This window comes from Rissa tridactyla, chromosome 1 (genome assembly GCF_028500815.1).
Source record: "Rissa tridactyla isolate bRisTri1 chromosome 1, bRisTri1.patW.cur.20221130, whole genome shotgun sequence".
NCBI classification, from domain to species: Eukaryota; Metazoa; Chordata; class Aves; order Charadriiformes; family Laridae; genus Rissa; species Rissa tridactyla.
This window is the reverse complement of record NC_071466.1, coordinates 136,035,828-136,141,228: the sequence shown is the minus strand read 5'-3', so window position 1 is coordinate 136,141,228 and position 105,401 is coordinate 136,035,828. Positions and strand designations below refer to the sequence as shown.

General features: G+C 41.1%; 2 protein-coding genes across 8 annotated transcripts; one reads left to right on the top strand and one right to left on the bottom strand.

The window, feature by feature from the left end:
• Nucleotides 1-10,794: 10,794 nt before the first annotated feature.
• On the bottom strand, nt 10,795-94,006 carry ARHGAP8 (Rho GTPase activating protein 8). Of its 7 annotated transcripts, XM_054202362.1 has the most exons (14): nt 73,296-74,262; nt 71,048-71,159; nt 70,388-70,501; nt 67,709-67,846; nt 58,769-58,856; nt 55,923-56,054; nt 52,783-52,869; nt 48,810-48,908; nt 47,571-47,681; nt 37,741-37,814; nt 25,556-25,633; nt 24,750-24,878; nt 21,581-21,684; nt 10,795-14,844 (listed from the first exon to the last, which is right to left on the bottom strand). In XM_054202362.1, exons 4-14 carry the CDS (start codon nt 67,818-67,820, stop codon nt 14,647-14,649), a joined length of 1,212 nt encoding a protein of 403 aa, XP_054058337.1. In that variant the 5' UTR covers nt 67,821-67,846; nt 70,388-70,501; nt 71,048-71,159; nt 73,296-74,262; the 3' UTR covers nt 10,795-14,646. The 7 variants fall into 7 exon arrangements, with proteins under 7 accessions (XP_054058337.1, XP_054058298.1, XP_054058318.1 ...); XM_054202323.1 differs by lacking the exons at nt 70,388-70,501; nt 73,296-74,262 and adding an exon at nt 93,697-94,005; XM_054202343.1 differs by lacking the exons at nt 70,388-70,501; nt 73,296-74,262 and adding an exon at nt 93,540-93,686.
• A 5,586-nt stretch (nt 94,007-99,592) lies between these two features.
• Nucleotides 99,593-103,768, top strand: LOC128907202 (tripartite motif-containing protein 10-like). Its single transcript, XM_054195795.1, has 7 exons — nt 99,593-100,012; nt 100,605-100,700; nt 100,935-101,165; nt 101,341-101,363; nt 102,310-102,425; nt 102,906-102,935; nt 103,188-103,768. Exons 1-7 carry the CDS (start codon nt 99,593-99,595, stop codon nt 103,766-103,768), a joined length of 1,497 nt encoding a protein of 498 aa, XP_054051770.1.
• The last annotated feature ends 1,633 nt before the right edge of the window (nt 103,769-105,401 follow it).

Below are 105,401 nucleotides of genomic sequence, written 5' to 3'. Positions count from 1 at the left end.
GCGTCACATCCTACCAGATAACATGAGAAATGGAACCTACCCGACTCTCCTTGTTTCTAAGCCAGCTTAAAAACATCTCTGAGCTTTTTCCTTTGGATACCCTGGTTTCTTTCCAATTCAACACCAAGCAGCTACAGACTTGGAGGACTATTCTATTGGAAAGCGCGTTGTCTCCTTCCAACTTCCAACACTGGAAAGCATGGGCTGCTTTCCTCAACGCAGAAGCAGTGTGGACAAAGGGGCATTCTCTGAAGGTTGCCCTTCTACCCCCCACTTCTACCCACCCATTACCAACCAAAACTGAGTAAGACTGGCAAGCATCTGGTTTCATCACCAAAACACAAAGCAATAGCCAAGTGGTAGGTAGACTTGCCATTTAATTTCAAAAAACACGACAGAGAGGACTTGCAAAATTCTTGTGTGGAAGACGACAGCAAGAGAACTAACAGGTTTTTTTTAAAAGTGAAATTACAAACATGAGAGAACTAGGCAAACACAAGTCAAGATGAAGTTAGCATTAACAGGCGGCGCAAAAGGCGTTTCCTTCGACGGGAGATCTGCCTGCGCCGTCGGATCCCTCTCTCCCAGGGATTCTGCGTGCGCCAGGGCATCCATCTGCGCCGGGGCATCTGTCTGCGCAGGGGCATCTGCCTTTGCTCTCCAGGGCTTGTCCCGTATGCATAGACCAGCAAGAGGCCTCCTCCTCTTCCGTCTCCACCGGAGGTGTGGCTGGCCATCCCTGCCGGCCTTCTGCTCACGCTCCCCCAAGGCACACGGAGAACCAACTGATGGACCCTCTGGGGCTGAGAGCTCAGCAGCTGCAGCCTCTCTCCTCTGCCACTTGCCAGTCCCTGGTGGGGAGCCGGACTCAAACTTGCGTGGGGCAGCTGTTCTTCCCCTTCCCCAGCTGTTCTTCTCTGCCCTTCCCTACGCAGCAAGGCTACCAAGGCCAGACGGAGACGCCGACGCCGCACTGGTGATGCCCCAGGACACGCGGAAGGTGTGGAAGTGCAGCTGCAGCTCCTGGGTCGGGGAACCGGAGAGCCACCTCTCTCGCCTCCTCCCACCTCCGCGGTCGCTCCAGGTTGCGCCAGGGAGCAGAGGCTGCTGGGAAACGCCACAGACAATGGGCTTCCGCATGCTAATGAGCACGGTGACATGGGACAACGTCTACCCAGACGTGCCAGGGAAGCAGAGGCGTGAGGGAGAAACCCTCTCTTCAAGGCCTCTGGTGCAGGGCAAGGATGAAGCTTGAACTCCCCTCTACAAACCACAGAACCCACCTGGAAAAACACACACAAAGTACCCCCAAGCCCAAACTGCCCAAAAGCTGGTCCTTCCCCACCGGGCACAAGACAAGGGCAGCACCTGGCAGGTGGCATCCCTTCTCCTCTGTGTCACACACAAGTTGCCTCAGACTCATTGCCACTGGCCATGGGAGCCTAACACACGAGTGCATAAACCAAACAAAAAATTTGGTAAATTGGGTCAAATCTAAGAAAAGATTTGGTAAAGCGGCAGCGCCGTCCCCTGCTGTTTGATGTCACACTGAGGTTCATCCCACCAATTTGCCGGCGCTGCCAACCTCCGTCCCATCCCTTGGGCTGTTTCAGAGATGTTCCCAGCTCTTGCTATAAGCCCTTGGAAAAGGCCTCGCAAGCGACCGGGGGATCACGACAACCAGCCCGGCTACCCAAGCACGACAAGGGACTCTTCTGCAGGCTCCGCGGGGGGACTGCCAAGGCATTGCTGCCCGACAGCTCAACCACCACACAACCTGCTCCTCCCCGTCCCCTTCCTGACACAGCGACAGGCACGCAGGCTGGAACAGCAAAACCCTCAGCCCCGGTTGCCTTCTCTTCCTCAGGCCTTACACAAGGGGTTTGTGCTTTCACCCAAAAAGCCACTCCTACGAGAGAAGGGGGAGGGGAGACCTTCTCCCTCTCTACAGCTGCCTGAAGGGAGGTTGTAGCCAGCTGGGGGTCGGCCTCTTCTCCCAAGTAACAGGCGATAGGACAAGAGGAAACAGCCTCCAGTTGCACCAGGGGAAGTTTAGATTGGATATTAGGAAAAATTTCTTCACAGAACGAGTTATCAAGCATTGGAATAGGCTGCCCAGGGAAAGGGGTGTCACCATCCCTGCAGGTATTTAAAAGATATGTACATGTAGTGCTGAGGGACATGGTTTAGTGGTGGACTCCGCAGCATTAATGGTCGGACTTGATGATCTGAAGGGTCTTTTCCAACCTCAGTGATTCTATGATATTCTTCTACCTCTCTCCTGCCCACTGGGCTTTTGGGGCTGCCCTGGGGCTGCCTCGCACATGGTACCTGTTGTGCTGGAGAAAAGGGGCACATTTTTGAGGCAATGTTGCTCTGGGAGTGTCTCTGTGACCTGTTTCATTTTACTGGGCTCAGACTGGAGCCGGGAGGTGAGTCCCGGCAATGTCCGTCACCTGCCGAGTGGCCACCAGCTCCTGCCCTGCCCACATAGTGCCGGAGCAGTAACTAAACATGGCAGCCTAATAGGAATTGAAAGGCACATGTTAAGGCCTCAGACATGAAATAATAATGAAACAAAAAAACAGATCAGAGCTTTTAATTTCACTCTAAGTACTTTACTCTCACTCTCAGAAATTCTTATCAAAGACAGGCAGATGTCACTGCCTCCAGGGGTCTCAACTTGGCGGTTCCTGCTTTTCATTTACTCCAGAAATTTGCCTTCAAGACCGGAGACCTATGGTGTAAAAGCAGCGGCTGGTTTTGCTGTGGTGAAACCACACGCTGAAATTTAAAAGCACCGCGGAGCTGGGTAAGGCTTTCCAGCGCTGATTCAGTGCTGTAGAATTGTAAATACAAATAAATCCCTATACAAATGCCATCAAGCCTCCGTGTACCGGTAAGATGAAGTGTTATCAAGTAACATAAACATTTATTTCCACGGTAAAATGCTAGCACAAGCCTTCCTTATTAGGCAGGATTGGGTTTGCAAGGTTTATAAATAAAATGTGCTGCCATGCCGGGGGCTGGACGCCCACTCCTGCAGCGCTCAGCCTCCCTTAGTCCCCTTTTTCTTCAGTGATGAAGACGGAGATTGCTGGGCTTTCACGTGAGGTGATTTGTCTGGTTTTCTCATTTCCTTTTCCGGTCATCAAATTGCTTTCCTCAGTCAAAAGCTCGCTTAATGAGCAACACAGGTAATTAGTTTATTGGAAAGGGCATTGCATTGCAAGGGCCAACTGGGATCAGGGCAGGGGCAAATCACCCAGGGGGGCACCCTGAATTTGGGACATTTCTCCCTGAAATCTGGACTTGTCCTGGCTCAGCCAGCCTGGCTGCTGGCCTCTGTGAAGGTGACGTCAACGCAACCACGTCACCGGGGAGCACAAAAGCGGCACGTGCCCAGAGGAGGGGGAGCTGCTATGGCTGCCCCAAGCGTATGAGGCTCTCAACCCGTGAGGGGGTGTTGATGTGTGGGTACCACTCACTCGCAGCAGCAACTCGCTCAGTAGGTCGTTAGCATGAATATGTGGAGATTACGTTATAGAGATGCTAGCGCTGGCCTGTCTGGAATGAGTTGGGGTCTCCCAGAAAGTGCTGAGGATAGGTGGATGGATGGCCCCACACGCTTCCCTGACCAGTGGGCAGAAGGGGGTCTTCCACTGTCCCTCGCTGGAACTGGGCCACTGGCTCACTCACCCCCAGCTGCCATGGCCCCTAGAAGATGCCCAAATGGCGGTGAGTCTCCCCACAGCGGCAAGGAGAGCTGAGAACACACTACAGGGCTTTGCTCACCTGAATTTTGGAAGATGAGGTTGCACAGGGCAAGTGCTGGGTCACTGGGATAACTCCTCTGCTGCCAGCAGTGGTCCAGCTGGGTTACTTCCCTGTAGTGATGCTGAAAGAGGGCCACATGGTGCCAGCCAGGGGCAGGTTGGACAGACCTTGTTTCTGAGCTCAGCTAACAGCCTAGAAACTCTACAAAATCCTCTTGGAAAGAGAAAGCAATATCCCACATGTTGTCAGGGCATAATAATGATGATGATGATGATGATGATGATGATAACAATAATAATAATAATAACGCAAAAATAATTGAGTGCTAACCTAAAAGCTCTGCTTTTAGGTTGTTTCTCCCCCCCGGCTTTAGTGGTGCTTCCCAGCAGTGTCGACTCCCCACAGCCCCGCTGTCCTAAGCTCATGGTGAACATCAGGATTTTTGATTCAGGCCTGTTTTAAAGCACCAAGACTGAAGTTGACTCTTCTTGAACTACCAAGACCTGTTTGCCAGCTGTTAGCATAGCTGGAGGAACGCATCAACCTTATTACAACCTGACCGACAGAGCACCATGCTCCAGTGCCAGGAGCTGGGGATGCCCAGCCATGCCTTGGAGAAAGTCACAAGAGCTTTATGCTTCTCCTTTAGCGGCTCTGGGTAAACACTTGGACCTCTGGGGAAAGCTACAGAGAAGGCGTCAACGTGCTTTTCTCTGCCCAGGCAGAAACAAATCACTGTCCCCAAATCATCATGATTACACCGCAGCTAAAAATAAATTTACCTATTTAAGCCCTGTTTTCCTTTGGTGCCTGCAGCGTGATGTGGTCAGCAGATACCAGGGGTCCAAGGACTTCCCAGGGTCACCCTGGGACTGGTGCTGACAGAGACAGGATTGACGCTGAGGGATCGACCCTCTCGGTCTCGGTGTAGTACCAGAGCCACCCTCCAGTAACACCAGAGGTTTCAGCCTGAGAAACACCCATCCAAGCCAGCTGGCTAGGCACCACGGCCCTGCTACACGAGGATTTTCGCCAGACAGCTGCCCAATGTGTCTGTAAAGCTTTCCTCTGACATTTGTCCCCTGGCCCCTCCCAGGCCCAGGGAGAAATGAAGCATTTAAGCAGTGTGTGTGGGTGCACGTCCTGTCTCAGGTGCCGGCCCAAGCTGCTAGGCTGTTGTTTTCTCAGTTGTTCCTGTGTAACAAATATTAAATTCTGGGTGCCAAGTTCAGATGGTCCCCGTTGGGGGCGAGATTTGAGTCGTGCTCTTTGGCCGCCGGCACCATCCTGCTGTCGGCAGCGGCTGTACAGAAGGCTGGGCTGGTGGAGGGACCTTGTGCGGGGAGGGCTTCAGGGCTCCTGATGAAGATGGAGGTAGTGGGGACCCTCCTGTCACAGCCTCCCCCTCTCCCCTAAATAACCACACGGAGAAAATTTCTCACCATTTTGCAGCAGCCCTTCCCCAAGGCACTGCCGCCCTGGCACTGAGCGCTGCTCCCGGCGTACACCGGAGCCCCGGCCCCCAGGGGCTGCGGGCAGGGGGGTACCTGTGGTGGGCAAGTGGGTGCTGGCAGCCAGCGAGTGAGGGCACAGACAGGCTGATCCGCCACCACCGTGCCCATCAGCAGCCAGCGGAGATGAAGGCTGTCAGGCAGCCATCAGCCGCTGTGCCGGAGCCGCTCTCTGAAGTCATCCTGAATTAAAAACTAATGATAGTTTTCTTTAATAGCTCGTTTTTGATAGCGCAGCCGGAGAAAAACCAGCCACAAAGGGAATTCAATTTATTTTTTAAATAATTAATTTGACTCTCTTTCCTAGATGATTTCTGCGTATTTTCAGTCATCTTTTAAATTTTTCTCTATACAACATGGAGGAGGAAGCCTTTGGCAAATAAAATGATTGTCAAATTCCTGGGCGAGGGAATATGCGGGAATGAAAAATTTCCCAATGTGCTGATATTAGCTTATCAGCCAGCCTTGCACTCCATGGACAAAGAATGGAGCAAACAGGATTAGGCCCAGACAAAGTGCCTGGTTTAAAGACCAAGGCTGGCTTCAGGAGGAAGAGGTTGGTTGGATACTTGCCATGAAGGCAAGAAGCAGGATGCGCTAGTGTGCAGGGGACCAAACGTGGCACAGCATAGGTGGAGACACCTAACCAGCCATCATAAAATGGTTAAGCTTCCCACTCACATGATTTAGCCTGTATTCACCAGATATGTGTCTGTCCAGGTGCCTTCCCTTTCCCACATTGCCTTCTCCTCGCCTCTAGAAGCTGAAGAAGCTTGGGGCTGTGAGCAGCAAGCACAGCCTATGGCCAGTTTTGGGACCCTCGCTGGCAAGAGGCAGGGCAGGACACCACAAACCTCTTAGAGGGAGATGGAGAAGCTCTCTGGCATGAAGGACAACCAGAAGTGCCTTTGAAAAATCCTTTCCCTAGGAGCTCATGATAATCAACTCAACAGTTAATTTGCACTTGGCTTTACTCATGTGCACAAGGACAGAAGGAATGTGCCCAAACCAAAAGTGTCTGGTATATAAAAGTGCATGGTGCGCATTCTGATGCACATCATTGGCTTAATGGTGTCTTTTCTTCTGCTGTTCAACTGTGGGACCCTCTAATGGAAAGACCAATAGACGTGTGATGCAAGATACGTGTATGAAGAGCTTGACATACCAAATGTAATGTCAACCCGCTCATACTCGACACATAGTCAAATCTCAGATTTGGCAACAGTCAATCCTAGCAGAGCAGCTTTGGCTGTCCGCTGTGGCAGACGGGCGCTTACACCGATCCGGATACTCAGTCTACTGATCGCATGTAAACAGGTTAAGAATGATTGAATGCATTACTGTCGAAATGCTTTCTGTCTACACCACATTTAGTCTGAAACCTCCTCAGCCCAAACCACTATGGTCATGGAGCACAAGCAGTGTGGGATAGGCATCAGCCCCGGCTGACCTACCAGGCTACCCCGGAGCAGACACCCAGGGGAGACCCACCAAAGCCACTCCCGTGGTACCACATTTCACTGGTGTTGGTGCCACTTACCCTCCGTCTGTTGACTGCTGTGATGACTTCTCAGGTGACACTTCTCATGTACATTTTTTACAGCGTTTTGGTAAATTTAGTTGGACACACAAGGGCGTTCAAAACAATTATTAGGCCAAAATGCATTTTTCCAGCAGTTGCGATAAGGCTGAATTAAAGGGTCATTAAGAGACCGATACCTGGCCTGCTGTAATCTGCCACGGTCAGCATGTACCACTTTATTCTGTTTCACTGTACCTATTGACTAAAACATTGGTTGTTTAGAAGAACCAAAAAGGTGCACAGCGCAGGGAAGAGGTGCTGGGCTGAGTTTTAGGAGCTGGAGTGGTTCGCCACTGGTTTGGATTATCACCCTGGTTGTGATGTTAGCCAGGTGGCTTTGGTTTCCATATCTGCCCCATCTTTTCCTGCTCTTCGCTGATGTTGTCCATCACGACTCTTGCGAGGGGGAGGAACCACCTCTCCACCTCTGCACTATCCATCGTCTTCAGTGCCTCGGGGCAACAGGGTTTCCTATAGGGAAACAGCTTGATTTCTGAGGCAGCCTCGAACAACGTGTCCTCCAAGACAGTGCTGCCACAGCCGGGTCCCCAGTGACAGCCGTGGACGCAGGACATGCAGTGACTATAGAAAATACAGCCGTCATGCTGGGAGCAGAGTCCTATTAACTTTCAAGTGGTAATTATATGGAGAAGTTGTGATACTGTGACATGCAGAGAATGGGGTGTTTATTGCCTTCCCGGCAGGAGCATGGCGGGTGTCAGGGCTTGTGAGCGAGCTCTACAAAGCCTCTCATTATTTTCATCCTCTCATTTATATTATTTTGTAAAAGCTCTTTCGATGCAGAAGACAGTGATATTATCTTAGTGAATTTTAATGCTATTTTGTAATGGAATGGATTTGTTTTGTCCTTGTGCCGTGGCCACTTACCCATCAGGGCTGGCAGCGTGCACTCTGGATCCTGGAAGACTTTTACCGCACTATTGCTTGAGAGGTCAGCCACAAGCCAAAGATAAGAAAAAAAAATAATTATTCAAGCTTCAGAATAGAATGTAGGCATGGGAACATCATGTAGGTCTGCTAACCCATCTGCAAAGGTGGAAGTGGTTTGTGACAGCTCGACATCTTGCTTGCGTAGTCGTTTTGCAGTAACATGAAGTACTCCGTGCAGATAGGACTCACATGAAACATTTGGGGGCTAGTGGCTGCTGCTGTGTGGTCACCCAGTGAGCATGGGGGACCACCTGTACAGAGAGGGAAAGGGAGGAGGGAAGCAAGTCCTCTCTACAGCCCCTAACATGGAAGAAGGCAGACACCGACTCCAGCCCGTGCCTTGCTCAGCTCTATGGATGTGTTCAGAGTGAGAGCTATGCAGCATGATGAGATGCTGTTTCTATTTTGGGCACGGTTATTAAATACAATATTAGCTTCACTGGACATCAGCTGTGGCTGCATTCCATGTACACACCAGTACGGTAGGTTTTTCAAAAGATAGAGGCTGATGACGAAGGCTGGGAATGGTGGGAAACGGGGAAAGGAAAAGACCTTCCTAACTTCTTTTCCCCTTCATCACAAGTGTTGGGTTATTACGTATAAAAGCTCAATCTAGTTATCAAAAGCATAACCATCTTTCTGCTTTAGAGACGGGAGAAACACAATTTGGGCAATTTCACTCACTCAAACACTATAATTTGGAAATTCCCCGCAGAACCAAACCTCGTGCGGTGCCAGTTCAGTTTACCCAGCCCCAGAATGGCCATGAGCGCCTTGGCCCATTCCTGTCCCCGCGAAACACAGGGGCGGGGGGCATGGGCGAGAGCTTGAAAAACATCTCCCAGCTTATGCAGACCGCTGACAGACCGCACGTGAAGGATATAAATGGCAATAGGCAGAGGATGGCAGCATTGAAGGGATGGGAAATACATAGGGGAAAAAAAAAAAAAGACAACACTAGCAGATGAAACAGTGAGAAAATGTGTTTCTTTAGAAGCTTTTGAAACAGAAAAACTAGTTACCTTACTACAGTGCTTACTATTTTTACATCTTTGGGTCAAGAAATTGTTGGGCTGAAGCATCAAAAATCCACCCATGAGAAGACTCTTCCATGACTGCTGCAGAAATCCAGTTCAGACACTCAAGACGATGCAGTTTGGTGCGTTTTACAGTTGCTTTTTATTGTCCCATTAATTAAGGGGCTAATTTTCATGGCAGAAGAGTAAGAGGCTGTAAACTGCGTTTCTGGGCAATTAAAGGTTGAAGTGCAGAAACAATTTGAGAGTACAACTCAGTATTGGGGGAACACAATCCATGTAATAGAGAAGAAAACGGAAAAGACAGAAATCCCGATTTCACATTAGGATTGAGGAGGTGGGCATTAGTGTCTAGTAGCACTAGCTAGCAGCAGTTTAAATGAGGAAGTTTTTGAGGATTGAAGCAAAAGAAAATTAAGTAGGTAGCAGTTGGGGCTGTGTTTCGGAGAAGGACGTTTCCATGTTGCAGCCTGCAGTTTTGCATCCCCCCCCCCCGCCCCCAAGCATCTGGGTCAGGCATCAGATCCAGCCGCTCCCCACTACAGGCGCAAGCCCTAAGCCTGCGAGTGACGAGCTCGTGCCCTGGGGACCACAGACAGGCTGCCAGTCAGGAAAGCAGTTGCTGCGCGATGATGGCACCGTGGAGAAATCAGGGCCGCAGGAAAAAAAAGAAAAAAAAAAAAAGTCGGCTTTAATGATCAGTCAGCTATGTGTGTCGTCTCCCCCGGCTCCGGCAGAATTCCCTCCTTACCTCTGGCAATAATTGCAATGCTGCGCGCGGAAAGGTGACGCCAGCTCAGAAGAGACCAGGAATGTGAAGCAGCGATGCTCGTTTCCCCCATTCCAGAGCACTGCAGCGGCCGGCAGAGCCGGAGCTGGGCCCTGGGTGAGCCTGGGGGCCCATGGCTCAGAGGCACACAGCCAGCTTTCCGGAAGAACGTAATGATTTCTGAAACAACAGCACCAAACCCGAGCTTTTTAAGAAAATGCTTTTATTTTTTTTGTTGGGTTGGCATGTTCCAGCAGAAATACTTTTCCAATTAGTTGATTATTTTGAAGGCTGAATGTCTGCCAGCTATTCTAGAGAGGAACACCCAGGATAGTAGGGCTACGGTCCTTCCGTGTCCAATTACCATGGCTTTCCTAACACTTTCCTAACACAACGGACACCAGCTAGGGAGAAACAGGAGAACTCATGTACCATCACGTATTTGTGTATCTCCAGCTCAGAGAGGCAAACCAAGACACTTTTCCCTCCGAGTGACAATTCTGGGTAACGCTTTTTAGGTGCTGACAGGCCTGCTGTGGAAAAGGGCTTTTTTTCCTGGTTGTATCTGAAAGTTTCCTTCTTAGTCTCCAGGCCAAACTTAGTCTCACTGTCCAAACTACCAACCTAAACCTCAAAAAATCCCATTGGTTAAGGCAGACCTTTCTCAAGCTTTCTGGTCTGCCGGAAAGATGACAGCACTTGCAGCACCCCACTACAATCCTCCACTGCTCTCAGATGATGCTGGAGCACGCTGGAGTCCTCTGCTACGTTAGGTGCAATGCACCGAAACGGCCTTCCAAGATGTGCATGGATAAAGACAAAAATCAAACTCTTCAGATGGTGAAAATGAGGTATTACTCCACCAGGAAAGACAGAACAACTTTCACACGCCAGCCACACGTATCATTTAACACATGATTTACATACTTCTCACAGTCATACCTTTGGCTTCAATAGAGACGTGCCTTAAAAGCTGGGTATGTTTGCTTCTGACTTCTCTTTGTAGGTAGAAACATGTGAGAAATGAATAGAGTATGGGCAGGAACATGAGCTTCAACTGAACACGAGCTTCTCACTTCAGAGATTGCAGGTGCTGGCAGTTAACTCTGACTTTCTTCCCCCACACCCCAACACCCCCACGGCCACTTGAAAAAACGGGAACGTTGTCAAACCTACGTTTTCCAGAGTTATGCAGACAAACTATTCAGGAAACGAAGCGGGGGGACACACGGGCGGATGGAGACCGTACTGTCAATCCCATTAAAAGTTCAACTTGCTACCTAAGTACACATCAAACGGGAATAAAATATCTGGGGCTTTTCTATTATTAGTCTCCTCACGAGCAGATGAATATATTAAAGTTTGTAAAGCTCCAAGAGACCCTGCGATGGATGCTGCTCGAGGAGCGCCGCACACACGGACAGATAATCTGCACACACGTAAGTGACAGTCATTTATGGAAGTTTTTTGTAAGAACCGTAAAGACCCCCACCTCGGTTAATGACATTGTTCAATCTTCTTACTTTTCTTCATAGATTCAGGGTAGAAAAGTATTCCCTCCTCCCTTCGGTGCTTGTTGCTAGAGGCATCCTGATAATCAGACTAATCTTGGGACCAATTTTCAACTCCTAACAGCTCGGTAAACTAAAATGCTCAGGCAATTTATTCTCTGTATATTGTCAGCCAGGTAACACTTGATTTCTCATTCCAGGACTGCATTTTATTGTTTTAAACTGAAATCCAGCATGTGTGTTTCCAACAGATTATCTCCATAATCACTTTCTTTTTGCTATGGAAATGATCTGAAAATGGTTCTTTGATACGAGAGAAGAGTTCACAAGGCCACGCTGTACAAAAGCTCGAATCGTGCAATTATCATTTGTAAAGAGAAACTGTTATCAAAGTAACTGCAGGGGACACCTCCAGGACTCCTCTTAGAGTCAGGAAATTTGAAACATATATTTCTCTAACACGCATTTCACTCCAAACCCTTCTGAATAATTCATGAGAACGGAGTTAAGCCTGGCACTCGGGACGGAGATCGGGGGCTTCTGCCGCAGACGGGAGGATGTCGCCGCTTCCTTTGGGGTAGGGGGGGACAGAGCTGGGGGTTCTCGGCACCAGGAGGTGCCTTTGATTTGGGGCAGTCCCTTCCCCGTGAGGGGCAGCTTGCAGGGAAGGGCTGGGGTGGAGGCGAGCACCTTCCTTACTGCTGTCTCAGGCTGCCCGCTGGGGAGGCAGGGAGGTAAAGGGGAGCGGGAGCCCCCCGGCCCCCTCTGCCCCCACCAGTGCTGATGGCAACCAGAACCAGAGCCTCTGCTTTTCTGAAGCTGCATCAAATTACCCACACCGGCAGATAACAGATGTTATCTGCTCTTTAAAGGAAGGAGGCACCTTGAGATGAGAAAACGCCATTTTGCTCTTCCTTCACGAAATGAGAGGAGCTATAAGTTGCTGGAAAATGGTAGTTTACAAAGCACTAAAAGGAAGGCCTGCAGTTTGGCACCTGACCAATACCGAAAGAGCGAGTCTGGTTTTAACTATCATCTTCTGTGTCCACAGGCAGGCAAATTAGCTGAAGGGATGCTCGTTGCTTGTACTTTTTATTTGTAAAAGTAAAGAGGTCAGCGGCAGCCGTGCCCCGAGGGCTCGCTTCACCAGCACCACTGCTGCTGCCAAAGTCCCGCTCTCTCCCAACCTAGGATGAGTCGGAGAACTAGATCTATGAGGGAGCTCCTTCCCCAGGCTCTGGGGACTTTCTGAGCAAAGCTGACGACCATGAACTCAGGATTTCACCCCACAGAGCTCTGGGATGTTATTGCGCTAAAGCTATCCGGGACTCGCATTCCCATTACGCGGTGTAGCCTGAAGACTTAATGCCATCTGATGTTGCCGGATTTTTGGAAGAGGACAGGGGGAAATGGAAAATAACCATTTTATAGGACTTTTCAGCATCTAATCCCAAAGCACTTTTCTAATGCCAGGCGCTCCTTCCTTTCACAGACAGCAAAATGAACACTTACGTATTTTAACCAAAGTCAGAAAGTGGCAAAATACCCAGGTTTTGTTAATTGCCAGAGGCCAAATTCCTCCCCTATAAGAACAGGGTGCTGATGCGCAGACCCGTGCTGCCAAGTCGCCAAGCAGGGCTGAGCGTAACTGTGTCTGTTTTTCATAACACAATAAGGCTAGGATACTGCCACTGATAACTCAGATGTAAAACTGATGCGTTCCAATACAAAACTATGACAGTTTTATCCTTCGCAATCTCATTTTGCTGAAACACAATAATCATGAATACTTGGTTAATTATTGTCTTTGTAGTATGCAAGATTTTATATTTACTTACAGATATTCAAAAGCCAAAAAGTTGTCTTTAAGACACTTGAGGAACTGGGGAAAACACACAACTGTGATTGAGAAGTTGGTCCTAACACATCTTCTTCTAAACCCTCTGTGTTTTTCAAATTTTAATCATTGCCTAATGCTATAGATGACACCTACTGGGCAAATGAAGGCCTGGCACATCCAGCATTCCCCAGCTTTCAGAACACCTGGTTATTTCCCGAAATTGCTGATAAGAACGAATCCTCTTTATCCTCTGCAGCAGGATTTTGTTGCACCCTTTACACAGGTGGGCAATTCGTAACCGCTAAGAGGAAGGACAGAAGTACAAACCCTCAACTTGCTAGAACCTACAGGATAAAAAGTGTCTCTGTGTTTTCAGAGGAGGGGATGCCTAAATTGTCCTTCTGAGACTTTGACTTTTACTGAAGTCTAAATAGTCCCTCTTTTCTTAGCTTTGTGCCGAAGCAGGAAGACCAGAACGTTAGGGAAAATACCACTTACCTTTTTTTACCACTGATTAATTTTCTTTTGCTTTGCAGGCAGCTATGATAACTTCATTACACCACCCCATTACCAATCAGTGTTAAACAATGAAATAGCAGCGTGTTAGGGTTCATCAAATACAAGTGATATTAATGGCATAGTGAGAAAGAAAACACTGAAAATTCTCCCTTTATGTTGTCTAATTATTCACATTGGGACTAATAACAGACTTTCAATGCATAAAAATGATATTAGGTATATTATCCAAGTTGTTGCTCTTATTGCTTTCTAGAGAAACCGATCTGAAGAGCAAATTTATATCAATTCAAACTGCAAAAGAATGCAACCCAAACATCAGGGGTACTCTTCTCAAAGTTAGTCTATATTCTGCATTATGCACTCACTGATATAACTCCACTGATGCAAATTCCAAGTATTTAGAGAAAAAAACCCATACGATTATTGCTCCCCATTTGAACTTACAATAAGAAAAAAAACCTTCCACACACTTTGCATGTGCAGTTACAGTGATTAACTGCACATATTAGATATTTGCAAGCATAATTAGTTAGCTGTCTGCACAACTCAAATTACCCGGGAAACACTTTATTCTCCATGGTAGCTGCAAACCTGATGTGCCACAACTGCCCACGCTTTTTTGTGTGAAACAAGACACTTAAATATATGGAAAAATAGTTTAGAAATTTTAGTCTCTCAAAAATTGATTCCATCTTTATTAACTTAGTAGGGAAATTTCTAACAAACTTGTATTCAAATAAAAAAAAATTAAAAAAAGAAGAAAGCTGTACATTCAGCAGTGGTCCAGAACTTAGCTCTGCATGGTCCCAGAAAATAACGCCACATATTAAGGTCTCCAGATCCCCAAAGAAATGACAGACTGTCAAACGGTATCATGGTTTTTTTTTAACACGCCACTTTTTGTCAGCTGCTCAAGTTTAATAAGGGGATTCACTTTGACCTATTGGTCACTGACTGTTCATGTGTACATGCTCCCACATGTCTATGGGGCAGTGTGCTTCTCCCCACATCTTTGGTATTTGGAAAGCTATAGAAACTTTACTCTGTATTTTCTTCGCAGGAGAGAGCCCTAAATATAAAGCTTCCAGCAGTTGAGGCACGGAGACCTTTCCCTCAGGCAGCCATACTCCATTTTCCTCTCTGGGAGCACTAAGGTAAGATCTCACCAGGCACTGTTCTGGAGTTGAATATATTCGTGTAGAAATCTATCAGTAGTTCAGTGAAGAGATTCAGAGGTACCAGAGCACTCAGGGAGGCTGTTCCTTTCGACGGCCAGATCAAATTCAAACCAAAGACGCAGGCCAGGCTGGATGCTGTCATTCTGTTATATATGCTTTCCTGTGAAACCTGGAAAAACATAAACACGAATGGGTACACGCAGACATGTGCCCCAGAGAGTGAGACAAGACACCATCCTGTACTGAGGAGGAACCAACGATGGGAGTAGACCCTGGCCACAGGTACATCACTGGCTTCTTAACAGCCTCAGGGCTGACTATGCAGCCTAGAGCTATGGGGCCACTGGAGTCTTAGTCCCTTGAATACAAGATAACACGTCAGTAGAGTTAAACAAAAAGGCTGAATTGTTTCCTTATGCTAGGAAAATGAATTGTTTTCTATCCTTCTATATGGAATCTATTGTTATCTCTGCTGGGGGGCAGGGAAGGACAGCAGAAATAAACAGCTATCCCATCTGCTTTGGTACCAAGTCCTCTATAGAATAAACCTCGAGGACTTCTGAAGTTGTTTGCAAGGGTTTAGACTGATATTTTTTTTTGTCTCTTCACTGGTGCATGACTTCACTTCCAAGTACCTCCACATCCACCCAATTCCTCTGAAGCAACGGATGTGAAAATGGGCTGTAGGTAAAATACACAGCACTGAAACCTTTTCTGCACCTGGATGATGTGTCCTACTTCTGTCTGTGGATGTGAGCCCAGAACTGGGTAGCGGGAGTAATTTTTTTCTCTGTGTGAGCTTGGCAAGGAATTTGTACGTGTTTTGCATGGCTGGTATCTAAAGCCCAGTATGGTCTGGGTGTCCTATCTGACAAGTTCTCTGTTACTTTAAAGAGCCAGCAGTCTGAAGGTGCTCTTGATTCCTCCTGACCTAGGTAATTCAGCCAGTTCTTCTCAGGTTGATGGTTGCAGTTGTTGATCAGTAATCTGTCATGGGAAGACCATGCAGTCACCAAATGTGATGTACAGGTTACTCTGAAGCTGTCATCTCAGAACAGAACAGGAAATTCTTTATGCTGCAATTTTAAGTACAACAGGAAAGCAAAAATTCTGCTTCTCAGTGTGTCCCCATTTCTGCCTTGCCATAAAGCCTTCTGAAAAGGCAGCTCTGTAGCACTACAAAAAGCCTGAGGGCACTAGAGGAAAATCTAAGATCATGGGAACGCTTCTTAGCATATGCATGAACTCCAGTTGCCCTCTGCCCAGTAACACAGGTTTCGTTCCCCTCTACCTCCTACAGCACAGTTCCACCCTCCTTGGGTTTTACTTAGCAAGGAGCCTGTTTCCTCAGCCATGGGAGGATATAATGCCCTTCAGACACGTGGGCAGGATGTAAGTCTTGTCCTTAGGGGACATGAAGAAACACTTACGTGCCCAAAAGCGTAACATTTTCTTCCTAACCATATTAATTTTTCCAATAACAGGCACTATTTTTCCCTCCAATCTTTGCCTCACCCTCCTGGGACATCAAAGCTACCGTGGTGCTAGTGCTGCTACAAATATTAAAGGCTTCAAATGTTTTTAAGGTCATGAAGCAGGGCTGGATAAAGGAAACAGGTATTAATAAGGAGATATTGGTGCCATAACCACCTTTTCAAGGGACTGACTTCACAAGTTGAGAATACAAAGTCGTCAGATTAAATGGCAATGTCTGCTTCGTGACCTTATGCAAAACCCACATCATTCTCTCTAGAGTACGAACCACTGAAGGCCTGCTGACCTTCACATACTGCTCTCAATGCACTATTTAACTATACAGAAAAACCAACAAGCCCATCTTGTTCATTTAATCTGCTTCAGACGAGATCAGCTCAAACAAGAGTTCATTATACTACAGCAATGTAGTAAAGGCTAAACTGCTACCAAAATAACTGGTGAGGGAAGACAATTAGGATAACGTTAACAGGAGCACCCTGTTAACAAGGAGACATAGACTTAGGTATTACCCTGAAGGTAGCTGGACAATGAAGGTGGCATTTGGATACTGCTAAATATACCACAGTTAGGTACTGCGTTCTGGCCCTTGAGACAAGTGGCTCATACTGGCTGCATCCGTACTGTGTAATGTTTCAACTGTGAAGCCCCGGTGGACCAAAGACTATTTTTTTGTGTTTCGTCCAGTTGAAAATCTCTAAAATACCATGGGAGCTACAGCTCATTGTGTTTTCTATAGGAGAAAGCCAAACACATGTGCTGTATATCCTAAGGAAGGTACCTCAAGTGTATAAAGGGTAGGCATCCTGTGGTGGCACAGACGCATGTGGTATAGTACTGGAGGACAGTAGACAGTGGAAGCAGCCTAACCTGTTGCAGTTGTCTTCCCCTGGTTTTTGGGAGTACTCCCTGACACGCTCCATCCAGCAAGTTGTGTAGAGGTGCTGTCTTCAAGTGTTAGTTGAAACACACCCAGCTTAACCCAGGCACTGCCTTCGAGTGCCAATGTCTCAGCCCAAAGCAACACCACTGCGACTTGCTGGTAGAGCTAGATTTTTCTGTTTAGGCCAACGATTTCAAAGGATGTTTCTACCTCCTAGATGAAACTTCCTCTTCCCACCCACCCCCACTCTGTGAACATTTCAAGGAGACAGTCAATGTTGAAATGATCAACAAAATTACCCATGACACAGCCTCTCCCATGAGAGAGAAAATCCTTAAGATAAAATGAAACAGTGATTATATCATCTGAGGCAGAGCTACACTAAGCCTTATCTGCGAGTCATCAATGAGGCTGACACTTAGGAATTCAAGGGAGACACAGCACATTGCTTCACTCCAAAATGCACAGCAATCCCTTTCTCAGCAGATCCAAGAAAAAGCGCGCAACTGAATCCAACTCTCTCCACAATGATCTTTCCCAGCTCATCAAGAGCTGCAAGCAAGGAAGCCTTGTCACACTAGCGGTAACAGCTTTATCCCTCCCCAAGAGGATCAGGCTTCACACCATCTCAAGCCCCTCACTTCTCCAACACCAGACTTCTTTCTTGAATGACACGAACACATCCACTTCATCTACAACAGCATCATGAGCAGCTGATGTTTTCTTCTGACACTAGACCATGTAAGGGCAGCATGCAGTCAGCCAACCTCTTTATGGGCTATCCCTCTAAATAACTGCACCCCAAAGCTACGTTCTAGCTAAGAAATACAAATGACACCTTTATCATTTGGACTAACCCCCTTGACTCTTTCTCTGATTCCCTCAGAAAGTTAGTAACTGTCATCTCTGTTTCAAGTGATAATACACTTGATCTGTCAAATTGACAAGCTAATAAAAAACAGTTCTCCAAGGACCTAGATTGTATCTTTGAAGGAATCGTCTGAACATCACTGAAAAGTATTGCAACAAAGAACTACGCAGCTCCAGTTTGTTGTTTTTTTCCCTCCTTTCATTGGAACATATACAGAAAAATCATTAGGTAATGACAGCCTATATTGAAAGAAAGTCCTCTAGAAAGATAAAACTTGTACATTGCAAAACTCATTACCGGGAATAAACACTGAAGATTTAGTGCTACATCAACAATTGCAAAATATACATCTTCAGTATCCCAGAATAAACACCCATCTCCCCCCCAGCAAAATTTGACGATTTTTGGATTCCACGTACTTGCATCCCAGCACCCTCATGGGTACTGCAGGAGTGAAACCAGACAGCCAGTACACCACCTAATGAACTTAAACAGTGAAATCCAGAGGGCAGAAACACCAATTACCATCACGTTTTAAAAATATAAGGACATCATAATCTTTTTGGCTTCTCAGTCGCAATGCTGAAAGGAACTCCACAAAATATTTTCAAAAGAAAATTACTAGATATTAAAACACCCCCACAAACTGACTGGAAATATAAGTGTCTATCCCCGACTCTCTGCTACCTTGCAGAGGTGCCAACTGCTTGTACCTGCTCTATGAGGCTTAGTCATCTAATCCTTCCCAACGTCCTCCCCAGCCAACCCCAAGCTTTGCTGTTGCTAATTACACTTTTAAATTGGACAAGTGATTGAGGCAAAATAATTCAGAGCATTTTTTTCCAGCTTGTACTTGGCTTTAACTTTGCTGCTTCAGTTACAGACCTGAAGCATATCTCATGGGCCCCAAAACCTTGTCCATTTTTTCTAGTTGTTCAAGTTTGGCGTTTTGAATTTGGCAGTTTTTTGCAATGGTTCTTTCAGCCGAGTCAGCCACCCCTCCCCACCATCAGGCATGACTGCAGGGACAGAAATAAGCAGCAGAGAGGTAAAGTGTGTAAGAGTAGAGAGGGGGGTGTATCAGCTGGTACCAAACCCAATGACATGGTTATTAAAAACACAATCTAGATGATACTACTGCCTTTACAAACTTTGCTGATTGTTTAGCCTTGGACTGTCATGGAAAATTACACAGTTTTCTACTAAATGGTTTCTGGCTTCAGAACTGGGTAACTGTAGCCCTCAGCGTGCTTTGATAAGTAATTTGCAAGAAGACTTCTTTGAGCTCTTTAAGTTTGGATGTGCATTCATAAATCCACTTCACTGCCTGTACAACGCAGGGCACAAACACTTCTTTGTGCTCACTTATCTCTTGTGAGATCTGCTGAGCAAGCATGGATATTTTTTACAGACATAATTCAGGGACTGACTTGTGACAACTGGCCTTTGTTTCCTCCCTTGCTCCTGGTTGCTCAATTCTGCCTAGGGACCTCAGTCCTCTGCAACTCCAAGAGAACCCTGCACATCCCTCTCTAGCGGCCAGATGCACGGCAAAGTGGAGATGGACAGCTTACACCTTTCACAGCATGCTGGGCTCATTACTGGCAAAATCACTGCTAATCTAAGGCTAAAGGATCTGGACATATGTTTGAATTTCAAGTTTTTTACTTTTGTAGGAGTTGCACTGCCTTGCTGTAGCACCCTTGGACTGGAAGGACCTGTTTCATTAAGTAAGGGGGCTGAGACTGCAGAGAAAATAGAGTTTTTTTTTTCTTCTTCCACAAGCCTGTATCAAACCTGGAGTGTTCAAAACCTGTATCTAGTGATTACAATTCATCCCACTTCATGAAATTACCACAAGTACCTCTTGCACTACTCAAGGCTGAGCTTATGGAAGAATTAAATTGCCTCTTATATGTAAGAAGGTTGATGCTTGCAGGTAAAAACTAGGATTATTGGTAGAGTGGTCTGTTAAAGTTTGAATTCTGGCAGCTTGTGCAGCACACCGATCTGCAATGAATAGAAATCTCTAGCTCCTAGATTGCTTCACATTCCCTTGACCTTTCCAAATGCAAATATTCCCTGAGACATTTAGGATGAAAAGCCATGGATCAGCAAAAATTGCAGATCTGAGCACTAGTATCAACTTGACGCTGTGCTTTACATAACAAGGCATACTTAAAAATAATGCTATGTTCTGTTGCTCAATTACAGAAAACACTATGTAGTACTTTTGCACACCTCATTAACACCTCAAGTGCTCAGCTCTTAAGAAGAGCGTTGAGATTGTGCATCTATTATTGGAACAAAGTCACTTACACGATTCATAACACTGAGGAGAGATATCAGTTGCTAAAATAATAGCAAATGACATGAGGTTTTCCTTAATAGCATTAGAGTTCAGCTAAGCAACAGTAAACGAACATATGGGTATTACAGGAACCTTGCAAGTGCTGTCTGGGTGAGGGTCATATCAATGTGTTTCTTTTAATCTTGCTTTTCTTTAGTGTTTTGATAGAAAAGGGGATTAAATATACTCGTTTCTGAAATATGCTACCGGCTAGAATATGGAAAACACGACTGTAGCCCAAGAACAGTTACTGAGGGCTAATTCCTGCACTGGTGAAAATCAGCATCATTCCACATACACGATTACTTTGGTGGGCTCTGAGGTCTTCTGAAGGCTAGATCACTTTATTTAGGTGTCAACTACACCATGATCCTCAATTATAGGCACCTGGGTTTGAAATATGCAATACAGAAAAGGCAATGCATTAAACAGGGCAGAAGCAAGGGAAACTTACACTCCTGTTGCTGTCTTTTCCTGCACGTAAACTGGCAACCAAAGGATGTCGCTAGGCTAACTGTAGAACTATTTGTAAAGGATGTTTCCCAAACCCTCACACTTGTGAGTTTTCAAAAAATGGGTAAAAAAAAAATCAGCAAATCAAAAAGTGGGACAAAAGACACATGATTTCATTTATCCTGAAGCATACCAAAAATCCTTGCAAAACGACACAGTCAAGTTTTTCATTTAACACTGTAGTAAATTACAGAATGAGAGGGTATTTTAAACAGGAAAATGTTATTTGTAAGATTTAAATAAATTATTTTTCTGACTGTTGTTCTAAAGCTCATTAATATTTCTATCATTTTCTGAAATGACACTAATTTATTTGGTGTTTTAGTTGACCAAGATTTATACTTTGGAGAAAAAATGTGATTTCACCTATTTTTTTTCCAGCACCAGAAATGAAACAAACACTATTTTCAGGCTTTTTCACTCCAAATAGGAAAAAACAAGAAGTAAATCAATAAACCATACCGTTGTGAATGTGAAGTGAAGGGGACAGGGACAGGACTTTTAAATATTCCAGTGCAGGCACAGTTCCATTTAAATTTACACAGTAATTTTCATTACATGTAAAGAATTTCATGGTGAAGGGATGGCCAGACCATTGTTTAGCACTGACTTCTATTACAGCTAGAGGGTTCTGCAACCTGAATTCACTTCATCGGCAAGCACTGCACCACCACCTCACCGTATTTTTAAATTCTTCAGTTTTGTTTTCTGTGGAGATTTTCAGTGCTGAATTAACAGGGACAGATTAAGCAAGAAAAGACTGGCACTACTTTGTAAATTTTGCCTATACTCACCATATGGAGAAAGCATATCAGGTATTTCAGAACAATGTAATTGTGTTCTGGAAGTCCTTGAATGATTTGTTTACATCTGGTGACACGTAAACTGCTCTCCACACCTGCAATGTCAAAGTCAGTCTTAATTTAACTCAAAAACATCAAAATATTAACAAGAAATAACCCCTTATTTATATCTGCTGGAATTTAGATATTCATCTGTAAAACTGACAACAAAATTCAGCCCTACTAACCTCCATGACCACAGCAACAGTTAGGGTTATCCCTTTGAATGTCCCTGTTATATTTTGTATTATTATATATCTGGCTAAGACTAACTTCCAGAGTATTTTCTCAATTCAGTGAAATAGCCAAAATAATTCCTTTGCTAGAGAGGACTTTCAAAGGTCTTGATTTGAATCTCATTATCTCTCCACGCACTGAATCCAGACGTCTACTTTTTATGCCCTGACTTTATTCTTGCTGAGACACAGTCCTGCCCAAAATGTTCTTTTGGCATTCTGCTAACTTTAAAAACACCTTTCTGATTCTGCAGCAAACTCTTCTGACTTTGGGAAAAAATTATGAGATGGCCACTTGGGTAGGTAAGAATTTTCTAGAGATGAACCTAAGCAGGTTCGTTAACTCATTTCTATAGATGGGCAAAACTAGAACTGGACCCCAAACTCCACGCATCACTTAGACAGTCTGGGTGAGAATTACACTAACACTGCACTATATTTCAAATGCTGTACCAAATGACTTTTTTTTTTTTTTTTGCTGGAATATTGAAATGATTTTAATACCGGAAGTTTAACACCGATTTGGAGAAAAGTCTGATGATTACAATCACGCCTGATCTAACCAGCCCATCGTGCTGATGTTTTTTCTGCATTTGTTGCAATTCCCTCTCCCTCTCCTTGACACAGCTAAAGTCACGCATAACTATGTGTGCATGCACAAAATTCCAGCATGTTAAATGCTCCCTTAAGCTCTGAATTAAACACACGAAGCTATACTGCGGTGACCTGTGTTGACGTTTTTCCTACGGCAAAGCTACCAGTTCCTGTAAGATACAATAATCCGAGTCCCAAGAATTCTTCTGTCAGCCTTCTGCAGAGTAAATAATAAGTGTAGCAATACTGAGTAAACGAACACTTGTTAGGGGTTTTCATGACCAAAGAAGTAGTTCTTTGACAATTACAAGTGTCAAGGTTTTATTAATTTTTTCAGTCAGTCACTCAGCTACTTTATTTCACAGCTCCCATCAATAACTTTAAAAAAATGTTTCAGATGAGACACTAAAGAGAAAAGTTTCACCAGCATTTCAAAGTACTGTAAAGCAGAGATACTGTATTTCTGGGTTTGCAGGTTAAGAGATGCAACAGATACAACACACGCTGCTCTGGTGTCTTCCAGAAGACAGCATGAGAATTTTCAAATCATCCCAAGACAGCTGTCTGCGATCACACCTCTTCAAGGCTCCCTTCTGCACTGTATTCACAGAGAACATGCCTTTGCCGCAGTCCAGCTTGGCTCTCAAGCTTAAGATCTTTTAAAATCAGGGTACCACCACAGCATCAAGAAAAGATAGTGGACATCACACTACATAACACGAAAGCCCAAGGAGAAACGATCTTACACTCCACTTTTCAACATATTTTTTCAACATCTAAAATGTCAGTAAACAAAAATAACATGGAATGAATGTTTCACAGGTCTTTTCCAAGCAAAACCTCCCAGTTTTCCTTGGACAATGCGCCTTTCTCAGGTCCTTTTCCAACTTGTTCTCATTTTTCACGTAGCTGAAGTATCTGAAGTACTAGCTGAAGTAGTATCACGTCCAGAAAGTCAGCACAAGATTAATACAGTAAAAATTAGCATTTGTACATCCTTTTTGCAGATTTCCCCCATTCTTTCCAGTTCTGAGTGACTATCCTTAGTCCCTCAATTTCTACCACCTTCCTGTGAATACACTGTTTTTCTCAATGCCCTGAGATATTTAGTATGTGGACAAATGAATCCTTGATTTGGAAGGTGGTGATCTACAGATTTGCAAATAGCAAAACTGTACAAAACTTCAGAGGATTCTGAACATGACCTGATTAAGTTTTATAATGGAAATACAGGCATAAAGTTAACGATATGGAGTAGTATGTGCAAATGCTAGTGATGGGCACAGTATAAGAATTTTACCTAGAATACAGTATATCTAGGCAAAGTAAACTTGCTGCACTTCTACACTTTACAAACATGTTGCCATTGAGACTTATCCTCAACCTGAATTACTTTATTGACCTACCCCAATAGCACCAGTCATGATAGTGAGGATAACCGACACTTTGCAACAGCATCAGCCCATGGTTGCCAGAGGTATGCCAACAGATTGTTGGAAGCCATACTCCATTATAACACATATAATTTCCTCAAAAAGCAGGTTTTGGAAAAATGTGTGCTTGTGACTTGGTATTGGAAGTGCCACTGGTTCCCTGCTAGATTGACTATAGCCTGGATGGCAAAATACCAGTCTCCACAAGTACTTGGTACTAAACCTCAGGTATTCTGGGATCTCAGATATTCAACCCCCATCTGTTAGGAAGTTGCCTTGCCAGCATTGTAAACTTCTAACCCCTGACAAAGGCCACAAAGTTTTATAATTCTTAGTTTCATATTGCGCCAGATCTTTAGGTAATCAATGTCTTATCTTCTCATGGCTTTAGATCCTTTCTTCCCCAAGATGTTATCCCATGGGAACAGGTCAAATAAAAACAATTCCTTTCCCAGAAAAAAAAAAAGGATACAAACGACCGGCTAGATTTTGTTCCCACAGTTCTGCCAATGCTGCTGCTAAAACTAAAGCTGCTTTGACGTAACTTGTATCACTGAGACTGACTCAATGCTGTGCCATGACATAAAAATGGAGCCCTGAGAGTAAGAAGTCCGATCCAATTCTTAGTAATACAGTACGGTATATAGATAAATCAGTAAACCTTACAAAAAGCAGAGAGGGTCCTGGTAACCCTGACCACCTTGGCTCTAGGAGGTTATCCATTTGTGGCTGCAGTGAAGTGCCAGTAATATTATATACCCACAACTGTGTCATGATTAGCAAACAGCAGTGATTAGGAGTTAGCCAGGTCCAGTTCAACTTGCTGTATAAATTTTTCTAGAACTTATTTATACTTACTGGTGATTCCGAGGATATGATCGTAACAATCAAACGTTAGTAATGGCTGAGGGAGTTCCCTAAGGAAAGTCTTTAGGATAACAGCAGGAATATGGATATCATGATAATCATCGAAATTCACAGACTTGCCTAAAAGGAGAAAAAAAAGAAAAAAAGGTGTTCAATCATATGTTTTACTGTTTCTTTAAACTACTGCTTCAAAACTGTGACACACTACATTTTGAACAGAAAATGTCTTGACTTCCTGCTGCTGGTAACTCCTGGCATTTTCTTTTTGTGTTTTTTCATAGTGCTTTATTAATCTTGCTGTAAGAGATTCTCCCCATAAAAGCATTTCATAAAATGACTTCACGGGGAAGTCAGTGACTTTCAAAATTACTTCAATACATTTCATAAATTATTAGGTAAGAATATATAACTTTGCCATAACCATGGAAAAACACCAGAGGCAAAATGACACAAAGACATTGTACTTCGTAACTACAGGAACTCAAAGTGCATAGAGGCAATACAAATGTTTATGAAAAAAACAGACCATTTTTGGCTCAAACCTTATCATTCATTAGCTGCTACAGATTTTGTAAGCTCTGGTCTGACAGCAATCGAAGACTGGCTATTCAGTAAGCATTAACTGCCTGTTGCCATCTTCCAGGTTTCTGTAATAGCGCTCTTAGTATGATATTTTATCTTACAAATGGTTTTATGATTAACTAATTATAAGAACGCTAGCATTTCTACTTCACCAACAAAACCAAGATCAACAAAGCCCTCACATTGTTACCAGCAATGGTATGATGACAGCTTACCCTGATTGTAGAGTTTCTGAACATCTTTGATAGTCTGGATGCTGGCTGACCTTCTGAAGAGTCCCTCTACGTGTAGTCCTAAAAAAACAATTAATGGAGGTCTCAGCTCTAAAAGCTCTCACTCTCTTGTTTTTCTCTACAGGTTCAGTAGAACACAGAAAAGAGGCAGAAGGTTTGGGAAGAAATCCACTCAATATGCTCTTTTTTAAAAAAAATAAAATCCTTGAGAATAGAACATACAATCAAATAATGTTGCAACATCGCCTACAGGACTTTCTTTAACGTGCCTCACAGAAATACTACCATCTTTCCTTAAGCGTTTTAGAGTGTCTTGCCAACTATAATTTTTCTTTAAAAGTAGCTTTCAGTTGTGCCTAATGACATAGAAGCAGGAGACTTAGATTCACCAGGCTGCTTATGTACCCACTCTCAATGGGCGTATCTGCAAACTGAGCCCCAAACCACGCCTGCAAATCTGCTATTCTCTTTTTAAATGCCTTAAACCTTTAGCAAGCTAAAAATGATATTTGCCAAGATGCCCCAAGCTCCCTCTTCTGTCAGTGGGTGAGACAGGTCCTCTAGGCTGGGGAATGTTTGATAGGATCTTTGGATGGAGGAGCCTATTTGTTACCATTGGAGGGATAGTGGCCTCCCCAGCTTAAAGGCAGTTTTGGGCAGACCACTGCTCCTTTCACCTCTCTCTGGAAGTCAGTGGGACTTAAGACTCTGCCTGCCCGTGGTATTTTGAAATACCCGATTCCAGGCTGGAGGCACTTCTGAAATATTTATTATAAATCTCCTGAAGTGTATTGACCTAATTTGCTTTCACATCTTGGACTAACTGAAATCTGAGTTCAGCTACAGAGGAAAAACTTCAATAAAATGCATCCCATCAAGGATCTAATTTGTGCCACAGCTTTCAAGGTAAGTTATTTATCTGAATTATTATGCAAAACAGGATGGGGACAAGAAGTGTTACTTTTCTTGAGACCTGTGGTACTTCTTGCTTTTGAGTTTGGTAAAATCATCGTGTCCCTCTCTCTTTCCTTCTCTCCGGTTTGTGCTGTTCCTTCCGCCCAGCAGGTAATGCAATTTGGCTCACATGTAGTCTCAACTGGAGATTCCTACTGGAAGCACAGCAATCTAAAATATTAACCTATGCTGGTCTGACAAAACATAAAATTGCTGACATTTTGACAGACCACCCACTGACTTGGCAGCACTGCTGCATGTTTTCTTTATGCAAGTGTGAAAGAGCAGATTGACTTTTTTATTTTTTCCTGCTCATCTTTCAGCAGGTAAATAGCCAGACTGAAATCAAAGTTTGCATATTTCAACTAAAGTACACGTGCATCTATTTGCATGATCAAGAATCTTTATGGTGTTCTAAAAAAATTTTTGGTCATACATTAATGAAAGATACTCTGTCACTCTTGTAAATTCACCCAGGTTGCATGCATATTTTACACATGAAAAACTAGTAAACTAATACGAAATTCCTTAATGAACCCATTCCTCACAGAATAGCATTTAGTATTGTTCACACAAATTTAGATCAGTATACTAAAAGAACTGATAATGTACTACTGAAGTAAATTTTCACAGACGTGTTTTAGAGACTTTTGCAAAGAACTCCAAGTTCTACTTAATTCTAGATTTAGAGGCTCCTTCCAAGTTACTTCCTCAGCATTTATGCCCTTGCTTTTTAAATTACAGGTTGAATATTAAAACTTTAGCCCATGCACTCAGTTCTGGAAGGAGCGTATCTCAAACTACAATATATAAGAAGGACATGTGTGTTTACTAAAGGAACCAAACGGACAATAATTATGATCTATTTGACCACTTGCTTTATTCCCGATCAGATCACGTTTCAGTGGAATAAAGTTACGGCAAATGACATCACTGCAGTAAAACTGTTCCATTAGATTTACAGCACAGCCTGTCTAAAGACATGGTTTTGGAAGTGGCAGCTGTGAACAGCTAGCTCATCAAGGCATTGCCCTCAGCAAATAAGAAATACAATAATTTCCTGAGAGTTTGTAGAATTTTATGCTGGCTGTCAGTGGACTGGAGGATTTCTGTAGAAAAAAATCTTTCAGAAAACGGACATCATAAACGCTTGCAATTCGGTTTGCAGGAATTGGTTTAATAGTTAATACTTTAATCTGATGTGAATCTCACTGTATAAACTACAATGTAATAAATATCAATTTTTAACATGTTTATGCCTTTATTGGCTAAGCTTTCAAGTGTCTAATTAAAGACATTAATCTGTAGCATAGACAGCAGCTGTACTTGTCTGGCCCTGCATCCCGTCAACGTTGCTGTAATGGCACATAACACTAAGCTCTTGCTGGATATGGTGTTTTTTTGAGGGGGAAAACCAACTTTTATCCTCATCTGCAGAAATCTGGGATATGAGTGACATCCATTCTTCATCCAGAATTCATTTTCCAGGTCAGCTGAAACAGTATCAATATACAGCAATTTGTTTGATCACAGGTGGCAACCAGCCAACTACCTTCTTACATTTGTGGGCGACCTATCCAAATGACATGACACTAATTAAATGTAGGTTAGTGCAATTCTTAGGAAGAAAGAAAAAGCTATATTCTCCTTCTAAAGTAAGAGAACCCCAACAGCAAAAGAACCACATCTTTTTTGCATAAATATAATATATATAATAGCAATTTTTAAATAAAGCACGGGTCATAACTTTGGCCTATTGGTAAACAGAAAGATGAATCAATGGGAATTATGCTATTGAAGGGGCAAAACAATGAGCCTGGGTACAAAGACAGCCCTTTTGCAATATATTTTTCTGACTTCTGTGATGTATATGAACTGAGCAGGACACTTTTTTAGAAGTCTGTAAGTCTATTAATTGCTCTCAGTGCCTTCTGTGTTTAGGCAGGGCAGGGGAAAGCCACCTGAACACATGATTTGAACAATGGTGTTTCCCATGTCACATAACCTGAACAGCATAGGCATATGCCCCCATCTAGGGTCTCATAAGGGATGGGAAGGAGGAAAAGGACCTGAAGCCTCTCCTTCGTTATTCCACTGTGATGGAAAATACATGGCCTTATACACAATCAGGAAATACTTTCTCCAAACCTATCTCTTCCATTTCAGACACTAGGGGGAAAAAACCACCAGTTCTTGGAACTACCATAATTAAGCTAACACATGGTGCCCACACTAAAATAAAATTAATCGCTGTATCTTCTTTTTGCAGACAAAATACATGACAGAGTAACCAGAGTTATGGGATGAGGAAACAAAATGGCCTGAAGACAATCCTGGTCATTGCAGCTCAAAGAATTCATTTTTTGTCCTTTTAAGAAAATAATTTTGAAGTAGCCTAATTAATTCCTGTTAACAGTGTTCTTCAATCAAATCCCATTTACAGCATGACTCATGTCAGCTGCCTCTTTAAAGAGAAATGTATTTTTTTTGTGTCCATGTTGAGCTATTTTGACATTAATAGTGTGGGTAACCCAGTCCATAGAAAATACCAACGCTGGAGCAGAAGTGCTTACCGGAACACTGCTAGGGGATGACTGACATGAGCAGCTAGCCTGGGCTTTCCAGTTCTGATAAACACGCAGCTGCACGTCACTCACATATTTTAGCAACGCTGCAGAGCCTCTGTTGAGATAACTCATCAGAAGCTGCTCCCTGCCCCTCACCAAAAAAATAGAGATAGATACAGACAGATACAGAGATCAGTGGAATTTTGCTACCCTGCACTAAGCTCTCCAGACCAAAAAGAGCAAAATTCTGTTTTAAATATTAAGTGATATACAGAAAAAACGTAGTGAAGTGACTAGTGAAGGAGCCATCTGTATTCAATGAAAAGTGATTCTGCGATTGAGAACTTAACCGAGTAATTATTTAAATGTCAGTAATCATAAATGAAAACAGGCAGGCACTTCATTCCACATTGAAATAAGATGGCTTTTACCACAGTAGACAAAATTTCACAGTGCAATGACACAACTGTGTCACACTCCGAATTAATAAACTGTTGCTAAAAATACTTAACCTCCTTCTACCCCCCCGATCAGTTGTCCCACTGGAAAGACACAGAAAATCAAAACTGATAAAGATAAATTAAAGCAACACATGCTGTCACATTGCTGCAAACTTGTCAAAGAGAGAGAGATGAGAAAATTACATTCTTTTTCTTTCAATCATCCTTGATTTGAGGGTTGCTGGCATCAAAAACCTTTGTTAATTTGTCTGCTTTCAGAAGAGAAATAGCAAAGAGTGAGCATCTGAATTCCTTCTGTCCCAAATTGAGTTTGGAAATGTTTCTTTTGGCTGGGGTCCTGCCAAGTCTCGGGAAGTGTCCAGCCTGATTTGGAAGCGGTTTTCATTCTCATTAATACAACTGATTTAGACATCTTCTTGCAGATTACCTAATTCTAGTAAGATTCTTTTTTTTTAAAAAATTAGAACTAATTTATTTCTAATATGTGGGCTGATGAGTTTATAGCATATTTCAATTGTCCATCTTCAGTGTAACACCTTAAATGCCCAAAGTAGTAGCAACTGTGCATTTTTATGCTTAAGACGAATGCGAAATTTATTTTTTTTAAAGCTAGAATACAGTACAAGTTTGAGGAGGAGACTGCACAGCCTTCCTTTCCCTTGTACTCTGTGCAATGAATATTGAACGAGTGAGCATGTCGTCTGCAGTTTGTAAAGATCATTTGCACTGCAAAACGGTGCACAGCAGCTCAAGGGCAGAGGGGAAGAGAAGGGACAGTTCCAGCCCTACCGAAAGGCTGAGCAGTAGCAGCAGCAAGGGCGTAGAACTGTGCATCCTCCACAGAACGCACAGCGTATTTGTGTCCTTGCGGTTTTGAATGGCACAGTCTCTAGCCTTTGGATTTATGAATGAATATTCTCAGTTTACACTTGGCACCTCTGAACATAATTTATTTGCAATGCCTGAGCACCAAAAACACAAACTGTGCTTATTACAAGGTTCATTTTTATTTGATGGCACAAGAACCAGTCTTGGGATTTATCTCGTCTCCATGAACCCTAGGTAAAAACACTCACACGAAGACAAAAGAGCCAAGAACTCAGAAATGTTTATATGGCCAATGTCAAGCTTTCTCAGTGTTGCATTTTTAAAAGATATTTGATTGATCACCAGAAGTGGAGGCCAGGAGGCAAACTCACTAAGCTGCAGCAATCCAAACATATTCGGAATGCATAACCATCCATCTCCACCCATTCTGACTATCACCACCAGGATGTATTCATTCACATTAAAAAATGGAACCAAAACTTTCTCCATCAGCAAGATTTGTTGTGCTTCATGGAAAGGATGAGAAGGAAAGATTAATCACTGTTTACCACTGCTTCTGCTATTGAACAGATAAAGGACAGCTTTAGTTGTCACTATAATCATACCATAGGACATTTATTACTTTATCATTAAACTTCTATAGCACGGTTATTACCATTTCATTTAGAAGTCTTGGTCATCACCCAGGACTCTCCTGTGGTACCACAAGACAACATCGAACAAAAACTTTGTTCTGCAAAGCTCTTCCAGTCAACAAAAGAGATGAGGTAGGACAGAAAGACTCAGCAATGGGGCTAGTGCGAGATAATGTTCCTATAGGGGACAGTTATCTTTTCTGCTTTATAATTCTGTAGTGTGATTCCTTCACTGTGAGTTTATTGTTCCATCATTTCTGAGCTGCTGCTGATCTTACATGGTCTCTTTAGTAATCAGTGCTCTATGCAATTTTTTTGTTGCTGTTCCCTTATTTGGCCATTCCTGGCAACGCAAATATTATCAAATTTGGGGAATTTTAGTAATAATACCAGCAGGCTAGCTTTGGTTTTAAATTATTTAAAATATGGACAAACGTGTAACGTATCCCTCTGAGGATACTCTCTAAAACATAAAATACATTAAAAATAATTACCCTACCTATGTATTTGAAATTGGTATTTTGCATAAGACCAGTACAAACGACAGCGTATTAATATTTGAGATAGGCTTGAGGAACACTCCTGCTCTTTGTAACCTGACATCTGTGTGCAGGTCTGAACAGTGCAGTTTATATCCACCTTTATAATGAATCAAATACAAGCTCCCTTAAAAGCTGTTTTCTGACCTCCCGTTGTTGTGGGGTTTGCAAACAAAATATGGATTTTGCCATGCAGTTTTATTTTTAATGTATATCTGTTAGTACACTCGAAGTGTGGGTCAGAGTTTAAAAACTAAGAGATCACGGTGAATTCCACCAACATTGACCTAAACAAACACCAAAACCACCAGGCACATACCACATAGCTTTTAATTTATCACGATACCTTATATCTAATTTATCACGATATCTTATATCCAGTCTGTAACCTGCTTTTCTAGAAAAAAAGACATGTAAGAGACATGAAAAGGAACTTCTGCTGTGACATCTTAGTAGGGTTTAAAAGCAGAAATGTATTTCTGAATCCTCAAGCCTACAACGGATAAAACTGCCTCAGAGGCCGGGCAGCTCTGAAGGCCCAGCTGAGCATTATGGAAGCCATAGACACAAAGATGCATCCTCCATAGCACGGCATTACTTATATCCCTGGTTACCAAAACAGTTGGTTAGAAGTGACAGTCCCCATTTACATTCTCACTTCAGCACAAAATAGGTTGCTGAGGACACGTGGGGACATATTAACCAGAGAATGAAAATTACTACACCCTGTGGCATAAGTTGGGCTTCTTGGAGAAAAGGGCCTGTGAGCAAAGCATCAAGATCATTACCGCCGAAGGAATGACAGCAGGTTAGAAACACTTATGAATTGTTCTGACAAGAGAGTGAATATTTAATTGTGCTCGGTAATTTCTCGCAGCATAGCAGAGATAAGGTAGTACACAAAAAAAAGGTCTTCTTTAGTGCAAGTGCAAGTCAAGCCTTGCATTTATAGACTAGGCAGATGAGCATGTTGTGGTTTTGAGGCTGAGCATAGAAAAAAATGTCCTCTGGTTTGCTGGTCACTATGAAGATGTGAAGTTTGCAAGGGCACGTAGCAATAGGACGAGGGGCAATGGCTTTAAACTAGAGCAGGGTGGGTTTAGATTAGACATTAGGAAGAAGTCCTTTACGATGACGGTGGTGAGACACTGGCACAGGTTGCCCAGAGAGGTGGTGGAGGCCCTGTCCCTGGAGACATTCAAGGCCAGGCTTGATGAGGGTCTGAGCAACCTGATCTAGTTGAAGATGTCCCTGCTTACTGCAGGGGGCTTGGACTAGATGACCTTTAAAGGTCCCTTCCAACCCAACAGATTCGATGATTCTATGTATTCACAAGTGTGCTACGTTAAACCTATCCTTCCTCTTTGGTCTAAATCATCAGTTGTGTTCAGGATCATACTGATACCTTGCTTCTGAAATTAAGAGCACTTCTCTAGTTCGGTCCAGAAGATGAACTCTGAGGCTTAGTCTTAATGAGCTGATGATTTTCTTAGATACTCAGAACTTATTTTAGGAAACAATTCTTCCCTGTGAAGGTCAGCAGAACTGAAATTAAGCATTTGTAAAATCCATTATTAAAAACTTTTAAGAACATTTTTCACTCTAAAGTGGAGCTAGAATGAAGGTGGTGAGATGCTTACTTTCTCACTCTTTGTTGAAAAAATAACCTGAAAACTATTACAGAAATTAAGAAACTTAGTTTATTGTGTTAATTGTAACATTGTCTGAGGCATCAGCCATAACAGTTCTCATTTATATAATGCAAACAGATGTAGAGGAATCTCTGCTTACGGTAGATTCCTTAGTCTGTGTTAAGGTGACTTACTAACCCGATCCAGTGAGAGTCACCTTGCTTAGAAACAGCTATCTAAATATGCAGTCAGATAAATATACAAGGAAGAAACCCGCACTCACTGTCATAATGTTAATTTGGCTGTTGGGAATGAGGACATGCTTGCTGCTGTCAGAGACCACTCACGTACAAGAAGGGGAGTTTTGGCTCATTTGTACAGATGAGGATGCTTCCACACTGGGGAGAACACTTCTGCAAACAGTGTTATCTGAAACCAAGGCAGAAAATTTAAACATCAAGGAGGAAAAATGTGACATGAAGCAATCTGTCAAAGGGACTGGAGACATTAAGATGAAAAAGGATGGGTGAACTTTAGAGGCTGAAAGTTTACTTAATTTGGTAGCATATTATTGCAGGCTGGTGCCTAGTTTGAATACCACCACAGCTCCTGCATCACATCTGTTCAGGAAATAAGAGCCTGACCAGCACAGAATGGACTTAACAGACGTCAGAGGGTCTCTGATGTTTCAAGAAATCTTAAACCTGTTGATGAAGTGTGACTTTGCAGAAGCTTTTGTGATCTAAGCCAGAGTTTCAGAAACTGATTTCAGGTACATAGATGTGAAAATGTAGCAATGGGAAGAAAGAGTGGAAATACTGCGCCTAAGGTGAAAAACAAAACCCACTCCCTGCTAATTCTGCAGGGCTGGGAACTATGCCAAAATCAATAGGGTAATGACAGTGAATTTTTGTCACTTCCGGAAGATGAACTGAAGCTCTCACTGTGCTCACGGCTGCGTCTGGAGTGCAAAGAACGCTGCCAGTCAGCCTCCCGGGGCTGTCAGCACAGGAACTGACACTCGCTGAAGCTGATGGCAGAATTGAGATATTCCCAATTTAGAGAAAGAGTTAAAATCATAGCAGACAGCAGGTACAACAGATACCTGCACACTTATAATCAAGTGCAAAAAAATGCATGTCTATCACCTACTGCTTAACAGCCTTGGCATGGCAGGTACTTGGCTTTCAGGCATCAGCTGGCTGAGAATGTCAGAAAACACTCTACCTGACAAGTCGTCTCTCCTTCAAAATCCGGTTTACGGAGATCGCCTTATGATAGGGATTATGACAGCTCTGAGCAAACCCGGGCTTGGTTGGAAAATATCAACGTTGACAGAGCCCATGCCCTTCCTTCCTGGGGACACAGAAGGACAGAGAGCTGGGGAAAAAATGAGATAGTCCAGCTAGCAAGTGCATGGGCTGGACTACGTATTGGTGGCCAGCATTACCATGCCACAGACTTGCGTAGATGCACAAAGTAGGACAAGGGCTTTGTTCGGAAGTATCATCACATTTCCTCAGAGACTATCCTTTACAAACTGTGCTGATACAGCACTGAACAGACGAATATTTAGCCAAAAAAAGACTAAGTTTGGAGAAAACCCAAGGATAATTACTGCTTTCAGAATAACAAACATTTCAACTAGGAGAAATTCTGCAATGACAAAGTTGAGCCAACCCTTTCTTTTGTCACAATCATGAGAGCTAAAACTTGCTATTTTTTCCCCGTACTGCGCAGTTAGTGTTGCTGCTTCAGAAAACTGCGGGTATCTGAGCTGGACTCAGCAATTGTTGAGAGAGAAGAATATGGGACTGGTGCAATAGTGATGAGAGAAAACACACAGAAAGAACAAAAGCAAGACAGGGAGGCGGTTTTGTGTCAGATCAGTGCAAGAATTACTAGTTACTGGGCACTAGCACAATATAAGCATGGCCATAAACCTCCTATTTCTTTAAAATCATTAAATAGGCCCAAGGAAGTGTCAGATATGCAAAGCCTTCCTCCCAAGCACAGCCAAAAGTTTAAATCAATTAACATTTTAGAGACTAAATTTTCACTCAATTTCTAAATAATAACAGCTGTACGAAGTAATGATGTTAGTGCACATTCATCCTCATTTTAGCTCTCAACTCCTGTGATTAGTGAGGAAGAGGTATTTGCCTGTTAAGGTAATCTAAATATATGTAAGGATGATTGTTTCATAACAATTTAAAAGACGAAAAAGTCTGGCTTTCATCTGCAGATGGGGCATGCACTGATACACTACACAAGCTCTAATTATCCACTTACAATTATAATTACAGGGATTGTTTCAAGCTGCCAGTCACTTGCCTTCAACATTCTTAGTAGTGAACTATTCACATTCCCTGGATCCAACCATAATATTTTATACAAGCTACACCTGCGAAGTTTTCATCATTAGCACCAGTCTGGAAATAGCACATATGAACAGCTTTATGGGCTTGCGTGGAAAACCTGAATTTGGACCAAGAGGCCTTCAATAAAGTCTATTAGGAACTCTTCATCTACTGCAGATCAGTAGATACCTTTAATGGCAGAACTGGCCCCGCTCCAGTACTTGTCCTTGGCTGCTGCAGGTATTTTGAAGATAAATCAGCAATTTCAAGAGGCGAGAAGCTAGCTGTTCTGTACACAAGCATCCCTACAGATGCTATGCTCCACTGCTTGCAAACTGTAAGCAGGTATCCACTGCAGTGGATATCCCTCTCATTCTACTATGCATATCATTAATCAGCTTCATTCAAGGTATGAAGCCCAAAGAAAAATAAAATGGGCAGTTTTTCATGCTGTTATTTACCATGGGGGAAGCTAAAATATGAAGGAGCATAGCCTGGCATGAAGTGTCTAGTCTGTCTTAATTTAAATCAGCGTGATCTTGCACTCATTTAAATGAAGCCATGATTTCTCTTGAGAATCGGCAATAAAGCTGAGAAGCAACATTTTTCTTGCCCCCCACCCTTGTCTTTGCAAATGTGAAGCCTATTCTGTACAAGTTTTTTAAAAGTTTGAAATTTCTCACTGAGGGTTCAAGTAAACTCAAAATCGGACCAAACCCTAGTGGCAATAGTTAAAAAGAACAGAGATCAATGATGCATACTATTTGAATACTGAAAGCAAAATTTACCTTGTTCAGAATGACAGCTCAAGGCCGCAAATTAAGAACTGGGAATATTGTGGGATATAGGTTGTGGGTGACTTTGTCTACAGAAGAATATAATTTAGTCAAAATTTATATTTTATATTATTTGTGCGCTGTCAACACGAATAGTTCTTTAAATGAGGAAACTGTCATGTAAAACTCATTTAGCAGCAACATAGAGATCTGAGTCTGGTTTCTGTTTAACAAAATTCATTTAACAAAATCCATGCTGATCCTCAAAATTTGTTCAAATATTAACCAAACTTAACGGTATGTTAAATGCCAATGCTGTTTCCTTTTAAAAAAAAAAAATAAATAACTGAACCAAACACATTCTGATTTTCTTCACTTGCCTGTTATTGACACACCTATTAAAAATTCACACCCTTCTTTCAGAGATCTTAGGAATCATTCCCAGTTCTGCCACTGTGTAATGTTGTGCCAGTCACATAACTGTGTTATGCTCTGTTTCTGTTCTGTCACCTGTAAAATAAATGTACCTAGGCTATAGATTTAGTACTTTAAGACTTAGCAAACATTTGTGAAACTCTGAGGTCTTGGAGCACAAAGGGCTATGGAAATGTTGCTGCGATTGCCTTAAAAACCAGGGATCAAAACATAAAATCACATTACACTGTGAAAAGGAATTTCAAGACTGCAGCCTTATCTCTGACTTTGTCCCTGCACACGCCTCTGTCCCTATGTAGGGAATACAGTGCACTTACCCTGCAGATAGCACCTGATATTTGGTCCTTTATGTTGGTCAGCCATGCACTGGGGAGCTCAGTGGTAGAGCCAGCAGTTCAGAGTTTACCCTCTCTTTGCCCTGTACATGAAGGCAATATAGGGAACTCAGAGTTGGACGCTCCCACTTTAAATATGGGTCTCTAATGTGTATCTCTATATAACGTAACTACAGATATGAACTGCAGACAAAGAGTCTGTAAATGCCAGCAAAAATATTTTGTGAAGGGAGGACTTCAGGCTTACTCCTGCAAAACACATTTTTTCCAATGAGTTTTTATAGTCACTGGTTCTATAAAAACAGAACTTCTCATTGATTCTTAGCGGGAGTCCTACTTAAAACCAACAATATGATACGGGCTGAAGATGTGTATTTCAAGACATCATCTCTCATTTGGTATTCCCTAATCAAATCCCAAGGGAAAAAAGTTTTTGGTTTCTTTCATGTTGGGACAATAATCTGATAATAAGTATTCCCTAACCAGCAAAGCTCTCAAGGCAGTGCCCAACTGCCACTGAAGTTTTCAGGATTTAAACACATCCTGTGTAGCTGTTAACTTTGCTGAATCAGGCACTGAGCATTATATAGTTTCACACTATCGTCCTTGTTCTGAAAGACACATCCTCTTTTGACACAAAACTCACCTTTTCTTTTTAGGTAGGATACAGTTTCCTTCATTACTGGGGGGATTAGTTCGCCTTTATTTTTGTCCTTGATACTGTTAAGGGAAAAAAAAAAAGGAAAAAGTAACAGCCTTTAAATGGCATTTATAGACAAAGAGTTAAAAAAAGACAGAACAGTCTCAGCAAAAGCCTGAGAGATAGCTCAGAGCATACGATAAAGTCCACAAAATAAAAGAGCCTGCACCAAACACAAGAGTCCTCCACAACTCTAACGGGCCCTGAATGAGCCATTGAAACAGGTGACTTGGATTTCTGTTCAAAGAGCCATTCCTAAATGCTTTCTTCTCACTAGAAAAGCTATATAACTGCAAGAGCACCGAGTAATAAAAAAGTGCTATTTACTATATTGATGCAGAGTCAAGGACAGAGGAGCAGAATGGTGACCCAGGCTAACTTTACTCCCACTTGAGATTTTTTTTTTGCTCCAGTTTCGTTTGCCTCGCTTGGCATGCCCCAGCAGGGCTGAGTTTAACCATGACACAGTGATGGCAATGGTGGTGGCTCTGACGGGATTCAGTTGGACACCGTCAGTGGAATGGGGTTTCAAGGCAGCTTAGAGGCAGGAGAGGAAGGAGTTTGCAGCAAATGCTTCATAATAAGTCTTGATCAAGGGATGCTGCAAGTTTAGGAGCCTTTTATCATGTAGATTTTTCTTTGTCATTTGCCTCTTTTTAAGCTACAGTGTATGTATAATTAAAAGGATATTGTACTATTTATTTTGAAGGCAAAGTGATGCAGTGAGATTATTAACACTCTGAATGATTCCCATGAAATGAGATTTCTTTCTCTTTCATGAGTGAACAGTTGAGGCAAAAAATCGAACATAGCATTTTCTTGATCTAGACAGCGCAGAAAATTCTGCAATTATCTTCCTTATTAAAAAAAAAAAAGTCTTTGGCAGTTTAAGAAGTATAACAAAAGAGATGGTCAGCATCTTCTGAGTATTCTGCTACGTTTTTATAACAATCAACAACAAAGTAAAGGACAGATCTCAGATTTTAAAGTAGACTTAATATATACGTATGTGTACAATTTCACATTTGATATTTAAAAGGTGATCAGCTTTACTGACAAACTCTAAAGTCCCAGCACAAAACAGCACAGAGATCTGTGACTGTATCCTGAGAGGCTGCAAATGCTACAACTTACCCACAGAAAATGGGATATTTTTATGCATGTGACACACCCCTAACCTACTGCTAGTAGCTGAGGTTGCACCTGCAAAGAAGAATGATTCTTAGAGTCTTTTTCTTTTCTAAGTACTGTGATTTCTTCTCTTTCTCTCTAGGCTTAATATAAAACAAGGGCTAATAACTGGAGTGTATTTGATACAACTTCTGTAACACTGTTGCATGGAAGAAGCAATTCATATTATGTTTTGTGTTTACACTACATATAAAAACTACTTTAAAATAAATGTTACAGAAACATAAATCACATAAATCAGCATGGAGGGGTAGGGAAATTGATATCCCCCTCCCTCCCCCATTTGTTCTCCCTATGCCTATGAATGGAATTAGAAGATAAATAGACTGGTTAATTTTGGATCTCCAAGCTTAGGAGGCTGGTCACCCTCAGCTTCACCTATGGGGGTGGTGGGGGTGTTGCTCCAATGGGAAGACTCAGAGCAGGATCATGAGTTAGGTACTGAATCACCCTGTGGTTTTCCCTCTCTCACTCATAAACTGACAGGGGAATATACTTTGCGCTATTCGGTTATTCAACCATCAAATATTTTGGCCTCATTCCCCACTCCAGGGACACAATGCCGAGCCACCAGTGCCATTCCTTACAGTTAGTTTCATTGCCCACTCAGTCCTACTCTTTCCTGTTATCACCATCCACTCTCTTCCCCCCAGGCACTAATGTCTGTGTGTCTGTATATTATCCAGATGCTCCTAGCCCATATTTATTTTCCTCTACTGTGCATGTTTTGTGTGTCACTGCCCCTAGTGCTATATAACCCAAACCATTCTATGATTCTCTAAAACAATGTAACTTGATACTTGATTGTAATAAACTTGTTAATCCAGCTCCCAGAGCATGTTCTACTACTTCAAATACTAAGTTGTTCCTTCAGCTGCACAACTAATGAAGTCGATCTGCTATGGATTTGTATCCTATGTCCTACCTCTTTCCTCATCATAGTAACCCGAGATCATTTCCCTATGTCATCTATAACATCACTTCCCTTACAGAGTATTTTCATGTCCTTCCTTCACCTCTTTATCTCATATTTCCTCATAAGGTAAGGAGTAGCTCATAATTAATCACCGTCTAAACACTAACTGGTCACCAGCAGACCAAATACAACAGAGAACTGAATTCCTGCCATCTGAATTCTCTGCTTCCAGCCAACGATTTTTAAAAGCTTGTAGTATTTGTGAGAGCTCTGCTCCTCTGTCAAATGTGGTTGACATAAGCCCATAGCTCTTCTGTGCACCTAACTAAAAATCAATCCATTGAACAAATTTTTCCTGCTCTTCTTCAACAAAGTATCCATACCAAAATCTAAAGTGTATAAAATTCAATACTGCTTTATGTGTGGGTTAATTCTACTTTGTGGACACTGCTGTATCTATACCTAACAGGAACTGTTTAGGAAAGAGGAATTGTCCTTGATGTAAACAGACATAGGTATTTTGATAAAAAATATAGCCAAGTTTCACAAACCCATGTTCCTAACATGACAATTTTAGACATATGATCAAATAAATTCTACAATATATGCAATGCACTTGCAGGAGGAAAAAGACTAACAGCAATTCAGATAATCCTAAAGTATGATTTTTTATATGTTAGTAGTTCTCAGCATTTGCTGCTGCTTGCAAGTATGATCTTTAGATGAAATGATACAACTTCTCATCCTTACACACTGGCAAGGCACCATTAATTTAACTATGAAACAGTACTGGTCTTGCTGGAGTAATCATTCTCTGCGCTATCATAACATGATAATGGCCAGAAGAGATATTTATGACCCAACTCGTAAGACCAAGTCCAACCTCAGTCTTCCCCATTATCACAGACATCTTACAAAAGCTAAACCAGAGGCCGTTAAGTGCTTCATGAAAAAAACCTCACTGACTAGAGAAGGCCATGGCCTGAAATACTACCAGGACCAAGTTTATGACCTAGTCCTCAGAGCAGCATCCTCTTCTTACCCACAGTGACAATCGGGTACTTCCGTAAAATATCTCTCCTAGCAGCAAAATCCTCTCAGCCCCTTTCAGGATACGTATCCCACCACTCCTAGTCTCTCCTGCTCCTTCCAGCTTCAGCAATCCTACAGCAGTTTCATGCATGCTGGTGACGCTGTAGGGCAGAAGGTCGGTGGTAGTGTTACAGCCATGCAGGAGACCAGCTTTGAGACCCAGGTTGTTCTCTTCTTCCCCCTGCCTTCCACCTAGATCCTAGTGAGGAAAAATTATTAAGTAACTTTGCTTCAGTACCATGAGCTCTCATATCAGCCCCTGCAAAAGTTGGCCACGGCAAAAGGGAACAGAGCCGTGCAAACACCCTGCTCTGAAAGGCAGCTTCTGTAGCTGAATTATTTTCTCTCGCAGCAGATCAGTGCTGTATAACAACCCTGCCTCAACAACATAGAACAAAACAGGCAGTGACTGTGTGGCCCCATTAACAAATTAGCCTTGCTAATAAAGCACACAAGGAAGGAAGTTCTAGGGGTTCTTTGCACAGCACGCGAAGTTGAAATCCCCAGTGAAATAATATCCCTCGGTAAGGGACTAAACAAGAAAAGGGGCTGGGAGATGAGGTCAGTAGCAAGGTCAATGTTCAGGATACCAGCGAGGAAGAGCCTGCAGCAAATCAAGGTACGGGAAAAAAAACCCAACCATTAATTTTAGCCTTTCTAATAGGGGAATTATAACACACTTCTTGTGTGTGAAATAATTTTGTTTCGTGTATTCAGATCAGTACCCTAAACATTCAGGGCAACTTTTATTAAAATTAGTCAAAAGCCTAATTCACTTAAATGGGAACATCATCAAGACTTTAATTTGCTTGGAAGCTGTTACATCTTTATTATTGACAATTTAAGCTCATGGAACCCATTCTCAGTCTCTCTGAAGTTGCACTGATTGTTTTTGCTTTCTTACAGCTGCTCACTCCAGAGGCACCAAATAGCAACCCAGCGGCTTTTTATAAATGTTTTCTAATTATTATTGTTACCCATAAACGTGTTTCCCATTTCAGTGTATAAATAGCAAACTGATTATTTACAGCACTTGCTCCTGCTGAGCACTAGTTTATCTGTCAGAGAGGTGAGACAAATAACTGGGCTATAATTTGTAATAATAAAACCTACACATCATTCTTCTTTTTCTAGGAAAAAAAGATACAGTTTCTGTACATCTACCATTTTCTACAGGATTCCCATTTCCCTTGAAGGAAAGGTTTCATGCCCAGCATGATGAAAGAGGTCCTCAAGGTAACTGTTATTTTAAAATAGAGTAGGATATTCACTGAAAGTCACATGCAAAGGTTTGTTCTGTTTTTCCAACGCTGCGGAAAGCTGGGATGGATATTTTCGTAGCATTTCACAATGTGGGACATAGTATTCAGTTTCCTGGACCTAAGGTGACAAAAAATAATAGGGACATTACCTCAGCTAATGTAAATCAGACCGGCTCAGAGGTCAATGAAATTACACCCCTATCCTCTCTTTGGATCCTGTCAAATAATCTGCATTTTTCTTGCCTTGTTTGGGATGGTGTGATGAGCAGCTGTGCTTTATAATGGACAATGCAAACTGACGTTGGAGATCAGGAACTACTACAGGCAATTTGAAATGAGAGATCTCTTACGCTTTCTGCTTAAGAGATGAGCTTAACAGAGCATTTCAGTGCATGGTATAGTTTTCTGTAACTCATTCTCGGATCTGAATTGTATTGCAGCAACATGTCAGATTCAAGAGGGATCTATTCCAGTAAACACAGCAGCCAGGGAGAATGAGTCCTCCTCACTATAGGATATATGATTAGTTACTGCAACACATTAAATACCCAATGACTCGTTTCTAGACAACGGACAGTTATCACGAAAGGCCTTTACACATTGTTCTGAAGTGTCATTAAGTATTCTTGGCTGATAATTTTTCTCTCTCTCTGCTTTTCCTCTCCTTTTCATTTTTTCCCTGCTGAGACATGCTGAGATTTGTTTTAGAATGCATTCGTCCTCCCTGGTCACGCATGCACAGCATGCACAAGCCGAAAGATTATGACCAAAAGGAAAGCACCTTGAAATGTTTATGATAACAATTCAACAAGCAAAAGCTGTATAGTTGTGGCAATTTTGTGCATTTTCTCTGCCCTCTCTCCCCATCCATGGCAATAGATAGAAAACCAAAACATTTCCTGTCTTCCCACAAAAGATATTTAATTTTAGATTTTAAAACCAATCGGAGAAAACAGAACAATGTCAATAGCTAGCCAAGGTCAACTCTGTGCTTTGTGCTGGAGCTCAGCTGTAGCCTTCCTTGATTACAGAGGCAATCGGGTGCAGCAACAGGGGTTTATAGGAGCTTGCTGAACATACAGCAGAAGACAATGATGCCGCTCAGACCATATAGTCAATTATTAATTCCTTTAAAGTATTGCAAATTTAGGAAGCTTCATTCATGCATTTTAACTGTATTTATCTGATCAACAGAAGCAGAAGGTACCCCAAACTTTTCCTTGCCATTTTAAACATAAAATCTTTATTAATGTCTTTTAGAATAAAAATCCTATTTTTCACCCTGACGTGCAGTGCAAACTAGCAAGGATATATTCTGAATAGCTAATTCCTGCTGCTCTACATTTTATGTGTGAAGGCAGCATTGCTGAATGAATAGCAAAATAGTCTTGCTATATCAACACAATACATGAACATTCTTTGAAATGTTTGGATTTACAAAAGCGATAGCTACTGGTGAGTAACAGAAGGTCATTTTCATAGTACTGTAGTACTCTCCTCTGTCAGTCTCTAATCACTACAAGCTGGGACATTATACCCAAGGAAGTATCGCTGTACGCTCGCCCTGTTGTAACACTGCTCCCTGCTAACATCTGCTGTTGCCCTCTATCGGAGACATCACTTGAGGCTTGATAAACCTTTAGACTAGCTCATTACGGTTGTTATTCTCCTCACTCTATCTGCACATAAGCAGCTTCAATTAGCAAGTTAGAGAAGGACGTAATAAACACTAAACTATCCCACCCACTCTGGGCTACATATTCTGAAGTACCTTAAGTACCTGACAAACCCAAGTGTGGATTCCCATTAAATTATAACTGAAAAATTAAGTGTGGACAAAACCTCCTCAGGAGGACTCTTCCATCTGATATGACCATGAAGATGAACATTAGTTTCAGTTGTGTCATTTTATATTTTCAAGAAAATCACATTGTTTTTAACAGGAGTTCAAACCTTTAAAGGTGCAATTTGGCAACCAGGCAATGCTGGCTGGGGATCACAGGGCTATGGAAAGACTGTCATTCAGCAAACTGGGCAAGCCTGCTCTGTACATATAGGCATAAAAAATTAAATAGGGAGAAAGCAAATATATTTTGGTCCTCCACACTTTATTCTAAAGACATCCTACAAGCCACCTTTGGACGATTAAGCTGCTTTTATTAAGCTCATTTATTATTGTTTGAATTGGCATAGTTTCAGTAGAAACTTCAGGACAACTTGGTATTAGATTAAAGTTCTAGTTGCAAAGACCAAATTATTGAGTCCTCACAGCAGCTAACAATGAGGAAGGTTTTCAACTTCATGTCTGTGCCTAACATAAAGTACATGCTTAAATCCCAGACACGTTACTTTAAATAAAGACAGATGCACACTGAAGAGGAAGTCAGCTTGGTGTGTATTTGTTTTTTCCTCCCCACAAAGAGCTTAGAGGGGAGGGGTTAAAAAGATCAAATGCCATTTTAACTTCTGATTTTGGATCCTGAGTGAATGGGGGTAACATAAGAAAGAAACGTTTTGAACTAACCTGATAATAAGCCCTTCAGCTCACTCATAAATTAAAGCCAATTCAGTATAGATCAAATTTCAAAGAATTACACTCCCAGCTCTCGCAGACCTTCCACGATTTTCAGCTGCCCAGGTGTCTTATGTCATTTTGAAAATCTGACTCTACAAGGTTAAAAATGTCTTTGTGAGTTAACAGATTCCTCCAAGACAAGGCACTGGTCCCAGACAGTCATTTATCAGTGTCTACATGGAAACCTCCTTCAGCTTATTTTTGCTGTCCTAACAAAACAGTTTTTCCCCCCCTGCCCATTGGACAAAAGTGAGATATTTTGAACCAATGCCTAGTCACTTTTTGCTCTTTTAGTTTTTAATTATAGCTCTGGAAAGCAAATGTATTAACCGACACAAATCGAGAAAAAAGTTAAATGAGGAAGTGTTACCAGAGACAGCATTGCCCGCTGCTTTTAGGAAGGTACATTCAAAAGGGTATGGCTTTATCATCTTCCATAGCCAAAAGTCATCGGGATACCATTATCAAACATCTTATCAAAATTAGGCCACCTACGATGGCTTTGGATAAATCCCATTCATCAACTTTTTACTGACTGAATAAAAATCATCATCCCGGAAGTATTGAATCTGATGAAACCTCAGGCCTATGGGCCCTATCACTTCTTTTCTTAAACTAAAGAAAAAGACTCCACAGAGAAACAGTCCTTTAATGACAGTAGCTTTCTCTCAGTGGCATCTCTGACAGTACAATTTTTAACTAACTGTAATGAAACACACAGCGCACGTATTCCCATAAATCTATACGAAATAAAACCAGGGTCTCCCTATAGCTCTCTTCAGAAAAATGGAAGAGCCTCACCCAGGAGAAGACTTCAAACCTGCCTCTTTGCTAGACAGATGGGAGGTCACTGCCACTTTGCCATTACATTCTATAGAGATCATAAAAGGAGAAGGAATTAGCGAAAGCAATTCATTCATCAAGTTGAAAGTTGATACTTTTTCTTGGTTCAGATTTTAGAAGCTCTCCACACATATCATTCCCTCCCCTCTATTAACTTTAGCTTTCTTCACAAACACAGTCTAAATGAAGTCCTTTATTTCTCATTCAGTCATGGGGGACTTGCTTATTTGTCATTTTTATGTGGTAATGCAGCACTATCTCTTATGCAAGAGGGAATTTGGATAAGCGTGGGCAAACAGAAGGAACGAATATCCCTGTGCATGTCCATTTTGGACACCCGAGTGCTGTGAGTTGCACCCACACGCACAGGGTGGGCGTCTGTCCATCGGCGCCTCCATTGCCAGCATTGGAACTCTCTGGGTTAAAAATGATTGTAATGCCTCGCTTGCTGTTTCTCCACCCACAGATCTTCCACAGAAAAGCTCTGTATAAGTAGCCATCCTTTTTATACTTGGGAAAGCTAAGGCACGCAGCAAGGACATGGTTTGCTGATGGTAACACAGCTGGAAAGTGGCAGAGCCAGAAAGGGTGGCCACCACACCCTCACCACATGCAGACCAGTGAAAGACACTGTTTACTGTGCAGGCACTGACAGAGAAATAAAATACGACTAGCAGATGGTAAGAGTGGCCCACAACATGCTGTCTGATCGCATAAGCCTGCAAGAAGTTTGATAGAGCTGCTTGAGCAGCCAGGCTGGGCTGGAGGCAAGTGACAGAGTGTGCCCCGATGCCTGCAAACAGTCTAGGTTTTACTATTGAAGTGGTGGCATAAAACATTGTCCTTCTTAATGACCCAGCGGAGCCCACCTAAAAGGTATTCTCTGAATTAGGGAAGTGAGTTAGCCATGTTTCAAGTGTTAGGATGAACTCTAAAGAGGTATCATAAAAGTTAATGTCATAGTAGCTCTTACACAATAGATATTGATTGTTCTAATTTCAGGCCTTCCAGAGAGGACTAATGCTTAACATTTAACCAGGGGAAAATTGTATTTTATATCTCATTTACAGCTGAATCATTAGAACCAGAAAGTAGACTGGGAGTGGGAGGAGATTCGACAAATGTCCACGTATCAGACAGCCTAAATTGCCTTTGCTGAATGTGAACAATATTCTTCAGCTGTTTTTGAGAAGGATGCCCCAGAAAGATAACAGAAATGACTGTGGGTAGGATGCTAGAAGGTTTTGTGGGGTTTTTTTGTTGCTTTTTACCAAAATTGAATCTTGCAAGTACTATTGACGTCCCATTCCTTCTGTAAAGTAAATCATTTTTTATACCACATACAGTGCTGTAATCTATGTAAACAGCTGTCAGGGCATTTCTGGAAGACAGTGATTTTATTCATTTCATAAAACTCTGATCAGAACAATATGTGAGAAACAAAACAGCAATATATGAAGGCTCAAGCATCCATTTTAGCTTTATGCAGCCATTTTGGAACCTGAAGCTTTGTTTTGGCTTTGGTCCCCACCATCTAAATATCTCCAAAACACTTTCATACTGCCAGCATCCACCAACAGCAGACTAGCTCAGGGCTCTGTCATATAATGGGCAAATTTCTGTCCACTGGGAGAAAAGTTGTGCAGCCATGCTGGCACTAACTACGACAAAGATAAACATGTAAACATGAAGACCAGGCAGTTCACAGGGACTGAGACACTTGTCCTGAATTCATAAAACCTATTGTCTAGCCTTGTAGTTTTGCGGCTTTCAAAGAGAATGAGAAATGAAACATATAATAAACAAAATATTTGCAGACATTCTGTCCAGTGAATCTGCACATTACAGAAGGGTGCAGGGTATAGAAATCTCATATTTTAGAAATCTCATGGCTTACTATTGCAGGCTGACCCCAAATTGCTGGGTAGGTAGAGGTGGACGTGGTGGAGGAACCTTAACCACAGGTGGCAGTTTTCCCTTCTGCTTCCCCCGAAGATTTTCATCATGTCTGCAAAATTCAAGAAATCATTGATTTTCTGTGCCCCACAGTTGACAAACTATACATATGAATAGCTACCAGAATTGCTCATGATGCCAGTTTCCTGAGAATAGTGTATATGCTGCAGGTCTTACAGAACTTGGTTTTAATTTAAGCATTAGGGAAATTTTAAAGTAGTATTTGTGGTAGAATACTTAAGCAAGACATAGAAGAACTCTTGCTTCAGCCAATTGGGTATAATAATAAACATGTCCAAAAAACAGGAACACACTATAATTTAACAGCAAAATTCAAACCTACTTGCTACTCAAAATACAACTCCCCTTTCTTTGGCAACCATGCAATCCAATTCATAACCTTAAAGCTGTAAGGTATTTTCCGTTCTTCCATATTTACACAGAAGGTGTGTAAAAACCCACCAGGCATCAGTCACAGTCATAATCAAAGCTTCCAGTTACTTTCATTCAGCAGTGACATAAAATCACTTCCTGTCAGTACATCAAAGCATTTCCATGTAAGTGCTGTGTCAAAAAGACTGTTATCGATACTAATGCTGGCACTTGACAATTTCAGCCCTATGCATTTCTTTTTCTTTTCCTCCCACCCCCTTTCCAATACTCCTCCCTAATACACATCACGCACGATATAAAAGTAATGGATCTGCTAACAACAGATATATCCATAAAGTTTAAAATCAATCAACACTCTGCTGACTGGGAATGCTCTTAGCAAAAGGAAGTCACTTAATCTGTTAAAATATGCAAGGAAAGAGGTCAGGATTACATTTTTGACCACAAACATTATGTGATACTCTTAAGCAGTAATGACATATAGATTGTTTTTGTTAAAACTCACACAGAAGCTGCAATTACACCAAGAAAATGCTCCACAACTGAGATAGCTATGTTCCAAATCTGTAGAAAACTATATAGCATTCTCTTCTCTAAACACTCGACCCACTTCAGCATGTCTTTGATGGCAATGCAGCTTTCAGAATTAAATCCAACCAAGCACAAGTAGGTAAATTAGACTTTTAATCACTGAAGAATAGGATTAGATTCTGCTTGGAATACAGCGAACAGGATGCAACTCTACCTGGGAAAAGGCGAGACAATGTATTTTAAACTTTCCACATACCGGATGACTTCTTGAGGGATATTTAGCTGGTCATATTTGAGATGCTCTCTCAGGTCACTTAAATAGTTCAAGTAAGTGATTTTTTTCCCAAACTTATGGCTAAAAAAAAAATAAAGAATTAAAAAAAAAATCACAGAGAAGTATAAAAATCAGCATGGGAAGAACATTTATGAAGGGTTTAGTTTCTATTACAAAAATGTAAGTGCTGATGCAACTCAAAATTAGACTGTAATTGAAGCAGCAGGAGACATAAAATGTATTTCATTTCATATGATCAAACATATACAGTGCATGCCTGAGAGTCTGATTTGAATAAAAATAACTGACTTCCATCTGAATGTTTTGTGATTTGCATAGATATGAAAAACACTGCTTTAAAAGCCACTGAAAAACAGCTTTCACACAGCATTGGAAAGCTCACTAAAGGAACTGTTAACTTAGGAGAAAATGTTACATGGCCAACAGAAAAACATGTTTGTGTTATTTAGGCATTCCTCCCTGTCAAAAGACAAAATAATGGGGCTGTAGACACAAACTATAAAGTAGTAAGCAACAGGCGACATTTCCAAAGCGTGGATAGTGTATACCCTTGAAGTGTTGGGCCATCAGCTCTACTCATTTTGAAAAGAGCTGGATAGCTTCTAGGAAACATCCTGAATAAGAAGTTTTTTTCTGAGTTGCAAAAAACAGATTTCCAAATTTGAAGCACCACCTATCACCAGTTAGGTCTTGAGTTTCAGCCAGAACACACGACTTACAGGCTGAGGTGTTCAAACAAAGTTCAGCGACACATTTATACACATGGTCTGAAATAATTTCATATTTTTCCACAGCACAAAGTATCTGTCTGGTAATGAAGGGTCAAGCGAAACAATAGGTGTTTATGATAAAAAGTATATACTTTGCTGCAACTTACTTTGATAGTAAAATACAAGAAAAATTCTCTCCCATTAGTGAATTTATCCCCGGACTGTCAAATACACATACACACACTCCCTCTAGTGGGAGATGGTACAAACACAAGTCACTTCAGCATTTTTGAAACTTTTACTTGAAATGAGCAAAATTTTGCTAGCAGGCAAGGCAAGCTAGCAAGGGGACACTGATGTGTATCAGTCTGTGTGTGTACAAAGCCAGAGCTCTTCAGTGTGTTTTTTATCCAGAACAGCCTGCCATTGCAACGTCTTACCTAAGCCACGGGCTGGCACAGAATTCTCTGTAACTCATCATCCCTAGTAATACAGGACACGTTACAGAACACATGATTTGTAACTAAGTCCTGGGCGATTAGGAATTATTGCTGTACCTTAAAAATGCCACATCACCACCACCACCTAAATGTATATTAATTTGATAACACGTGGGTGGCTTCTGTTAGCTCATCCACAGAAATATGCTGCTCTCACAGTTTTCTTGCAGCTTGGAAAAAATAGATTTGACAACACTACCTTCTTGATCACCTGTTTTGGGACCAGAAGGGAGATCAATTGACTTCTGGAGCTTGAACAATTTTAAGTATTTACATTTTCTTAAATACTTTTGTTCTCCACTGTAATAATTCTGTCATTCATCCAGTTCTTAGGAAACACACTGTTCATGTAAAAGTACTTAGGCCATGTAGTAACAGATACCAAATGTACTAACAGACCTCTGAAGAATAAATACATGTTTCTTGATAATGAAATTTATTTTACATCTGTGATTTTTATTGGAAACACTGTCTACAATTGAGTCTGGGCTATAATTCAGCAAAGCTAGAATCAGAAAGTCCAGAGGATTTTTCTGCTTTCTTTTTGTGAAGTTGGGTTTAATATTGACACTTAAATAAAAGTATGATCTGCTAAGATAAGATTATTCTAAACTGAAAGGAAAAGGTACTGTGAACAAATTTTAAATTTTACTGTTGTAGTAAATTAACAATGTTAATAAGTTTTAGTATGAAATTGTACATAAGCACTTTCACACTTGAGTTTTAAAAGTATATTCTTATGTTTTCCTTTACTTGAGAAACCCAAACTTGAGTTAACCCAAACCACAAATGCATATGAGGATTTTGTAATTAAACCATTTTAAGCAGTAAAGAGGGATTTTTCCTAGCTTCAGATAATTCCTACCTTCTGGCTTACTGCCCTTTTCAGAGTTTACTCATTATTTTGTCAGTGCCAGTGTACAAATATCTTTGTTTCTGTTGGTGACATATTTTAACAACAGAGAGTAGAGTGTTGCAAAATTAGACTCAAATCAAGTATCCAGGTACACACTGGTAAAAGTCAAGCACAAACAAGAACAGCCAATGCTGATGAAAGCAGGGTGTTCAGAAGGTCAAGATGATGATGCATCTAAGATGACAAGCCCTGCTTTGAATTTTCTATGCTAGATATGAATGCTTGAGCTTATCAGGATCACCCATTTTCACATTCAAAACTAAGGATTTAATAATTGTCAGTGTATCATACTGTCCCAAGAAATAAAAGCATTCATCTTATTTACGCAGACATAGTAAGATCCAGGGAAAATGATTATTTGGAACAGGTACCTGTAAACTTCTCTTTTGTAAGAATTAGCAGCCAATTATTGCTCTAAGTCAAATAGCACAGCTGTTGTCCAGCTATGGCTCCACTGAGTGCATTAACACTCACAGACTGAAAACCACCAGCGTCCCAAAACCACTTGCCTGGAGCTGTTCTCAAGGAGCTCTCAGCTGCCTCTGAGAAAGGAGTTGATTTCACCTACGTGTTGTAATGTACATCAAGAGTTTTTCTGGTTTTATGGGTTTTTCCCTACAAAGCTCTCCATACCCATCCTACAGCAAATCAGGAACAAAAAAAAAAAATCCATCCCCATTCCTAAGATACTATCAGCTACTGGAACTCCTGTTTCTGTCACATTTTTCTCACCTTTGATTTACATCCTGGATCTCTGGCTTTTATTTTACTGACAGTTAAAATAAAGATCTATAGTCAGTCTTCTTGTTTCAAGAACAGCATATTCTAGAAGGATTTTTAGCTGCAATTGCTTTTTTATTTTCACTTGCTTCTTAAATGTTCTGATCCACCTAGAAGTTAAGCTTCCCCTTTCTAATTAATTAACTTTCTACCAGTCAAAATTGAATCAATTGCAAGTTACTGTAATGGACATTTTTAGTTGGTTCATTACAACTTCTCAAGATAAGCTGGTTTTGTCCTTTAGCCCTGAGGACATTCATAATATATATAATAATATATATAAAATAATATTATAATATATAATATTATATATATAATATATACAATAATATTATATACTAATATAATATAATATACAATATACAATATATAGAATTACTTTGAAAGTGACAGAAGTTCAGGAACAGAAACTAAGCAACCATCCTGGCACTTAGCATTATCTGCACATTGTTGCCAGTTCCTTGTAGATAGCATCAATTTTTATCAGGCAAAGAAAAAGAATGCACCAGTAAAACACATCCACCTTCACCATTATACCCTCCACCTCAAATTCTTATGGGCACCTTCAGGGTTTATCCATGAACTTTGAATACACAAGTAGTATCATTCCTATTCATCTCAGCACTTGAGATCAGACCGAAGGTTAACCATCTGTTATGTGCTTTACCGTACCACCTAGTAACTCCAGTCACGGACCCAGCTCTATTGTGCTAAGTGCTGTCAAAGAGGACAAAAAAGTCATTCATGGCCCACAGAATAACTATGTTTTAAAGTGATATTTACTTTAACATATGAGTAAAACTACTATGAATTGAGACTCCCTGTTCTTAGAAAGAAAAGAACTCTACCCCATTATTCATACCCAAGCTTAAGCTAAGCTCACCTTACTCATTAGTTCAACACAGTTTAAATGGCTATTGTGCTCTTACCTGACATATTTTACCTCAAGCCTTTTTAAAAGCAACTTACTAGAGAACAAACCATCCTTAAACTAAAGGGAAAAATGTGTTGAAGGAAGTGCCAAGTACCTTATAAGAGGTTTAAAAATATTCCACAGAATTTTTATGAAGTTGGTTGGATGTACAACATAGAGTGCTTTAAGGTTTTTCTTATACCTAGGAAAAGAAAATGAAATTGTTAGAAGACTTTTGAATATTATAGACGGTAGAACTGAATTGCTACAACTGAATGAGAGGTATTATTACAGGAACATTATACAGCAGTCTTTTCAAATACATTAGAGGGACCTAATTCAGAAGAAACTGAATGTAAAACGAAAAAAAAAACCCAATTTTAAAAAATGGTCAGTTTTGATGATACAATAGTAGAGCAAGATAACACTATTACATTCCTAACCAATGTCTGCTGTCTCATAGGTTTAATAACAGGGGGACAGAAGGGAAATTAGGGAACTTGAAAAAAACATGAGAAGAGAACAGAGAGTCTGTAAAAAATTCTGTGATATAAAAAATTACTTTCCTTCATCTCCCTTTATTTTCTGCTTACAGGAGTTTCATATTGGAGAAAATACCTGAATTTTCAGATGTAAAATTTACACCTAATCTTCTGGTTTTACTACTACTTTTGTCTTGTTTTGCTAGTAACTACTAAAGGTGAAGCCAACTGCACACTGCTTCATATCGGGTGGTCCCCTTTGTACGAAACAAAAACCTTTCTCCATTATAGCATTACTTGATTCTACCCTGTCATATCGTGATACCTAAACAATAGATTCTAGTAGGCTGAAACCGAAATGGAAACCAGGCCGCATAAAAAGACTCTGCTGTCATTCAACGTTATTGCAAAATGAAATTGAGAAACACATAATGAAATATTCTGCTTTTATATATACATTGTTGCTTATTACTTTGCCAAGTTTGCTCCCCAGTAGGGAGCGCCCCTCCCAACTATTCGCAGTGAGAAAAACAATGATCATGGGAAAAAACGATTGTGAACTCCTAAGAAAAACCTTCTTGTAACTGGTTATGGTAAGAGGTAAAAAGGGAACAATTCAGCAATTACAGAAGTTTTTCCGCCTGGGTTTTAATTGGGTCTATACGTCTTTGAATGAAAAAGGCATTGTTTTCACAAAGCCACTATCATACACAAGCAAACAACTATCACTGCAAGCAAAACACCTGAGTTGCTTTACTGAAGTTTCCATTTTAAGTTTGTTTTGTACCTTGAAGCAATGGGCATAAGCTGTTGTTTTGTGGAATTTTACGTACTTCATAGTTTCCAAGATTACAATTAAATGGCCACAAGACTTTACTGAGCCTCTGCTGTAAACCTTCAAAGCAAGATGTGTTCTTTTGAAACTATTCCTGTTGAACATTTGCTTTCATGATGCTGCCTAATTACTATTGTCCCTCATGCTCTCCTTTGTTCTCTTTCCTTTGACCCCCAAAACACACACATGGAAGTCTGAAAGGTGCTTCCCCCCCCCCCCCCCGCCCGGCTAGTACAGTGGATCATACATGTTGGGCTGTGAATATTGCTTTGAGCTTCCCAATGACAGCACGCTAAGAGGTCCCAACTGTGAATAAAACGATGAGTGTACGGTTGTCTAGTTTTGCGCAGCTTCTCTGTTCGTCTTTGGTTCTCCTGCTTTCTGGGTCAGGGTGGGGGAATTTCTGGCACAAATGAGACTGACTCTGTGCACTTGAGACGTAAACATGTCAGAAGGCAACAAAACTGAGGAAGATATTGCCCTCATACTGTCTCTCCCCATACAACAATTGTAAATTTGGCTTGGGATCCTCCTAGAAGGAAAACAGTACGGTAGGGTAGACTTCCAACTCCATACAGTGCTTTATTTTCAAGAATTGTCAGTGCAGAGCAAAACCCAGTATTGTAGCCCAAATCTCTCACCAAAGACAAAATATAAGACATCCTTTACCCTTTCTTCTCCCTTACCCAATCCCAGAAAAAACAGATACATTGTACTGCATACTGTCATTGGGAAGCTCAAATGTACATACTCAGAAACCCACTAGCAAAACCAAAAAGCTTTGTCAGTCTGTTGCTGACAGGAGAGCAATATCTCATGGAAGCAGTTAGAGGCTTCTGATGACAGCTTCCCACTGCAGCTCTGAGGGCTGCTATGCACAACCTTGTCTTCTTGCTTAGCGGGTTTCAGAGTGTCAGCAGGTTAATGGCTGAGATTCAAGAGAGTCTGAGCTCTGGCACTAGACCACCGACAGGTGCTGTGCACATCTCAACTCCAATTTTCAAAGCAGGGCGTGCAGTCCTGTGCAACGCTCAGGCATTTATATCCCAGTCTAGTCTAGAAACACACAATAATCTTTTTCATGGCATCGTTTATTAGATTTGCTTCTTGTTCCAGCTCTAAAATTGAAAAAGTCAAACATGTATGATCCATGCCCCCAAAATGCACATGCACATACACTCTCACTATCGGGAAAGAGCTACTCGTGTGTATTTTTGCTTTCAGTCATGTTGCCCTCTTGAGGCCAACTTACAAACAAGTAGATCAAGTAACAATTTGCAAACAAGACTAACTGTCTTCAGTGGGAACTTCCCGCTTCACTGGTAAGCGTCCATTTTCAGAGAATAAACATCAGAACTTTAGTTTACACTGTTAAAATGCTATTTATCTTGGAGCTTTGGCCTTGACTGCACCTTAACCAACTAAAACACGAAGCCATCAGCCGCAGTCATTGTTACTCCGAAGGTGAAGCATATACTAGCACCGTGGTCCCTTTGGGACTTTACATATAAAAACCAACGAGTGCCGCAAGAGTTGAGAGATTCAGACTATTAAAAACTAATCTTACCTTTTTGGTATACAACCTAGCCCTGAGATAATCAAAGGTTCAAACACAACTGAGAGATAATCGAGAACGATGACTAATAAGGTGTCACAGGTATCTTGTTAAATAGTGCACAGAAAGGGCAATGGCTCTTGGTTTTGTTCCCAAGGCTTTTAGAACTTTGGATAACCACTGCAGCACTCACGCCATTCCTTAGGTACTGCACAGAAGACACTTACAAGAGAACTAACAGCAACAATATCATTACAAGAATTTGCAATGGCAAAATGAACCCAGTTAGTTGCAGACAGATCAGGAAAGATACACTTCCTTCATGGAAATCAGTTACAGACGTTACACAACCAAAGAGTAAACCAAATATTTTGGAGACATACTTCCTGTCAAATTCTTTGTAGGCTGTTTGTAACCACTTCAGAGACGGTTTATTCAAACTCTTCAGGCCATAGTGAAAGTAGACAACCGTATAATCATTCTCTACATACTGGTCCAGAGTATACTTCAAGTACCTAAGGAGAAAGAGAACACTTTAGTTTTAAGACAGTTTACTGGATGAGCTTTTTAAAGCAGTAACCGAGAAACAAAATGTGCGACTTCTGCACAGAATGCTAGTGACTGCAAATTCACGTTGGCTTCCACATATTTATCTAACAAGTTCATCTTCCTCTAGCAGCAGTGCTGCAAATAATTCCACATCACTGCAAAGCCTGAAATTTGAAAGAACATATTTAGTTACAAAAACTACAGTGCTTATGAACCACTAAAAGATGAAGACAATATGGGACTGTGTTTTCCAAGAAATTTTTAAAAAGATGCATTTTAACTGACATTTTGCTTTCTTCTGGTCTTTGTAAATTCCTTCCTTTTAGCCAAGCAAAACACTGTCGTTTTGACTTTTTGAAATAATAAAGAATCAATCTTGGGTTTTCCTCTCAATTTAAAACTTTTTAAATTCTTGAAAAATCCATTAGCTCTCATTACTGCCAATTACAACTCGTTACTGTAAACTGTCTTCTCGAATATTTTTGCCTCCCTTGTTTGTATTGTGGGGACTGCATTCATAGATCATTTCCCTTAAAACTAATTTAAAGAACTACACTACTTATCCCATCTGCACGTTTTATAAGCAGATTTCTGTGTGTTCATTCTTTTATGGTACAGTTTAAGATGCGTCTGTCTTCCCTTTCTCCTACAATTGAGAACACTATATGCCCTATTACACAGCTCAATGATTCAAATAAAGCAATGATGTAGGAGTACAATCTGGCCGCATCTCTTGCTGTGTCAGATTTCAACTTTCTCATGTCATTCTCAATGCTATATTATTATTCTGCAACAGAGCCCCAGCTATTGCTCTTAATTGTATGTAAGCAATTTTCATTCAATAAAATAGATAGTTCCATGTGCCATTTATTAGGCTGTACCTATCTGCAAGTATCAAGGCCGCTCCGACTATCCACCTTTGCATGGAAAAGCCCATAACTTCACTCTTACACTGTACTCCCACAGTCTCATTTATCTGCCTATTCCCTCAGCATACTGTAAATCTTAGACTGCAAATAGGCTGGGACAAGGACTGCCACTGCAATTAGTATAATGCTGTTTTGATCCCTGACTTAAGTATTAATGGTATTTTAATGAAGAAAGTAGTAGTAACAGTCATTGAAGGTTTTTTTAAAAGGAGTTTGAAATTAAAATATATCTAAATAGATATTCTTACAGACAAAGTGCCTCACATTTTATTTTACAGCACATAAATTCCTTGGTAGATTGCATACAGGAAAGCCTGTACTTCTAAAAATAATTGAGACTTTTGTGGGCATAAAATAACCAGTATTTTTGTACAGCCGATTACCTGTTCCAAGGCTGTAACAGAATTGCAGGGACATTACAAAAGCTTTACCAAATCAATTCTTTAAGTGATTTCATCATGAAACACCTACCAATCCAGGCCTACTCCACAGCTTTTCCTCAAAACTCAACATCTGGGTCGAACTACTCAAAAGCAAATCACTTGACAGTTACATTGCTAGCTTCACATTCAGACACCTGCCTTCAGTTCTCTCTTAGCACAGACATTCCACGTGAATTTGACGTGGGCTCAGACACAGGAAGAGGTGTAAGTGTTCAAGTCCAGAAGAGTCTAAAGGCTGTAAATCCTAGTTTCATGAAGGTGCCGCCTCGCAGAACTGAGGAAAGGTTCTTAGACCTGGTAGCAATATGGTCTGTCACACTCCTTTCTTTGGCATTTCCTATGAATGACTGGTGTGGTGCTTCCCCCAAGGCGGTAACACTCCCTCTGTGCTACACAGGAAGCCCTGGCTTAAGGCTGTGGAAATACCCAAGGTGTGAAGAGCATACAAATGAAGCAACATGGTCTCAAACACATCTCTTAAATAACCTGCTTTCTAATCCCTCTCTGTTTCTGAAAAGTCGAGATAACAGCTCTTTGGTGCTTTCCAAAGGTGGTAGTTACTGACGGTTGAAAGGTGCTTAAACATTTTGGCAATGGAGGTTGTACAAGAAATCCAAATAGGTTTAAAATGCTTAATAAGAACAGGACTGTCACAGCAGAACAGATCTCCTTGTAGGGACAAACTACAAGGCAGAAACATGTCCTGGTACCTTGCTGCAGCAAGCTTATAAGGAAGAATGTTGTGATTATACATATTCACAAACTCTTTTAACACAAAACTCCAAACATTACAAAGTGAGATACATATAAAAATGTTAAGCATAATATACTGTATGTAAAACGATCTTTGTTATAAAAGAGGAAAACCACTAAGATGTAAATAGCTAAACAATGCTCTTTTTGAGTGATTTAGGAGATAATGTATAGCAAATTAAGGCAAACACTGCAATTCATGAGGACATATGTACAGAGCACTAAAATACTAGAATTTCTCTTTCATTGGTCTTCATCATAAATTCATTTTTTTAAATACTATCAGAATTCGTTAATAAAATCAAGACAACAAGTTAATTTCAGTATACAGTAAATTGCTGTTTCTAGTCAAGATTCTGGGTGAAGTAACTCTGTTAGTTTCATCCACATCTCATTTACTTAATATTAATGCTAGTAGGTCTTGCGTCCTTTTTTCATTTGACTCCCTGCCTCCTCCTTCTCCCCCACTGAAAGCTCATTCACCTGGAAACAAGCTAATAGAAGTTCACATATAAAATGTAAAGTAGTCCATGCAGGAGACTGAGAGAAACTTACTCCAGCAATCTGGTGTGATTGAGCTGATGGGAGGGGGGCATACGGCAGCAACTGAAGGTAATCACCTTCCTTCCAGAGTTGTCATCACCTAGTGAACAGAACAGTTTAGTAAAGACAACGCTCATTTATTTATGCAATGGGACCTTAATGATCTGAAAGAATGGCTTGTATCTTCTGATATTTGAGGCCTCCTCTGTCTCCCATCATTACTCAAAATACACTGTGAAACTTCACTGTCAAATCACACGTTGCCTACAGAAAGCGATTTGGCCACTGCTGCAGTGAAATGAAGCAGCTGCTGGGCAACTGAGGAAGCTAAGCTGAGAAAGTCATATTCAAAGGTGGTTCTCAGCTCCTGACATTCAAGTCCTCCTGCAGCATTCAGTCATGGAAGAAAACAGGCCTGACTTCGCTAGTAGTCTTCGAAGTGACCCGTTTTCAAACTCTTCATGCTTTATTTCTAGAATGTATCAGAATACCGCCCTGACTACAAGCACTTTGGACATTTGCTTTGTCATGCATCTAAGTCAGATTTTTTTAACCAACGCAAGCTTTCTTAGATACTCTTTTCCAGAAGCACTGCTACGTTCCAATCACATTTATAACGCAACAAACAAGGCATACAAGTATGCTTTTCATAACCTGAAGAGCCCTAAGCGTCCATCCCTCAGTTCCTCTGACAAAGCATATATTGCTGCTCTCAAGTTCATTTACTCTTTGACTCATGACAGCGTCACCCACACTGTCTGTGTAGACAAGGTCGGTGTTGATGCCATGCCCATCTCACACCCAGGTTCCACTGTCTGGAAAGCCAGGCGCAGAGGTTAAGTCATGCTTGTACTGAAGATAACTCAGCACTGAAGATGGTGAGGTGTTAAGGTTTTAACTTATATCTACATGAAAGATATCATTGCTTTTAAAGCAATACAGAAAATATCCCAGAAAACGTTTAGACTTAATTCATATTTCAGACATTCTTGGTCTAATTTTAACGTTCAAACTAAATGATATTTAATACTTGTTTCTATTGCAATTAAGCCATCAAAGTTTGGCTTTGATATCAGTAGGAGTACAATACACTTCAGAATTGGTTTTTTTTTTTAGATATTCTCTATAATTCTGTTGTTCCCCTTCCACCTCTAATTAAGTAGCTGTAATGAATAAGCAAATAAAAAAGAAGTAGTAAAATGGGGGACGTTAAATCTGTAATGGAATCACTTAATGAATAAATAAAATCATATGAGCATTTCTATGAAAACTGGGTAGAACAACTTCAGACCACTTCTTAAGCTGTTCTAATTTGTATTACTGATGTTGGTTCAAATTACTTTATCTGAACAAATAGAACACTTCCCAGCTTTGCAAACATGCATTTTTCATGAAAACTCACCACTGATAGTAATACGCTTTCCTTCACTCTAGTCAGGAAGAGGTGGCTGTCCTCACCTGACAGATTCCACAGTTAGAAAAAAAATCCTTTGTCTCCTTTGTGCAGTTTCTACCTAGATTTGCTCAACAGAGGTCATGATGGGACAGCATCTGTTTAAACCCATTTCATTTCAGGCGCAGAAGGAGAAAAGGGAGGGAAGAAGCGAAATTAATGCTTTATGACTTTTCCCATATGAACATGGACTGGGAAACATCTTCTGCATTATCAGTTCTAAGCCTGTGTTATCACCAGGAACTGCACCACATAATTCTTCCATTGAATTGTTGAGCTCTATCTTAAAAAGGTTAGGTTTTTCTATTTCTGGCTCCTCCTGATCACTGCTTTGACAACTAGCAACCTGCTTTCTCAATTCCAGTCTACAAGTCACAGAAAGTTTGTCCCAAATTTATTTGTGCGACAATGACATCAGTGAGCTGAAGCAGCACTTCTCCTCCAGTACTATTTGCCATACTGAATGACTCTCTAGACAATAAACACATCCCCTCCCAGCTTGTATTTTATTGTTTGTAAACAAGTTAGACCTTCTATCTTTTCCCCACCCTAGCTATTCTCTACCCTGCTCCAATCTGAATGCATCTTTCCTAAACACGGGTGACGAGTTAGATCATAAGTTGCAGATGAACATCATATACAGGATTTAAAAAGACTTCCTAATAATATCAACATCATTGTCTTTACTGAAAGCCGACAGGAAGTATTAATTTAGTTTGACAGCTATAGCTGGAATATCTCTGATGGCCACCCCACTCTTATTTCACAGAAGACAACTTCTCTCTTTTTTTTATTTAAAAAAAACAAAGAAACTTTTGCTATTTGCTTTAACATCCTTTAAAGATATAACTCAGCTTGAATTTTGGCAATTATCACTTCAGTCCTGTAGTTTTGACTTCCAAAACATAGCTTTCTCTGCTGGCTGGTTCTTTCTCCCACTCCTTTTTTGGCGGACTGCTTATTTTTATTATCTTTCTCAAAGGTGTTTTTTCATCCCACAAGGCCTCACACCCCTTCCCACATTAAAAATAAATTCTGACCCCTGGGTTAAGTAAGACGCTTAAGCACCACTAAAGGAAGAATATGCACAACACCACAATTATATGTACTCAGGTATGTCTGCATGTTGTTCTTAAAGAGACGATAATTTAATTCCTGAAGTTATTTTTAAGTGTCTTATTTTATATTCTCAGAGTACTTATAAAGGCATTACAATGTGACATGCATTAATATGAATGATGTACTAAAATTAAATTAAAACATTAATAAAAGATTGTTCTCTAAATCATGACTTGTTTGTGAAAAAATGTCAGTGTTACAATGCACTGTAGAATATTTTATTTGCTAGAGACAATCATTTTTACGAGTAAAATAAATCTATGAAAGGTTTCCAGTTAAATTACTAAATGAGTCACTAATTGTTACTCTTGGTCACATTCAACAGCTTGAATTAAAAGGCAGAAAAAAAAATAACCGGCTTTAGAAAGACTGCAAACAGATACACTTAGAACATAACACAAAAATAATTGCCCGGTTTCAATAATGGGAAAACTGAGGCAGAGAAACTTTCTCGAAAGAAAAAACTGAGGCAGAGCAGAGCACCTCCTTCTCCCACCCCGCAGTGCCACGCAGGCAACAAGAGCAAACCAGAAAAGGTGACCGAGAACCTCAACTCTATTAAAAACTAAATAAAGCAGTGCCAGCTTCCCATTAGTGATGAGAGTTAATGAAAGGAAAGAGGCTGTCCTTTCTTCACAGGCATCAATAATGTTTTGAAGAACATCAAATTTTAACATGACACACGAAGTGCTGATCAAAACAGAAGCAGGCTTCCCTCACCCTCCACCTGAAGGGCTACCTGCACGCATTCCCGGGCAGCCTCAGGATTCTCTATCAGCGGAGCACAGCACGGCGATGCCAACCCGCCTCCTCTGCGCTCGGTGAGTAAAGAGGGGTGTGTAAAGCACACTGTCCAGAATGAGATTTATGCACATTAAAATACAAGCTATCTGCAGTATTTTTTGCGTGTCTGGATTTCACTGTCACAGACATGAATCATACATCACTTTTGGTATCAAATTTTGCAGTAGGGAAGAAAAAAAAAAAGTTAGAGTAAGACACAGGGAAGGGCAAGTGGTAAAGGGGATTGTTCTGCTTTTTAATTAAGAAACTGGATGGCACAGCACTTCCTAAATGCTTCTTGCAAATGAAAAGTTTTTTTCTAATGATACAGCTCATTCCAGTTTGCAAATGAGATCTTTTGAATGCTGTAATTTTAGCATGACTTTTTAAGAGCTTTTGTTCTGATGATACTAAACATTACTATTTTATAAGTGAAAAGTGAAATACCATTTTACTTCACTGAAGCTTGTCATTATCACATTACAGCAAAGCAAGATCCTAAAGACAACAGAAGTTTTGCCATTGGTTTCAATGGGAGTTGAAGTAGGGTCAAAATCCAGGGGACTTGCCACAACAGTGAAAACGCTTGCTCATGTAGAATTTAAACCAGAGAAAATGAGCCTAAACCTCAATTACGCTATATTAAATGGCCAGATAAACTGTGCTTCCAAGCCTCCTTTTACTTTCTCTTACTCAGAGAAATATGGGGTTGCAAAAAAAGCCATCATGAAACTACTGTGTTTTGGCTTGACTGAGTAATGGACAGTAAAGACACCCACAACTAGTCTGCTATCAGTCTCTGCCCATCCATAAAGGCAAACTTTTAGTCAGTTAAGAAATATACAGACAAGATAACACAGCTGAGTCTCAACATTAGCAGGAAAAGCTTATACCTTTGGCTGTAGAAATTTGAGTTGTCTCTCTCTTGGCATCGATCACCTCGGCTGATCATATGAAAATACATTACAACAGATATTAGCCAGCTCGAAGATGAAGTATTAAGATATTCATTGTAATGTTTATCCCTTGGGACAGAGACAAGACCCACCAAGGAAACAAGGAGAACGACACCAACTCTAAATTCCAAGAGTCAACTTGTTTTGATTTCACAAAGTTCCCTTTTTGCATTCATTCCTCCGGATTCCACTCATGTCCACCTGTTTATTTAGAAACCAACTTTCTGCGGAGGATTGTACCTGTACTACACCCGGTTAATTCTGGAAGGCGCTAAAATTGCAATTAAAATCAAGTACAGGCTCAGGTGTCTTTTTAAATAGGAATGGCTATAAGTGAACGTTCAGATTTCCTACATCAGAAACCTTGTTCGCTCCCCTCCAAAACCTAAGATTCCCCATCAAAGATTCCTCCATGAGCAATTTTTCTTTTTTTATTTTGTCTAAGAAAAATACTTTGCAATAGCACGTTTTTTTCAGATCAGCTGAAAGCCAAGGGACAGGTTGCTTTTTTATGTAATTACTTATTTACATTTCATCTGTGCTCCTCAAAGTATGGAAAATAAGTTGAAATAAGGGTGAGTTCCTGAAGACAACCTCTCTAATGTCAGTACAGTTCTTTCTGGCTGACTCTTTGGACTAGAGCAATGCTCTAGTCTTAAAAGGGGCACTGAAAATCAAAACTGCTTTCAGTGATGGAAAACTAAATATTTTGATAATTCACAGAAAGCATAAAAGAAAATTTAAAACAAAGAAACAGCAGAATAGTCAAAGAGAAAGGGAATATAATTTACATTTACTTGGTAAAGGGGAAATAGTGCTAGGTTTTTCTTTTTAATAAGTTATATTTGGATATAGAATGACTCGTCATGTATTGCCAGGTTACCAAAACCTAAAATTGAGTTCACATTCACATTTGAATTCGGCACTTTGAGCCATCATTTATTTTAGCAAGCCTGTTGCTTTACTAAATGATGTCTAAAGCAGACCCATCATATTTTTTCAGATTCAACAAACAAGCACATCCATATATTTTGATATAATTAACTCAGTTTTGAACTTACAGTTGATGTTCAAAGCAAGGAATGTGGTATATAAGGATTTATTTCCTTTCATATTCTGAGAAGAAAATAGTTGGAGAAAGAAGCAAGAAGAAAACCGGTGCAGAATGTGGAAAATCCAAGTTCAATTCCTGCCTAAAGGATCTGAACCCATGTTTCTATCACTCAGGCAAGTTCCCTCTTCACTAGAGCAGGAAATAGTTTTCATTGATATCAACCTTTATTTTGGAGCTCCTCTCATAGTAATTGAGAGAAAAACATGACAACACCCAAATGGTTAGGACATGCTTTGTAAAATGCAAAGCCCACGTTAAAATCTGCTCTTCTGCTGCAAAGCGGTTACGAACCAGAGCCCTCAGCTTTCTTCTTGAAAAGTGACCAAGTTCTTAGGTCTCTCCAGTTGATTTGCTTTTTTCTCCTCATGAAATAATGTCAGAGATACCAATTTCAGGAATACCCTTTGTAAATAAAAAAAAATAACAAATTAAATATTTTAAGAAAAAAAATAATGTTTAAACCCAATTCTTTCCTGTGGCACTGCAATTTACAGACCAGAGATCTGCTCCAGAAGGTACTGCAAGAAGTAGCAAAGCTGTCACTGAGGTGGACTGAAAATTATTAGGACTTGTGCCTTAGGCTTATTAGGTAATTCATTACATTTCCTCCTTACATGTTACAAGAACTAAATTACAACTTCGCCTTTCACAGTCTGATCTACATAATACTACTCCAATCAGTGTCTAATGCACTGGTTCAAAATCAGAAACAGGTATGAAATCAACTGGATCATGAAGAAAAATATGTTCAGTCTCTACAAAGACCGAGGCTGGGTACCTGAAACCTTTAAACATAACTAGAAAAGCAATAAAAGGCTAAGAATGGAAATACAGATTAAAAACAATGATGGACTTCTATCTCATTAAAAAGTTTTGCCTAACACATAGAAGAATGTCACAGGCAGTTAATGAAAACACAAGCATCAGAGACACAGTCCTACTAAGTAAGCACGTATTCAAAAAAAGGTACCACCAAAAGTTGTCAGCAATCATATTATAGAAGCAAACTATAGAAAATAAGGAAGCTCTGATGCATCATATATGCTTATATGTCCCTTCCTTTTTGCCACAAAGAAAAATAATCTTGAGTTTCTTTTTAGGCAACAGATTGAAATTTCTCCTTCAAGATAGAAATAAAAAGAACCAGCACTGCAGCACTGTTCTATTTACATATGCTTAGAGTAGTCAGCTGCATATTGGTATTAGCGACTGAAATCAGTCTGTAATTAATAAACAATTATTAAAGCTTACATCTTTTTAAAATGTCCCCTATTCTTATTTAATTAATTGTATTTTCACACTGTATGAATACAACTCAGACAATTTCCTTTGCATATAGTCAAAGCTATTGTTATGGAAAGCAGGTACAAGTCATTTTAATTTGTGAGAAGCAAGAAGGAGTTTTAGAGGTTTTTTAAATTAACTGTTGGATTACTGCAAATATTTTCACCTAAATTCTTTTTCTTCAGTCATTTCAAACAATACGTCTCATTGTCTTTCAATCACAGAATTAAAACTGAAGGAACAACTTCCAGAATTGCTTTAGAACAGCCATTCCAAACACTGAAATTATACTTTGTCATATTCAAAGAGATTATTAAAATCATTATAAGCTAGGTACAGATCATTTTAAAGTGATTTGTTCAAAAGGGAGTGGCCTTTTCCAAATGGGAAGGAGATCAGAAGAGCTCATCCTTTCCTCACTTGCATCTGAATCCAGAAAATATTCAGACCTGACTCCACGCCAGTTAACAGTGGGGATAGGGAGGTCTCATTTTGTGGAGGTGAAGCATGTCTTTGGATCACATTTCACCTTCCCGGTGTCCTGCATTCATACGCACACCTCTGCATTCTCCTCTTACATCCCACCATCAGAGCTGCTTTAGAGGGTGCAGACTGCATTCTGAAGCACGGCTCCTGGCTTCATGTTTAAATTGTCCAGTAGACTTGCAAAACCCCATCATATATTTCTGACTGAAATGGCAGCTAAAAATCACTCTTTTCTGAGCTTAAACAATGGCTAGGGGACTTTTTTTCCTACAAAATACTGCAGTATTAAAGACAAAACCATCAGAGAGAATACAACATTTCAGCCAAGATTCATCTTGCAAGTACCTCCATTTGCACCAGTGAATTTAAAGCAGTATACCTAATGTTTTGACTTTAATTCAAGCAAACGCTGATACGGAGCAAGTTCTCTTTTAAAGCGTTATCATGTAGCACTGCCTAATACGGCAGATGGAAGAGGTTCTTAGGCGGACAGTTATAGTGGCTCTGGTGCATCCAGTGTGTCTGTTAACACATCTATTTCACACTTTGTCAGTTTGATTTCAATGGTTTCATTAACAATTTCGGTATCTTGGTATTTCCCCCATTCCAAAACTGGTGCTTGAGTGAGAAACATCCTAGCGCATTAGCAGGTAGTAGCTTTTGAATCACAAGAATGTGAATCTGCTATTCCCTTGTCTATGGATTTGAGTCTTATGTTGGGGGGTTACTTTCGAAGAAGGTAAAAGGTAATTATTATTCTGTCTATAACTAGGGTCAAGAAGAAGTTACAATGGGTAAAATTCTCCTCCCACTCTAAGTCAAAAGTCAAATTACCACAGATTTCACTGCCCTAGGCAATCATACCTCCCTAGGGGATTGGTTTTGCTAAAGTTGATATTCATCTGGATGACATCCTGTTTATGGCTTGAATTGTATAACCTGAATTCATAGTTTTCCTGAAAAATCATAATCTATGCTCACTAAAGTATGAGGTAAAAAAGTGTGCACAATACAACACAATCTTAGACTTCCTTAGGAGGAGCAGTGTTAAATGCTGCTATTTGTTTCTTAGTGTATACATTCCTTTAGTTCAGGATTGTGATTATTAATGCTATTTTAACATGCACATTGATGCCAAAAATAAGCCAAAAGGAATATGCAACGCATACTTTAAAGAGGTGCTTTTATAGCATAAATATGCCTGCATGTCTTACATGTTGCCAGAATGGTTTAAAAATAAATAACTGTAAACATTAAATGGTCCAATATTCAAATATGCTATGTACCCGTAACTTCTCTCCATGTCACAACAGAAAGTCAGGTGACAAACATTCACAACAACAGTTTCCTTTCTGAATTTTGTTAGTTTTTACACAGTAATCCATATCTCTTCATTTGCACGCCCTTTCCAGGCCAGACTAGAAAAATGATTACGTGTGGCTACACAAGACTTCAGGTTATTCAGAAAGCAAAACAGCTTATCGCAAATAAAATACAGATCTGTTACAGACACAGTTAGGCCTTACATTATAATATATTGCTACAGTTATATTTTAAAGCAAGATTAAACTCAAATATTTGGCTCATAATTCATCTGTAGAAAAGCACTGAGTTCACGTATTACCCTTCTGCTGCTTTTTAGGATGAAGGCTGAAAGCATCAACGTGATTCCTATGCATCATCACCTTGAGCAGTACAGTAAGAAAAATGTGGTAAGGGTTGTCGTAAGGTAAAGCCATAGCGTTTTCCAAACATACCTGCTAACTGGATGATGCCATGTCTCGCAACATCATAATAGGGGTGATTGATATTTAGCTCAGGATCCTCGAGTGGTGGAGGCACAAATGCTTCTTCCTGTTCTGACTGCATATCTTCTGCTTCATCTTTCTGCAATTCTAAAGGAGCAAGCAAGAACACTTATGTGCTAATGAACAGAGAAAAACTGTTACATCCGATACATTATTGAAGGGTTCAATTTTAGCTCAGTTTGACAAACACACAGGCCTTTATCACCACTTATTGTAGTTTCAAATCACTTTCTCGTTCTTTACCCTTTTTCCCATGTGGGAAAAGCAACCCCTCAATACGTCAAAGCTACCTTCATGTCCTCCTTAAGATTAATATCTATTGTGATTCTCACAAAAGTCTTGACAACGACCAGACAGCTGGCATGCTGTGACCTTGCTATTCACGGCTGCTGGTGTTGTCTCATTTCCTACACTCCCACAATCTGTTTGTTGTATCCATCTACAGCTTCTTGCCTTTTATTTCAAGGTTGCCCAAATGGAGAAGTCAGTTTCAGTACACTAACATGTGCGTTGACAGCTACTCCACATTAACACCCAGTGTGCACGCTCTCTGAGAGCAGACTCAATACTTTGCATAAAGGTAACAAAGGGCAAAAACCTCCACCTCACCTCCCTTAGAATCCCCCGTTTCCTTGAAATTCTTTAACCTTCTGAAGTTGCAATAGGCAAGGCGGCTGAATGTCCATCCAGCATATACTCCAGCTAGAGGTCAAGCAAAGGTGTAGAGGTCTGCTCAAAAGCCCAGTAAAATCAATTGGCATCCTTTCCCCAACTTCAGTAGATTCTGGACTAGATCCTTGAGTTAAAATCTACTCTGCACTGAAATAAGAAACACGAGGTCAACAGATCTTGTTCTAGGGTTTTTTGGTTTCGTTTTGGGGTTTTTTTATCAAGTTTTTTTCCAAACTGTTCCAAGGTTCAAAAAGAGCTGATCCTAAGCCATACCCAAATGAACAGATTCTGGGATAATTACTGTCACTAGTGTTTCTACACTATTCAAATGAATGTCTTCTAGAAACTGACTGTAATACCATTCTATTGACACATGAACACACAGGTGTCTTGGTGGCTTAAGAGAAGAAAAGGCACATGTAAAGAGAAAAATTAACATTCTGATAAGGTGCACCACCCCTGTATGTGATCCATCTCTTATACAAGTTTTAATAAGGTAGAATTAACAGTTTTGTCTATAACATGATTACTGCCACTTTAAAAAGTACTTCAAGAATATTTTGCCTTCTGACCATCTGTGTATTTCATATGACTTGACCATCACGCAAGACACAATACAGCAGAGAGAATATATTGATTTCAGCCAGATTTATGTGCCAGTAGCTAATAAGTGCTAGAGAAAAACTCTTACTAAATATTTCTGAATGCTTGCCACTCACAGTTTCCCAGTATCTTTCTATCCTATAAACAACCACATGAAAGCTTTATCGTCTCATTTTTATTTTTAACGTGACTTGTACTAAAAATGCATTTCACAAGGATGAAAAATGCCACTAGTGACTGGGCTTCTCAATGACAAAGAGGAGGCAGGAACACGTCTACCACTTTTACATTTCTTTATGTCCAAATTCACATTAAAGCCTCCTCAAAAGATAAATCAGCAGTCCTACAGGAAAAAATAATAATATATCTGCTTTTAGATAGACACCATTTGAGTCCTCCTCATACAAGCAAAAAAGTTTAAGTTCTTATTATCCTCTCCAAAATTTGCATTTTTCTACCCTTTAAAAGTGTAACATATATAAAAAGCTACACTAACTACAACTGGAAAAGTATTCTTTCACTTTAAATAATGTTTTTATTCAAAGAGCTGGGAAGAATAATGCAAACATAATGCAGTATATAGATTTCACAATTTTTTCCTTTTTTATATATTTAAGTCACGTTAAAATCCAGAACAAGGAAAATGCTATTTTGTTTAGTAGGGGGGTTTTTCAGGTCTGAGCACCGTAACCGCCTAAAGTAACAGAAAGTTGCAAAGGGGAGAGAGAAAAAGAAACAGAAAATGCTAGTCTGTGAGGATGCAAATCAGGAGCTGTGACCCATTTACCAGAATCCACTGAAACTTAACAGGCTTTATTAAAAGTGAAACGTATGTTGAACACAACAGAAACCACCAATGTGCTAACTGCAGGCTTTGGTACAGAGAGGCAGAGACCAACTCCTTCTGTAAAAAATTATTTTGTACTGTGCATAAAGAGAGACACATTTCTAAAAAGCAAGGGTAAGAATTTGTAAACAAAGTATAGATACCAAGCTATCTCGCTTTGAGAGATAGCAAAGGACTAGAGAAACAAAGTAAATACACACACCTATTTGTATTCGAGCTATTCACAGGGACTAAAGAAGTCCCAACATCTACTGAAAAGCTAGTTAACTCTAACCTAGTAAGATAATTCTTTCTATATTCTTTTTCTTTTCCTTTTTTTTCTTTCTTTTTTTAAACCTGTGAACAAGAGGACTGGAGCTCAAGAGATGTTTTGTAATAAACGCAAACAAAAAAGACGACTCATTGTTCCAAACTGAGCCTCAGCTCCATTTCTCTCCTGGAAATGATAGAGGAGTTTATTGCCCTGCTCCATGAGCCATAGCAGAGGATCATCTGTTACTACTCACAGTGTTATCACTGTTCAACCCAGGCTGGGAGACATGAGGGGCCTGATCCAGAGCTCGCCAAGGCTGAAGGGAAAATTGCTTGTAGATCCAAATCAGTAGATTTGGAAACAGGTCCTGATTAAAAAAAATAAAAATAAAAAAAAAAAAAAAGAGAGAGAGAGAGAGAGCACGCGCCAACCTGCTGCTGAAGCTCTAAAGTCTTGCCCTGGGATTTAGCCTGGCATGCTCAAAAATTCAAGGAAAAAAAAAATGTAACACTGATCTTTCAAAATGATGAGGCCATAGTCATATTGCTCAGCGCGACTAACATCTTTGGAGATAACATGCAATACAGCAATCTCTATGCTCATTCAATACTTGTCTCTTTGGAGTAATGACTCCCATTTGTGCCACAATATGTGATGATGGTGATATTCCAATAGCCTAGAACTGCACTAGGAACATCTACCAATAATTCATAAAAGCTGCATGTATTAAACTAACCTTCAACCCTAATGGCTTTAATAGGGTACACATCGGGACAGTGGCTGTAACTTATATTGGATTGCTCCAAAAAGTATTACAAAACGTTGGTGAAGCCTCTCACTTACTGAAGATGCTCTATTAAATCACCTGTAACTCTACACAGATGCCATTTGAAGTATAATAAAAAATATTTACCTATTTCAGCTAACTTCTCATAGTCAATCTCAGACATGTTTCCCCTTAGGAATAAGCCTATGCAGATCTTGCTAACTGATTCCTGCAGGATGAAACGGTCCTTGGGCCAATCCTACAAAAATAAACAATAGTAGCTGTCATCACAATGTGGCATATTTTACATACTATACAGATATAAAAAGAAAACAACCCCCACCCCCTAAATCCTACTGACCAACTATTGCTGAGGAACCAGCTTATCTTCATTTGGGCACCATGTTCTTACAACACAGACTACTACAGAACTATTTTAAAGCAGCAGCCCCAGCCCAAAAAAGAAAAGTTATGTACAATAACAACACTTTCAACAAACTGATCTGGCTTTACTAAGGAAGCGGCGGTTCTTTTTAAAAATACCTACATATTACACATTTGTAATGATAAACATCAGAATTGCAGATTAATTCACTTACAGAAACAGCCTGCACCTTAATTTTATCTTAATTTTATTTCCCTGATGAAGAAGACATACACTCTATACCCTCCCAAAAAAATCACTTATTCTATAGCAGTTTTAAGTCTTATTACAGGAAACGTTTTACACTGCACATTTCACATGAAAGAGCTTCATGAAAATTTCAAGTGAGCATTAACATATAAAAAAATGAAAAAACAGCACTTCCTGTGCGTGATCACTTCTCTTTGTCAAACACTCTGTGGAGTGCTTTGTAAACAGAATACTAACACACCCAAAGCGAGCAACAGGAGTGAAGAATACTATTTAGATCTGTTTCTCCAAGCAGCAATAGCAGTAATTCCCTTAAACTAAAAGTCCAGTCTCGGGTGTGGAGGTGAGAAATAAATTGAGTTTTTCATACTCTCCTTTTAATTTAATTTAAAACTACTGTTTCATACCAGTTTGGTTTCATCGAAGCACGTTAAATAAAAAGAAAACAGGGACATTTATGGCTTCATTCTTGAGAAAAGGCATATACAAGCATATTCTTCCCTGCCAAGAGGTTAGATACTGTATTGCTACTTCAAAGCACTGATACTGGGAAATTATTTTGGACCAAAATCAAACAAGACCAGACACTCTGCCTGCTTCCTGCTGCCCACCCTGCACATCCCAAAGCTTAAGTAAGTTAAGTAGGTTTATTCCAGACCCACAAGACTGAAAGCTAGATACTATCCTTTTTTTTCTTTTTTTTAACCAGAGAAGAGATATATAAAAGTTTTCTAGAAGTAAAATGCACATCAACAAAGCATGTAAACATCCGTCTAATTATAAGCAGATGTCTACCTATTTTTCTGAGGAGGAATTAGTCATTACAGTGACCACAGGTACTACATGTGTGAACTAGAGCCAGGCTCTAACCAGCTAACACAGTCTTATACTTTGAGTTTCAATTTATACAGGCAAAACAAATCTGCATCCTAGCATATGACTACAGCTCCCAGGTACTACAGTAAAACAAGTACCTGCTAACCATCTTAATATTAAAATAGCTTCTGATGGCTAATGAAGGTTTTCTACAAATTTTCAAAACATTTCACATTACTTACATTTTACATTAATTATCACCAATGGCAACCATGCATTTCCGTAACTTGCTGCATCACAGATAAAATATAAACACAGTTCTACCATTTCGAAGGTTTTCAAATGCTTTACCAACTATTTTATAACAATCTGATTTGTTTCTTGTTGAAAATTATTATCTCCACTTACAAGAAACTCTGAAGTTAAAAAGTACCTACAGAGGAAAGTCCCATTAAGTTCAAAAGAGAAAATTATGCAATTTCTCACTAAGCAACAATTTTCTAAAACAAATTAAAGCAATTCTGGGCCAGATATATTTCAGTTCATGTTAACTTTACCACATGGTATTCAAAATGATAATTCCATTGTTGTTTTTAAATTATGATGCAAAACCCCCCAACACTTAGTGATTGATATTCCAAACAGTAATTAATTTGTTTATTATTGTTCTGAGTGGTATTCAGACATCTCTAAAATTAACAATTAGCAACTAGTGTGATAATGCATGTTTTTTTAACAACTAATTTGTTGCAGGTAGTATAGATTATTTAGTAATTGACATAGTTTGCTCATAAGTACTTGGTATATTATCCGATCATGTATACCTGCGATGGCCAGGAGTAAATGGTACATAAGTATCTACTTTGAATAAACAAAATTTAAAAATGTTTTTGAAGCAAAGTGTAGTTGAAAAAAAAAAGGGAAAGCTGACTTTTTCTATCTTACCTGAACAATTTCCTCCCAACTTTTTTTCCTAAACAAAACGTTTACATCTTGTACGAATGTAATGATATGGAGAGGTCTTCAACAGGCTCCGAATTCAACCTACAGCTCACATTTGTATTCACACCTCTTAATCTTCGACTCAACTATTTCAAGCATGTCTTTCCGCTCTTTGATGAAGCTGGAACTTGACCACAATAAGATCTCTGTGACTTATTTTTCTGTTACGTTTTCCAATTCTGTTTTCATAGACTATCACCTGCATTCAGCCAAACTGTCAGAACAAAGAAAGCCAATATTAAATATATCTGATCTTCATAGACTTCATCCCAATCAAATATTTCCCAAAGCTCTGATAAGGAAATGGGGCTCCAGCTTCCTTCTAAAGTACCTATTTGTACAAGGCCTTGCCATCCTATTGAATTTTTACCGTAAATCATAAATAAAATCATAAGTCATAAAAACGAGGCTATATCTTTGACACTAGAATGCTTTTCAGATGACGTGAGTAATGGAAGTCTCAATGAATTGACGGAACAGCGAAAAAAGCCATCTCCTTGAGCTCACACTTGAAGTAAAAAAAATACAATCCTCCTGCTGCATAGCATGGAATAAAAAACAATTTCTCCTTCATACTAATTGCTAACTCTATAGTGAGAAGTAGCATCTCAATCTAAAGAGGAAAAATTTAAATCTCTCCCAAAACCTGCTGAAAAACATCTGGCTTTTGAACAGCAAAGTTACTGTACAAGTGAGAGCAACTATGATAGCGTTAAAACATTTGCAGACGTTTAACACACAAAGTTACTAGAAAGCTAGAAATAATTTAGACGGAATCAAAGAATAAGGGAAATGGGGAAGAAACCATCTGCCTGGTTTTCAGCTTACTGTTCCCTTGGGGCAGCAATTAGAAAGTTTCCAGTTACAAGACAAATTTACTGTAGCACCCTCGGAAATTGATTTCCCGTTGACCGCAGCATTCTCTGTTCCTAGGAGATAACATAATCTCCTTAATAGCGTTCCATGCCACGTATCATCGTTTCTAGTAAACTGTCAGATTTAGTGCCTTCCCCCCTCACCCCACCAAAAAAAAGCAGTAAAAAAAGCCCTCAAAAGAGCCAGACAAGCTTTTTATTAATAAAAGAAATCTGGAAGTATTTTACAAAAATACCACATCCTATATCCCTCCACAGGCAAGGTTATTACTTACTGACAGCCCTAAAAGAACATTACTTTATCGAAAATAAAGGCAACCACGCACACAGAACTGCTTGATAATGAACTCGCATCTACAGATAGTCCAAACAAAAGCGAGGGATTCCTCCCAACATTTGTCAAGGCGCAGACATCTTTGATGCCTATTCTTTTTGTTCACTCAGCTGTCAGATATGTTCTTCTTCAAATTTAAATAGCGTGGTTTCTCTTCTTTTTTTCCTCCCCCCCGAATGTTCTTGCCTTCCACTGATATTCTTTGTTACATTTAAAAGGTGTGACACAGCTCACAGTGTAACATCAGTCTGCAATTTACATTTTGATAGGATGAGAATTCTAAGTACACCCCGTATTTGCTAAGCGGTATCGTCTACAAAACCAGGTAAAGTGGTTTCAGAAGTTTATTTTATTATTCATAATACTGCAGGAACTTTGCTATGGAATTTATAAACGCAACAACGCATGAACTGAGTGCATAATATACTCCTGAAAAGTGTATTCAAAGCATCCTGCTTTTCTTCCCATAGGCCTTCTGCACTGAATAATTTTCCTCCATGTATTTCCCACACTACCAAACCCAAAGACTGTGTTCTTCATTATCAGTTTGTTTCAAGTTATTTGACATAATTTATTTTTATATGCTTTATCAACCTACTATTCTTTGCTGGCAATATGTTGGTGAAAATCACCAAAATCGGGCCTCCTTTATTTTAAGGACTGATTTGGGTCTAGTTCAGCTAATGTCAAAAGTCTGCCTTCCTATTCAGAGGGTTGGTCTGCCACAACCTAGACCGATTTGGGGGACAAAATAAATAAAATCAAGAGGATTCATGTATTTTCACATACACAATGCATGGATTAGTTTTTAAAAAAAGAAACTGGTTCAGCAGCAGAGCAGCTGTACACCCAAGCAAGTAGTACAGTTGATGGCAGCGTTCCCTCACTGCCTCTTCACACATCAGCCTTTCCCTCCAGCCAGCTCCCTGCCCCAGCTGCCGCACCAATTTTTTTTTTTTAAATCAATAGCTGCCATACTAACACTTCTCGGCTACCGTCTTTCCTCTCTCTCTCCCTCTACTCTCTTTTGCTTCTCTTCTTTCTTTGTGTCAGGCAGTTGTTTATATGGAACCAAACAAGTAGCAAAGGTTTACACACAGGACCCAGAGTCCACAAAACTACTGGGGGCATTTGGTATAGTGTTTCCCAAGGAGGGGGACGACACACACGCACACCAAACAAAACCCCACCACTTTTCCTGCAAAAGATGGTGCCTCATTTGCCTTCCTAGCATCGTGACTGTGATAGGACGAGGGGTAACGGTTTTAAACTGAAAGAGGGGAGATTTATATTAGATATTATGAAGAAATTCTTTACTGTGAGGGTGGTGAGACACTGGAACAGGTTGCCCAGGGAAGCTGTGGATGCCCCATCCCTGGAAGTGTTCAAGGCCAGGCTGGATGGCCCTTTGAGCAGCCTGGTCTAGTGGGAGGTGTCCCTGCCCATGGCAGGGGAGTTGGAACTAGATGATCTGTAAGGTCCCTTCCAACCCGAACCATTCTACGATTCTATGACAGCGGTCAATGCACTGCTACTGCTGCACACTTAGAGGCTCAGGTAGGGAGGAGATGTGGTACAGCCCTGTTTGCTGCTGTAACCTTCAGCCAGCACCAAGGGATGAAGGAAGAGGGAGCCTATAACCTACAGGCGCGCTTCTCTGTTATATCTGACAGCAGATTGCATCTTTCAGAGAACATATAGGGCCCTAAAGTCAGGCCTATACTCTGTGATAGAGATGTTTAGATGTGTGATGTAAACACCCAACTGTATCATATTGACCAGAACAGAAAAGGGACGCGCGTAAGCAAAAAAAAAACCAACCCAAACCCAAAATACAACCCACCAAACAAAAAACAAGAAGTAGGTGGATGAAACCAAAGGCGCAGTCTCCTCATTGCTGCAATGACTTCTCCTTCCACCCTGAGAGCCAGCACAGATTGACCCTACAGCCTGGACTCCCATACCCTGCAAGGAGGCCAGTTGCACAGCCAGGCTTTGCAGGCAGCAGGCAAAGCTGCACGGCTGCATCTCCGGTTTTGCATAGAGCTGAAATACCCTTTTCAAAACAAAAACACTGTGAAGTAAATATTCTAGTGTTACTTCCACACATCAATGTTGATGAGAGGTGTTACTGAACCCTGAAATTCAGGAAAATTTAAACAGCTCTAATTTTACTAAATTTTCCATTTGGGCTCCAATCCCAAATTAATTTTACTGATGTAGTAAATTCCATTGATTTTGGTGCAGTAAAGATAAATGTACACAAATTCCTAGAACTGGCCACATCTCCCTGCAAAGTCAATACATTTTTAACGAAACTTTTCATGAAAAATTCATTTTCAAAGGAAAAAATAATTCAACAAATAGAAAAAAAAATAATTTGAAGGATGATGATACACAGTTTGGTAAATTAGTATTTACAATTAGAAAATAATTATTTTGAAAAGTTCAATGCAAGTTTACAAAAGATTATCCAAGTACTTATGGATATTTCAATCAACTTTAAAAGCATAATTGCTATTCCTAATTGCATCTATATAAATTGATTTCCATCAAAAATGTCGTGCTGAGATTTAAATCAAAATATGAGAAATATTCCTGCAACTGTTCAGCATTTACCTTGTGCATACATTTTAACACTGTTTGTGTTCCTACATGTTAGGTTGACACCTCTGTTCTTTCAGAAGGAACAAAGACAGTAAAGAATTTATAATACCCATCTCCATATGAAATAACACTGTGCTGTAGCATTACTACCTTGTCCCAGAAATAACGTAAGAACTTATCTGGTTTTAAGGCTAAGATGAAAAATATTATGTTAAAATGGAAGAGTAAAAATTAAATGCATATGGCCCTAGAAAGAATCCAAACAAAGACTTTACCCTTTCTATATTGCATCAGTTTGGGGGATTTTGATCTTCTTTTCATATAACGATCAGAGAAGGAGCACATGCAAAGGTTAATTCCTGTGATGGATTGAGACACAGCCTTGAAAATCAGAAAGAAAGGAAGACGGTCTCCCTGTCATGAGTCTCTGTGTTCTATCATACCAAGTTACACACTGAGCAAACAGCACTTATTTCTCAGAAAGCAATTTTCTACTAGGCTCATCCATTCAGTGCCTGGAAAACAGGAGACCAGCGTTTACGTGGTGGTGGTATATATTGTCCTAAACTCGGGAAGAAGCCCAAATTCATGTGGCCATGAATGTGTTTTCAGTCATACTGCTCTGTGCCCACTCAAGTGGCTCTTTATTCCTCCCTTGATTTAACCCCTCTCAGTTTGTTTCCCTATTTTCCCATCCACCAAGCTCTTCCTTTCTCCTTCTTTCTGTCTGGCCTTCCCCTTTGTTCATCTCTTTGTTTTCTTTTCCACCATGATCTTTTTTTCCCCAGCTTCTCCCTAATTCCTTCATCTTGGCTTAGTTCCTCTGTACCTAATTTTACCTGCAACCACCACCAAATCCGCTGGTTAACACAAGTTCTCCTGCCTGAAGTTCTCTCTGTTCTCATCTCTCCCACTCCTGGCACGATCAGTTTTTGAGCTCTCAGGCTGCACATGGATAAATGAACCTCCAAGGTTGCAGACCACCCAGGAACAAAGGGGATTTCTTACTGCTACTCTGATATTTGTTAGAACAGAATTCTGTCTGAAATCTGCAGACAGTTCTTCTTATTAGTACAACTTCCTAAATTATTAAGGCTTAAGAATTCACCCCAGTATACTTTTTCTTCTTAAACTGTTAATGATGAAACCTGACTGAATGACTAAATGTATTTGTTCGTATTCCCTTAGTACTTACAATCATATTGGCAACCAGAACTGTAATTTTCTAAGCAACAGTTTTCATTTGTGATACAGAGTTTGCTGAAGCTTTATGGCTCAATAACGTGGTACACAAACAATGTTCATCACTGAGTTACTAGCATGAATTCAGTGTGAATACAAAGCAAACTCTATGTTCACCACATGGACTTATAGCAGCAAAGATAGGAGAGACCAGTAACTTAAGAGAAAGAGTAAGCATTTTTATCAGAGATGATTAAGTGTAATTTTGAAGCCTCCTCTTAACCTCCGTTGGTTCAAACCTTGTTTAGAACAAAAAATTATTAATGTTAAAGGGAGGGGAGGAGGTGCCTACATGCTACTTGTTCTGATGATAAAATCAGACTTCAGTTTCTGATGCCATCAACTGGGTAATTTTTAACCAACACTGCATTCATTTAAAGCAAACATCCACTCTATATAAAACAGATAAAGCAATTTTTGCTACGCTGTGCAAGGAAGTGAATTCTCAGCAGGGAGGATGGTAAACACTGTGTAGCACGCTTCTGAAATGAGAAGTTTAGTTTTTGCTGGACAGAATTATTTTTCCTCTCAGAGAGAACCTTGGGGGAAAATAGCGTATTCATTAGGTTTTTTACACATACACACATTTCTATATAAAAAAATTTAGAACGTTACTACCTAAAGTAGTAAAGATGCTAGAGTGGGAAAGAGATGCAAAAGTACAGGTTACTGCCTACTGCAGCACAAGCACACCCTTCCTGCGGCATGGGCAGTGTTGCAATTTGGGACATCCTTTACAGGCTGTCCTGGGCCATGAACAAGCCCCGTGGGATACATAAATCCAACTCTGTCCCCTCCTGTCTTTCCTCTGAGAGCTGACTGCGGACTGCAGGCTGCCATGCAAACCTCACTCACCTAATAAAACATTTTCCCACAGTTACGTAGTATGTCCAGTCTCAAAGTATATTGCAACTTGCCTGCCTCTATAATGCTTATGATTGCCTCTGTTGCAGGACTGGAGCAGGTAGGTAAACAGAGCAGGTTATACTTTGAACCTACAGACTGCCCATCACTCATTTTCCTCTTCTACTGGGAAGCCAGTGATGCGTTGTCATTTCATTGACCATGAAATATGTATGCACGGTCTCTTTCCCCCCCTGCCCTACCATACCTTCTCTGCTGGAAGGAGTCAAAAATTGGAAGAATTAAGCATGTCAGAGTGAAATAGAAATTGTTTCCACACTGCGTATAAATATCTGCATGTATCAGCCATTCCCACTTCTGAAAGCACTAAATTGAAGGGATTATTTCTACCCATTACTAGCAAAGAGGTTTTGGAAATACTCCTTTGTTGTCTGAAACAGTGCAGCTATTTTCTTATCACATCCACTTGTTCATCTGGCAGAGTGCAAGCACATGGGGAAAAAAAAGTGCCTAATGTATAACCAATTAACAGAAAGCCATGTATGCTTGCTGTATCATTAGGACAAAATTATCTGAACATGGATAAGTGGCTGCAATACGAGACACTACACCACCATTTTTTGATTCAGCGTAAATGTTTATTGACTAAACAAAGATTATTATAATGTAATCATAATAAACATTAATAATCAGTCATCTATGGAACTTGTTCTCTAAATTAATATACTGTAATACACGCTAATGTGGCAGAATTACATTGGGCTGAACTCGTGTTTAACTAGCGCTTCCATCTCAAGGGATTACACACTTTCAATTGCAGACAAGTATATTTTTAAGACTGTGTTTTTTAATTAAATTAATCTGACAAGTTACTGGACAAAGGGTTGGTGTATTATGATAAAAAGGGTTTTTTTAATTGCATAATTATTCACTGGGGATTCCTCTGGATGGAATAAATTAGGGCTTTCTAAATAAATTAATTTTTTCTTACATTTATGCAACACAGGCCAATGTTTCCAGTTCTTGCTGTGAGGCAGCAATACCCATGCTTACCATCACCCCTCCTACCTCCGAGCTGCACCAAAACAAAATGCTACTGTAAAGCACAGGAGCTGAGTTCCAAAAGCCATTTTATATGGTGAACATACAGCCCCACGTTTAGTTATTAATCTCAATTCAAAATCAAGTAAAATGATGATAACAGCACTTATCATTCCACTGATTCTTCATTTGCACTGGATTGTTTCTCAATCAGTGCACTTAAACCTACCTAGTTGTTGGTTTGCCTGAAACAGTTATTTTTCCGTTAATTCACAAGTGTTAAGATGAAACGCTTTCCACCCGTCCAATTCATCCTACCTTACTGTGCAAGGCAGGAAATTTAGTATTGTGAAACCCTGTCCTGTTTTACTACAAGGGTTCAATCCACTATGTCCGTGAAGCTGCTAAAGCAGTCTAGTAAGTGTTTCAGGTGAGAACTCAGACATTGATCTGCTTGTACCAAGGGGCTTAGGAGGGCCCAAAAGAGTTCACATGTTTGATACTATCAATATTATTGAGCAGCAACAACAGTCACTTAAAATCTAACCTTGAGCCCAACTTCCTTCCATATTCAGTCCACCTCAAATTTCCCCTCACATCAGCACATCCTATCCTCAGAATCTTAATTTTTAAAATCTCATCCCACGCTAGATTTCTATAGATGCTTTGGAGTTACAACTTAACAAAAACTGAAAAACAATTTTACATTTAAAGAGTTTCAACTGTTTTCTTGGTGTTAGAATTGTAAAGACAATGCTAAAATGTTTCTAGCTCATCTTGCCACCAAAACTAAAACTCACTAGCAACTCGCACTTTATTTTGCTGGCTTTTGTGAGCAAAATTTTGTGATAGGTAATCCTTTGTGGAAGAGCACAAAGAATTCTTGTATGTGCAAAACTGCACAATAAAATAGTAAATTTGTCTGTCAAGACTATGGAGTAATAGGAATTAGAGGAAGAAAAAGACATAGAAAAGGAGGGAGGAAAAGGCAGGTCTCTCCATACTAAATTGTAAAGGCTGGGTGGAAAAAAAAAAACCAAACACAAAGAAAAACAACAAACACACAAAAAAAAACCCACGCAAAAAAAACCACATAAAGACCCCCCAAAACTCAATCCTAAAGTAGACTTAAAGATTGAAATATGGCTAAAAAGGCTTCCTGTCTATTTTCCTTCGTGTTTGTTATGCCTGTGTCTTTTAGAGGCATAATTCTCTTACCTGGTATGGCATACAGAAGACTAGCTCAAATCTGCATGAGAAGCATCTCGTGTCACGGTTCAGTGATATATTCAGTGTGACTTTCAAGTTCCCTGTACTGGATCAGAAAAACTGAGGTCGCATGAAAGAAAGAAATGACACTGCATAAACAAACTCTACGAATTCAAATTTGCTTAGGTTAACGAATCCAAATTTTGTCAGGTTAACTTTTTTATCAGAAAGATTTATACGGCATCAAGTATCTCCCGCCCTCCTGAAGCTGACATAAACAAGGATTTATGTTTTTTGCTGCCTCGATGCACTTTGACTGAATTGACAGAAATGGGATTCTGCATCACTGCATGATCTGGATCAGATGTTTTACTGCTGGCTGATCCGTTTGCATGTATATTTGGTAATAATGATTGTGGAACCATTGCCCCATCATAAAGGCTTCATTCCTGAAGCCTTCATCACATTATCAAAAGGGACTTATCTGTCTATATTCATGCACGTTACGGAGCAGTTCTTGGGAAAGAGACTGTAGAAAAAGAAATTAAGTGGTAGCAGTAGCATGGTGGCTGAAATAATGACTTCCCATTATTAACTGGATTCTGCTAAGAGATCTTTTCCATACTTTAACAAAAGTCAACTTCAAAAGAAATCTCAGCAATTCTCTACTGTCATGTAAAACTACTCGCTGTCATTGCACCTGGTTTATTACCTTTCCCTCTTTAACTGCACTCCCAAACAGGCACAAATTACCATCCTAGGAAGGAATCAAAATTTCTAACATCTGGAAAATAATAAATCCTATTTCCCACGTAAGAAATCTAACACTGGTAACATATTGCAGAAATGACACATATTAGCCCATTAATCTCCATGAAACACAACTAGAAGGCTCTTCAGAGGTACTTAACAACACTGGTATTCAGATCTTTTTGAACTTTCAAAAACATACATATGCTAATCACTACACAAATCTAAAGGTACGAGTGCAGCAGTTGTATACACACTTACTTAATCCTATGCTAGCATCTAACAAGGCCATATTGTTTATTCATTATTCTTCTCTGTCAGCACATCACAAAAATGGAAAACATACAAAAATTTTACATTACATGTTGAAGTAAGCTTTAGTGTTGCTACAGTCTACAGTGTTGTTACAGGCTAAAGTACTACTACAACAAGAGAAGAGACTCAAAGGTCCGAACTTAAGCAAGACACAGAGGGAAACAATGTTTTTTATTAAATCAAAGGATGTAGCAGGGTTAAAAAACAACTGGTAGGTTTTCAGGCACTCAAGCCCTGCAGGTGACCTGAAAGAGAAGCTTGTGTACCCCGCAACTTACCATGTTATGCACCTTCCAACAATATTCCCTTTGATATGTTTAATAAATATTTAATAAGCAGTATATAAAAATAAGGGGGACAAGGATACCTTAAATCAGCTGTGGAAAACAGCAAGGCCACATAGCAGAGGAGAAAAACATACAAATTACTCATTAATGCAATGATCAGAAGTAAATAAGGTTGTCAGGCGAGGCTCTTCTCCTCTAACTGCCATAATTTGCAATTTAACCTTTTAAATAAATCCCTAGTTTTTCCTCGAACAACATTCGTACTCTTTTCCAAGAATGTGGACACACAGCTTACCTCAGCAGAAATGCTACATAACACACTTGCTTTACCAACATGGTTGGCAAAAAACCCATTGTTTCTTTAGACTGATTAATATATGTGCTGTCTTTTTCTTAGCTGTTGGCTATAATCAACGAATACCATTATGAAACAGCCAGAATGAATATTACTAAACCAGATTTTTTTATCTTTGAGAAGAAGCTTAGATGCCAAACCCTGGAAAGAATTCAGGGCCAGGATGAAGAAGCCTTCCGTTCTCTCAGAGGGTCAATTAAGATTATACAGCACCCACACACACAAAAAACGACACAAACCTACCAAAACAAAAACCCAACCTTGCACACTGCTTACTAGATTAGTTTTCAGGAACAGTCACACACTCAAGCATAAACTTTGAGAATCCCATCAATGCAACAAAGCACTTGACAGCATATTCTGCCTCCTTCCAAACATGGATTTTTATCCTTTTCTTCACTTTTATTTATATATTAAGAACACACACCTGTAAGTCACTTGCCATGCCTCAGCGTAAAATGAATATACAGCCCTATTAGACCCAGCTTGAGGAAAGCATTCAGGACAGCCATGAAGCACTAACTCGCATATACGCTCAACAGAAATCCAGCTAAAATGAATTATGTGTTCAACGTTTTCATGAATCAATGCCTCGAAGCAGCGTTAGCTCCTTGATTAATCAGGAAGCAGTTCTGCCACTCTTCACCTAATCGGATCTTGCCACTCTTAGCTCATGCTGAGACATATTTGCCTTCAAAGTACTTTCACAGGTACCAGGACTACAATGAAATTTGGTTCTGCTTCCCCCAACTACAGCTGCTAGAACCAAAACCACCTACTTGCACCCCATCCTGCACCCACCTGGTAGATACTTGGTAAAAATAAACGGGACTCCCCAAGGAGATGCGTGCTATTCAGTGTCAGTAATGGTATCACAGCAGAGCTCTTTATGAGCTTCTGTTGAGAAGTGTCATTCTAGAGTGAAGTATTTGTTCTTTTCCATCCAGTTTTTGGTACAGAATTTTTACCTATTCCCCTCTTTCTTTTTTCACAGGTTCAGCCAGGCTTCTGTAGGCTTTCATGAGGCTTCTTAAACTTTAGTGTAAATTTGTCTCATCATCTGACTTTAAAATCCTGAGAAGAAAATGCTTTAAGTAAGTTATCCCAAGGGCAGATAAGGATCATTTGGCTCTAGAGCCAAGTCACATTCACACTTCCTGTCTGCTGGGAAAGAAAGACAAGAGAAGAAATGAAAAAGAAACCGAAAGGTGAACTTAGAACAATCCCATTTATAAAAATTAGACACTACTAGGTTTATGGCTGGAACAAGAAGCTATTTTAACCATTCAAAGGCATCTTATAATTAAAATGACATTTCTATCCAAAAACTTTTACCTACTGTTGTTACAAAAAGATAACTACAAAAAATTAAGGATAAGATTTTTCCCTGGTTTACAATTCATTTATTTTAGTTGGCACTTTTAAAGGTTCCTAGTTTGTAACATTCTACACTTGGATATTCTCAGAGGCTTTTCAGTAAACAACCAGTTTCTTTGCATGGATCTTTTGCAAAAAGGGGAGAGAAGCCTTTTTTAAGTGATAAAAAAATAAGGTACGAGAAAAGTTACCAGGTTGTCAGAGGAAATAAGAAATGCAATATGTGACGTTAACCACAATTAATTACTTAAAAATTACTAGCTTTCAGGTTCATATCACTGTCTTTCTTCTTATTATTTTAACTACAGCAAAACATTAGATATTTATACATGAGATGTCACCGGCTAACAGTAAACAATCAATGAGGCCATCACACCCAGAACAAAACTTCAGACTCATAAAAAGACCTGTAATATCACTTGCATTTTTGTAACATCAATATGCAGTACTACAACCTCTACTTGTAAAAACAGCTGTTGAATCAAGCACAAAAATTTCTTTTTTTTTTTCCTTTTCATTTTTCCTGAAGCATTTTCCTTTGCAAGTCTGAGTAACGTATCTTTTATCCTGACTTGTAGGCTTCTGACTGCAAAGATAAGGTTACAACTGTGAGTTTGTCAAGTCTGCTTAATCTTTCTGTCAAGCAAAACAGCACATCTAATAAGTCCAGATGCAGAGACAAACAAAGCTGCAAACATAACCACAATTTACTCTGCTACCTGAACACTGTTGCAAAAGAATTTTCCTACCATTAGGCAAAATCAAAAAACCATTGCCAAATAATCAAGACCCAGTGGATACACTGGAGCAGGGAAGATGATACCAAGCCTACAGGTACTGGTTATTTCTGGATTCTGAGTTTAACATGAAAACTTGCCTACAGGTTTAGTGTCATTCTTGCATACACAGGGTGAGATTCTGTGCCCAAGGAAATCACCACTGTAACTCATGCTGACCTCGACTGAGTTGGGATAGGCTCTCACTCCTATGTTAGAATCATAGAATGTGTTGGGTTGGAAGGGACCTTCAAAGGTCATCCAGTCCAACCCCCCTGCAGTAAGCAGGGACATCTTCAACTAGATCACGTTGCTCAGAGCCTCATCACGCCTGGCCTTGAATGTCTCCAGGGATGGGGCCTCCACCACCTCTCTGGGCAACCTGTGCCAGTGTCTCACCACCCCCATTGTAAAGGACTTCTTCCTAATGCCTAATCTAAACCCACCCTGCTCTAGTTTAAAGCCATTGCCCCTCGTCCTATCGCTACATGCCCTTGCAAACAGCCCCTCCCCATCTTTCCTGTAGGTCCCCTTCAGGTACTGGAAGGCCACTACAAGGTCTCCCTGGAGCCTTCTCTTCTCCAGGCTGAACAACCCCAACTCTCTCAGCCTGTTTTCATAGGAGAGGTGCTTCAGCCCTCTGGTCATCTTCGTGGCCCTCCTCTGGACCTGCTCCAGCAAGTCCGTGTCCTTCTTGTGCTGAGGGCTCCAGAGCTGGACACAGTACTCCAGGTGGGGTCTCAAGAGAGCAAAGTAAAGGGGGAGAATCACCTCTCTGGATCTACTGGCCACAGTTCTTTTGATGCAATCCAGGATGCAAGTGGCCTTCTGGGCTGCAAGCACACATTGTTGGTTCATGTCCAGCTTTTCATCCACAAGTACCCCCAAGTCCTTTTCCACAGGACTGCTCTCTATCACATCATCCCCCAGCCTGTATTGATAACGAGGGTTGTCTTGACCCGAGTGTAGGGCCTTGCACTTGGCCTTGTTGAACTTCATAAGGTTTGCTCAGGCCCACCTCTCTAGCTCATCCAGGTCAAGTATTTCCTCCCAAGCATCGGATCACTGCTTATACTAAAAACTCTCTCCTGAAGAATTCAGGAATTATCCACCTTCTGTGGTAAAGTCACCCCGAAAGCACCCAGCTTCAGCAAGGGACTCCTTAGAATCCCATGGTTTCCATGCTACCACTTATTGAAGCTAAATATAAATGAGCTGCTAGGAGTGTCGGTATTCTCTGAAGCTACAGAGATCAGTCCTTGGTACATAGGCTTTTTTCAACGCCAGCTTTGTAGGGAACGTTACAAACTTTTGAATTTCAGCCTCAAATTCAAGTGTCAAGCAAGTAGCTTCTCAAGCTTGGGACAGCTTCCAAAAGTGGACGCTCCCATGACACTGCAGGCTTTTGTTAGTAACATTCACCAGAAGAGAAGGGAGATTGTGATTTAGAGAAAAAAAGCCCATAAAACTGTTGACTTTTTTAATTGTTTCCATGTATTTAATATTTGTAAACACATGAAAGATTATGTATATTTTGCCTCACATACTAGGTTAAAATACCAAATGATAATAATAAAGATGGATGTGGAAGGACTGTGAACAGAAACACCTTGCTTTTTCCAATTTCTTGTATGGCAGGTTATGCATTCTTCACTAATAATTCAACACCTTCTTAAAAATAGAAATGGACTCGCTAGCTTTATGTTCTGAATCTTCTCTAGTTCTTCTTACCTATGTGACAAAAGATACTACGAAGCATTTCAGGATGTAGCATCCAATACACTGGTCTCTCAGTGTGCATGTTATCCTGCATTTATAGACCTTATATTCAGCAGTATAACAAATGACATGGAACAGGTTTTCTTTAATGTTCACACAGAGAGGGCTCTACAACTTTTTAGCTGATAGGCATCTCAGTGGAAAAGTTTTAGTAGACATACATGTGCGTGTGCATAAAGCAACAGAGGTTTGGGAGAGCAACGTCAGGCAAACGAAATAGTGTTGGTCATATGATATCAGGAGAATATTAAGATGTGGATATTTACAGAGACTCTTCATTGGAGACTAGCGGGGGAAAAAAGATCTATTTCCTTGTAAACAAACTTGTAACTTTTTCCTGTGCATCCCTTTTCGCACCTAGCCCAAGTTCCCCATGCTCATCAGCATGAGCCTGCAATGGCCTGCAAAACCCCCATGGCGGGGCTATCATGAGGGCATGCAAATGCCCAAGAACTCTGTAAGGAGTTTAAGGTTTAGTTTAATTTTTTTTGTTTGTTTTGTTTTAAAGTGTATATCTGCAGAAACTTGGTACATGCACTATGCTGTTACTGTATGTCACTTATGTCAGAGAACATCACTGTATGTCAGAGAACAACTAACTCCTCATGAACGTTCTTCTTGAAGGTCTGATGTTCAGCTTTATCACCACGACCCTGCAGCATCATGCCAAAGACAGTGTATTCCTTGATGGCTGTGGGAGCCATATAGAATAGGAATCCCAAAGTCTTCAGCAGGCTTAATTTCAAAGTTAGAAAAACCTAGTAAAATACAAGCACTACACAGCACACAATGTCAACTACAGTCTTTGCTAAGAATTTACAGTTAAAAGAAATATTCCCAGAATATATTAATGTAAAAAAGTATAAAAGATATCTTCAGAATGAACAAATCAAAGAAAAAGCCCTTCAGGCAGACATCACTGAAAGGCAATGAAGTTACACTGCTGGGGATTTTCTTTACTATGGACAGGATTGGTATCATAGCCTAGTTCATATCACCTGAAAGTTCCAAGTCTGAGACCCTATTTTCAGTTCTTCACAACTTTATTTGTGGGCTGAAATTTTCCAACCTCTAAAGAAGCATGTGAGTAAGATAGGAGTTCAGGAAAGGTTACTGAGAAGGTTAAGTGAAAGAAATGGGATTTAAACAAGATAAGAGAGAAGAGATGAGATAAGAAAGAAGTTGAATGAGTCCCAACTGGGGATAATAAGCAGAAAATCTGTGCCCGCTAATGTAGCTTGAAATGAAACCCAAGATTGTTGTGTCTCACCATTTTTTTTTCCCCTATCAGCACATCAGCTGTTACATCCTCTTACATTGCTTGGCCTCAGAAATAGCAGCTTAGAATTGCTATCAGTTGATTCATCACATCAAGATGCAGCAGTCTGCACAGCTAATCTTGAGATTCAGCCTTGGTGATGACCTACGCTGGTGACGACATGATATCCTACAATAGAATTACTATGGTTTTTTAAAATTAAAAGTTTCTATATGAATACAAAGCCACAAAGTTTGTTAAAAGAATATCAACGCACTTCCTAAGCCTAGCACACAAACCTTCAGGAATGCCAGAGATGCCTCAACAGTGTGATTTTTAGTCCCTGTGCACGTGTGCAAAGATATATTTTTAATTACAGTCTCAGAACGGTATTTTTTTCTTTACATGTAATTCCTTGTTCAGCTTCTGCACAGAAGGTGGTGGTTCTTCTGAAGAAGAACCATTCATTTCTACTGAGATGACTGTCTTTCCCTCTTGTTAAGTAACACAGCGGATGTAGTCACAGAGGCAAAGGCTTGTACACAGGGAAGAGGAGAAGGAATGGTCTCCAAAAATGGAATCCATTTTTGCTTCTGCCAACAATTTCCAATGAGATCCTTTGAAAGTCATTAAACAAAACTCTTCTCTTAGATGATTTGAAGACTACCTTTGAGTTTGCCAAGAGACAACACGTAAGTAATATGAACAGAGCAGCTCCCTCGGGAGAGCCGATACTAGCTTGCTTCCCTTGGCCGACAGACCTGCCACGCACCCTGAATGGTGAAACCAGAAATATAATCCTTACTTTTGGAGCAGTTTAAAAGCATGAAAAAATAGCTTAAAGGAATACCTATATATTTGGTGTTTCCCCAAACCATTTTTGAGACAGAGAAATAGAGAGATATGCTTTGCTTTTCAAAGAACTAAGAATATGGAGACTAGCCCGACATAAAGAATTGGCTTGAGAATAAAAGAAAACTGAGAATAGCCACCAGTCTACAGAAAAACCCAAATAACAGCTGGAATTCAGTGCTGAGTGCCTGGCATTGGACACAGTCCTTGATTCTCAGAGGCACCTGCAGCCCCAGGTGTAATAAACGGCAGCACTCCCAGGATTCAAAATTTCTCACAAATGTGTGGTTTGACTCAACCCCCCATGGCAGGGGGGATGGAACTAGATGATCTTTAAGGTCCCTTCCAACCCAAACCATTCTGTGATTCTATATTTGCATGATTAGAGGATTGTTACTTATTGTATGTTCATCAGCTCATACTACTTACTTTTCATCTGCAGTCACTGTCTACACGTGCTGTGAAAATTATTGTCATCACAGATCAAAGATTACGCCTCCAAAAGACAGAGTGAGCCGGAGGAGGAGAAAAACTCCCAAAGAACATGAATTGCATCAATATCATATAAAGTGAACTCAGCAATAAAGAATGAAAGATTTGGTAAGTATAAACAAAGTATGACTTCCACTAGAAGCAGAGAAGGAATAATCATTTCTTCTTTATTTTTTTTTCTTCCCTCAAATGTTCTTGTTTCTGAAACCAGATATTATAAGTCAATGATTATATTTAGTTCTCTTTTAAAAATGCCTTGCATTTTGTAACAAAAGAGCTTATTTTAGTTTAGTTAGGGTCAGGGAAAATTTGATGGTTCAACTAAGCCACTCTTTAGTATACTGGTAATACTAACTGCCAGTCTCTCATTTGATGCAAAGAAAGCTTTTTTGATAATTGGCTCCTTGAAAAGCCAAGAACTGAGTTGTCAGTTTTCAAGTTGTCAGGCTTGAACAGTGTATATGTGCAACAGAATCTGTCTCTTATCATAGTAATATCCAGCAGTGTTGCTAAAATAAAGGTCTTTTGGCAATATTTTTACAATTACTCCGTACTTTCATCCCTTTGCAGTCTTAGACATTGCTGATTCAAACTTTCCTGTCATCAGTACTTTCCCCCACAAATTCTAAAGATTTGTTTTGTTGATTGGGGTTTTTTTTGGGGGGGGCATGAGAGGGAGGCATCAATTGAAACCAATAAGACTTTACATTTTCCAAATTACTTTTTTTCTGTACTTATTTTGACACTAAAATTTTTATACTGTTCATATAGCCTGTTTTTTTCAAGAAAAATAATGTGTGGGATTTGGTTTTGGTTTTTGTTTTTTATAAACAATTTAAATCCTAACCATACCTCTTCATTCCTGGATAGGAAATAGCTGCTTCTTTTCTGCAGCTCATCTAGGCCACTGAAGCAGGGGATGTGCAAGAAAGCTGCCAAATACAAATGTCATGTCTTTTTTCTTCAAGAGCAAAGGGGTCAACCTGTGTGAATCCAGCCTCCTGTAACTCACAAGCAGGTTGTACGTGGTTCCCACAGTCAGTCTGTATCATTTACCTGGCAGTGGGTTGGTGCAGAAGCCAGCAAGAAATCTGAAACCCCAGCTGTGGACGTGGTGAGCAGCAAGACCTAATCACACTAATGCTGGGTGGGGAGTCACCCCCATGTGGTTTTGGCTGCTCAACCCATTCCTGAGCAGCAGCCTGCCTAGGTGCCCTAATTTCCATCTCTCAGAACTGCATCCTACACGCCTAGCTACAGCAACATCTTGGACTGTGGTTTATATGGCCTGGTGGGGTAAATCCTTATCCTAGACTTACAATGTTCTGTTACATCTCATTAAAAAAAAAGAAACATTGTAATTTTTAAAATGGGAATTACAGTTTCAATAACACAATGCCTACAAACGACGACTGTTCTGTTCTATCTGAATTTCAAAATTAAACCAATCCAGTCAGCACAGCATAAACACTTACTTCTATAACTATGCACAAACCCTTTCCACCAAGGACTGTTTTGTCTCTGAGCTATTTATCTGAAAAAAACCAAACTGTTACATTTAAAACTGATACAAACCAATACCCACATAAGCACGTAGAATACTAACTCATCTCAGTCACACAATGACTTCATGGCTCTATCCATATTTTTAAAAAAAGCTTAAGAGTTCATAGGGGAGTACAAAAAATACTGTTAACACATCTCCCCAGTGGTACTATTATTAAACATTTATTCAACCCAGCAGAACTTTAAAAATACAGTTTACTTCTCCCCATGTTTATTTACTTTTTGAATTCCTGCTCCAACAATGAAGAAAACGACACAGGGAACTCGGTTTCGTTTCACTTATTAAAGTTAGTTGAACCTAGCATTACTGCATATTTTTGTCTGAAGACACTGGAATAAGCAACTTGTGCAAAAGCAGCTTTAAACAGGAATTTCTTTGGTTAGAGAAACATGACTGCCTGACTTAGATCTATTCAGAGACCTCTCAGCAAACTGCTAGATTTGAAGCTAAAATGGCATGCTCTTTTAGCTGCGTATCAAAGGTCTGTAACAAGTCAGTGGCAAAAATCACACTTAAACGCCAAAACACCTCCCAAAAGCAGGGGTCGCTCCTCCTTAGAAGAGACTTTGGTGTCATAAGCAAGGCTCCTATCTTCAGCGGCCCTGACTACTGCTCCATGAGGAGCTTTGCTCCTGCATCCAGCCACCTAGGTTGGACTTTCAGAAGTAAAAGACCAGATGAGAAGTTCAGCGATCATTCAGCTCAGAGACCAAGTAACGGGCCAACAGCTCAACTGTGTTGAAAAGAAAAGAAAAAAAAAAAAAAAGCGAAAAAAGAAGCCAAACGCCCAGGAAGGTCATCAATACAACACACAGCATCAAGGACAGGAAACTCCTGGCTGTGCACTCACTTACCCCTGCGGGAAGGGGAAAGGCATCTAACTGGGAACGAGCCTTTCCCTCAGATTTCAGGCTTGCTGCTTTATCTGCCAGCGCAAGTGTGGGATGAGACGCTTAGCCTCTTTTGTCTGCCCTAAAGGGTTTCAGCCTTTTGTTGGACAAATTCTACCAGGGTATGAAGAGGGGTGAACGGAAGGAATTGCAGGAATGCTAACAGCAGCAAACGAGAGGAACCGGTTCTGGTCTGCACTCCCAGCCTACCACAGCCTCCCCTGCCCCCAAGGAGCTAAACCAGCCTTAACTAAACCCTGTGTCACCTTCTGTCTGGAAAACTGACTACAGAAGAACAAGGTCATCGCTCAGACATCTGGAAAGGTTGGAAAGAAAGTTCCATGTACAACATGCAGTCAGCCCCTTGAGCATGTGCACACTGATACAGATTTTAACTACATGCCAAATACGCGATGCAACACATATAGAAAGAATGCTGGAAAGTGAAATAATTTTATAAATCTATTATAACAGGGGGTGAAGAGGAATTAATTTTCAAAGGACTGGTAACAAAGAGGAGGAAAGAAAGCCGTAAAGGCACAATGTATCACTATATAGCTAGAGATACTCTTTAAGAAATATTTTACGGCTTACAATGTTGAATCTCAGTCACATAACATTCGCTGTCACCTTTACCCCATTTTCTGTTCCTTGTGAGGCTTCGTATGGATGCCAGCTCCAATTCCACCACAGGACCGGCACACAGAAACTTTTCGTCCCACAAAGTCAGTGGAGATGGCCAAGAAGGGCGCAAATTCACCTCCCTACTATCAAACCACTAAACCATTCCATTTTCACGCATTTTTAACGTCCAGAACCCTATTCGGTCGGGTCATACCCCTGTGCAGACAACCGCCGGACTCCCTCCTCAGGCTGAGGTGTAAGCACCGCTGTAAAGTAACAGCCTCATATCGCACCGCTTACAGTATAAACCTGACCTTTGAATCCTATTATCGTGGGAAACGCTAAAAATGAAAGCGTCCCGCAGAGAGGACACACCGAGAGCCGGCCCGATCCCGGCCCCGGTCCCCTCTCTCCGGGGGGGCAGCCCGGTACAGCCGCCCCCCGACGGCGCAAAATGGCGGGGAGGGGGAATCCCAGACCGAGCAACTGGTTGCTTTGCTTTTGGACAGGGCCCCTTTCACGCAAAGGGCACCCAACAGGTTGTTGTAACGAGAAGCACAAGGAGTGCTTGGTTTGACACACACCTATATGTATATTTATATACAGATATAGAAGTCTCTGGAAGAGCCCCCGGTGGTCCCGCCTGGCACCGCCGCCCCCGACACCCCTCCCGGCAGACAATTTCTCACTCACCTCTCCCCCCCGGGAAGCCCCAGCTGCTTTTACCTTCCCTCACCGGGAGGAAACACCGCCCCAGGGACAAGAAGCCGGGGCGGAGGGAGCCTCCGGGGACAGACGAAGCCTGGGCCCCTCGGCACTCCCCGGGGCGGGCAGGGCCGCCCTCACGTACCTGTCGGCAACGGCGGTGGCTCGCAGACACCACAGGTGTTTCTCCCGGCCGAGATGAGGCGGGCGGGCCGCGGCAGCACCGCCCCGGGGCCGGCCTCACCTGCGGGCGGCCGGAGGAGGGGCGAAGTCGCGGGGCTGGGAGGCAGCGGGCCGCGCTGCGGCCGCCCTCGCCTCGGGTCCGGGGCGGGCCGGTCCTGGGCCCCGCTGACCGAAATGGAGGCGGCGTGAGGGGTCGAGGAGGGAAGGAGCTGCGTGGGGGGACGAAGCGGGGCTCTCGCCGGCGGCACCGGGCTGGCGGTTTCGTTTCCCGTTCTCCGTTCGCGGCCGAAGAAGGAGGGAACCGGGCGGGGGCTGTGGGGCCGGGGCGGCGCGGCCCGGAGCCCACCCCGGGGGCCCTGCTGGGCGGCTGGAGTCGGGAAACAAAACCAGATGCAAAAGCAAGATGTGGAAATTAATCGCTTTTTACTGCCTCCTTGTAGTTTGGGGGCGGGGGGGAAATTAGTTATCAAGTTTTCAAGCATCACCATCTGACTACAAGCAAGACACACCACTAACTCCTCTAGGTCTAGCCAGGTATCCCCCAGCAGTTAGGAGAGGTCCAAAGTACCATCAGCGTACTGACTTAAAAGACTCCAGGTTGATCTTTAGTCCCACAGTTTCACTGGCATCACGCCATTTTCTTTATACGCCCTCAAACTCACAGTAGGAAATTGTCATTGCCAGTAGAAAAGCGGGAAGTAAAGTTCGGTAAACACAATTGGAGGCACAAGGACACCACCTCACTGAGTCACGAATTGCCGGATACTTCCACCGCTCCGGGAAGATCCTGCCAGAGTGGCCTTCCCCAGCATCTGCTGGTGGCTGCTGCCAGAAAGGAGGGCCATGGGGTCTGACCCAGTGCCACAGCCCTTACGGCTCTGGCTGTGTGGTACACCCCTTGCGCTGCCTTTTCCAGACAGAAACCAGCTTACCATGAACTCACTCCTGCTCCTGAGCAATTAATTCATGCAATATCTTTTCTTTCTTCTGTCCATCTGGAGAAGCCTCCTCTTCACCTCACTTTACTGGAATTAATAGGAATTTCTGCTAAGCGCACAACTTTGTATTCCTGCTATTAAATTGCATGTCATTTCTCTTTCTCCTGTCCACGGACTCATCCAATTCTTTCCATAGGGTATTCCAATCATTTTCTGTTGTAACAGCAGGTCTTGGGTTTATGTCATCAGCAAATTTCATTAGCACACTCATGTTTTTTGTGCCAAGGTCACTAATAAAATTTTAGCTAAGATTAGTTCTGAGATCATTCCCTACGGAACTGCATTAGTAACCTCCTTCCATCTAGAGTTTCCCTTTCAGCACATGCTATTGTCCTTACTCTTCATTTCTTACATTCATTCACATCTCTCCATCTTAATTAATATTTTCTCATATGGCATCCTCTCAAATGTTTTATTGAAGTCCAGATAGATTTGATCTACTGTATTTGCACTGTTTGAGAAAATGATTTATCAGACAAAGATACTGGCTTAGTCTGGTATGTTCTATCTTTGGTGAAGCCCTGCTGCATTTTAACTCATTTTTCATATACCTCCACATCTTTAATTAGTTTTTCCTTCAGCGTTTGTTCTAAAGCTTTGTGTACTAATGAGGTCAGATAAAAGAGCCCGTAGTTGCTTGGATCAGTCCATTTTGTCACCAAGTACAAGTCCCACACAGAAGTCTCTAGACTTTTCAGTGTCTTTTGGCCTGAAATTAAGGCACAGCATGCCTGTGATTGATTTTAGACTAACCCCTCAGGCTGAAAAAGCCAAATGTTACTTTTTTTTTTTTTTTTTTTTTTTTTTTTACTTCAAAGCCCGCCTTACAGGTTTCTTCCACAAAACCACAGGTTCAGATTGCCTAGTTCCCAGATTTCCTTACAATTTGAGATTTTATGTACGCTCCCTGAATGCTCTGGCATTGCTTTGCATATGCTATACCTCTTTTTCATTTCAAATGCATTTCTTTACATTTGTATTTTTATTGTATTAACATTTTGCCTGCAACCCAACAAAAGAACACTGCTTCTACTTTCCTCTTTATGAAAGTTTCCAGTCAATGGATTTAGAAGAAATCTTATTATTTTAAAACAAAATAATTTTGCTTATCTCCAGTTGCAGCCAATTGCCACCTCAAAATGAGATGTAGAAGGGCTCATGGGTAAATGAAGCGTTAAGTTTGTCCTACAGAACCCAGAGAGAGCTTTTTATCTAGTTTTAGTTTGGTCTTAAAAAAAAAAAAAAAAAAAAAAAAAAAAAAAAAGAGATCTCTTTCCATGGACTTTGCCACTTTCTCAATTGATACGAGACTCCAGGCTGCTTTCTTCCAGATGGTGAAGAACATGGTGAGGTCCTTGCTGAGAGTGACATATAATTCCTCAGAGCAGTAGCACAAATGGGAGGGGAAGCAGGCAAATCCAGATTTTTGGCTGGACCACCATGCTTCCATATCCTTCAATTTGCATGAAGCTCTCCCCTTTTGTACTCTCTATGTCCTTTTACATGTCTGAATAAACAGGTTCGGTAGAGAATAGCTTTACATGGACCCCAGCCTACAGCACTGAGCTCAGTTTGTAGGAGGAGGCTACCTAGAAATTTTGGAGAGAGGAGCTTCCAGTCACAGAGGTCTTCTGAGCAGCAAAAATTTAAATCAGAGCAGCAATGACTGTAAGGACTGTAGGATTGTTGCTGGAAGACTTCAGTGCTAACTCAGCTGTTCATCACCTCCTGTTGGCAAGAACACCTGTGCAAGGTGTGTATGATGTGTTATTTTAACTGCGCTGGTAGATAATCAGTATTCTGTAGGTAGGATCTAAAGCTAAGCATAGACTAGACTTTGGTCACAGAAAGCAAGTTTTACTGATAAAATAGTGGAGTAACATCAGACCGCAGATTTTTACTTGGTAAAAGATCACCTCTGTTTTCTCTCAAGGTGCAATAGGTTTGCATGCTGCATCTCCGAGATAAGACTCAGCACTGAGGCCAGCTGACCTTATGCAAACTGGAGGAAAGATCAACATAAATAGCAAGGTTATGTTTTCGAGTAAGGCTGTGACAGCTCACCGGGTTAAGCTTAGTAAGTCATGCAACCTTTTTTTTTTTTTTTTTCAAAATAAGAGGATACTATATAAAAGAGCGTACCAAATTTGACTCCACTGTGTATATGTATCCTAGCCTTTCATTTCATATGAACAAGAACCAGATGTCTGCTATTTGTCATCTCTAAATCTGTAATTTATATACAGGTTCACTTAAGGAACATAATTCACTATTGTTAAAGTTTGCTTTAGAGAAAGTTGCAAATGAGAGCCCTCTAACACAAAGTGACTTAATATGGGGCACCGTCTCCTGCAATATTAGAGTTATTTATGATGTATAATGTATCAGTTACCACAAGGAATGCAACATAAATACATAGATTCAGTAGAACCTCCAGTATTCTTTCAATGTGTCTGTAATTTCTAAAATGGTAGTGCAATACTACTGTATGGATAATAAAGCAAAAACATAATTTAAAAGGCAAGAAGAAATTCCTGTTATACCACTTAGAGTATAAAATAATACATGTCAGTAAAAAAGAACTGCTTGTTTTCTGGTTTTGTTTCTTTAATACTTCCCCCATTCATACAACTTGTCAGAGCCTTTCAATGCTACAAAATAGAATTGAACGCTGAAGGAAAGCTGTGAAGTGAAAGCAGGATTTAAGGGATTGTAGAGTTGTTTGAATTTTGTTTTTCCTCTCCGTTTGCTTTCACACATGTTTATGAACTCACAGTTGGATTTCCTCAAACAGGAAATTCCACAGTAATTATCATTAGTGAGCTATGGTAATAGCAGTCCCGTGAATCCACAGGCTCTTTTCAAAGTCATTCCCTTTTAAAGGAAATAAATGCTAATATGGGCCAACTCCTCATTTGCTGGGTTAATGTCACTGAATTTAGCAACAAAACAATTTACTCTGGCAAATCATCCATACACTCGTTTCAAACAAGCTTATTATGAGGCATAGAGTAACTGCAAGAGTATGTTGTATGACCCAGAAGTACTACTGAAGCACTGCTGCACAAATACATTTGTTGCTTTAGTAGATAATGTAAACAAAAAGCAAAGCGAGCCTGGCTGGGAATTCCTGGAGGGCAGAGATAAGTAAGGATCAATGGAGAAAGACTACAGATATGGATTTTTCTGAGAAATACCACAGACTTCAGAAAGCAGTATACTGACCTCAAGCAGTGGTCCACCCAGCCCAGGCCCTGCCTCTCAATGTGTACCAGACTTATCAAAAAAGTCATACACTTTCTAGTAGGGAGACATGACAAAGTCTGTCCCTCATGAAGATTTTAATGGAATCCATAAGAGATCTGGTCTTCAATCCAAGTGTGATATTTAAATCCCTTTCTAATTTTTTTAAGGCGTGATGACCAATTTCAGAAGTGAGTTCTTTTTATCAGTTTCATCAGCCCTCGTCTGGAAACCTGTTCATGAGTTTCTTTCTACCTCATCTTTAGCACCTACCTCTTCCCAGGGGATTTGGGCTGTTGTCATCTCTGGGAACAAGTTTCAAGCTTTCACCTCCTTCAAAACAGTTCAGCTTCTGAATGGGAGGCCAAGGACTATTTGGGTCTCTCTGGGTTATGAAAAGGGACACATGGCTTTCTTTGATGCTGATAATGAGACCTTGGGTTTTGCTTTGCCTCCAACTTCTTTCAGTGGAGAGAAAAATCCTGCTTTTCTTCTGGGTTTGGAAGTCCAGGATCCGGCTGGCTACCTAAGACAGCATGGACAGTAAGATGGACATTACATACTCTGGACAAGCCTTTGGTTTGATCCAGGAAATCACACTACATTGTGGGACTCTATGCATGGTAAAGAATAAAGTGGAGCAAATGACTCTTGGTATCCACTTTGAATCTCATTCTATGGGGTTTTCAAGAGCAGCAGATTCAGAAAGGATCATCTTGGGCAGACATCTGTATTTTTTTTTTATTTTTTTTTACATTTGGGTACTCAAATGAAAGCACTTAAAGCCTTTCTTGCTTCATCACAGCTATTGTGGGAGGAAATAGAAAAGGACAACAACAATTTTTGAAAGTAAAGGCATTTAAAGAACAGGAAGGAAAAGCATCAGCCCAGACTCTCAGCTATGTCACTGCAGATCAGAGAAACCTGCTGGGACCTTTCAGGGTCTTGGAGGCACTAGCAATCTCCAGGGACACGTGAGCATCTTTGATCCATAGCAGTCTCTGCAGGGTGTTAGTCTCATGTCCCACTTTACCCCATGGGCAAAGTTGACGTCCCAGCGGTTAGGAGTGGCAGAAATTTCTTCTGATAGCCAGGAAGGCCCTGCCCTGCAGTAAATTGTACGTTTGAACCCTTAGGGTCACCCAAGGGATATTAAAGTCCTCCCAAACAGCTCCACAGAGGCTGTCCTAAAGGGTGCTGGCGTCCTTCCCAAGCCCTGGCCAGGTCCCGTCACTCCTGATATCAGAAGCATTTTCAACCAGTAGTTATCTCCCACCCCAGCTGCACTACAACTTCCCTTGGTGCTAATAGCAAATGAAACTCCTGTTTTAGTGGCTGTTGATTCACCAAATCCACCGGTCTCCACAGATTGAAAGGACAGGCTTTGGAGGCTGAAAAATCCCAGTACCTTCACTGGGCAAAAATGGGATGGGCATCTCCAATTCTCCTCCTCCTCAGCTGTCGAACTGCTACTTCCCAAAGCAATATAAGTAAATATATTGCCTAAGTCCTGCTTGAAAGGGGCTGGATCTCAGTTTAACCAATGGCTTAGAATCAGGAAGAGAAGTCTCTTTTCTTCCTGATCATTTGAGAGCGAAACAAACTTCATCCCTGTCCATGGCAGCCAGGACATCTGTGCAATGCCTCCAGGATGAAGCCTTGTGCTCCATCTGCCTGGAAATTTTCCAGGATCCTGTGTCTATCCACTGTGGGCACAGCTTTTGTCGGGCGTGCATCACTCAGAACTGGGAAGGACTGACCACCAACTTCTCCTGCCCCCAGTGCAGGGAAGCAGTGCCCCAGCAGAGCTTCCGACCCAACTGGGAGTTGGCCAACATCATTGAAGTAGCCAAGAGCTTGAACCTGCGACCGGTCAGAGAGGTAGATGGAGGGGAGAACTTGTGCAAGGAGCACCAGGAAGCCCTGAAGCTCTTCTGCAAAGACGAAGAAAAGCTTATCTGCCTAGTGTGCGACAGGTCCAAGGTGCACTGTAACCATTCTGTGGTTCCTGTGGATGAGGCTGCCCAGGAGTACAAGGTGAGGGGTTTATGGGCACAGTGAAGCACACAGGGCCAGAAGTTCCTGGTGGGTACAGATACCTGTATAGCCTTTGGCCTGTGGGATAAACCACCTGTGGACTCACCCATCCTTATTCTCTTGATACCAACTGTTGAGGTGGTGTTTTCCTGCCCTGAGGAAGAGGTGGACATAGGAGCACCATGCTCTTGGTGGACCAAGGGGTCTTCTCCCCCAGGATTCATCCATGAGCAGAGGCTTAGGCAAGAGAAAGAAACAGATGCATATGATTTCTCACCACCGCAATCCCTATTTAACCTTTTAACCTCACAATTTGCAATGCCAGGGGTTTACTGAGCCTCATGAGCGTTTGTTTATCCAGCAGCCATAAATGGCTCTCTCCTCTGGGATGCAGGTTCCTTATCATGATCAGCTATGCTGAAGATCAGTAGGAAAAAAAAAAAAGCAACAGAAAGGGATCCTCTGCTCTTCTCCTACCCCACGACTCCCTGAAATCTCCTTGACCTTTGTTTTAAAAAAAAAAAAGAAAGGGGTGGGTGGCTGTAAATAACTCTGATGCCATTAAACAAGGGACTTATGACTTTACTCTCAGAAGCGAATTCAGACCCAACTGCAACTTCTGAAATCAGAGCATGGGGCGCTTCAATCTTCTGTGGAGGACAGACAAGACAGAGTCCAGGACTACACCGTAGGTGCCCATCTTCCTTGGCAGAGGATGGGGGAAGAAAGGAGGAACATCTCCTCTTCCTCTCTCGTATGGGTGGGTGATGCTCAAGGGGTGTGGGGAAGGGAGAGCGGGTTTGTATCTTCCCCAGGTGGATTCTTTTTTATGGATCCCACTAATGCATGGCTCACCATTAGCCCCTGATGCTTTTGTTCTGCTCTCTGCTTTCCTTTACCTGCTTTGGCTTGCCCTTGGCAGAGAAGGGCAGAAGATACAAAGCAGATGATTGTGACAGCATATAAGGAGTTTCACAAGTTCCTAGAGAAGCAGGAGTCCCTTTTCCTGGCCCAGCTGGAGCAGATGGACACAGAAATAATGAACACACATGAAGAAATCCTCAACAGGCTTTTGGAGGAGACCACAAGCCTGGGCACCCTGATTGAGGAGATGGAGAGAATACGCCAGCAGCCAGACTGTGAGCTCCTGAAGGTGAGACCTCAGGCTTTCCAAATGTGCCGTGAAGGCACTGGTTGAGCACCAGCTTGGTTTCCAGCTCTCATTTTTGTACCCCAACATGCTAAAAGAGGGACTTCATTAGAGTGGGACCTGGTACTCCAAGGGGAGCTATTGTAGGTTACTAAGTCTCTTTTTCTCTCTCATCTAGGGCATCAAAGCCACCTTAAGCAGGTATGTGGTCCTTCTCTTATCAAAATTTCACCACAGTAGAGTAGCTTTGTGGCAGGGTACTGGGAGAAGTCATATAGGGACAGGTTGGCACTTCTGCAATATAGCCTTTGGACTTGACTGAGGACACTGGGGTTTGGAAGGAGGTCTCTCCCTCTCTTCTTAATTAATGACGAATTCAAACACGTACTGGCACCAACAGCTCAGTCACCTGCACAAGCTGAAGTAGGAGAACAGGGCTCCATTTCTAAAGGGTACAGGTTCCTACACTCTCAAAGTGAGTACCTGGTGGGAGCATGTTGGGGAAGAGTCTTAATTCATTGCCGAAGAAATAGCTCAGCATAACAAAAATTAACATTGTCTTGGTACAAGTTGTCAGGGTGCAGCAAGGGCTGATGGCTCCCTATGGACCTACATACAACTGCACAGGGAGTGGAGACATCACCAGCCATAACCCCATTCCACATACCTGAGCAAGAAGAGCCAAGCAGGGCTAGGAAGAGCAGCTGGGGGCAGCCCGGATCATCAGGCAGGTCCAGTGGCAGGAGGCAGGACTAGGGGCAAGCCAAGAAGGCAGCCTGTGGGGTGGATCTGCAGGGTCCATAGCCACATACAGAGGCTCCACTAAAGTAGCTTGCAAAAGAATTAGATGCTTCAAGGCTGAGCTTAAATAGAGCCCCTGGACCATGGGTGGGGATGTGGGGTCCCAGGTGGGTCTGCTCAGGGATGTTAATTCCCATTAGGATCCTGACACAATCACCTCATCCTTTCACAGCTGAAGCAAATCAATACATGTCTACAAGGGTGATGTGTGATCATGTTGTGTAATTTGCTGTCTAAGATGTGTGACAAGGTGCAGACCCATCATCTTCCCTCCACTACTTCTGCTGATAAAACATTGAGTAGCAAACCGCAACCAGGCGTAAATGCATCCCTTCTTCCCTTCCAGGTGCAAGAGGAAAATATTCTCACAATCACTTGATGTTTCCCCTGGGCTGGAAAAGAAATTCTGTGATTTCACAGAAAAAATCACAGCTGTCAAGAAGGCTATGGAGAAATTTCAAGGTACTGTGCACTGGTCCAGAAAGGAAAATGCCATCATGCTTCTTGGTGGGGAGGGATGGAGCAAAGCCTTGCAAAAGAAATACATCCTGGTTGTTGAATGAGGGATTTTTTTCAAGATCCAATAATGAGATTGCAAACAAGCAGTGATTGTTAGTCTGATATTGCCTGCCTGCTGCTGTTGTTGCCTGTTGCATCGAGTCCCATGTATTTTACATTAACTATGTGGAGTTAGTGTCTTGCTGCTGTCCCGTGCTCCTCATCGCAGACACGCTCCAATGCATCGCTGTATTAGTTTTCTTTGCAGCAGTCCCTCTGTGCGTGGGTGAATTTCATATGTGTAGTCCTGTTTTCCTCCTCTCCCTTCTCAAGTTTCTCTACGTTCCCCCAGACTTGTTCCTGACTCTCTGGATTTTTGCAGCAATCCAGAATCAGACCAATTGATCTTTCTGCCTTTCACATTTTTCTTTCTCTTTCCTCTAGACATACTGGATTTTGAACTTCCATTCACAAGTAAGTGAACCGAACACGTGCCCAACCGATCCAGCATATTAAATCAAAAAATAGGGTTAAACAACATCTGCTGCCCCAAAAGATTAACCTAAACTTCTCTGCTGCCTCCTTTCCTCCTTCTCCCATCCTCGTACCACCACGAGGCAATTCCTGGAGGGCTCCCATCTGGATTGAATGGATGGGAAGGGATAGAAAAAGCCCTGTGCCCCCCCAGATATGCTACAATGAGCCTGACTCTTTCTCCACCTCCAGCACAGATGACACTGGACCTGAGGACAGCCAACGCCAGGCTTTACCTCTTGGAAGACGGCAAGTTCGTGCAGTGGATACCCCATGGGCAGGACCTGCCCTCCAACCCAAAGAAATTCAAAGTCGCGCGCTGCATGCTGGGCTCGAGGGGCTTTGCATTGGGTTGGCACTGCTGGGAGGTGGAGATCTGTAGAGAAGGCATGTGGGTCATTGGGGTGGCCGAGGAGTCAGTGCAAAGGCAGAGTTGGTTCCCCCTGAAGCCTGAAGCAGGCGTGTGGGCGTTGTGTCATAACAGACATGGGTATGAGGCTCTGACCTCTCCCAGTATCACCCCCTTGACTCTACACAACGTCCCCCAGCGGATACGAATCTGCTTGGACTGTCAGGAAGGCAGAGTGGTGTTTTTTGATGCTGTGAGCAAGGCACGGATTTTTGCTTTTCTGCAGGCTTCTTTCAAAGGAGAAACAGTTTACCCATGGTTTCTGGTGATGGAGGACGCTCACCTCAAACTTTTTTCCCAAGGCACAGGAAAAAAACCCAACAAACCCATTCCACTCACCCTTGGGAAAAAAACCAGGACCTGAGTTTTGTCACAATTCCACTGTACGCCTCTGCAGCTCCAGGTCCTACAATAAACGTGGGCTATGCAAAATGTTGCGTGGAGCAGGATCTCTGCAAAGCTTTTGCATGGCTCCAAGCTCTGATGACCATCTGGAAAATGGTCACCAGAAATTCCCATCCTGGGCTGCAGAGACTGGACAGCCTTAGATCCATCTCTCCATCCCAGGTGCTACCATAGCTGGAGGTGGAGCCACCGGGAAAAAGTGGAATTGGTGGGATCAGAGAGACCATATGCCAGGGACAACCTAAAAAAGGAATCAAGGGAAGGGAGACTCCCCAGGCATATCCCAACCTCAATGATTGTTTATGTGTTTAATGCAAAATACAGACATAGCTGCTGGAGCTGGCACATGCCCTGCCATCAAGGACAACCTTTTCCCTCCAGCCCAAGCCTCAAATGAAAGGGAAATGAAAAGGTAGCAGCGTTCAGGTTTCTTTTAGTAGGGAATGGGACCATTTCCATGCCTTAAACTGTATTTTAATCTTTTAATCACTAATTCCTGGCTGCCTGTAAGTTTGCACTAATGGAGAATTAAAACTAAATGTGCAATTCTAAGTAATTTTTGTCTTGTGTGTTTTTGGTTTTTTTCTGTGAGTTTTCTTTGGAAGTTGTTTAAAATAACCAGAGGAAGGAAAAATCATCCTTGTTCTTCTCTAAAACCCACTGCACAGGGAGATGATAAATGTGAGTTTTCTGCACTGTCAAACACAGCAAGTCTGTGGAAATAGAGGTGGTGAAAAGTCAGCAGCAATGCAGGAGAAGGAGTCATCTGCAGCTCGGATGGATCCTGACTCAATGTGTAAAGGGGGAGTCAGAACTGGGAATAAATACCTAGAAATGGGACTGCTCCTTTTGGTGCTGGCTCAGTGTGATCCTTGATGCACTGGGCTTTAGTCAAGCAAGTGACTGGACTTTTTCCTTGAGAATATACAACAAACCCAGAAGTTCAGATGAGGGTCCATCAAGTCCTTGTCCTATCCCCAAAAGCAGATGCTTAGGAAAGCAGATAAAAGAGGTCAAGGATTACTATGGGCCCAGTAGCTCTGTTTATGCAGCCTAAGTGGGTAATTAAACAATTAAAAGGGTATAATGAGAGGCATGGAGAGATCTGATGTTTGGTTCTGTCCTCTCTCTAACCCTGTTGGGCAGTTGCAGACAGTGATTTGATCCTTCTCCATTCCAGGATGGATAATCCCAGTCTCTCCCCGTCCATCCTGGGCTTCAGTTTGGTGGTGTGACCCTGTCTGCTTTGTACTGGGAAGCCCCAATCTGGTCCCCATACCCAAGTACGGCCTCACATGTGCTGATGCGGGAGAGCAATCCCTCCCCTCTCCACTCTTGCTAATGCAGACCCATATGGGGTTGATGCCTTTGGTGCACGGTTCCACCGCTGACTCATGGACAACTTGTCACCCCCAAAGTCGTGTTCCATGGTTGGTCCTGGTGCAGGACGGCATCCCACCCTCAGTTCCATGAGATGTCTCCCAAGCACTTCTCCAGCCTCTCCTGGTCCCGCTGAAGAGCAGCCCTGCCTTCCTGCCTCCTATCTGCTAATTCACATCTGGTTCAGAAAGTCAACTGAACTGAAACTGATG

Coding starts and splice junctions, on each gene's coding strand:
- ARHGAP8 (XM_054202323.1), bottom strand. CDS start 71,084: ATGTCTGAGATTGACTATGAGAAGTTAGCTGAAATAG. Junction 47,682..48,809: donor ATCCCTCAAGAAGTCATCCG/GTATGTGGAAAG, acceptor TGAATTTTGCAG/ACATGATGAAAATCTTCGGG. Junction 21,685..24,749: donor TCATATCCTCGGAATCACCA/GTAAGTATAAAT, acceptor TTGACATTGCAG/GTGTGGAGAGCAGTTTACGT.
- LOC128907202 (XM_054195795.1), top strand. CDS start 99,593: ATGGCAGCCAGGACATCTGTGCAATGCCTCCAGGATGAAGCCTTGTGC. Junction 100,013..100,604: donor AGGCTGCCCAGGAGTACAAG/GTGAGGGGTTTA, acceptor CTTTACTCTCAG/AAGCGAATTCAGACCCAACT. Junction 100,701..100,934: donor ACAGAGTCCAGGACTACACC/GTAGGTGCCCAT, acceptor TGCCCTTGGCAG/AGAAGGGCAGAAGATACAAA.